This window comes from Symphodus melops (genome assembly GCF_947650265.1).
Source record: "Symphodus melops genome assembly, chromosome: 16".
NCBI classification, from domain to species: domain Eukaryota; kingdom Metazoa; phylum Chordata; class Actinopteri; order Labriformes; family Labridae; genus Symphodus; species Symphodus melops.
The window spans coordinates 3,337,493-3,481,671 of NC_136706.1; the positions used below are offsets into that span (position 1 = coordinate 3,337,493).

Below are 144,179 nucleotides of genomic sequence, written 5' to 3' on the forward strand. Positions count from 1 at the left end.
AAAGTGATGTTGGGTCATTTTTATGAGTGAAAAATTGTCTCAAAAGTACGAGATATCTCATAGGACTTGGGAATGAACTTTGCTGTAAGTGGGCATATTTGAAACAATTACATATTAGCGACACACTGAGTTGAAACATACAGAAAACAAAAATATTGTCTTTGAGGAATCGAGAAAAAAAGGGTCTGGACAGTATTCCTCCCGCTCTCTTGCGGCTGGGGTCTTTCAACGCCTTAGATCAGGGTGTTTGATGACCAGCTCCTGCAGCAACATGTCCGATGTGTCCTTGGATAAAACATTTAACTCTCAATGTGTATGAATGGGATTATTGACTTCTGATCATCACTTTACATAGCAACCTCTGCCATCAGTAAATGTGTAGGTGCGACATACAGCGTAAAAGCGCTTTGAAGAGTCTTGAAGAGTTTAAATCAACATGATATGAATTGATGCTTTACAAATAAAGATGATTTGATTGATTGATTGATGATCACTTCCAAAGCCAGCCTCTTTGTTTTAACAGCACTTTGGTGGGTTGTTTACTCTTTATGCTTCTTTCGTACTTTTGCATTAGTGGAAAACTGATACCATTGCATCTCATATTGTTGTTGCTTTATTCACAAGAAGGAAGATTAATTTAATCAACCAAATAAAGTGTGCTTTTAAGTTTGTTCAACCTAAATCTCTCTTCCCCCGAATTCTCTTTCCCACCATTTACGAAATGATTGTGAAGCTACACCTACATTCATGTTGTTGTCACTAACACCACACTGAAAACTCATTTTTTCACCTCCTGCCAGACCTATACAACCCATCTAACAAATTACATACCTAACTTAAACTAAGAAAGTGCTGGATTTGAACTCAATTGGAGAGAGTAGGGTGGGATTATCTACGTTGTTTGCTTGAGGAGTTCATCCAGTGGTCACTAAAATCTCACACCTGCTGTGAGACAGATTTAACAGCTGAACATTAGTCAGTGTGAACATCCAATGGAGAAATCATTTACTATTAGATTTGCATTTTAAATGTTTATGTATTCACTGAAAATACACAGCTTCTACTGATTGTATTTCAGGGCGTGTGACTTCGAGAAGAATCACATATCGCTAACGTATGGTGAGCAGAGCTAAGCTAATCCATGGTTTAACAATTTAGGCCTTTTAGCAAAGTACTTTTAGTGTTAACCTAAAATAAACAACAATCATTCATCATAAAAGTTCTTATGTGTTTTTATCAGACTAATCCTTTTGAACAAACTGTCAGCTTTTCAGTTAGCTAATGTTCAGCTTTGCTAGTTTAAACAGCATTCCTTTCTTCATAATAACCCCTAAAAAAAAAACAACAATTAGACAAACCAAACTGCTAAACGTTGGTGTGGGGAAAATAGCCCAACACGGAAAATTACAGAGAAGTATGGGGAGGCATTGTAATTACTTAGCGCTAGCATGTTCCTGGCTAGCTAGTGTGGTAGCAAGTAGCTTTCTAGCTGGTGGATTACAAGCTGTGTAGCTTTCTCACACGACTAAACTTTTTGATGTCGTTGATTAATAATGAGCTCTCTCCTGAACCGAAGCTCCAACTCTCTTCCAATCCTGCTATATCCACTGTCCAATCAAATAAAGGCATAAATGATAGACTACAAATGTGAATAAAATAGTAAACTCCATTTTACAACAATTTGAACCTAACATCCTTCAAAATGATCAGGTTTTTAACACAAAGTGGAAAAGTACTTTCTGTTTCATCAGCTAGAAATCAGCCTGTCTGACCTCAAATACAAACAGCTTAGTAAACTGACTAAGGCAGGTATCTATAGGAGATTAACACAACCTTTCACACTTCACTCTCACCGCCTTTCTGTCTTTGCCAAACACTCTTTGGGTCGAGTTACACACCTGCCGCTTTGCGGGGCAACAGTGATACCTGCCACTCAGCTGGAAGGATTGGGCTGAATTTCCTGTCTGGTGTTCCTTTTCTTGTTCTGGGGAACTTGAGGAGCAAAGCTGAGCGGACGGACATTAAGAGGGAGGAAGTTGGAGATTGCACTATGAAAGAAAAGGTTGGAGGACAGATGGCTATTAACGTCACGCATGTTATACTATAATCAGGGGATGCACTACAAGATAATCAAGCAGATCAAGCCCGATTTTCTCCTTTCTGACAAAAATTTTCTAAGTCGTCTTGCCACATTTTCCTGCTGTGAGGTGTGTATAGAGTAATATAAATATCTCTGATATGCTCAGAAATATGTTGTGGCCACTCATTTTAATTTTTTACATTTTAACCATGTTCAATGTTCACGATCTGATAACCTGTTGTGGTAGAGGAACACCGAGTACAGCGAGTACACACTGGATTGTCACGTGGTACAAATCCTAAACCAATAATAGCCCAACTACCACATCAAAACAATTTTAACCCTTCAGCTCCTGCGTATAAAAAAACGTGTTCTCCGTGAATTTTTCTGTGAATGTTTTAAAAAGAAAAAGTCCAAAAACTATCATCACCAATCCTTTGTGTTTGTCCTGTCCTATTTAATTTGTATCCTTTCTCCAAAGACTATATACGTACAACAAATAGGTACATCTATCATTATTTGATGTCATGTAGGTCTATCACATTTTTATCATTTGTTAAGATTTTGAAAATCTTTTAGTTCGGATCCAGGTTTTACAGATCGGCATTCAAGCACACACAGACACACAGATACACAGGTACACAATCAGACAAACATGCATACATCAGAACTGATTTTTACCTGAAATGCTTCATATAAAACTGAAAAACATCAACTGTTTTTTATGTTAAAAATAAGTTTTTAAAAAGCAGAAGGTAGCTAAAAAAAGTTTCAAAATCTCTTCTTAGTCCAACAGAACCACACAGGGATACATGCACACATACTGTATACTGCACACCAGCCGCTAAAGAAGCAAACAAACACTTGATTCCACACATACATACACGTCCATGCACGCGCCCACCTACACATATACTGTTTAATCTACTTAATTGAACCTGACTTTGAATAACTAAACAAATGAGGAAATTCACAAGGGGCACTTGATCCTTTCTCGGCTAATGGATTGGAGATTCCTTTCCCATCGGGCCGTTTGGGCAAACAAGAGCCAGTAATCTCTGAATTGATGAGTTGACTCTCTGTCTGCATCAAATTTCTCCACTAAAGAGCTGTTGAACCCCTGATGTGTTGGTAGTTAGCCAGAAACTCAATTTGCAAACTGAAGGCTTGCTCAGGTTTCACTATCAGGAGTGTTGCATGCTATAGATGGGAAAGGTACATACATAGGATCAATGCTGCGTTGAAGCTATTCAACACATTACCGGCTTCGTTTGTACAGAAAACTTTATATGTATGCAAAAATGGTTATTCAATTTCTCAATATGTGTGTAAAACTTAACCCCAGTTATTTTTTAATCTACTATAGGTCATGCAACATATTTCTTAAAGAGCTCATAGTGGCCTAATATCCGTCTTTAACATTGCCCTCCATGAATGTAGGCCAGCTTATAATTACAATCAATACATGAAGCACATGGCTTTTCCTCAGAGTATAATCTATCGTTTCCCCTTCCAGAAGAAACATATGTCATTTAAATAAAGCCACTAAAAGATGGCAGAACTCAAAAACAAAGCTAACAAGGTCCTGGTTCACTCAGTCGAAGCTTCATTAATGTTAAGCAATGCTAAAGTCTCCAGTTGTAGTACGGGAGGTAGAGCCTTCCATTGTCATGTCAATGAATGATAGCGACTTATTTCCCCATCAGTTTAACAAAAATATATATTTCAGACTAGGTGAAGGTAAGTGGAGTCTAGGCCTGCTCTTTTCTTATGTCTTATGAGATCTTTTTTTTTTTTCCATAAAATATTCGATCAATCAGTTTTTAATCTTGTGCACACATTTTTGTAGTCCAACTAAAAAGCATAGAATCCCGTTTTGATTTCGGTGACAAATTTATTAAAGTCCTGTATTTTTACCAGGAATCATCATCATCATAACCAGAAGGAATAAATAAGACATAAAACATTTTCCACATAAACAAACATATACATTACAACCCCGAATTCTACAGCTCATTCTTCCTCCGAGGTTGTTTTTTTAGGCAGAACAAAATGAACGATACATCTGAGAAACACACAAATGCATAGAAGTAATTGGACCCCTAGGTACCGTGTAAGACAACATCTACATTTATGCCTATATCCCTGTATTAGAATGTACAAAGTCCTTGTATCTGGGTTTCTTCTTCGTGTCCAAGAAGGGATTTGTATAAAAATAAAGTCTCCACAATGATAAACCATTATATTTATATATATAGACATTTGGCAACAACCAGACATTTGAAGAACTCAATTCTGCACAGTGTAGAAAACAAAACAAAAAATCCATGTCCAAACTGTCTCGGTCTCAGTCAGTCTCTACAATGTCCTGAAAAAGCATTTAAAAATTAAATAATCAGAAAGATTTCTTGCTTTAGATTTTGTAACCTAATGACTATTGTTAGGCCAAGTGCTTTAAATGAAAGACATCCTTTCCTTTCAGATCACATATAATAAATGGTCCTTCTCATCAGATATTGATGGACTCCAAGCAGTCTAGTCCTTTACACAATTACAGTCCAGTTTGACTATTGTTCAATTCCTAAAATCCCAAAGAAGACACAGAAAACCAAAAAAATAGTCCCTTTTTTTTCAAAGGCCACTCAAAACTGCCCATGGTCTACTTCATCTAACCAGGACGCAGGACTGGCAGGAAAGTCTGGGTATCCTCCACTGCTGCCGGTGGACAGGTCCGAACTGGGGCCATTCGCAGCCCCCATAGAGATCCTCACTGTAGGGTTGATCCCAGCCGTGCCCCCCTGGGTCATGATTGACAGGGCAGAGTCGGGGTAGACCAGGCTGGAGATGAGAGGCTGGTGTCTTGGAAGTGCTTGCAGGGACCCCGGCGACTGCGGGAGGCCGTAAGGGCTGTTAGATCGGATGTCATGGAACTGGTCCTGAGAAGGGAGGACGCCATGCTCCAAAGGGAAGGAGCCATGGTTGTTGCCCCCCTGGCGGCCCCCCATGCCTGGAGAGGACTCGCTCAGGCTGCTGTAGATGCCGTTAGTGAGGCTGAGCTCAGACATTGGTGGTTCATCTGTGCAACAAGGACAAGAAGATAAAATTAGAACTTTATTTAACAGGAATATTTTGAGCTAACTTTAAGAACCTTCTCCGTTAGCTCACCAGCTAACATGCTTTGATGTGATGCATGCAGTCTGTTAAGACTTACATAACCACTATAATAAAATACTGTCTTCATATTGAGTGTTTTGACTCTACCTGTAAAGGACACCTCAGCATCACTGTCCATGCCCTCCTCCTGGATGCTGTCCTTGTCAGACTTGGAGCTTCCTCGCGACCTCTTCATGTTGCGGAAGTACTGGCCCCACCTCTGCCGCCCGGCGTCTTTTTTCAGCCTTTTCTCTTTCGCTCGCCTGTTCTGGAACCAAACCTTGAGAGAAAAAAACAAGATGTCGTGTAAGTATTCAAATATTGAGCATGCTAAGATTTCCATCAGAAAAAAAATGTCCCTCAGTATACTGTAGAGTTTAGACCATTTAAAACACAACCAAATGATCTCTAAACCAGTTAAATCTGTAATCCTCTGCGTTTTATATCTGAACTATACAAATGACTCCCTATTTTCTTCCTAAGTCATCATGCACCCCGAGTCTTCGACATCAAACACCCTCTGCTCTTCCCTCGCGGAACAAATTATGCTTTTAAGGCCTAAAAACTAAATTAATTTTCAAGGACTGTCTGGACACAACTTCCCTTCTAATTGAGTCCAAGTACGAGACTCAAACTGTGACAGTGACCTGTAATCCAGGGACCAGCGTCCCCTGCTCCTGAATTATCACACATTTAATTAACTCCCCGACAGCTACAAGTTGTCCTCACCCCGGGGGAGCACACAGGTTAGCACATTTCTGCTTTGAATTATTCAAATTCCCTACACTAACTTTTGATCTGATCTATAAATTTGATCTTGCACTTCAGAAAACACAAACACAAAGACAAGCCATAAACACAAATCTGTCTGTATCCTCACTGCCTGCAAATATATATATAAAAAAATAAACACCCTGTTAAAAAAAAAATCTCATCGTATACACAATATTAATTCATTTGCTACAAGCACAAAGTGCAGTTTTACATTCTCTTTAATGATATTCCGCCCTAAGTGAACCCTTTGCACCCCGTCCCTTTCTCTGAATAATGAGCCGCATTTTAGTGGCTTCCGTCTCTACTTTTGTCCTTGCAAATAAAACAATATATATGACCAGCAGCACCCGGCCCCGGGTGTGAGGCTCCTCAGCAGCAGACAATATGCGAGGGGCCCCTCTTAGCATTGTTAACGATCTCGCACTTAAACCGTGCTGACTTTCATGTGGACTTCATTTTACTCCATCTAGCCGTAAATTCCAACCCAACACACACGCACCTCTTTGTACAGTGGGCTCGTGCCAGTTCGGCCACAATTGTCCCTTTAATAATGCAGTCAGGACACTAATGGAATAGCTCTTAATGGATAATAATATACTTTACCTGCACAACTCGCATATCCAGCCCTGTCTCTGATGAGAGCTGTTCCCTGACGTGGCGGGCGGGTTTGGGGGAGTTATTGTAAGCGTTCTTTAGCGTTTCAAGCTGTTTGGCTGTGATGGTTGTTCTCGGCCTTTTCGCAGTCGAGTCTGCCTCTGAAAAAAAAAGGACAAAGCAGAAATTGTAAGCTAATGCTGCAGAGGTATTCTGCTGTAATCTTTGGAATAATGGAAATACTTTAAAATACACAGAATCAATATTACTTAATAAAACTAATGACACAGACATGAGAGTGCAAGTCTAGTGTTTTACCTTAGCAACATGAACATCTGTGATAGAAGCATTCGCAGCAACTATTAGCATAAAACTGCCTTTATAATATACAACTTTCTAATCTCACATAAATGGATAACTTCTCCTCTGCCTATAAAACTAAACTCTGGCATCCAGTGCGTAATTGCATCATGTCGGCGCATCTGTTGGCAAGCACAGCAAAATACAAAACCATCATCCAAATGGATGCGGGTCCAAGTAATTGCGCCCTCTCATTAGCAAAATAAACGTGTGTGTTTTTAGTGAAAAACTTGCTGCATAAATCCACACTTGGTGGTTGTGGTGGTGGTAGTAGGGGAGGGGGGGCAGTAAATTCACACAAACAGATGGGGAGATAAAACTTGACCATGCACTGTCTGCCCCAGCAGCAGAGCATGCTGGGATTTTTTTAATGTGTTGTCTGTTGATATTATAAGGGCATCTAATGCTAGTGAAGATCGTATAAAATGACACAAACTTTTAAAAGCCAACACACATTAAAGTATGTGAAACTGCTGTAAATTAACTATTTAAAAGTCACACACACACACACACACACACACACACACACACACACACACACACAATAAAGATGTACCCTATTCGGTGGGGAACGTCCTTATTAGAAATAAATTAAAACTTTCTTTACTTTTATATACAAAATGAGGCTGAAGGATAATTAACATTCTTTTTTGGATAGGTCAAACACAGAAGAGGAATAATTTCTAAATAACCTTTATTTTATTAAATACACATGTATTTGTCTGACTCACTAAAGTGTTGTTCATCAAGGTCCTATCTGTACATTTTATTCAAATGAATGAACGACAATTTACAGAATCCTCCTTTTATGTATACTTGCTACATGCATGATTGCACTTGAATAAAAGGAGAATTAGAAATTGTAGAAATGTAGAATTTCATTATTTGTATGGATTTTTGAGATATTATTTTAAAAGAGCTCTTTAGGTTGAACATTATTGAAAACATTTATGTAGTGCAATATTTATAATAATATGACACTGTCTTTTAACACACTAGTCTGTCTCTCTCTCAAACACACACCCTTTTTTCTCTCGTTCTGTGTGTCTCTCTCTCTCTCTCTCACACACACACACACACACACACACACAATAATAAAACCTATTGACGGCTGATTACTTGCAGCAGCAGAGTGCACGTGCGTGAGCCTCTGGTCCTCCACTGTACGCAGTGTACTATCGATCGGGTTGCGGGAAACGACGCAATTAGCGCAGGTAGGTCAGAGTTTATGGGTGACCTCATCGTCACGTCCAAATTAAAGCCCCTACTTAAAAACAAGTCTGCACGGAGCGCATCATATTTTACAGAATACGAGCTGCAAATGGCACACAAATAAACTAAAAATGTATCTTTTTTTTTTTTTTTTTTTCTTCTGCTCGTCTTCTCACCTCGCTGCTTGGCCGTCTCGTAGTCGGCCTTACACACCAGCCTGCTGTCCTCCATCAGGTAATACTCGTCTCCCGTGGCCAGCTGCCTTTTGCACACGATGCAGGCGAAGCAGTGCAGGTGATAGACGAAGTCCTGCGCCCTTCTCACCACCTGTGTGGGCGGGATCCCCTGCTGACACGCTGCGCACTTGGTCCCGAATCTCCTTTTGGGAAATCAGACGGTTTCCATCAATACATAATAACCCCTTTTAGACTCTTTATGGTCTTAACATAAATTTGAATCGTATAATGATTAAATGTGGTGATTATTTAAAAGCTGCTCACTTGAAGAAGTCTTCCTTGCAGTACACGCTGTCTCCTCTGCTGAAGCATTTCTCCGCCAGCTGCGCCTGACAGTCGCTGCACTTCAGACACTTGCTGTGCCAGTGACGATCCAACACTTTGAGGATGAAACGGTCCACGATGTGCTGATTACAGCCGGCACACACCGGGATCTCTGCAGAAAGACCACCAATTATTAGTAAGGTTGATGGATATAAGACGAGGACACAACCGAGTGTGGTCACAGTGCTGAAGAACTCAGTTAAAGACAATATCTCTGATTTGATTTTGCGACACACACGCTAAACGAGAACAACAGAAACATGCGTTAATATACTCCCATTTTAATGCATAATTAGCCTCAATTATGCTGCTCTCATATTATTGTGTCATCGTTTTACCGTCTTATTTTTTATGTGTTGTCATTTATTTGTTATGATTTGATCAAAAAGCCATTTTCAAATTTATTAAAAATTGTATTTAACTGTATGAAATAAAATATGTGTAAGACCATAAGTTTACAGTCACCACATGCACTTCTTCATTAAAGTAACTGTTGTGAAAAAAAGACACATTTTACATCGAAATGTACCTTCATAAAAACCAGAAACTGTCTACTTTTCATTTTAAATCATCGATGTATTCTTGACTTTCTTGAATCAGGGGGTTTGGAAAATTAAATTATTTAAGAAAAAGACATTTAAAGCGTTGCAGGTGAGCGCTGAAGGAGAGCAGATAAAGCAGATTAAAACAATGTTTAAGCTCCTAACAACACACAATTCAGCCAGTAACAATAAAAATGTAAAATATAAAATGAGAGACTACACTAGTCGAGACTTGTCTTTGGACTAGAAGCATGCACTGTCGAGTGTTTGCTTTAATGATAAAAGTCATGATTACGTAAAAGTGGAGTGTCCCATTATCTGTGCACGAGACCTTCATAAAAGAATTATTAAATAGATCCACTGTCCACGTTTCACCTCAATCTAATAACAAACATCTGTTTGTGTTCACATCCTGTATGTATCCCTGCAGCTTTCCTATTTAATAAGATCAAAGAACATACAAACTTTTTAAATCATATTTACCAAACCACCGAAAAGCTGATATAAATACAAAGGACAAAAAATAAAAATAATTATCATCCTCCTTTGTAGATAGCTTAATGTGCAGAAGTTGTACTTTAAAGGAACTCGAAAGAAGATATTTACTTATTAAATGCGTTTATAAAATGTAAACATGAAGACTCTGAAACAACGTGTCTATTCAGATGAAAATATTTGAAAAAGTTTTAATTTAAAGGTCGTTTATACCTTAAATCTTGGAAGATCAATAAAGATAAATAAATGAAAATTAAAACTGTAGCAACAAACATAAGAGGAAAGTATTCTAATATTGAATTATCTTTGGGATATTTGCACATTTATAGTTTATCCATGGTGTAGAATAACTCAAACCGTGAAAACAAACGTTTTCAAAGAATAAAACGAGATAAAGATGAATATAATGCATCATCAATAAGCAAATATTGGTCGAATAATTATTATTCTTGGCATCACTGTAACAAACAAGCTACAAACAAAATAAACAAAGTACAATTAAGGACAGCTAAAACGTCAGGTAAGAAGCTATCAGGCCTCTTTATTACTAATTAAAGGAGGCTCAACCACTTCATATTCCATCCGTGCAAGGAATCGCGTTCCTTTTGTTCTGCAGTGGACGACCATGAATCATTCAAGAACATTTTCTTCTTGCATCACCAGCACAAGTGTGTTGGGCCCTGCCGCGCCGGGAACAGGTGTATACAGGTCATCATTAATTCAAAGCGCTCTGTAAAACTAGAGAGCTGCTGCCTATTAGTCTCACGGTACAAACCAATGAGGTGTCCGAGCTGTTTACTCACATCATGATGGGACACTGGGAATGTAATACATATAAAAGAGTACAATTTCCAACACACAACTCGTGTGTGTTTGGAACAGGTCAGGATCAGGTGCAAGATGTTTTGTTTGAATATTCTTTTAGCAGTGCAATTTGGAGTGGAAGTGTCTCACATATGATGACTATTAAAAACTCTAAACGGGATAACGTGCAGCTCACAATCCATTGCCACCTCTCTGATTTACCATTTAAAAAAACAATGCGCTGAACATAATATAGCCTACTATAAAAGTTGAACGACCACCCGATGAATCAAATGCGTAAATCCTGATGCGTAAAAGTTGGTGGAGCAACAACAAAAAATATAGCACGTGTTGTAAAATTGCTCGGCTTGATAGAGAAATCTGCCAAAAATTAAACGACTTCATAGTTGTAGCATCAATCATCCATACTCTGGTTATTACAGCACCGCCCCCCCGAACACCTAAAACATCATAAAAAGGCAGCAATTTATCTCACAGCCACACAAAAAAAGGCCCATTCGAAAAGTGTGGTCGCTGAAATGTAAAAGATCCAAACAGTGCAACAACGAATAAATCAACAGCTTTGGGCTTCAGGTTACCTTTCCGGAGCTCCTCACTGTGAGACAGCAGAGCGAGAAGCATCTCCGTGTTATTTGGAGCCTCTTTTGAACAATTGCGCTCACCGTATCCATCCATTGCTCATGGTTTTACCCTCACATTAATGTAAATCTGCCTGTTTTTTTTTTTTTAATCAATCAAACCAAGCAGGTGTTGTTGAATTTGTGTAGCACGAGCCTCAAAGCGAACAGAAGCGCGCGAGTGCGCAGTGCTGGTGGAGTTGGGTCTCCGTGTGTGTGCATACTGTGTTGGAGCCTGTGCACGATTACGCGGCGCCGTTTCCTGGGCGACAGGCAGATAGATTAACATCACCAACCGAGCGACGAGCGAACCCGGAAGAAGAAGGACAAGGGCTTGAGAGGAGAGGCCAATAGAGTGTCAGTTTGTTCAGCAAACGGTGGCCCTTTACGGTGCAGCCTATAGAAAAATATTAAGATATAAAGCCACTATTACATTGTTCATCACATCCTCTTGTACTCTAATGAGATAAATTTGACTGAAAATAAATGATGAAAAAAAAAGATATTTCCTTCAACGCTGAAACAATTTCGTTTTGTATTTTATTTCTCAGTGTGCGGGAATCTTTCCTTCTTTTGATTTATTTTTAGTTTATGTTCATACATTACAGGAAAATGCAAATCGCATTATGAGAAATATGTTTAAGACAAATAGTTGATATTCACAAACTTGGGCACCTTGCTTTTTTATTGTGTCTACCCAGTAAGGCAAGCTCTTTTTGCACGTTATAATTATTCAAAACAGTTGGAAATATATTAAATTCTTATGAAAACTGAATCAATGAGCACTGGACAAAATAACCCCAAAATACTTAATCGACGGCCTTAAAACCTTTAATAAAATAAACAGCCTTATTGTTGATTTATCTTATAAATTACCAATATTCTTATTTCATGAGAAATATCAATTTTTCATTATTTAAAATTCAAAACTGCTATACTTAAAAGAAAGACAAACCTGAGAAAATACTGGGATATTGCCTTGGTGTGCCTATTAATTAAATGTTTGTGTTATTATATTTGAATATTTAACCTTAAATGATTATGATTTTAAAAATAATCGAATAATTATTATATATGAGAAACAGGTTCAAACAACTGGAAACTTTTTTTTTTTTTAAAGGTCCGAGTTATAATCACCTATTATAAATAAATAATGCATTTGTATTAATTCATACACCAGTTTAGGAGCTCAGTGTGTGTCATAAGCTTTGTATCCAAACAACAGGTTTTTAAATATCGTACACACAATCTTGATCTGTATCGTTGAGTGTTCAAAGACAAGTGTTTATTTAGGAGAGAGATTGGCTGTTCAATAACATGTTGATCGGGCCAACACCCCAATGAATTTTATTGACACTGATCTTTGGCACAAAAGAGCGCCTGGGGAAATCACGAGGAGTGCCACAGCCGCGCGCGCGCCGCTGATGAATCTAAAATCAATGTCCTATTTTGCTTGGATTTCCACAAGTGTATGAAAGACATTTTTTTAGAAAGCTTTGGGGTTCATCGGTGCCACTGTTACTTTTCAGCTTTGTAATATTTTTTTTATGTCGTATTGATCGCTCACTTTTGAGGGGGTTGATCCCGGCAGTAATGAGATAACAAAGTGATAAAAATGACCATCAGAGGAACGGTCAGTGAATATCAGAGTTAGAAATTTTTTTACAACCCAAATTTGCACTTCGGTCTGTGCATTTTTTGTAAAAATCGCCTGTTTCGATTTTGTGTGTATTAATTATGCCTGATTTAGTACATTTAAATTGAAATTTTGTGTGGGTTCAAAACAATGATGTGGCACAAAACTTCTTATCAAACAATCTCCTTCAGAACCTCCACGTCAACGTCAGGTGTCCAACCTGTCAGGGCAGGAATGTGACACCTGTGGAGCAGTTTTGAGTCGGTGGGCAGCGGGTGGGAGCAGCTCTTTGCCTGCTGACAGTCTGTCGAGCACACACACACACACACACACACACACACACACACACACACACACACACACACACACACACAGAGGGTACCCACACTGTGCTCTCTCCGTATCCGTTCCCGTTACAACCGCGTGCGGCGGTGTGAAATGACAGCACGCGCATAACATCTGTTCGAGTGATTCTCCAACAATGAAGGCTCATTACAGATTCATAACGTCTACCGCACGCAACAACGCAGGAGAAGCGCCTCTAAAACAGGCTGCATACAAGAGGCCGGCGAATAATGGAGGCGTTCCTGCAACTGTTGCATCCTTTATTTTGAATTTCAAAGATGTCTTGGTGTGAATTTTTAACCGCAAATTATCGAACACAAGATAAGAATGTATAGGTTTTGTGTACTCTGTGTTGCTTTTTGAGAGAGAAAAAAATAGAGCAATAAACAACAGTGAACAAGCTCAATTTCACGCTTGTCACAGTTGACAAGAAACACCGTGCGTCCTGCTGTGATGATTCAACTTATTAAACACCACCATTTCACGCTTGATTTTAAGTCATTGACAAACCGCAGGACATCGATTCAAACAAAACAAGCCAAAACAACAGTGCTCAAGAAAACGTGATATAGGCGCTCTGTCTTACCTGGGCCCGAACTGTAACGGGAGAAATTTCCGGTGTTTTGACAGCTTGACCCCGGGTGTTCAAGCAACATTTTGAAGCTAGTTTTTGATCCTCCAAAAGACGAACGATGAGAGCCTCAGATTCTTTAAAAATAACGTCTGCGGATGATGGACTCAAACCGGAACTTTCCTGGAGATTTCCGAAGCTTGACTTGAGAAAAATGTTGAAAAAAGAACACCCGGAAACTTCTCTCCTTTCGTTGACCACCGAGGAGGGAAAATGTGTATATGCATCAAGTTTCTCTTTTTGTTTCCGTGTTGCTGAACTCGAGGTGAGGTTAAAAATCGTGTGACCAAAGTGTGCGCGTGGCAGTCTGCGCCTTCACCTCAGCCGAAGTGATCTGCGGTCATCAGCGCTGCCTCTGTCCAGGGTGCTGAAGGGGGAGTTTCTCTAAACGGGGCAGGAGGAGGCGTGTGTGCTGCTCCTATGCACACACACACACACACACACACACACACACACACACACACACCCTCCCCTCTTTCTTGTTATCTCTGTTGTGGTGCACGTGTCTGTCTTTAAAGACGCACAATAGGGCAATTGGGCATTGCTTAAGACATTGTTGTCGTGCGTTTCCATTGCTGCGTCTCTCTTTTGTTTGGTTAAAAATAGACCGCATCGCATTAATGATACAACTAGCGGACAGAGGGTACGTACCGTTATGTTAGCTTAAATGAAGCTCCGGGTGAAGAATGCTAAAAACAAAAAATGAAGGCACATCCTTGCTGGTTTACAATGACAAGTCTCAAACGCAAGAACACATCAGGCGACATCTTCTCAGCATCTTTTGCACAACTCACCACTGCACTATTGTCTCATGCAGACTTGTACGTGCTATTTAGGTTTATAGTCGATTATTTGATGTTAGAGGCTTTGATGTTAGAGACTGGATGCCTTGAATTTCCCTCGGGATCAATAAAGTATCTATCTATCTATCTATCTATCTATCTATCTATCTATCTATCTATCTATCTATCTATCTATCTATCTATCTATCTATCTATCTATCTATCTATCTATCTATCTATCTATCTATCTTTTGTATAGAGCAAAGTCAAATTCCTTGAAGCCTATATGAACATGCCTGGCCAATAAAGTGGATTCTGCTACATTTAAAGTGCAGTGTTTGAATGATTGTTAATAAATAAATAAAAGTCGAGTGAAATAATATTAAATAAAGACTAGGCCGAAATGCAAAAAAAAGCTAACATTGTTCATTTGCAAAAAAAAAAAAGAAAGAAAAAAAAGGTTGGTAAAATTATACCATCCTGCTAAAATTCAAGCCAAACATGCAAAAGTTTCAAATAGCCTGTCTGTGTTTACAAGTTATAACGAAAACACAAACAAACAACTTAGGCTACTCAAAAAAGAAAAATACTTTTTATTACTACATATATATGTGGATTGTGGTTTCTTTACTAGTTTTTACAGCAACAAATGAAGACTTGGGGAAGGGAAGACTCACTGGATGGAGTTTTAACGTCCTAAAGTTTTACTGACACGTATCTTTTACACAAAGTAGAGCCACTTGTCTAATTCAAACCTCGGCATTACTTCCAAAAAAACGAACACAGTTTGTTATTTTTTCCCCCCCAATACATAACCGTTTATCTATTTTATAAGCAGCGTCTATTTTTCTTCCTTATAAATTGTTGCTAAGTTCCTGTAAAAATTTCAAGCCAAAAAACAAGCGCATGCGCGGAGTTGCCCGGCTTTTTGGCCGAATGCCATCCTTCCTTCCTTTGAGCCTGTGCCAATTAACCACCACAACAGCGACAAAACTACTCTGACGTAGTGCTACAGCTTTGATTCAATTTTACTCGCCCAGCACGCCAGCCCTCAAGTGGTGTAAGCCAATTAGACCTATGCTGTTCATTAGTCCACTCAGGGCAATTAGCTTGCCAAAGTTGGAAAGAAATCCACCATCTTTCCTTTCTTATCTCATCATCGCTCACTGACTTAATTCCTGACACTCTATTCAGGATGTCAAGGTTAAAAAAAAAAAACAGAGATGAAAAAACTACATACAGAGGTTGTTTGTTTTTATGATTGAGAAGCACGTTTTTGCGGTGTAATCGGCTGTAATCTCTGGTCGACAAGTCAGTATGGATCTTTGTGGAGATTAAGGGAGAACTGTTGGTAAATCTGGAAGAAGCTGCACACAGTAACCTTAAGCCAAGGCAGCATCAAAGGAGCTTAGAGTGCAAGCACAACAACAGGCCTGCTTTCCTTTTTCTTTCATGCACTTGAAGAGGGGAGTCTCTGCCGGTTGGTCTTTGGTGTTTTATTGGAACAATGTGCCGATTCAAATGTAGAATCTGTTATGACCCTGCTGCTAATAAAGTCATATTTAAAACACAGTTATTTGGGTGTTTCGTTCAAATAAATGGCTGCTTAAATCTCGTTGTTGAATGTTTAAGGTGGAACATTTTGCTGAAGAATCAGAAACATAAAAAGCCTCTGCTGTCACGACCACATTTATAGTCACTTTCTTTTCATCTATAAATCCTCGGCTTCCAGTCATGAATACGTTGATGAGCAAGCCCTCTTGAAGCTTTTATCCCGGTCTTCTCGTCTCCATTGAAATCCACCGTAGAGCATCATCACAACAAATTGGTAAAGTGTTCATACACCTGGGTCCTCCTTGAGGATGCACTCAGCATCTAATGGTCCTCGTCTATAAACACTCTGCCTTCTGTACCTATTAGAACTTGATTTTTGACCTTGAATATGAGCAGGTTCAACAGGCTCACGAGTGCTCCGGGGTTACGAGAGCCTCGGGCCCCTGAGGGTCACTTCATAGGAACATGCTGCTATGAAACGTCTGTTTTCCATGAAGTGAGGGACACTCAACCTGCAGAGTGAAATAGAATAGTTCTATAAATACAAATCTATACTCTGATGTGTTCCATGCAATCCAACCTGATCTTAGCTTATATCTGCTGTTTTGCACCTCAACAAAATCCTGTCGATGCAGAGACAAACCCTCGTCACGGTCTTATTTTTGGGTTAAAAACATTAAAGATGGGTTACTTCCAGGACAGGCAGTCCTCACAACAATGTAAAGGTGAATGGTACATTTCTGTATATAAAAATGGAGTATGATTAGGAAACGATAAGGTTCTTTTTAAGGTAGCTAAAGTTTTACCATTATTGACAAAATAAGTAAAAAAATAATGACTTCTGCTTTTCTCTCAAGGCAGGGATGTTTTCTGATACATTTTAATTTGATTCCAAATAGATGTCAGTGTTCTTAGCACGCACATATTGTTGCCCATGCTCTTGCTTTGTTTGTATGTGTCATCCTACATGCTTGCTGTGCCATACTGATACGTGCATACATGTGCAACAGCTGAGTTGGGCGAGCGAGTGTGGCCGCGGGGGGTCCGTGTGCACCATCCCACCCCTCTGACACCAGGCTGCCATTGTGCTCCTGTCATGATCAATCATGTCCTCCAAAGACTGGCCTTGTTCGGGAGGGAGGGGACCAATCACACGCCTCATTACCCAGGCTTGGTTACTCCTCAGCGGAGCAGTCCCCGGACACCTCGGCCTGTTGCTGTCTGGAGGGAAAGAGGAAGAGAGCAAGTGTGTTGTAGGATGAGAGAGGGAAAAAAGAGAGAGAGGAATACTAAGTGGAGTGCATTTTAATATGAAAGCAGAGATTTTAAAATAACCTAACAACATTGTTTCGATGTTATTCCCTCCATTGGAGAGTCTTAATTCGCTGCTACACGGGAAGGTCCAAACATGGATGACCACAACCAGAAAACTTGAAGAAAAGTAAGGGCAGAAAGGAATTGTTGACCCATGCAACATTTTTACAGATTTCCAACCCAGCCTGCAGTCATTTACTGTATATGGCCCTCCCTCTGCGTCCCTGGTTTCCAACCATAGCGAGCAGCTCTCATTGTTTTGAAATGGCTCCATCTGGCAAGGTTTCACTGACCAGGCCGGCCGAAGCTCGCTCCCCCAGCAGCTGGCTAAACTGCCCAACCGCTTTTACGCTTGGCCCTCGGAGCAACCGACACTCTCTGCTGGCTTTGCCCCTCACACACACACACACACACACACACACACACCGACACACACAATAACACACAAGGCTAACTGTCCCCCGGCCTGCCAGTCCTGGGGTCAGCTGGCCTGAGTCGAGGCAAGGAGGGGGGAAGCTGGAGGGCTGGGTTGGGTGACGCCATTTAGGCCATTGTTATTCACCAAGACGGACTGGAGAGATGGTCTAGTGGTGTTTCATCTACACTGAAGGAACTTCAAAACTCTCTTTGGACATCTACACATAAGAAAATTGACAGTTATGCATTTGGATTGGTTATGATTCATCCCATTTCTTAGATGGGCTGAACTCACCAGCTGGCCCTTAAGACTCAAATGCAGGTTTCATTATTTGTGCACAAGGGTCTACTCCAGGCTAAAAAGGGCTTCCACCTCTGCCCAGCATCAGCCCCTTTGAATATTGATATGCTAATGGTGAACAACACAGGAAACAAAGCCTGACTGCGACCACTAGAGACTGATACAATGGCTCTTCAGTCAGGCCTTGACACTTTTACCACCCAACATGTGTCCCTGGTTTCATGCTTAGACAATAAAGGCCAACAACTGTCCATCCATTTATAAGGGGGGGGATGCTGTTGCTCAGTTCCGACGCACCGTCTGGGGACTCGACTGGTTAGGTTGCGTTTTTTTGCTGTCTTTGTTCAGGGTGGGAAATATCAGCTTTCGAGCTCAATGATAAGCTACCCCAGTGTCATAATGTGTGGTCGGTCAGAGTTCAAACCTTTCAGGCAGAGCTGAGGCTTGACCTCGCTGGTCATTACAGATGTTGGCCTGCTGTGGGGTCTGTCTGGTTAGTAGGTGGTATGTTTGCAAGAAATACAAGTCAAAATAAATACTTTAAAAGAGCTTAGCAGTTATATGAGCTTTACACTCGTGGGCTGTTTTATAGCAAGTTTCTCTGAGTAATCAGCTTTGGAAAGTATAATAGGATTTTTTTTTTATTGTGTTGCACGATGACTTGTTTTGATCAAAAAGAGGAACCTGCAAAGATAAACATGCTGACCATCGCTACATTAAATAAAAAAGATGCTTTAAAAATGGCCTCTTCACACATGAACAAAACTCGGTGGGCTTCGTGTGTTCAAACAAACGTTGATGCAATGTATAAACCTGGTCTTATTCCAGTCAAGTCAGTCGTGAGCTGATGTTTGAATACTAAAGGTAATGTTTAGGAAGAAGTCACTGCGAGGGAGCAAGCTGAGGGTGATGACTTTTATATCCCTCGACTGGTTCTTGTGCATGTTGTCAAAATAGTTTCCTACTCTTTTCTGCTCCCCAGTCCGTTCTTCTCCACTCGTTTGTTGGTACCGTTAATACGAGCAAATAGCATGTAGTATTGATATAAAAAATGATCATGTTTGACTCATGCAACTTATTATATTCCTGACACATCTTTTTTCACTTCCTTTCTTACCACTTCAGAACTCCGCCTACCTCATGACAGGGAAATTTCATCCTGTGAGGGACTTGCGAGAATAAGCTTCTCAGGGAGATCCCAAGGGAAGGCTGTCCTGCATTATTCTAGAAATATCAAGAGTGCATGTGTGAAAACAGCTAGAAACCAAACGTATCAAATTGTTGAATTTTTCCTCCGTTTCAATAAATATTTGCTGAACATGCTAATGCTATTTCTTTTTCACTTAACAGACATGTTGGTTAGTCAAATATTTTGAAATAATTAATAACTATATTTGAAATGTTTATATTGTGCATTGTAACCACTGTAGATAAACTGGAGTCAGTCTAAGCATTTTCTGACCTTTCTTATGCACAACATTTTGAATTGCATTACGACAATGATACATAGCTCTACAGCCATGATGAAGGTTTTTGATTCATCATCAGATAACGCTGTCTTATACCGTGGTATCATGATTACATCGGATTTCTAAATAAACTTTGAGGCTTCAACTTACATTTTTGGATAACAAACAAACTGTTGCAGCTTTACAGTTTCTGCATTGTGCTGTGTGAAATTATAGATTAAGACGAGGAATTATTTGATCAAAGCTCTGTTTAATCAATCAGGTCAAATCCTAAAGATGGCAGAGAGACCACGTTAAATACAATCAACCACATTACGGGAATGTGTCCAAATACATTTACACATACCAGGAATTTGACTCAGTGTTTTGATGCTAGAAAATTAGCAGAGGAATGAAAATGAAATCAAGATTAAAAACAAGAAAAAAAAGTCAGAACTATCAAAAGTAGTTGAATATTTTTCTGCGGAGCAAAATTGGAAAACTCAAGACTACAAACCAAGTTGTTGAAGTATTGATATCTCAACATGCCATGTTTTAATGTAAATTTGTAAATAGTGTAATTTGAAAATTGCCAGGTTGACAAAAAACCCATGATCAGGTGGATGAGACAAACATTGAACATTGTGTTAGGATTTGAAGTACATCGTGTGTGTCTGTGATTGAACTCTTATGTCCTGCCATCTCTCTTCAATGAACCCTCCCAGACTCCCCGATCTGGACCCAAAAACAATACGATGAGCAGATAAGTGACGGTTCTCCAAGGAACAGCAAGCCACTTTTGTTTTCTTCTAAATTCTTCTTTTCTATTTACTAATATCTCTTTAGTAATTTTTCTTTTTCCACTGGCTCCTAATTTATACAACTTTTCTAAATCACAGCCCCTCGCTGCATCCCTTTCTTTTGCTGTGAGCGGTTAAAGAGTAGAGACAGGGACACTGATTAGCGACTGTACAAGGCAGCAGTGACCTCCAATGATGGATGTTACCATTTTGCTGCAAAATGAATGTATTTATTATTACTAATTTATTTGCTAATTAATCACACTCCATGTCAGGGCAAAGCAGACAACCAGCCTGCCATTAATATCATAGGGTCAGCTGCTTAAAAGCCGGCATTTATCATGGTGTCGCTATTAGATGTCATTATTGCTGAGGTGGTTGGGATTCTGTAAATTATTAAACATTTTATCAGAAGTACTGTGCAAATCACACCACCGAGGGTGACAGGCCGAGAGAGTTTTCCTAATTGGTTAGAACTTTGAGCATCTTTTCATGTTGTAATTGTTGTGAGTTTATCTACTTTTGAGAAGTTTAGCAGCTACACATGATGTTCATTTCCTCAATTACACTATAAGAGATGACTACGGTGCGTCAGAGTCAGTTCTGGCTTATCATAGACTAACAGGCTTACAGCGAAAGATGGATGTTTGTGTACTAGCGGCTGGTGGAGGGCATGTGTGTGTTTTTTTCCTTTCTTTTCCACCAAAGGGAGGGGTTGGTGTAGTGTGTTTGTTTGGGAGGGGTCTTAACGTTACGGATAAGAGGCGGCTCGGCACACGCCTGCCTGACGGTCGCTAATCCTGCAGTCTCAGACTCATGACCCACTTTCTTGGAGGAGCATGATGGAGCAGCAGTCTCTTACCCTTGGAGGAACCTCCAGACGCAGGGTGGTGGGGTGGAGGAGGAACCCCCCTGCTTTGTCAAGACAAAGGAAAAGACAGACTCTTGTAAAGACTCCAGAAAGCCAAATAAGAGGTTCAGGGCCACTAATACCTCAAGCTGATGCTCTTATCATTGTATCTAATAAATAATTCAGAGGGTGTGCCACTTTGTTTCCAGTGCAAAATATTAGAAGTTTAGTCCAGGGTGAAATGTATTCATCATTTCACCTGTTGTTGTCTTTATGGTATCTTACATAAAGAGTATTCAACAAACCCATTTCTTTAAAAAAACAAAAAAACAAAAAACGTTTTATTTTATTTTACTTGGAGATTCAAAATAGAGTAAATGACAGGCCATGGCGAATATGCCTACATCATAAGCATCATGGATGTCCAATGGGGATTCTTATTTAAACAGCATGTCCTTATGCAATGCACTCTGTCTTTTTGTGTCAGTTGGGAGGCTTCATTTATTCTCTATTTTGTTCACCTGTCGTTGTTTTTCTAAAAAGTTTTCTGCAGAAAAAGACAGTCCTGCCAGCAGGTCACGTTATGCAGAGGATGTTCTGCTTATTACATGTTCTGAATAAAGTCAATGGAAAATAAAGAGGGAAAAATCCGCTTTCTCTGCATGCTATGCCTTCATGGCTCATGGACTAAGATTCTTCTTGGGATGCTTTTAAAAATGGGATGACCATATGCAATGGAGACACTTCTTTTGTGTTAATTGGTGGTTTCTCTTGTTTCAGATTTATTTCAAATGAAAATCGGACCTGTTCGGCTCACTAAAATGAAATTATATGCGGATGATGTTGAACTTTACTTGAGTATTCAAGTAGTTCAAGTTATGTAGGTGGACAAACTGGTAAATGTGCCTTCTAAGTAAGCCTGGGTTAAATGTCATCTAGACTAAGATTCTCTTTGGGGAGCTTCTAAAAAACGGGATGCACTTGTGCAATAAAGAGACTCTGCTTTTGTTTCTCTAATAATTAAACTGTGAGGCCACAATGTTAAGCAAAGATCTGAGCATGTTCCTAATTAAACCATTGAATTAAGCAGAGATCATCCACTAAATACAAAGGAAATGAAAAGAACAGCTTCTCCATTATAATGTCTTATCCCTGACCGACATCATGGCACGAGCCACATGCAAATAGGTCAGCCAATGCTACATAGATGTACCAGATCATATCACCAGCACACATCTTATTTTATTTATTAACCACCAGTCACCCCTCCTCTTCCTTTTTCTGTTGTTGAAAACATCTCCCCACGCAGACCACAATGCATGCCGCTCTTACTTCTCTCTTTATCTTAATCCCTGGCAGACTTTAAGTGTCTGGCATCAGGGCAAAATCCCAAACTGGAGAGGAGCATGTTTGGAGACCTAATCCCCTTACCCATAGACTCGAGTTGCCCTCAATTCACCTCTCCCAAAGTAGGCCAAGAACAAGGAGCAACAACAGAGATGCAAGCGGCTTCACGAGGGCTCAGCATTATCACGCTTCCAGACAGACCCACGGACGCATGGACAGATGATGCATAAGCTGATATACAGTAAAGTATAGACGCACAGAAGACAAGCTCACATACAGACACACAGGGATGCTAACTCGAATCAAACACACACTTGCTTCCCTGGCTTTTCTCTTGAACTCATTACACAATGCTGAGTAACATATGTACTGACTCGTGCAATACTTGACTCAAGCCATTGCCTCCTTCCCTGTTATTCTGCGGCCTCTTTAAACTTTTGACGCAGCCTTTAGAAGGGAAAATGCAGCTTCACTTCACTCAGTGTAGAGAACTTTCTTTGATTGTTCAGCAGCTTAACTGAAGATAACAAACTGTTGTCAGTATGGCGGGAGGCGCTGAGTATAAGCTGTGAACACAAATCAATAATGTTCTAAATCAGACCCCCATATGCTGTTTACAGCAACCTGTAAGCGTGTTCTGATGATGACCTATAGGTCACAAACCTGTGGAAGAACACACACAATCAGAAATTGTGAATAGTGAGGAGTGTTGTTGCACAATTAACAACATAGACACTCTATGGGAAACATATTTTGACAGGTACTTCCTCTTTTGGACCAATGACTCAGCATGCAAAGCAAATGAACTGAAGATTACCCAGTGCTTACATACAAACTTACACTGTAAACAGGGTTGGTCATTTTTCCCCAAAAAATTTTTGATTTTGAAAGAAGTAATTCCTAAGTGCTACGTCTACAACCACACCGTCTCCTCTGTGCTCACTAAAAAGCCCCTCACTTACATTGCTCCGAAAGTTGACCTCAGCTCATCACATGCATCGTGTAGAAACTAAGTTGTTTCATGTTCAGTGCTAAGTAACGACTAAACTTAATCTTAATACACGTTAAAAAAAACAATAAAAAACTGGAGTATTTTACGACTCACAAAGGCCAATGAGACACTCACAGTATAAACTGTCATTAGTGACACGCTATGAGTGTGATCTAGTGCACACAAGGGGTAGAGAACGAGCAAGGAGACGGGGAGGCGTGTGATTGGTTCATCAGATTGGTACCTTGTGGCAGACATTAGTCAGTGTTTTTACAGGCTTACAAACTACAACCGATGAGAGATTTTCTTTGTTTATGTTTCAGAGCACATGATTTATTAATGTCTATCAGAACCTAAAGACAATTTCAACCCAAATCTTAAAAAGTGTATCTGAAGGTACAATGTGTACAATGTGTGTAATCTGTTCTTGTTAAATTCAGATTTGTTATATATTTAGGTCAATTGCATTCTGGTGCTGTGCTTTCTGACTCTATAAGCAGAGCAAAAGGTCTTGCATGCGGAGGAAAAGAAAAATGATTTTCATGCACAAAAACTGATTGAGATTTTTCTGATTTTTTCACGATTTAAGTTTTCTTAATGTCTGCATGCTTGCAGAGTGATACCGCCTTAACAGCCCTCCATGTTTGACTTATGAAGAGTAAACAACACTGCCACCCTTTGGTCACCAGGAGAAAGTCTACCCACACACATTGAAGTTGTAATATTGTCAAACTATACACTGGCCTCTCATGTGTGCAATGCTTAAAGTTAAAATTGATAAAGAAAACAAGTGACTTAAAAAATGTGCCAACCGCAATCCAGTCTGACAGCAGCTTATACTGTACTGTACAGCCAATACTAAAAAGATACTGATACATCATTTTCAGGAACTCACACGTCAAATAAAAAACATCCCTCCATAACAGAAAAAACTGAAGCAAACATGAGATAACACAACTATGCGCCTATAATACGGGGATTGTTGGAGGCCCGAGCATTGTCTTAGGGATTGCTGCAAGATAACCAGCATTCAAAGAGGTTTAAGGACAGAGCTGAGATGCTTCAGCTCATGTTGGATTCTCAGATTTAAAAGGCTCATCCGTTGCTTTCCTGCCTCTCTCCCCCCGCCCTTCATCTTCACTACAAGCTCCCACACTGAGATCTGGAGAAGATTAGGTCTGATTTTTCCATTATGCAAATTGTTTTCTGCATCCCAGCCCACTCTCATCACTTTGATTGTTTTATTGTTAGTACAAAACCCCACATACAATACACAGGTTTTGCTGTGGTGTATAACAAAGAGACACATAGGCTTGCTGCACTGATTTTAGAAATGAGACAAACCAGATGTTTCCATAGGCAATAATGAAATTGTTAAGTGATCACAGGCTAATCTTGCATCTTCAATTCACAAAAATATGTTGGTAAGAAGCGTCAACCTCTGTTGCTGAAAAGTGAAGCCAATGTGGAAGTGTAAAGTCACATCCACACAACAGTCAAAGAAGGATTTATTACAGCAGAAATGAACATTTAAAAAAAAAAAAAAAGGTCGGATTAGTTATTGTCATCACTGGCACACAAGAAGACAAATGTTTTTAAACAGCTCCGTTTTGACTTTAAGAATGATAGGCCTACGTGTTATCCATAGTAGGCACGTAGCTGAAATGATTGACAGGTAGGTGCATTGTAATGGTTCGTCATTGGCTTTCTAAAATCTTAACTCTTTTTTTGGTTAGCATATATTACGAATTGTTAGTAAGGAACACTTTGGGGGTTCTTAAACTTCAATAAATTGACATATTGCTATTAATGCAGTTTTTCACAAGTCACAATGTTATTTTCTAAGAACTATGAAACTGTTGCTGAACTTGGGATGGATTTGATTTTGTAATGATGTTCATTAAATTAGCTTTATTCCATGGGTTTATTCACAAAATCTCTTTAATCCCCCAAATTAACAAAAAGTTAACTTTAAGTTGACATGGCTTTTATATAGAGTGTAAAGATTGAAAGAATAACACCAAATAAAGAATTAATATAAAGTTAAAAGGTGTATATGCATGTCTTTAGAAAAGTGTAAATCCCTTTGATTAAATCAGTGAGGGCACAGATTGAAAATAATCTTCAGACTGTCACACATGAGAGGTCAAGTGGTCTTAAACAGGCTTAATTTATACAGGATATAAGCTCGAGCTTTACATATTTAGCAGTGTGCACATAATGAGGGGCACACTTCATACTTGCTGTACATAATTAAATATGTTATTTTGTACCTGTTTAAAATAATCCATGTAGGTGACTTCCAAACAACACATCTTGATATCTTAGTTATTACTGTATTTCAGCATCATCTTGTACTTCTGTTTTCTTAAATCTTAACTCCTCCATGTTATGTAATGGGACAAGGGGGCAAAGTGTTAAGATAAAATACAAGTTAATAAAATGTTATGTCAAAGCTCAGATTATTTCATTATAGTAATTATCCACAGGTTTATATCCAAGTGCTCAAGTTTTGGTTGAATTAGCTCTTTGAAATATTTAAGAGCAGTTGTAACGTCATGATCCACATTCTGGTTCTTTGCAGAGTTCCCAACAGGACTAACAGAGTAGAGGACAAACGTTTTTTTGCATGAAAAAATAGTTAGGCAATAGACTTGCCTGATCATATATGAGACATACAGAAAGTAATACTATTTACTATATTTACTGTTTGCTAAGTGCTGTTGCTAACCTCATAGTCAAGCTAATTCCATAGCAGGAAGTGTCTTTGCTGTTGCGCGAATTAATTCAACATGATCTAAAAAGGTGAAATTTAGTTTGTTGATCTTTCCATGAACAGGAGTGTAAGCTTCATGGTGACACAAGAATCTGCTTGTTGTGCACTGTACAGAGACATGCTGTCCTTATTAATATACAGTCATTGTTCCATCCCAACTGTGTTTGTTGTCTTAAACATCTCCTGCACTTGACTTCAATGTCAATTAAAATCAGATTTACCAAGTATGTCTTTAATTTGCCAAACTTTTACTATAACAGCATCCAATTCTTCTACGGTGTGTTTGTATTTGTCTGACAGAAGAAGTCCTTCAGTTCAATTCGGCAACCCACACATTATCTATTACTCATAGGCAACATATCAGATGTTTTTAATGCAACAAAACACACAGCTGCAGTCACATATAGAAGCTCAATATGCAGATGACACTGTGTTTTACTCTGGATTTGACTCTTCATTCCTTTGACAGTGCAAACAGCATAAGGTGCTTTATGTTTTATTCTCATTAGATCCAACACTGTTATCATGGACAGAAGAATATGAACATTTCCAAAGTTTTTCCAGTACTCTTTCTATTATGAACTGAGGATCCAATGAATAGTTCACTGGGATTAAATCTAATCTTACTTCCATAATGAATTATTACACCATGCTTTCTTGACGGGTTTTAGTCAAGCAAAAATAAATGTTAAGGAATCCCATCAGCGTTAAAACAGAATTCTCTCAATCAATTGTGGGTTCAGGGTTCCAGCAGACAATAATTGTGAGTCATACAATAAACACCATAAACCAGAAAGGTGCTATTTCACATAATCATTGCACCTGTTTCATGTTAATGCAATCTGCAGTGTCTTTTCCAGCTGGCATTCACTTTACATGCAGGCCACGGTCAACAACAACAGCCTCACAAACATTGCAGTTTATCCTCCTGTCTCACTTATAATGAGAGATTATGCAGCCACAGCTGTGATAAGATGACAAGATGTTTCCACCTCGGGATTATCAACACCAACACCACCACAGTGAGGCTGTTAGAAATTAGATGAGTGTAAAATTTTAAATAAAAAAAACAACAGACAAAAGCTAACGTGAAGTTGCCGCAGTGACCTCTGGGTTCTGTTTGTGTAATTCACAGAATTGTTGCATCGACCAGACAATTCATAAATCTTAAAAATGTAAGCTAAAACAAGGGTATGAAATGATTCAGAATTACATCAACAATACTTTCCAGTGCTGTATGCAAAGAGAACAGATGCTCATCTGTGCTTCTGTATGTTTTCAAGAAGCAAACAAAAACAGAACCTTCTTTCAAAGGTGGGAATCTGAAGAATGTATTGTTGAGCAGGATTTTGGAAACACAGGAACTTATTACTTTTGTGAATAGGCAAAATCGAGGAAGGCAAAGTTTTCCTTTTTCTTTTACTTGAAATAAACTATTGACTTTTTAATGCTGAAACAAATAATGTGAATTTCATTTTAAATTTTAAAACCGTAAAATGTGTGCACTGTAAGGTATGCCAACAGATTTATTAAACCCTTATTTTGAATTTCTTTTAAAAATTGTGATGTTAATTGTAAGAGTAATGACAAATTTTGTATTTTTCTAAATGTGATAATATGCATGCCCCCTTTAATAGATAATACATACGTAATGACTAAGGTCCCATAACCTTGTGAAAAACAATTTTAAGAGTACCTTACAGCTGCAGGCAGATGGTTTTGTTTTCTAACTGGTTGCTCAGTTTAAATCTGAAATCAGCTTACCTCAATCTCATTTTGCTTTTGTTGCTCCTTGTTGTCTGTAATGAGCCGTTGCGATGCACAGGATATAGAACTGGGAGGATTAAGACAAAAACACAACAGGACCTAAAGCAAAGGGAGCAGGGAAAACACGTCATTTGTTTGTGTGTGAAAGAAAACAGCAGAATTTAAGAATACAATCTCGCCTGGGTTTGAGGAGCTTATTATTTCAGATATGCACGTACAATGTCATTAAAACGAGTGGTTTCCATTTCAATAATATAATGGTGGTTGGAAACAAATACAGTCAAAACATTCATACTCTGGAGATTAGTGGGTGCTGCTTTGTCCTCCAGGAATATTTTCACTTATTGTTCTTGGTCAAGAAGTCTAAATAACAACGTTAAATTAAATAAAGACGTTTACTTAAAATGTTACAATGTATATCAATGATCTCATAAACAGTGCAAAAACACAATACAATGAATATTTTCTGAGTGCAATCATAGTGACAGCTTATCAGTGAAATAAGACAGATGATGGATAATAGTGAAAACAGTAAAATACAGAAAATACAGAATTATGGATTTAAGAAATTCCAGATGTTGTTTCTATCATTTAATTTGAAACATGCAAGATCTGCATGGACCGATACACGATGAAACCAGCATATTTTTCCAGTCCACTGTGTCTTCTCTTTAGGAGGAAGTATTTGATTTCCTGCTCTGCAAGAAAGATTGAAAGACTAAGAACTTCATGGATGCAACACTCTATACATTGAAAGCATTTTCAAGGATCTTAATCTCATTACAAATTGTCATATGGCTGTGCACGTACTAATGCTATATAAGTGAAGCATATTAATGCTATATAAGTGAAGCATATTAATTCTGCAGACATGGAGCATTAAGGAGTAAAAAGCTAAAGGACCTGCTACCCTGCAACCAAAACAACGGGATTGTCAACATCCAGCAGGGTTGTAAACATCAACAGCTTGGAGGCTAACGGTGGCGCCTTGCTGCCGCTCAGAGCCGGAGGAAATCCTTTCATAAGAGGAGGTCCAAGCAAAGACCCAATTCTACAGAATGTGTATATTTACAAATGCAGTGAAATATATATCACATTACAGTTTGTTTTTAAATTGGTAAAATTGTATTTATCTACCTTTTATAGGTATACATCCATGTGTTATTTGTCAACGCTGATCCAAGTTCAAGTGAGTTGATTTTTTTTATTTTAGAGCAAGCAAAAAAACAAACGCCTTAAAGAAGTTATCGAAAAAACATAATATTGCATGTTCCCTTCTGATAATAAAATCAAAATAATAATTACAGATTAACAAAATTAGATTGATTGTTAGGGCTGGGAATCTTTGGGTGTCTCATGATTTGATTCAATATTGATACTTGGGGTCACAATTAGCTTCTGAATCTATTTTCGATTAATACGATTCATGATTCAAAGTTTATTTTTTAAGTTAGTCCATACTTGAGGATCTACTCCAGTCAGCTGTGAGACTGGCTGATAAGAATCTTGATATTTACATAAATCAATTTTCCCCTCCTCTAATTGATTGAACAACAATTCAAAAAAGTAGCAAATCAGAAGATTTTTTTTTTATTGTCCTGTCTCTTTAATTTATATTTAATACTTTAGGCGTTCACTTTAATTACGTCCTTGTCATAGTTATTTCCTCTCATGTCTCCTTGTATGTCTGGGTTGCTCCAGCACGGGTAAACAAATGCTCTTCCTCAAGATCACCAATACAATGCTGCCCTCTGATGGTCAACATGAAGTATTGCTGAGATTTGCGGTGATTTTATGCATTTAGAAAAACACCAAAAATGGGGCAAAACTGCAGACCTTATAGTATGAAAAACTAAAATTTTGAATTAAAAAAAATAAATAATTAAAAAGCAAAGCACAAGTCCTGCAGTAGTGACCAATATCATTCGAACTAGGATCCAGTTGTATACAGACAAGCCCTCTGTGTGATGAGCACAAAGGGGCGACATATTGGCCCAAATGCGACCTGGAAAAACATTTGCCATGATTGATTTAAAACTTTAAAATCAGGCTTTAATCCTTGGTTAACAGAATTATAACACATCAAACATGAAATAGAAGTGAAAGTCGTACTTATGTACCTATTATGTTTTGAATAACATTAACATGTATAACATGTATAAACATTTATATATATTATATATATTTATATATATATTACATATATAACATTTATAACATAACATTTCGGGCCAGTTTAAACGTTTTAATTCACGTGAAATAACTTGCCCCCTCCAGTCACAGAAAGCTCACTCAACGCTCTCGCGCACAAGCGACACCCATGCGCGTGACGTCACTTCGGGGGGCGGGACCGTGTGTGTTTTTTTTATGGTTTATTTGCACAATACCTCACTTCCTAGGCAGCTGCCATTGCTGTGGCGTGCAGGGTGAGAGGGGGAGCAGAAGACAGTAGTAAAGAGAGAGGGAGAATAAAGAAGGGGAGGGAGTGACAGAAAGAAAGAAAGGCGGAACGGGTTTGAGAAAGAGGAGAGGACAGCTGTCTCCGGGGGAAGAACACTGTGAAGGGGGCTCTTAGTGGGAGGAAGCAGGAACATTAGCAGCGGCTCTATGGCTCAGTCTGCTGCTAACGGTGTGGACCAGGATCTGGCCAGCAAGAGGCTGCACTCAAGGTAAGAACCAAGGGGGGGGGGGGGGGGGGGGGGGGGGGGGTTCATCGATAAACGGGGGGGGGTCACAGCCTTGTAGCGTGTCCTTGAATGGCTGTCAGTGTAAAGGGAAAGAGAAGGAAGACAGGGAGCGGCTGAAAAGGGGACATGATGGATAACAAGAAAAGGCTGCCAGCTCAACGCTTTGCTCACCCGAGGAGGAGCCAAGGCAGGCGGAACTTGACCAGCACAGCTTTCACTGATTTAAAAAAAAGGCTCAAGGACCCAGCCACAGTTCTAGCCAGACTAGCCCGGATCCAAGCCTCCATTCCTGGGCTCGGGTCATTGAGCTGCTGCGGCTGGAAGCACAGACTGAGAGGAGCCTCATGAGATGTGGACGTAGGAGGGATAAGAACGAGGGGTGTGAAAGACTACACATGACACACACACGCACACACACACACACACACACAGGATGCCCATGGAGGATGTCTTTGAGTAAGCAGGAGCTGTCAACATGTTCTCAGTTTAAGCCTGTTCTTTGCATAGTTGGTGAACAGGTAATAAACATGTTGCTACTCATTTGCAATGTACACACTCCTCTCTATACTGTGTGTTGTGTATGTGGCTGTGTATGTGCATGCACAAGACAGGTACAACTTTAACTGTCGTTTAAAGCCAATCCCAACTAACAGTCATCGATGGTTCAGTGGCTCTTAACGGTGATTTAAAAGTTTCGATGTAAAAATATCAGAAACTGAGAGTAAGTATTTATACACTACAAGTTATTAGAGTTGCAACTAACATTTTTGTTTCAATAAAATATTTTGTGTGATAAATGTCTGCGTATTGTAAATATACTCAAATTGTTTTGATATTAAAATAAAATTAAAATATATTCATTTCTTTAGAGCTGCAAATCCAAGCCGACACGACTAAAAGGAAACCATTTCTTGAGAATCAGTTAAACATTGAACTTTCAGTAAAGTTTCCATTCACTTCTTTGTCACGAGCAACAAAGCGGGTCACTGGCTGATCTTTCACTTTCACATGTTGGCCTGTGATCGTTGGTTGCTTCTTCTTTTTGTTCCACACACTGATCAGATGTTGGTTGACGTTGCGAGAACGACGTTGTCTTTGTTTCATATTTTGACATTTTGATTATTACGAATCACAACAACACTGGTTGCATAAGGATGCCTCCGCGTCTTTGTGAATCAGCCAAGTAGAACAAAGCACACGTCAAACCCACGGACTGTTTGGAAGAAGGATCCGAGTGGTTCGATTTTCTTAAACGACCCTGACAGTCGGATCAAGGTTAAATCTTTCAGTGTGGGATTCCTGTTCAGCTGCTTTGTGTTCTTCTAGAAGATCGTGTTTGTGTTTTGTAGTTTTATTGACAGTCAGCGCCTGGACAGAATCTTTAACAACTGTTGAATTGTGAAGTGAGGTGACACACAAAGACAAATCCAACGATTGACTAACAGTGCTGGTTATGATGATCGTACGAGCAGGCCCGCCCTCTCTCAGTGTTTGGCCTCTATTTTACAAACACATTACATCAATACATGACCTTTCTGCCATGAGGGCTGGGAGTAACCACCTGTGCTTTTGTTGCTTGTAACAAAACACTGATGACATGCACAAATGTCTGTCTGTCTGTCTGTCTGTCTATAAAATGCTTTTATTTTGACAGTTATTCCAATCGTTGACTATCAGAAGAAAAACTGAAGGGGTGTTTCAACGATTCTGTTTCCTTATTGACTCATGAGGCTCTGAAAAGTGAGCATTACAACATACATAAGTATTTAAATAAGGATGAATCCTGAAAGTGACCTCTGTGTCCTGTTCGTTTTGGACACCTCATTAAAAACTACTCTGGATAACATATTCAGTTCTGCGGACATGTTTAACGACAGTTTAATGTAAATTTATCCATTTTTAAATAACGTACTTCAACAGACGTCACCCTTTGTGTGTTTTTGGCATAAAGAAAGACAGACCATACAACAGGATAATATCCGACTTATATTGCTACAGACACTGGGTTAGGAGAGACTGAATTATTGGGGGGGGGGGTTATTGTGGTTTTACAAGAGAATCAGACAAAAGCAGCAAAAAGGAGACAGCTCTGCTCTAACTGAAAGCGACATGCACTGCAGGAGGAGAAAACATTCCTCGAGAGTTTCTCTTTGGTTTCCTTGACAACTGGCCGGGGCACTCTGTAATTATGGCTAGAGTTACGACTCTGAGCACAGAGTTTGTTAACCGAGCCAGGAATAATAGGGACAGTAGGGTAGAACTGTCAATATGAGACATAGGATACATTCATTAAGAAAAGAATTTCATGCATTTTTGTGTTTTTTAGTTATTTTTTTACATACATTTGAAGTCAGTAAGCACCGGATTCTTTAGGGTCATATGCCATTTTGTTGTACATCTGGACATTGAAGACCACTCATGATCATGTGTTCATAAAACTTTATGGTCTGTGTCTGACAATGACCTTCTGTGTTGTAGACAGTATGCACTGTGGATGGGATTCATTGGTTAATTCACAACACAATATGATACGCTATATGTTGCCCACAATGACAATTACTGATACAGCAATTGAGGGAACTGATATTTTGCAAGACTGCCATCGTTCAATACATCATACATCGATCTGATTAATTGGAGAATATGCTCCCAGAACAGGAACATTTCAGGATTTATCCGTTTCATCTCTTCAATCTCTGACTCTTTTCGACTTTCCAAAGGAAAATGAACTTCAGTCTTCATGAATGTCACATGCAGGGAAATGCGTTTGGACTGCAGTATTTTCAAAAGTCAGCTAATATTTGAGACCAGCGATGTGATAGTTCAGCATTTCAGTCGTGTGTTGAGGTTAAACATGGAATAATTTCCAAGATGGTGGACAAATTTACAAGAAAAATATGCAATGGGCGACTACGTTGTTCTTTGTTGTGATAGCAATATTCAAAGTGTTAAAGATGACTAAAGTCTTCAGCGGGCAGTGGCTATGGATGCAACGCAGTACAGTTTAGTGACGATGTTAGCTTGTTGTCTTTTACAGTGTTCCTGCTCATCCCATCAGTAGCACAGCTGCTCTAGTTCAGTCACTACATCAGTAACAAATCAACATATCATCACATCACTGATTTTCAAAAGTCCTTTCTCAGATTTGAGCTTTTTTCACTTAAAGCACAACGCGTAGCTCAGTTTAGACACTAACCCCTCTTCACTGTCTGAAACCTTTCCAATATGTAACTTGGTCTGAACAATGCCATGGCAACTGCACTTTGGGAACTGTATCTTTTAAACCACAGGCAGACTATTATAGGATAAGGGTCTCCAAAACAGACCAATTAAAGCGGTAAGAAGAGGAGAGAATGGAAGACTTACACAATCGTGTACTGCTCCGATTCACTCTCACGCTAACCACAAGCATGGCAAGAATGAAGGTCACTTTGTGTCAGTCCTCTAATGAAGCACGGCCGTGCTATGTTCTTTTGTTTTCTGCCTTTCTTGAGAAGTTCATGATTCGCCTGTTTTGTCTGTTTGTTAGCGCTGAAACATCCAGAAGATTTAAAGTTATCGACTTTGATCTCAGAGTGAGGGTGTGTTGTGGCCTCTAACTTAACAACTGCACAGCTTTATTTATTTAACCGTGTCGCCAGCCTTTCTTCAGACTACACCCCTTTTCCAGAGTCTGTTTTAAAGTTTAGGCTTTTACGACTCTCTGTGGTTTGTGTATTTTCTCTCCTAACCAATATAATGCTCTCATGAAGAAGCTGCATTAAGGTCCTTGAAAAGCAGAAGATTTCACCATTTGACTGGATGGATACTTGGCTTTTATTCTGGCTCCTTGTTGTCAAACGGAAACAGTTCTGTCTTTTGTGTATTGCATCGTAGAACAAATAAAAAGTGAGTCTTTTACAGTCGGTCTTCTTGGCAGTCATACACATTTTCTCCACGGCCATGTGTTTGTTAGATCAGATAAAGTTAAAACTCTCCTTCCTCTGTTAAATCTGTGAGCTTTGTAAAAGAAGCCGTTGTTTCTGTAAGTGAGGCAGCAGACCTTTAGTGTTAGTTGAAGGGATAACATACATTTGAACTTTGTCGTAATTAACATCATGGATACAACTGCTTGATCAGAATCAGAAATACTTTACTTATCCCAGGAGGAAATTCTGTTTTTTACTGTGCTCAAAAACACAGTACAGAAGTATAGACGTAATTTAGAGTGTAAAATAGAATAGAGATACTAAAATAAGCAATAAGTAGCAGGTGGAATAATAAGCTATGTACAAGTGCAACAATCGACGTCGTACCCCTATGGTGAGGGGATATTGTGGGTTTGTTATATATTGGGGACTTTTTGTTAGAATGTCCACCGTTGATGTTCTATGGAGGAGTTCCTGTTTCCATCTGCACTGCAACTTCCTACTTTGTAAACTTGACACTAAGCTTCAATCCCCCCCACTTTTTTTTTTTGAGCATTAGGACTGGAGGCTTTTTGATTGAATAGAAACTCATTTATTACATTTGAAATCATATACCTTGGTGGCTTAAGGGGTCGACCAGATCCTTTGTATTGTTGTGCAATGATTCCCCGGATATGTTGGGACAAATGGGTCTGTCGATGCCCAAGGAAACAAGATGTTGAGTGCTGTTTGAGAAAGCCTTTGAAATATGACATCCTTTAATGTGCCACTGTGACGTCATAGGTCTTCAAATGTGCCCTCTGAAGGACCCAGCCCTTAAACAAAGCTTTGCTCTATGACACGAGAATGCTAAGCATGTCAGTCATTCACCATGGCCTTTGCAGTTATCAGATAAACCCTGACATGCGGGCATAAAGAATAAGCTCTTTTCTCTGCTCTGTAGTAACCTAATATAACAAAGAGTTAAGATGGCTGGATTGATATCAACACCTAAAGCAGATTGACTAACTGTTGGACTGCCTTCATCACAAACGCACACATTGGGGGACACGTCTCTTGTAGGAATGGCATTCAGAAGAGTTCCTGAGAGTTTAACACAGTAGGGTTCCTGAGTCGCTTGGTAGCCCAACACCTAACGAGGCGATTGATGTTATTTCATTGAATTTGTCCCATTTGTATTTTCTCCTAGGGTCTTTGTAAATGCATTGATTCTGTACCGTCATCCCTCTGCTTGCTGCTTTTAATAACACCTTACCTTTCCTGTTGTTACTGAAGAGTAGTCTCACCACAATGAACCCGGTGGCCCTCCTTTGATGACATGGTCGGGCCTGGGATCTCTACATTCTTGGTCTTTTCCCCATGAAGGACTCTTCCAGACGTGGAAGATTTCTTCCCCTGTGTCTGTTTTATATGTCTGACTTGATGCCAAGGACATAACCTTGTCCTCTTTACAGAGACGTTACCTCCAGGTTGAACTACTGGTTTGATCTACTTTAAAGAATGATGACAGAGGTTGATTGTTGTCAGTTTGAAGATGATTGGGGTACTCGTAGCCCAGGGGCAACAGCAAGAACTTGTCATAAGCAATGAAGACAGTGTTAGGTCACCTCAGGTCATCCTCTGACTCAGACGGCTGAAAGGTTTAGATGACCGTATATGTTTGTCTTGCCCTTAAACAAGCTCAAATTATAAGGCCTTGGAGCCAAAATACTAGAATGCTCTGTTGTGCTCTATATTGAATGGTTATGTCTAATGATATGATAGAACATGGTACCATTAAAGACTGAAAACATTTGGCAATATGGCACTTACTGCTTTGAGTGAGATGATTTAGATAGTATTCAGGTAATGATTGTGAAAGCCATGTTGTAAATTAATGTCCAGGACAGGTTTGTACATAAATGTTTTGGCATAATTTACTGCGATGAGCAAACTACTGATATATCTATCTTGTTATGTGAATCATCAACTGTATCTTAACTGATTTTACAGAATATTTCTTTGTCACGTTTTTTGATTCAGTATAAAAACGAGACAGACTGAAGGTTAAGAGGAAACAAGGAAGAAAAAAAAATATCCTGGTGACGATTTTGGATGACACTGTCATGGTGATTATCCCCCCCAAGGTCAAATGAATTTTAAAGGTTAGAGGGGATTTAATTCTAGCTGGTGATGATAACAGCAACAGCATTAGCTTCAGGGAGGTTGGGTCATTACATTTTTTCAAACTATAACGTTGACAGAGCAGCCTAAGGTTGCTTAGTAATGCACATCACTCTATGATGATATTGGTATGATAACATGAAATTAAATTTTCCACACATTTTGTTAGTGTGTGGAATTTAAGTTTAGTTTCTAGGTAAATGTGGCTGCGTTCCATCTGGGCACTTTGTGGATGCTGTCCAGGGTACTGATGCACCATAATGGAACAGAGCCATTGTTAATGTTATTAGATACAGCGGGGGTAAGCCTTCCGACACATTAATGTTTCCATGTCCTTAGACTGTGTCTAAACAGCAGGGATATTATTAGCTGCACGCTAGCACAGTTGGAGCAACAGTTTAAGTGGACTGTATTGGTTCAAGAACAGCACTGAGTATCGGTCAGGTTGTTTTTGGGTGGTGTTAAAAAGCACTTACAAATCATGACCTGTGTAGACTGCTACAGTCGATTGACTGAAACTGAAGCGAAAAATAGACAATTCATCTTTTTAAATTAGTACTTAAAATGTATCCATCACTGTCTTGACATTTATTGGTCCCTTTCCTACTTAGTCTTTTTGTCTTTGCTGGGGGTGGTGACCTAAAAATCTATCTGTCAGTGTCAGCAGATAGTTGGATTAGTGTTGGCCAATCTGTGCACCGTGTGCTGTCAACCAAAGAGGTGCAGGTCCTTGGATTAGTAACTGCCTTTCTTTCATCCTTCCTCTCGGTCTCTCATTGGGTCAAGGTCCAAGCTAAGAAGTTTTGTACTTGTATTGTGCCGTCAATGGCTTTCTTCTTGCTCCCGCTTAGATTATCTGCTTTTATTACAGCCTCCTTCTTTTAAAGCATTCTGGCAAGGCCGAACAATGGCTCTCAGCTACGGATTCATGGAAGAGGATCAAAAGAACGGCGTTGGTGTTTCTATGGGAAATATATGAACTGAATGACAGAACAGCAATGGACATCTCAGCTCTTTGACTGCATTCTGTTGGATTGGTGAAATTGACCTGGGTAGACTTTTAGATCAAGAACTATCTTCTGTTCCCTCCGATCGGGCGAGCCTCGTGGGATAGAGAGTTCACCATTTAATTTTTGGAAAGTTCCTGAGGACTCGGGCAGCAGATGTGATTCTTGGCGGGTGTTGGACTGTGTCTCGGAGGTCCATTTGCATTGTGTTCAAGTTTGCCGTGACATTGCTGACATTTATTGATTGTTATGGAGTATTAAAGTATTAACCAGGCTACATGAAATTAAGAGAATAGACTAACTGGATATTTCAAATCAGTAAGCCAGATCGACTGATAACAGGGGGTTCAGCATTATCAGTTTTATATGTACGGCTTGAATGAGCTTCCATCTGTTTGTACAGAGTTGATCATTCCTCAGGATTGTTTTGCCTCGGTGAGTTGTTCTAACCCTTGACCTCATGGCATCCGAGGCTTGCCCTCTGACTGGAGCTGAGATCGCAGTCTGTAAACTGGTCCACCATGGACCCCGACCTCAAGCAATGCTAAGGCCTATACGCATGGAGCTGCAGGCATATGTGGACAAAACAAGAACCAAGCAAAAAACCAGGTACTGCAAAAATACATTCACGTATTCTGAACCATTTTATTTGGCAAGAGATGATCACTAGTAGCAGTAATGGATCGTGTAGGAACATTTGACCTGAGGATTGCATCTTTGTAAAGTGAACAAAACTCTACTAGTTACAATCAATCCTTTGAAAAATGCAACACTGTCAGTAATGTGTTTGTCAAGCAATAACAACAACGGAGACAACTGTAATATTATTCTCATGTGACAAAATAGAAAAGGTCTGTGCTGAATGAATTGTTAGATTTGACACAAGATGAAAAAGTGTTTTTAGTTCAAGTTCGTTCATGTCAACACGGCTGTGTCCAGAACACAAACATGTACACAGCTGGATTATAACAAGTCTACATGAAGAAAACAGAACTATTATTTAAATAAGATGAGCAGAATAAAGAGAGAGTGACACATGATTACATCAGGGAAGGAGTGTATATCACAGTTTCATGAATGCACATGTAAAATAGATGAACTACCATTCCAGTGTTCTTCTTAATGAAGGTGAAACTACTACGGGGGGGCGTTTGTAATTTTTTTTTTTGAATGAGGCCATTTGTAGAACAGATAAGATTTGAGGATAATCCTTTCTTAACTCTTTATTCTAATACCTTATCTGGAATTTTAAGCTGCGGCCAATTTGGCTGACTTTATCCCAGATTATACCAGAAATCTGGAGTCTACAGATTCTGGCTACAAGTCACTGAGTTGGGCTTCTTATGCTTCCTATCACACCAGCCAACTCCTTTGTCATGATGGGTAAAGTGTTTTGAAAGTAAAGACCAACTACTCACTGGATCTTAAATGCAAAGAAGATTACTTTTCAAATGACTTGAAAAGTTTCCATCACATATTGATGCTCGAAATGAAGTTGTCAAAAGACTCCTTCATATTTCCTTAACATTGTCATCGACCCAACAGTTGCCATGGTAACCAATGCATTGTTTAAGTGGAAGGAAGACTCCCCCTTCACTCTGCTTCTGATGGTTATTTCCAGAAAATTGTGTTTTTCTTAAACTTCAGCTTTGCAAATCAGAGGAGCAGAGATGCACTTGAGACCATGAAGTGTTTTTGCAAATGTGCCTACGCCTGCATTCACAATCAACAAAATCAGCAAATGAATCACTTCAGTGTTTTTACTTCCAATGGACTACAGTGCAGAAAAGGCCAGGTTGCTTTTAATTTCCTTCACCCAAACAAAGGACTTTTGTAAGATAAATACATCGTCTATGTTTTTATAAAGCTGACTCTAAACATCAGGCTGATAGAAGAGACTGATAAACTGCAACAACTTTTCAAGGTGCTCATCTTAGAGCCTTGGACTCGGTTGCTAGGCAACAGTCCACAGACATGGCTACAGACCTTGTTGTCATGGTGATCCTGGCAATTTGTTCTTCACCAATGTTACAGTGCAACTGTAAATGTCCCCGATAATATACATTGTTCCATCTGTTCTAATGCTCGTGTTCATGTGTCAACATGTGTGTGTGTGTGTGTGTGTTTCCATTGTAGGATGGAGGCCTCTTGCTTGGAGTTGGCCTTGGAAGGAGAGCGACTATGCAAGGCCGGGGACTTTAAAGGAGGAACAGCGTTTTTTGAGGCAGCCGTGCAGGTCGGCACAGACGACCTGAAGACCCTAAGTGCCATCTACAGCCAGCTGGGAAACGCTTACTTTTACCTCAAGGAGTATGGAAAGGCCCTGGAGTACCACAAACATGACCTTACTTTGGCAAGGTGAGGAATGGACCTTTCCTTCTGAACTACAAACGTTGGTTTGAAGTGGCCAAACTTTGGTTTTAGCCCTCACTTCCACCCGGTAACGTAGTCCGGATATGCTAATGATTCTGCTGTTTGAGGTACAGACGGGTTCAGACCAGAAAGCGTCAACGTACCATCCCTGAAAGGTTTTATTGACTTCATCAGGGGCACAGGAGCAGCAGGGATTTAAACTGCGTTGACATTGTGTTCAGTAATGGAACTCAAAGAAAAGTGAGGGGACTTTCATAACGTCGCAGTCTTCAACTCGCAGCAGGACGTTTAGCTTGAACGAATAATCGCGTCCCCCGCTGTGAGTGCAGCTGCTTCTTCAGCTGCTTCTTCAGCAGGGAAGCTATCAAAGACCCCAGAGAGATTTACCTTGTTACATTACAGGCTCAGCGGGGCCACTGAGACCCGGTGAGCCTCCTCGGAGCCAATTAAAAACTCTACCGTGCAGCATCTCCCAATTAAGTCTTCCCACAGAGCCTTAATGACACCATTTACCTTAATGATATTGACTTAAAGAACCTGTCGTCCTTGGCTTACCGTCAACATTGTTGATTGTTTTCTTTGTTTATTTTCACTTCTTTAGAACAATAGGAGACAGGATTGGAGAAGGGAAAGCCAGCGGTAACCTTGGCAACACATTGAAAGTGTTGGGGCGCTTCGATGAAGCTGTTGTGTGCTGTCAAAGACATCTGGATATTTCTCAGGAGCAAGGAGACAAGGTAGCCTCTCTGTACCCGTCAAAGAGCGACAACACATTTCAGGAAGTCTTCATTCTGTTTAGAGTTGATCTACAGATGTGTGTTTCTCTGCAAAGAATCCTTGTGCGTATCATTCTTTCTCTGTAACCGCATCCTCTGTCTTCTTTTATGTCTTCGTAGGTTGGAGAGGCCAGAGCTTTGTACAATGTGGGTAATGTGTTTCATGCGAAGGGCAAACAGCAGTTATGGGGCTGCACCCAGGAACCTGGCGACCTGCCTCCTGATGTCAGAGACACACTGCAAAGGGCTACAGGCTTTTATGAGTATGTGCTGTTGACAAATGAAATTAGACTCATTCAGGTAGTCGGGAGAGGAAAGCTCGGCTAAAATGGACTTATTACAGATCACTCAGCAACACTGATGAGCTTGAAATATTTAGCTTTTTTTAATTGCATGTATAGAGGTCTTGTTAAATGGACATGTGCTTCTAATTTTAGCCGGACTTTGACTCATCTCGGGTTAATAATAGCCCTTCTATTCTTCATCATATCTGCGCAGTACAGCCGGTCTTGGCTCGTACGAACTCCAGCTCCTCACGTCAAGAAGCCGCCCAGACATCAGGATTTTACTGTAGTGTGTTTCATGAAGATATTTCTGACTCATACAGAATAACATTACACTCCTTATCATCCCACATTTTCTCACTGTCATATCATTTGCTTAAAACCAGCCTCATAGATTGCTACTGTTCTCCTGTTTCCCAACTGGGATTCAGAGAAATTGAAGCTTCCTTTAAATAACTGCTATTCTACATACCAAATCCCATCTTTGATTATATTTGAACTTTGGTGACTGAAAGTAAGTTGGTGTGTGCTTCTCGCTGCAGGATGAACTTGTGTTTGGTCAAAGAGCTTGGAGACCGAGCGGCTCAGGGGCGGGCCTATGGGAACCTGGGAAACACCCACTACCTGCTGGGAAACTTTGTGGAAGCTATCAAGTTTCATCGCCAGGTGAGACATTGAAAATGTTTGCCAGCATCTTTTTAACACTAGTGCATAGATAAGATTATAAGCCCTGTTGAAGGGCCTGGTTATTATAGCAGTGAGCTTTTAGAGCCAGAGCAGGTCTCACTGTTTCCCCTCACACAGCAGCAGCAGCGTGACCCTGCCGTGACATTTCCCTCCAATCAGATGGAATCCCTTCTTGTTCAGCGCATGTTTAAAACGAAATGGAAACGTGTCGTTCTGATTTATGTCGAGTGTGTTTGCTGTCACTGGTGGTCTTTTGGGTGTTTTGGTGGCTTATACACCAAAGCCAGAGATCTTTGAGTGTCCTCCCTTTAAGCCTCGGTGCTACAGAAAACATTTGTAGGGTGCCCTGTCATCATCTGTGGCCTCGTGGGTGTGCGAGTCTGTCGTCAGCCGTAACTGGAACAACTGATGTGTGTGATCCAACATGTCTGCATGATAGAAGCTGAAGCAGAACACTTTCATCTGTCTAGACTTCCTGGCATGTGTGTGCCTTACACGAAGTCTCAGACACATTTTACATGTAAAAGTGAGGTTAGAAAAGAAGTCAGAGTGCGAGGACTGTGACAGAGAATAAGAAAATCCAGAATTTGATTTGATCCATTGCATGTTTGTACTTATCTCAGCTCTTTTGCGATGAAATATCTCCTTGGATCTAAATCTACCTGGCATAGCAAAAACACGCTGCGTTCAAGGACTGAAGGCTTCTCTTTGAAAACATAATGTGCGAAAATTGGTTTCTTGGTGAATCACCGGCAAACACGGCCTCGGGCTTTCTGCCTCTCTCGCCGCCATGATTCCTCTCCTCGTCATGAAACGACTTGTTTTCTGGTGGGAGGAGCCACCCTTTCATCTCTTTTCCATCATGAAGCTATCAGTGCGCCGTGGAGGAGAGCACGCTGCTTTCAAAGGGAACAAGGTTTGGATGCAGCGTCACATCTTTCGTGATCTCAGGCGGAAAACAAAGCTTGAAAAGTGTACTTGTGTAAACTGGCTGTATTGAAATGCTCAGTGTAAAAAAAGGGGGAAATAATGTGTGTGACCTTTCTGCTTTGTTGTTCACAGCGATTATCCATTGCTAAAGAGTTTGGGGACAAAGCTGCAGAACGTCGTGCCTACAGCAACCTTGGAAATGCCTTGATATTCTTGGGCCAGTTCAACACAGCTACAGAGTACTACAGGTGAGGAGAGAGAGGGGAGTGTGACATCTAGTGGAGAAAACATGAAGTGACAAGATCTCTAAAAAAACAACATTTTGAACCCCTGAAAACGTCTTAATAATGCGTTTATTCACCAGAACCTCGGCAGCGTCTCCTTCACCTCGTGTTTCTTTTTTTTTTGTTCACTGCAGGAAAACATTACAACTGTCGAGGCAGCTGAGGGACCAGGTGATGGAAGCTCAGGCCTGCTACAGCCTGGGGAATACCTACACACTCCTGCAGCAGTACGAGAGGGCCATAGACTACCACCTGAAACACCTGTACATCGCCCAGGAGCTCACAGACAGGTAGAGCAATACTGGGGTTTACAAAGTGTGGGAGAGTGAGCTTCCTCTGTAAGAACAGAAAAACAGCATTCAAACATCTCTTTCTTTTTTTTTCATGATTTCAAATACCTTTATTTTTAAACACCTTCCAGATTACTAGTATATTGTTTAAGATCTTTTCGATTTCGTTCAACATTGTTTGTGTCATCTGTCCTTTTGGCAACAAAGTCAATTCAATTCAAATTCAAATTCAATTCAAAAAACTTTATTTGTCAATTCAAGGGCACACAGCAGCAACATTTAAAACATTTAACCAATCAACGAATAGCAGAGAATGAAGTGTGTAGATGTTATTACAAGTTAAAAAACACAAGTTACAGAGTTAGATTCAGAGGACAGCGACGGAGTAAGATGTAAAAGGTAAAAGCTGTAAAATCTTGCCATCGCCAATATCTCCTTCATGTGCTAACCTCTACTTTAGTGGGAACAATGAGTGCACATGTTTGATGCTCATAAACGATTGATCCAGTGTAGGTCAGAGTAAATGCAGAACACCGTCGACCCGCAGCGTTGAACGCTCTTTGCTTTTCTCCTCATCCTGCTCACAGATGTGGGAACTGCGTCTCCACAGAAAGCTAAAAGTCTTTGCCTACTTTTCTTTTTTTTTTTTTTGTTTTCTCCAGAATCTGTCTCCTCTCTGTAAAAAACCTCCCATCTCTCCACTTCCCGCCACACGTTAGTTAACCGTATGTTTACAGCTATTTCTTTCTGCTTTATTTGTTCTCACACTGCGCCCCTGCTGAAGTCCTTTTGGGAGGTGCACCTCACTCTTTGAAGATCCAAAGTATACTCACAAACATGCACGGACACACGTATATTTAGCTAACAGTGGTTGGTGTATTTCTTGTGTCATTAGAGTCGGGGAGGGCCGTGCCTGCTGGAGTCTGGGGAATGCATACGTGTCTTTAGGGAACCACAAACAAGCTCTTCACTATGCCAGAAAGCACCTGGACATCTCCAAAGAAGTGAGGCCTTTTTTTTTTTTTTTTCATTTTTTGGGAAGATGTGTGTTTTTGCAGTCAGCATGTTTTGACAGCATGTGGCGGCGTTTGTCTCTCTCTGGCTTTATTTCTTCCTCAGATTGGAGACAGAAACGGAGAACTGACAGCCAGAATGAACGTGGAGCAGCTGATGGAGGCTCTGGGGGTCAACGAGAGTGACCTCTCCCCCTCCAGCTCAGAGTTTGAGATGCAAGGTGACACATTCAGTCATTTCATGCTCTCTCCCACTGGGGAATGAAATATTCACTCAGTCAACAATTGAATTGTGTTACTGATGCTAACTGTCTTCTTACATAACAAACTTATCATTTGTTTAGTTTCATTAGCTTAGTCTCACGGTTCGATTCAAAATGATTCTGGATTCTTGATTCAAAGTCAATTTCTCAATCAGTCCATACTTCAGGATATCTTCCAGTCATCTGAGAGATGGGCTGAATTTTCTGCTGCTCTATTTGGCTTTCCACTGATTGACAGAGCTAGCCGTAGCACTTAGCAGAACGCCAAAAAAACAAACAATTTTTGGAACTCCAAAGAGAAGAATCGAGATTTTTTTTGACATAAATTGATTGAATGTGCTTCCTTATTTGTGTGCATATATTTGATTTTGATGTTACCTGTCTGATGCGCGCTGCAGACTGTGGTCAGGGTCAGCCGCGTGCATGCTGTCTGGGGCCTCCTTCACCGAAATAGAAAGAAAATAAGTGCAATAAATCGACAGAGAATCTCTGATGGAAGTATTTCATGAGAGAAAACTCGCCAGAGAGGTTTTGAAAATGTGCTTTTATCAACTTTAAACTACAGATATACTTTAAAATGTATTTTCAGTTTGTAAGATTTACCTCCTGTAGCTTCAGTGTTTGAACAAATTACTTTGCGGGCTTGAGTAAACTCACTGAAATTTTGTTTGTGTACACAAGATTTCCATTTAAAAGTCAAACTAAATTGAGACAGTCATAACAGACTCACACTGTCTGTGTTATGTCTGAACTGAAGCTAAATGTGACTCTGACCGAAGGTGTGGACATTTTTATTTTTAAGAACATGAAGGTGTTTACCTCGAGTCTGAGGAAGATTAGTTTGTAAAAAAATAAATCCTCAAAAACTAAAAGACTTTGACTTTTAGATTCTCTTCTTATCACATTACTTCCAACGTGTGAAAGATCCACTCATATACTATCTTGATCTGTGGAGTCAGGTGAGTGTTGTGTGATGTTTGTGCTCCCCAACTGTCCTCCAGGGCCAAAAAACTCACACCCATGTCCTACATTTCCCTCTGTGGTGCAGAGCTGGCAAACAGACTCTCATTCAGCTTGTTTGCTTGGTTGTCTGAGTAAACCACGTATCCACACCAAACATCATGAGACCAGAGCTGACACAACTGGCTGCAGCAGAGAAGACACAAAGAGCTAACTTTGACTTGAGAAGAACAGTTACGCAACATTATGCAACCAAGTAATGCTCATTTATTTCATGTTGTGATTTCCTCTGTAGGAGCGAGACCTAAGTTCACCGAGAGAAACAGCATGGACAGCGTAGAGCTGTGGAAGTACTCTCCAGATAAGGTGAGCTGTCTCTCACTCATTTATTTGAGAGAGCCTAAATATGATCGCGAGTATCATCAATCCCACTAACAACACGAACTCTGTGACTGCAGAATGGCGACAACCCAGACTTAGAAAGTATATCCAGGAGATCCAAGAGTCAGCTGTCTCAGCCGGGTAAAAGAAAAGGCTATCCAGACAGCCAGTCATCAGACGAAAGGCCGTGGTTGGACTCGCCCCTCGACACTGATGACATCACTTTGCAGGTCCCACCTCCAGTGCCAGTGAGTAGTTAGACATGTTTTTTTTTCTTCTCATTAACTTCTTGCACTGACACAGCTGTGCTTTATATGTGTTGCCCTGTTTAAGTTCACCAAGAGACAATGCTAGGCTTACTGTTTTCAGAAGCTAAGCTAATAGGAGGTTCATATTTACTAAACAGACTGGGTTCATTCTTCTCCTCAGTTTATTAATTATTTATTTGAATAGGGACAGAGACAAACACACAGATAAGTTTGAGCAGTCATCTGATGTATGCGTCACAGTGTTTTTAGCCAAAGCTAATTCACAACACTTCTCCTAGTCGGGCTTTTAGTTAAGAAACAACAATACAAATTAACATTATGAAACATAAATAAAAATAATAATAGGGATTAACATTGTTAAAAATAGGATATATTTTTTTTTACGTGACAGACTCAAGATTCAAATGCTTTTATTTTGTGAAGTAATAATAGAAAAATAAAGTGCAGTGCAAGATGTTCACACTATTCCTAACAAACGACATTGAAACACATTTTTTGGCCGCAGCTCATCCACCTCTTGCGCGTTTTGTCGTCTGTCAACACAGTCATGTGTAGTAAACATGGACATAGTATCAGTCACATGACCCATTTGTTTACAAAGAGGCTTTTTGAAGCCAAACAACGGTGTGTCCTTATCGTCTGGTGTTAGCTGACAAAACAAAGCTTCTCCTGGAGGTGTCCATGTTGCTTTTCCGACCTACAACTGGAACACGCTCAACTTGGTTATGACGTCATTCCCAGCTTTGAGGTAACGCAGCGATAGTGTGATTCTGTTGGTCTACACCTAGCATTGATATAAAGGAAGATCTTCTCATTATACAGTTGAATAGAGGACTCTGTTTTTTCATGGAGAGCAATGAAGGGTAGTGAAGTGCTGAGTACTGGATTCACTTCATGACTTTCCATACTTGTCTGTTCAGCCCTGTCCAAAATGTCTTCAGGGCTTTAGACTTAAAGAGAAAATGGGAAATGTGGAACATATCCTTTAATTTCCCTGGAGGTCGTACCATGTGACGTAAGAAGTCACGCACAGTGTAAAGGTGTCTTCTCACGAGGTAACGACGCTGCTCCATTTGCTGTGAACTAGATTCTTCAAGCGTATGCCTTCTCACAGCTGTTGGAACTTTAAACTCCGTGGCCTCAGGATACTTGATCGTGCTGTTTATCGTGGCAGAGCTAATAGTTGTAATCAACAAGCTGACATGAAGGGGAAAAAAACAACGACTGTGCTGCATAATGATAGTTCATCACAGAAGGCTAGAAATAGCATCCAGAGCTCAATGTTGGTCATAGCGTAGCATTTTTGCACTTTTGTAAATACCCAAAGACGCTTGAAGTTGTGTCTGCTAACTTTGGCCAATCTTTCCTCAAACTACAATACGAGGGAAAATTCAATTTAGGTCGTAGTAAAGTACGAGAACGGTTGACGTAAAGAGTCGAGGACGAGACTTTCTGACAGCCAATGTGAAGCAAAAGGTGAAAGGAGGTTCCATTGACAGCAGAAATGAAAATGTTTACAGCCTGGTACAGAGACTGTTTTAAAGTCAACTCTTCATTTCCGAAGTGGTTAAAACTGTACGGGGGGGATCGGTCAGTGTGCATGCCTCATGTACACTGACTTCTCCCTCAAGAGCCAGGTTCGAATCTGACCTGTGGCTCCTCCCCCCCCCCCCCACTTTCTGACTCTATCCATTGTCCTGTCTCCAGAATAAAGGCATTAAAAGCCCCCTAAAAAATCTTTTAAAAATGTTGCTGTACAAGAGGGGGATTTCTGAATCAGGCGCACATTTGCATAAAGAAGGCAGAGGCCAAAAAACTCAATAACTAGTCTGTCTGTGTTTGAGAGGCGAGTGGGTGAGTCATGTGATGGCTGGGGTAAAATGAATCATTAAGGTAAGTGAAGTGAATCGTGATATGATCTAGGAAGCACGGTCTTCATCCATTCACACACTAACACCCCCCCCCCCTTCACAAACCTCTCTCTCTCTCTCTCTCTCTCTCTCTCTCTCTCTCTCTCTCTGATGGTCATCACATCTCTCTTGTTCTTTCTCTCTGGCCTACTTGATTAATTGGATAACACGGAGAGGGAAGAGAGGAGATCTGCGCAGAGAGCGAGGACAGAGGACAGCAGTGCCAGAAGCCAAAGATGATTAGAGAGTGCAAAGAGCTAAAAAATCAAATGGAAGACTTATTTTTTTCCTTGGCGTGTTTGTCGTGAACCAATAGTTTACAGCTTTCTTAAGTTGAGTTTTAGAAAAAGCTAGCGCTAACATTTGTACTTCTTGTCATATGACGGTAGAAAATCTCTGCTGGCGGCCGCTGTTGGCATGCAATCTGCTCATGACTGTGTGCCCCATCTTTCCCCCCTGTCATCCCCCTCTTCCTCTCTGCTGATAATGTGACCTTGATCACAGAACTGCCACCCTCCCCACTGGGTCAGCCCCCTCTCCCCCCCCCCCCCTCCTCTGTCTCTGATAATGAGTTGTTTTCCCACAGTGGGCGAACAGGACAAAAATGGCCTGCAGGAAAGCCGCAGAGAGCGAAAGAGCGAGCGGGAGAGAGAGAGAGAGACGGACAGACAGAAAGAGAGCCAGAGATGAAGTGGAGAGAGAGAGTGGATGGTAGAGATGCAAAGACGGGAGGCGGGAATAAAAGGAATACAGGAGGAGCGGATATGAGAAAGTAATGGGAGGGAGAGGAGTGCAGCTGGGGAGGAGAGCGAGGGCTTTAAGCGAGGTGGGAGAGAGGGAGGTGTGAGCCAGGCGTGTGCACCGAGCGAGAGGGAAACAGCTCAGAGAGAGAGAGAGAGAGAGAGAGAGAGAGAGAGAGAGGCATAACTTCAGGACAAAGTCGAGGTTCTGCTGGTAAGTTAATTTATGTCTTTTAAAGCTTAAACAACAACATGGTGCAAAGGATACAAAAGGGTTATTGACTCTTTGATTTCTGACACGAATGCCGATGTTTTCTCTGAACCTTTTCGTTGACTTGTTTAAGGAGCACATGCAGTGTAAGGGAAAGAGCTTTAAGTTGAACGTTGTTGTCGAGGGCATCGTTTTTTGTTGTTTTTTTTTAAAAGTTGTCAGGCGCCGGCCGACGCTGACCTAGTTCACATCTTCCTGTGAAGCAAACTGAACTCCTTCCACCAGTTGGGAGTGAAATGTGTCTCAACAAAACCAACTCTGTGGTTCTTTGACATACTTCAATCATGAAACGGTTGCTGTAACTGAAGCTTCTTTTTTTTTTTTTTAAAGTAGCCAAACATCTTGTAGACCATAAACTTTCTCAGACTGGTTTTGAAGCTTGCTCTCCGCCTCCTGTAAACTCGCTCTGGGACATTTTGTTGAAGATTCCTTATCAATGTATTGATTTTGATGATTAGATGTTTTGTCAGATGTGACGTGAGTACCAAAACGAGTCCTAAACTCTATTTGGTTCCCTTTTACAAATACAATGATCTTTTTTTATTTCAAAGACAGAGACATTCTCCTACCAGCCTCCTTGTGTTTCAAATCTCTCGTATGTGAACAACTCCTCTTTTTTTTTATTGTTGCGTGATCACAGCCACACTGAGTTAGAAAATCTTTGATGTTATCTGAAAACAAACAATGGCCACTGTCAGAGGCCGCCTGTGTGGAACCATGCGATCCAGAGAAAGACTAACAGCGATCGAGCCATTGATTGGCTGATCGGTGATTAGAGCCTCCGTCTATATTCTCATGTTGTGTTTGAAAGCTTTGACTGATGAAAGTTGGAAAGGGAGCTTTTTTTAAAATTTTCCCCTACAATTGGTAAAGAAAGTAAATGACCAAAAGTACAACAAAAAGATAATTTAAAGTGGTGAAGATCAGCTGAGGATTTATTTAAATTCAGACTGTTTAACTACATTTTCTAAAAGCATTTATCTTGTGCGTTTGCCCAGCACGGTGTTAATAATCCAAGTGGCTGTTTTAAATGCCACTGAAATATGCTGCACGTTATCATGTTGATGACTCTGCAGGTCATCGGTGGCCAACGCGAGCGGAGCTTGCGTCACCAGCTCTCGTTGCAGGTTAACGTCTTCACGCCGTTCCTGAACGTGGTCATACGCCGCTCGTTTGATTCAGGACGCGTGTGCCAGCTCATTGAAGCTTTATCCGCACATATTGGCGTGTGGTGGTGTGACAGCTTAGACGCAGTTAACCAGCTTTGTGGGCAGACATTAATAGAACAATTAGCAATGAGTTTAAAGCAGCAGTGATGCGGCTGCCGACTTTCTGAAAGGACAACATTAAAATATTTTGTGAATCAACTGGCATCGTTCTGCAGTCTTTCATGGACAGAGCTACATCCATTTTGTTTTTATAGGCCACCACTGTGAGGGCAACTTAACTTAAAGGCAAATAGGTGGAGTTTTTTTTGACACGATATTTATGGCGTTGCACCACCTTCAGTATGTAGGCCAAGGTATTCTCAGCAGGAAGTCCTTTTCTTCTGAGTGAATCAGTTCAGGTCGAAAGTTTAATGATTTTGTCTTCACATCACGACTCTTATGATCATGGGATTAGTTAAACTGCATTTCCCTACAGGGAATAAAACCTTGAATTACAAATCCAGAGAGCCAGCTCTGTCTGTGCTTCTTTGTTTTTTTTTGACTTATCAGCTGTTTTCCTTCCAGAAGCTGGGCCGGGACCCCTCAGATGAGGACTGCTTCTTCGACCTCCTCAGTAAGTTCCAGAGCAGCCGCATGGATGACCAGCGCTGCGATCTCGACGAGCCCCAAAACGGAGACAACGGAGAAGGTGGCGCCAACTCCATGCCATCGCTGAACGACATGATAGGTCGGTTGTTGAGAACCGTTTACCTGTTCGGTTCTTTGTTTTCACTATGAGGACGTTTAATCTCCTTTTTTTATAAACACCAACTCATGAAGCTCTTTTTGTTTTTTTCTAGATCCTGCGATTACAACCTCCCCCCAGACGGAGGAGCTGTTCGACCTGATTGCCAGCTCTCAGAGCCGCCGTCTGGATGATCAGCGGGTTAATGTTGGGAATCTTCCAGGCTTGAGGATTACCCACAACAATCTGGGTCACCTGGTGGGCGAAGGAGATCACCAAGAACCCAGCGATGACTTCTTCAACATGCTTATCAAGTGCCAGGTAGGGACTCGATTTACCTCAAACAAGTGCTTAAAGGCAGGGTAGGTCATTTCCTCCAGATATACACTTTTTTTCGATTCTGGTTGAAATCGTCTTTAGGTCCTGACAGTAATCATTAATCCATTATCTAACCCTTTCTAAACACCACTGTCAGTACATTTTATTCAACCAATCAAGCCTCTCTACTCCATGCATGCACGAGCCCACTCTCAAAGCGTGAGCTGATATCTGCTGCTGGACCAATGGTGCTCGTGCATGTAAGTGAGGGGCGGGGCTTTTGAGGGAGCACAGAGGGGAGGGGGAGGGGGGGGGGGTGAATACGGAGAACAGAGAGGATGCTACTTTCATAATCCTGCTTAAAGTCTTCTACTAGTTTGAACCCTGGAGTCCTTGTCATTAATCTGTGCATCTTTCCGACTGCAGTCCTCTCGGATTGATGATCAGAGGTGCTCCCCACCAGAAGCCGGCCCCCACGCCCCCACAGTGCCTGACGAAGACTTCTTCAGTCTGATCCAGAGAGTTCAGGCGAAGCGTATGGACGAGCAGCGCGTCCAGCTGCCAGAGGACGACCAGGACAGCCCCGAGTCCCCCGAGCCAGACTCCCCCGGCGGTCTTTCCAGCTAGAACTTTGTAACTCTACGCTGCGCCATTTCAAGTCAAAGAGAAAGAAAGAAAGATGAGCCAACATGTAAAGGCGACACTGAAGGGTGAACTAACACGATTTTTTAATAACGAGATACATTTAATGTGCAATAGGTGGTGCCCTGTCAAATGTTCGCTCAGTGTATTAAGCTGTGTGTGTGTGTGTGTGTGTGTGTGCGCGTAACTATAACAGGAAAAGCAGGCAGGATTTAAGCTGACAGCGAAGGGATGGAGAGGAGCACAAAAAAGGTTTTCAATCCAATGCCTTAATCAGCATTTTTTTTTTCCTTTTTCTCAGACTCAAGATTGTATTCCATTGTGTGAGAAGTGTTACTATGGTAACACATGATGGGCATACAGTGTTATTATGGACGGGGAGCTTGAGTGTGAGGAAATCACGAAGCAGAAATGACAGAAACAAAAAGATATTTGAACCAGTTTCATAAAGACTTTGATGATATTTTCCGGACCGACTGTCTTTATCGAACGAGTTGAATTTAAAAAAAAGTATCTGCTCAGTGACACTCTTATTACGCTGCTTTAATCATTCCACTTTCATGGTTCCCAGCACTCATTGAAAGCTGGTGTTATTGGTGCAGTATCAGTATTGAGGATGTTCATACATTGTTTGACCGTGTTGATCAGTTCCAACCTGCCACCCACTGTGCTTTACGTTTTCTGGCCAAGACAAAACAGAGAGCATGGTTTAAATGGATAGGCCGAATGACGACTGATGATTTATGTGCATTTCTAAACAGGCGTACGTCGTGACAGCTCCAAGAATCCAAGGCTTACCGAGAAAACGATCCGATAACAGCTGCTTTCTTATCGAGTCGAGGAGTAGAGTCTTGGGATAATTCCAGCTCCTATCAATGTTTCTGCTTAGCTTCTGAAGTAACGCTAGCTGCTGCCCGTGATGTTCTCTACGTCTGATAACAGATTCATGCCCGCACCACTATGACTTAACACAGAAATAGAAGCAGATGGATCATATGGACGCCCTTTTGTAAAGAATCTTACATCATGAACAATACTGACACACTTACTCTAGGTTGTGCTGCCACCCTGTGGTGAACACCATGTATGGACTTTTAAAGGGCGAATCAAACACTCGCTGCTCTTGACCAGAGGTCGTCTCTAAACTTTGATGTGATGCAGGTAAAACTCAAGCGATGATGATAACCGATACCATGGCGACCAAAAATGTAAACAAACTCATGAGCCCTGGAAAGGAAAAGAAAACAGAGATAGCATTTTTCTCGAAGACGTGGTATTGGCAACATTTATTCGCAAGTTTTTGCTTCTAGACCTTCATCAGGCAAACTTTTCTGTACTTGATCTTGATGAAGGTTTAGTACTGAAACGTAGCCAATAAATGGGTTATTTTTGCAGGTTCGACAGTGTGCCTCAAGGTCACCCAAGTTGTTGATGGACATCTCGTACGCAACCGTCTTAATGAAGTGGATGTGCGAAGGTTTATTTCTATTTTGAAAACACATTTCGAAAAAGTAAACTTTTGACAACCAGTCTGTTGCTTTCTCTGGTTACAGCAAACAAAACGTGGCCAGCGTGGACCAGCCATGTGGCCATGTTTTCTAAATGATTTCGTAAAGATTCGAGTGCATTATCAAAACCAGTCAAAGCTCAGGCCACGTCTCTGTCCATCTGTGAGGACATGTCCAAGCTGACAAAGACGGACAGGATGGTTGGGGTGTTTCGGTACTGTACTCAGAAGTACTCCACCTCACCTACAGTGCGGGCTTGCTTTTTATTGAGAGTTAGTACATACCTCATTTTTGTACCTCAAAGCGTTTGAACCTTAGTATTCAGAACCAGAATCGGATCGTGTTGTTTGTGTTCGATCCGCCTCTTTGATAAAACAAGACAGTGGGAGCTGACGTTCATAGTCCTTCTTCTTTTGTTGTGAATTAACATTTTTAGACGGTACCTGCTACGCTTGTATTTGTCTCTGCCATAATTTGTACATATAAATATATTTTGTATTTATGTTCCATTTGAGGACATGAATATGTCCCTTCATGCTTTTAATAAAATGTTTCAGATGTTTCCCTGGAGCTTGGTTCATGTTTCTATTGGCTAAAGAAAGAACTCCTCTCGAGTTACACCGACCTGGAGAGGAAGGAAAAAAATCAGACATTTGAAAGTGAGTCAACTAAACATTGACTGGATTAGATTTCCAGAGCTTTATTTGAACAAAGCACAAAGAACCAACTGAACCTGTTGGTTAACTTTCAGTCTGGTTACTCAGCAGAGATTTAGTAAGACTGTAAACAACGTTTTAGTTTCTCACTTTGTAGAACATCTTAATAAAAAAAAAAAAAAAAGAAGAAGATATATAGATGGTAATTATTTTTATAACTCTATTTTTACCACTAACTGCAATAACACACTCTTAGTATAACTGAGACAACTTCAACAGTGCCATAGCATTATATTACTACTATCAAATCTCCTCCTGGACTCTTCAAATAAGTGAAGCACAACATGTAAGTCTTAATGAAGGTAATGTATTCCACTCCTGCTCTGGGCTCCTCCCCTCCCTGTGCCTCTGATTTCACCCCTACCTCCTCACGTTCATCATCGCCTCCCTCCCTCCCTCCTTGTCTCCCTCTTACCCAGAATGCAACACGGGCTGAGCAGGCTCAGCTGAGCTATAAAAAGGCATAGCATGGGGGAGGGAGGGCTGCCGTGCAGCAAGAACTGTGCAGACACACACACACGGGGATCCAGGGACAGCAGCCCCCTTTGCACTGGGATCTAGAGCCACAGCGCGACAGAGAGGTCAGTACAGAGGACAACGCTCCATCGAGCAAAGGAGAGAGGGGGAAAAACGAGGGTCTAACTCTGTCAGAGGGAGGGACGGATAGAGAGAGAGAGAGTGTTGGCAGGCAGAGTGGGCAGGGCTGTTTAATGGGATGGAGAGAGAGAGAATAACAGAGACTGTCATCTGGTGTGTAAAGACATTGTGTTAAGAGTGGTGGAAACTGTCACTTGATCAGGCATTGACTGCAATATTACAAAGGCATGTAGCTCCAGATGGCTCTGAAAGCATGACATAACTGTTCTTCTGAAATAAATATATTAATATCACTGATTCTAATTTTGACCCTTGACATTTGCTCTGACTTTTTACTGCAGTTGCCTTCAGTCCTATAATGAATGTACATTCATTAAAGGCCATTCTCATTCAGGTTGCTCTTGCCTTTTAGTTCCACCGCCACGCTTTCAGCTCCTCTACCAAACCAGGAGGCTGAGTGCTGTTGACTCAGCTGAGCAGATGGACCACGTTAGAGTGAACCAAAAGCTTTCATTTTGGGAACACACAAACACATCCACAACAGCTCCACTGACGTGATCTCGCTCCATCCTCACAAACAACATGGAATATCTCCCACTGCACTGACGTCAAAGGGTCCCCTGTTCTCCCTTAAAGGGACAGTACGCGCAATTAATTTGCAGAGTGCCTCAGTGACGAGCGGCGCACAGAGAGAATGCACCGACAAAGATCATGGACCTGGTACTTTGTGTTCACTTCTGTGGCTACTTAACAGGCCGCCAGCGAAACCTTCATCCCCATGTGCTGTTTCAGAATGGTTGACATGCTATCCCTTAACAGCTGCAGACTGACTCAGTCTTTTTATAGCAGGTTAAAAAACAGTAATAAGACATGAGGGAGGAACAGGCGAGGGGGAATAACTTAGGGGGTGGGGGTCGTGCTGAATCCGGTGTCTCCAAATTTCAAATCAGGGATGGAAATGAAATATTAGTCTCAGTGCTTTACTCTATAATTGTATGTCTTTAACGGTGCATTTGGAAGATATTTGTGCTCTTAAGGGACAGACAAAAACAAAACTGAAAGCTTTCAGTGTTCGGTCAGCCATCACAGGCCTGTTTCCACTTATGATAATGTCAAGTTCAAACATGTTGCCACATCTCCAGGACTGATACAGCCTCTGTGTCAACAGTCACACAGCAGTGCAGCCACTGCACGTGACTTTTCCATCATTTCATTCAATGATCAGTCCAATTCCTGCAACCAAGTAGCCATCGCACCGTTTAGGAAGCAGAACATGCCCTAAGAAGCAGGCAGGGAGTGACGGCACCATAATAGGCCAGAGAGGGATTCCTAAAGAGGATCTGTGCTGACTCAGACGCCAGCCTCACTGTGACATTTACAGGGGTCGCAGGGCAAACGGCCACTGACATAGAAGCAGACACCTGAGAAGCAGCACAGGCACTACTGAGGTGTTCTACACGTGAGAATCCGCGAACGAGACGGCAGCATTAACAGCCTCACTGAATCGTCTGTGAAACAGGAAAACACGTCAGCCCAGGGGCTCTGGCAGGTGGATCGTCTGCTTTCAGATAAAACTTCGATTTGGTTTTAGCTAAGCGACAGTCAAACAGCTCATACTTGTACAAGCTTTCAACTAACATTGACTCCTCTAACTTTATTTATCACTTGAGACTGATGTTGTTGTAAAAAAAAACAGCCACATCGATGACTTCAAAAAATCATGCAGACAAACTCGAATAACTCTCGTCCAATAGCATTCTTTGAATCTTCACATCTGTTCAAGCTAATATCTCAATCTGCAGACATTTCTGAAATGTAACGGTTCAAATATTTGAAAACATAATTTATTATATGTGCAGTATGTTCTTTCCTTTTGAGTAACCTTGCCTGGATAATTAAATCTAAGCCTGGCCCTCAACATGTAACCTGAGAAATGAGCCCTTTGCCCTTTATCATACCTCTTGTTTGACAAACTCAGGCCAGACACGTCGCAGTCAGTGTCTGTGATGTGAGTATACCAGAGCAAAAACTGAAACTGCATCGCATGGCAGGTGAATATCTCTGTTATTTGGTAGATTAAGAGACTGAGATTTGAAAACATTTCAAGACTTTGATATTTTTTGTTACCGCGAGTTTTTAAACGGTAAAATCTTCATTTCATGACTCAGAGTATCCAAATTACCACAATTAAAAACAAACTACTGAGCCGTCACATTTTTATCCCCAAAGAGAAAATAAGAGAAACATGAGCTGTGTGCTCCTTTCAAATGTGCACAGGTCGCTTCAACAAAGTCAGACTGGATGCAACAAGTAGGATGTTATTTTTGCATGGACAACAGATGTTTTCATATTATATACTCACATGTCTAACCAGTGGCATGAGCAGCTATTTAAAGCTTTCTTTTTAACACTGAAGCAGCGCTGATGGCTCACTCGCCTTCTTCCTCATTCTTCTGAATCCTGTTTTGTAGTCAGCCAAAAAAAGATATATATTCTGTACTGTTGACACAGGCAAAACAGGCATTTCCTGTTTTGATTAAATCTTGAAAGACTAAAACTTGTCTCATTTAGAATGGGGGGGTTGGCCTTTTTTTTTTTTTTTTTTTTAGTGGGATACCGATACAGATTATTCGTAGTTAATAGGATAAAAAACAATATTTGGAACAGATGTGAATTTACAGTAAAAAAGAAAATTGTTCCAAAACGTAGGATATAATAAACTGCAACACAACAATCTGTTAAAATGCTCAACTGGAGACTCTCCTCCTGCTCAAGGCTGCTCTTGTCTCACTACAGGTCAGGGGCACCCAGGCTTCAGTGTTGATTGGCCATTACTCGTGTGTCATTTAGCCAATGAGATAGAGTTGTGGGCGGGACATGGAGAGACAGGGAGAGAAAAACACACCTGTAGCAGAGCCGAAGCAGCACACTTTATTGATGAATTAATTGTGTCCACAATCAGCAAAACAAAATGTCTCTTAAATGATTAGAATGAAAAAAAAGAAAAAAGAGAAGACAAACACTTGATCAAAAACGGGGGCGCCAAAAATGACAAAAAACCTCCTGACAGGAGCTTTAATGTTTGCATCACATGAATATCATCATCATTACTGTTTGTTTAAATCATAAGAGAACATCTGTGTGAAACCTGCGATAACTTTACCAACACTGCGTAGAGGTACTTCTATTTTACACAGGGTTCTTAAAAATGACAAAACTGACCTCAAGGAGCCGGATACAGTCAAAGACATGAGTTTGTGTGTAGCAGCAGATAATGTTAGAGCGTTAGAACTGCACATGAAGATAACACAGTTATGTAACAAAGGAAATGCTTCTGGGGAAATGACTGTACGATCATGATGATGCTTTAAAGGCATTAATAATAAATTGACTTAAAAGGGTTTATGTTGTAATGTATAATCCCCCCCTCCCATTTTCAGTCCATCAGTGTCTGTATTCTATTCTTCCATCTGTATTAGAGACACATTTAGTTTCTGCTATAATGTAATGTCATTGACTTTCCTGTGTCCTTTTCTGTCTTACAGTTGAAGAAAAAACCTCGTCTAACACAACACAATGGCAGGTAAACAACTTTTTTTTAATGATGGGTTAAGGATGATTATACATTTGAACTGCTATTATTTATATTAAACGTTCACTATAATAATAATAAAAAGAGGAAAATCATTTTGTTAGACTCTACTGCCCTCTTCTGTTGAATTTTGAGAATGCAATTCTGGTCTTACACAAAAGCAGATCCAGATTTGATTTTATTGAAAATAAAATAAATTGTTAAGTTATTTCACTAAACAATACAAAACACATGAATTTATAATGGCTTGCTTTGATAAAAACCTACACATGACTTTTCCTGTAGTGTCCTGTGATCACTTTAACCAGTGGCTGCATAACATTATTACATGACAACAGTTGCTATGGCAACACAGTTTGAGTGATATCCACAAACCTGAACTAAGGCAAGAAAAGTCAAAAGAGCCTCTGCTCACAACAACAAGATGGAAAGTACTTCTGATTCCTCAGCAAGGGAGTGTCGTGATGGTTTGTTATACGTTTTTAAATGAACTTTATGTTGCTCAGAGGTGAGAAGAAAGCTCTATCATTGAACACATGTTGACTCAATCTTCTTTGCTTATTACAGACAAAATCAAAGACGCCAAGATCATCTTCGTAGTGGGTGAGGACTGTCAGGACTTTATCTCACTTTGCACCCAGAACACACTTCAGAGCCGTCTCTCAGCATGCTCATCAGACTGTACTTTTCATGTTATTTTTTAGGTGGGCCCGGCTCAGGAAAAGGCACCCAGTGTGAGAAGATAGTTGTGAAATATGGCTACACTCACCTGTCATCTGGGGATCTGCTCCGTGCTGAGGTGGCTTCTGGCTCTGAGAGGGGCAAGCAGCTCCAGGCCATCATGCAGAAGGGAGAGCTCGTGCCCCTGGTAAGAAATCAGATTGTTTTAGAGTTAATTAAGAAGTGTATTTGAAACTTGCACTACAACGCAAGGATATAGATGAAGATACAATACAACAAAAAAATGCGTGCACAGAGAAGAATAAAATATCTTTACTAATTTACCAAAATGTCTTTTGATACCACGATTTCAACATGATGCAATCTCCGCTACTTTAATCATCTGCAGCATTGAAAAGCAGCAAAGCCTTAAAATACAGATCTTCAGTCATGTTTTAACCCAAAGATGCCATGAGCAAAAGAAAGAGAGCAGCGGCGAGCCAATCACATTCACATGCCAGCAAACACTGACGTGTCTCAAGTCCTTCTGGCGTCTCGTTTCGTTGCCACAGTTCATCTTTATGTTTGTGCAATTTAGGCAGGATTGCTTGCAACTACATAATATTGTTTGCCTGGGACTTTTATTTGAGTTGCCATGGTATCAGTGTCAGGTAACTACTGTATATTGTTTGATTTTTAATCAACATGGTATCAGGGTTTAATATCATGTCCCCCCTTGTCCTTGCAGTATCCTTTTAGTAACATGTTTATTTTGTGTGTTGAAGCCAGAAGTATTTAGGCTACTTAAATAAAACATACACGCTGTAAGTGTGTGTTGTTATGTTGGGCCTGTTGAGACCGTTTTAGAGAAGTGTTGATTTACCTTCATGAACGTTTAGAGGATGTTTACTATGTGCGTCAGTGGGACTGATTGCATTTTACAGGCGGTCGTAATTTTTCAAGCACTTACTGATATTTACGTACTGGACGAAATAAAGGAAGCACCTGCTGGTGTCATAAAGATTCCCTGAGTGTAGTTTCTACTAGGAGTGCCGTGTCATCACGAAGGTTGATTACACCGTTTGGGTCTGCTTTCAGGACACAGTCTTAGACATGATTAAGGACGCCATGATCGCCAAGGCTGATGTCTCCAAGGGCTTCCTTATTGATGGCTACCCCCGTGAGGTGAAGCAGGGCGAGGAGTTTGAGAAGAAGGTGAGCGAGGGCGTTAAATGTCGCTCTATAATTCATTCAACAGTCGCTGGAGAAAAAGAAAACCCGAATTGAGCATTTCTGTCTTTGACGTCAGATCGGCAAACCCTGCCTGCTGCTGTACGTCGACGCTAAAGGTGAGACCATGGTCAAGAGGCTTTTGAAGCGCGGCGAGACCAGCGGCCGCTCTGACGACAACGAGGAGACGATCAAGAAGCGCCTGGACCTGTATTACAAAGCAACCGAGCCGGTCATCAGTTTTTATGAGGGCCGTGGCATTGTCAGGAAAGTGAGTATAACCGCCACGCACGCCTGCACGAGACTAATAAACAATGAGCGATAACGTCGTTGAATTAAATCCATTAAGTTTGCGTTATTGCTCTGAGTCAGATTTTTTTATTCTACCTGCTGTTCCTCAGATTTTACACAATATCTTTGTTCGCAGCTCAATCCAAAATAAACTCCAAGATGCATTTTTTTTTAATCAATACTGATAGCCTTAGCTTCATGTGACTGCATCAAAAAATGTGTGGACGCATGGACATTATACCTCGACCTCCACCCAACAGGTCACACATGCTGAGTTAGAGTTAGAAAACTATGTAAATTGTGTATTAAGTGCAACATATTCCCTGATGCATTGTGTTCCTTGGTCTTGTTCTGCCCAGGTGGACTCTGAGCTGCCAGTCGACGAGGTCTTCGCCCAAGTCTCAAAGGCTATTGATGCACTGTAGTAAAACAACGTCACTGAGCTGTGTCTGATTCTCGCTGTCTCATTTTACTGATGTAAACCAATTTTAAAAAGGACAAAGAGTTGGTGCCCTCCTCCACTCTGCCTGGTTCAAAAATACTGAGGGCCTTTAATGATCAACAACGCCTTAACTGTACTCGTCCTCAAGCTCAAGCTGCTATGAATCTGCTTATAGCAGCAGATGGAGAAGCATTTGTTAATACAAGTATTGATTCCATTCTGTGCTCAACATGTATGTGGAGGTATCCAAGAGACATTTAAAAACATAATATATATACTGTAGCTTTTTCATCTTTGAGGCGTCACGCTCATTTTGGGGAAATCCTGCACGTTTAATAATCCTTTCCCCTTCTTTATGAAACAATGGCAGGGCTCAACCACACACTGGGGAAACATCTGCATACACGTGTGTGGGCAGATGTTTAATTCAATTTGTTTTTTATGAATTCCATACATTTACAACTTTATCAAAGCACATTAATAATCTCGTTCTTTTTATGAAGATGTACATCCGTCTTTAGAGTGATATGTGACAAAAAATAAAATCAAAGTTTAAGGAAAACGTCAAATATTTCAAAGTTGTTTTTTAGTGGCATCATTGTTTAAATCTATTTTGTGACTACAGTAGAAAGAGCATTGACATTGTGGATTGTCCTGGACAACCATGTACAAACACAAACAAGAGACTTTGACAATGCTTTTAAAGTTGAAAAAAAGAAAGAAAAAAAAAAGCTTCTCCATGCTGAAAAACATGGTCAAGGTGCTGGAGCAGCAGACACAACAGGAAGCCGGACACACAGCTACAGCCATGGCTCACCACTGTTATTACAACTTTTCCTTTGAGCCCCTGCTGACCAAACAGGTCTTCCTTTACCTCTCACCTTCCTCACACAAACACACACACGAACACACATCCAGCTGGCCAAGCAAGCGCTGCTGCAGGTATCCGGACTTCCCTCAAAGGAGCGCTCTGATCATGACTCTGCGCCGCAGGGACGAGGAAGAGGAAAGCAGCTCCTGGAGGGGGAGGTGGGGTGGGGTGGGGGGGACAGGATGTGTCTATCGGAAAGTCAATCATGAAAAGGCGTCTGTAAGCACCTTCTTAAAGTCATCGAGGATGTCGCTTGAATGTTTGGAATGCTGCGCTTACCTCCTGGAGGTACAAAACAAAGAGGGAAGAAAGGAGATGGCAGTGTTGTTCGCCACGTACGGCAGAGAGAGAGAGAAGACACGGGTCTGCGAGTGTGTGTGCGTGTGTGGGGGGAGGCAGGAAACAGTACCGCAATCCAGGGAACCTTGAACCTCACAGAGGTTACAGAGTATAAATCAATCAAGTGGAAGCAGGTTGCCTTATGTGTATACAAGAAAACCCTGCTGATCTGAGAGTACATGACATGTGCATCAAAAACAAGTGAGGCCCCTCTGTAGGAACTCTTCTGACCCCCTGTGGTCACTACATGGAGATGCACCATTTACACTCAGTGTAGAGTCAAGTCAACACACATCACATCAAGTCTTTTTTGTTTTTGTGTTATAACTTATATCATATATTATAATTGCAAGGCTCAACAGTAGCCATGGCAACACAAAGCTACTCTATAGTCACACAATATACCATGTAGATGTAGCAAGTTTATCCCCATACTTTGCTAGAAATGTTCAGGTGAGCCTCGGGTGCCGAGCGGCCTGTAAAAATATATACTTGTATGCTTGAAGGCCATTTATTATCTGATCATGCAGTGCGTAACGGGAATGGTGTGACTTCCACAAGCAACCAAAGCACGGCTTGCATGATGAAAGAATTATCCTTTCTGCACAATCGCAGACAACTATAAGCAACTTTGGAAGGACCAGTTACGAAGCTAAATCCAAATGTACAAAAAGCCTGACTTACAACTCAAAGTCAGATATGATCTTTTTGAATGGGAAGTTTTTATGACATGGTACGTCTGAAAGGCTTATGCTCATCTACTATCAGTCTTGGATATAAGCGCTGCAAGGCCATGCGTCAGATCCCCCCTTAGAGGACGATAAGGAAACTACTCAGCTGCAGCATACACTTCCCTCCCTCTCTTCCCCCCCCCCCTCTTCTCGGCTATGGACTGCGGCGGACTGGATGGCTGGCACCAAAGAGACCCCGGTGGCACTGTGCGGGAACCAACGTCAACCTGTGATGAAAGACGATGGCCGATTGTTTCCTGTTATTGAAACACTACTCATGGGCGGGGGTAGCGGGTCGGGGCTATGCTCCAATAAAAAAGGAAATCCATTGAAGGAGAGTGCTACTGTAGGAGTGTCCTTTGGCCAGCCTCAGATTTGATGGAGTACCCGAAATGAATGCCAACTGTGACATATGCCTCTGCAAGTTAATCCAAGCTGTGTCAACTGCTCGAGGATTGCAATCATTTAAAGTAGCACAGAGTATAAGTAGAGTAGAACTGTCTCTACTTGGGGTGGTATTCTGTGTGCGTTTCTTTGTTCATGCTGCCTGGTGGAATGAGGTCAAGTCAGGTTCAAGGGTAATGAGCAGAATATGAAATAGTCTCTGAACGAACTCTGAGGTATTATTCCACAGTGGGATATTAACACCAGCATGTGTCGATCTTGTGCATGTGTAATTTAGCGAACAACATGAAGACCTGACTTAAATTTGAGTGGGTGTCAATATCGCCTCATTCTCAGTAGCTGGAGATTTAGTAAACTTTGTGCAACAACGAAGATAATTAGAAGTATCGATCAGTTTGTGGGGTGAAAAAAAAAAACAGTGAAGACTTTAAATCAGAGCCTTTATACTAGTAATCAAAATGTTTCACAGTTCATTGCAGCCTCGTTCTGTCAACTCCCGACACTTGGGTTTATTATGTTTTGTTATGTTTGTGTGTTTTCTGCGTAAAAAAGTTAGAATTGTTTCGCTCTGGAAGTGTGCACAATCCGGGTTGTAAGAAGCAACAACACACAAGCAAAGACATTTTTTTGTGATACTTTACCAAGTCTTCAAAACACTTTCATTTTATTCGGTTTCAAGTCAAATTATTCTTTTCATGTAACTGTTTCTTGGATTTGATTGTCTCTTCTTTGTACCATTGGTTTCCCCTGTGATTAGATCAAGTCAATATGTCACAATACATTCAATTGTAACTGTTAATTGCCTATAAACAGTCTTTTTTCTGTGGGGACGTTATGTTCATGCCTTATCCAATAGTCGCCTAATGCACTTTTTCAACTTAGAAAAACCAATTAAAGGATTTAGAAGAAATTCATCTTAAAGTAGCTTGACCACCTTCTCTTACATATTAAACCAAATAGATGCTGTTTCTGCTCTCTTGTTTATTAAAATACAACATAAGAAAATACACAAAGCCAAAACAAAGACTTAAATGGACAGAGTAACTATTGAGTAGTTTCTGTCTGTGAACTGTGGTTAGCTACAGAACTTTTGCAATTATTCCAAAGGATTGTTGTTGCATTGTTGTTGTTGTCGAGTCTGTGTGTGTTATTTTCCTTTCGGGTTCTTTTCCAGTCCAACAGACTCTGTGTGGAGTGTTGATTTGATGTGATGATAACTCCTGTGAGTCTGGTCTGTACAGAAAGGATGTTGTGTCTACACTGTAAGCAATTGCTGCCAATTTTCAACACTGAACTACTGGTTTGATTTAAAACAGTTAAGAACTGCAGCTAGCAGTTTTTAAATATATGCTACGTCTTATTTGTCTTTATCAAAATACCCAAAGCCATCAACTCCTGAATGGAGAATCATTGGAGGATCATTTAAATCACATTTTTTCAGAGAAGGACAATATCCTGAATTTCCCTCGGGATCAATAAAGTATCTATCTATCTATCTATCTATCTATCTATCTATCTATCTATCTATCTATCTATCTATCTATCATATGGAGGACATGTGCTACACATCAACAAGACCTGCATCATCAACATGCATCAGATTTTGAAACTACAAATTTAGTGATAGGTCTGATTGCGATCATATTTTATGTTTCACTATCTTATTTATATTGCAGCAGATGTTTGATGAACAGATCCTCTGTAGCACTAGCTTGTCTAGATTTTGATTTTATCATGTAATTTACAAGTGGGGCTTAGATTCAAATAGTGAACTAATATATTACTGTATATAATATTATTTAATATTATATTTTAGTGGTTGTCGTAAGGTTAAAATGAATACAGCCGAATGGTCAGAGGACCAACACTCGTTTACCCGCTAATTTCATCATCAGATGCTCAGAAGAAATCCATGGCACATATTACCAAGGCTAATGCTAACGCTACACATAGTCACTTAAGTACATATTGATACTTCCAATAAACTGCAACTACATGCAAACAGAATGACGAAAGGCTAGCCGCATTACAATTGCACATGTTAAAGAAACACTTAGCTTTTGGGGACTCAGATTCTACTTTGATGAGACGGATTCGAGACTGGAGCTTTTTGTGAATGATGTCTGATGAATTTTACCAATAATTCATTGACAAATGAATTCAAACAGATTCATTGTTACACATCACATATATCATGTTAGTCACCTGTTGCTCCTCTTTCTCAACCAGGAAGTGCCAAACAGAGCTGAACCCAGCCTTGGGTTTATATGTGGGTGTGTCCAGTGGAAGGTGCCATGTTTGGTAGAATTAGAGTGTTTGTTGAGATTAAAAATGTTATTTAAAACGCTGTTTAAGTATTTACTGAACTGAAATGTATTTTGACATGATTTCAGTCTTATTCCAGATAGTATGTGCTGTTTTTTTGTTTGGTTGTTTGAATTTATTTCCAACCCCTTGAGGAAGCTTCAACAACTTCTACACAAGAGTGTACAGTTCAAACAGTGGACATTAAAACAAAAAACAACATCATTTTTAGACTGTGTTGACCAGACAATGGGCAGCACCTTCTTGGAGAAAGGGGAGGGTTTACTAAAGTCAATGTGCACCGCCCAGTAGGCAGCACAAAAAAGTTTTGGAAAGTCCTGACATCCTTTACAGCGCTGAGCGCATCCGTACGGTCTCCCGTGGATTATAGTCTCCAGCCAGCGTTATTGAAGACGACCTATCGAGAAAGTAAGTTTTCTACAACACTATTGTGTGTGTGGTTTTTTTTAGACCTACTTCCGCGATGTCTCGGGAATATGTTGTTTAATTTATTTCCCTGATAGCTTTGATTTTTTTTTTGTGTAGCTTTTCTTCTTTTTTCTTAGTGATGTATTAGTCAGATTGTATTACACGTGAGCCGAATAACCGAATAATGCGAAGTATTTGATTGTTTAAAACCTTGAGTAGTGGCCGAAAAAGTCGTCCTTGTTGATATCAGACTGTGATCATTTCATTGTTCATCAGTGAACCCTGGAAGCCTTTACAAAAATAAAATAAAATAAAAATAAGATGTGTTTTAATCAGCAAACCTTAAAGATCATTAAAGACACATTCCTCCTCCGTGAAAAGTCCGGGAAATAACGTGACTTTTTTGTTTTCCTTTGAAAGTGCATAAACAGTTTACACAGGCTCTTCCTTTCCCCTCTATATGAATCATATAACAAGGGGGGCAGCCTCCGTCTTATCTGATCTGGGCATTGTGATATTATTTAAAGAAAGCCATGCTGTAGGACTGAGCAGTGTACAGCTTCCTGACGGAGCCGGCCAGAAGTTAGTGACCAGCAGATAACCCTTGGGTGCTGACCCTCATTGTGCACCAGGAAGAGGGACAGAAATATTGTGGGACTGTCTCTGGACGAAAATCCTGCCATCCCACTGGAGGAATTTGAGACATTTGATCAACATGGCAGTGTTGAATAGGTTGTGTAATTGACCAGTGACCTTTTTTGTTACCGTTTAATCAACTGCATGGAGCTAATATTTGATCTGTTATCTTACATGGTATTACTGCACGTTAAATTTTAATGTAAATAACAATAAAAAAAAACCCTACACATGGTTTATATACACCAGGACCTATATTTGTGTTCTTAACTCATGCCGAGTACTTCTTTTTTAAACAGAATAAGAGTCATATTCTTGGTCTGGACATCTACTTGCTTACTCATCTATCACATTTCCTCATTTACTCCCGCCCTCTTTTTTTTTTTGGCAGATCTTTGACATCTAGAGACTTAAATTGTGTCCCTTTTGGCTTCCACAGTCACTGCTGATCTGCCACCAGACAAGGACAATTCAACCTCTGTGCGATTACCTTCACATCCTCCAGAGACCCAGACTCAGCTCCCACAAACCAACACCTCAATCTAAAAGTGAGCAGAGATGGAGGGTAACATGACGTGGTTTGTCCTGCTCCTGTGCATCGCTGCTGCAGCATCTGGTGAGTGTACAGACTGACATTCATTGTTTTTATTTTCCTCTGTGAAAAGCCTTTCTTCTCAGACTTTATGCTGGGATGAGCGACATTCAGATTTTTGGGGCCTCTTGGGTCATATTTCTGTCAGAAGTAGTTAAAACATACAGTAGATATCATTTCATTTCTTTGATTTAACATCATTTCATTATCAAGGCAAAAGAGTGTGCTTCTCTCCAGTGTTTGATCTTGAATGCTTAATCTGGATTTTACAACCCAATGTTGAAGAGAGACAACAGAAATGTGTTTCTGCGGTTTTTCCTCACAGATACTGGAATTTGAAGAAGCTTGCAATACTTTTATGAGGCTATGTTTCATTAAAACTCCAAATGATTTCTCGACTATTTTACCAGCAAGTCTTCCTGGAAAACATTTGTTTGAGTGGTTACTGTTGTTGATGAAGAAGAGTTTTAAGCACAGTGAAGGCACAAAAGGTGCTGTTAATGTGATGCTGCTCTGTTTGCACCCCCCTGCTCTAACTCTGGCCGTGGATGTGTGTGTGTGTGTGTGTGTGTGCCCGTGCCCATAACAAATTCAACCTGTAATCCAGACAAGGTGGTGAAGAGATGTGAAACCCTCCCTCTGCCCTCAGGCTGTAATCCAGACTCCCGCTCTGCTCTGCTGCTGAAGGCTGTTAGGGGCTAACTTCCCTGCAGCTATCTTTCATACGGGGTGGCCGCATGTTTCTCAATTAAAACAAGGTGTCTGTGAGGTGACTCTAAAAAGTTTGGATCATTTCACTTTTTAGCTAAAAAAAAAAATGGAGCAAAAGAAAACAATGCAATCTAATATATATGAGTTCATTTTAAACATGCTGTATTGGAAGCACACTCATTTTGTTTGAATATGCAAATTAGTTATATTATCTTCTTTGTTGATTAGCAAACAATGCTGACTCACTCCTACACACACACACACACACACACACGCGCACACACACACACTATTGCGAAGTCGTATTTGTGTAACTTCGATGGGGCCCTCGATCTCTATTTCGATCATGGCAGCTTTTGGTGAGAAAATCTGACTTTAGACCTGACATGTTTTTTTTATTACAGTACTCAAAGATATGATGGATCAATACAAAACGAGAAGTATTAAAGTGTAGAAATATCTGACGTCCTCGGTATATAACACCAGAAGGACTCAGCCTGATCAAAATCTTTAATTCAAACATAAAACTTTGAAGTGTTGGAGCTGTCTTTAAGTTGATTGAACTTGTAATAAAAAACATTTTTGGTTCACTGCAGAATATAAAACACAAGAGCCTGGTGTACTTTAAAATGGGTTGATTATAACTTTTCTTTTACTGCACATACCTACAACGTAATGTTCAAAGTCTATCCTGGTGTAAGAAATATACGTTAAAGAAGTCTTTTAGGCACGGTTTGGATTATAAAACATTGATTCTCTTTTTTTTCAAGGTCGTAGAAAAGTTTTCTATAGGCTAGGATTTGTCACCAGCGTCTGCTCAACTTTGTAAGTGTGGTCTCAAGAATTATTGAAATCTCTAAATGAGCTTCCTCTACAGTGAAAGAGTTCAAAGTCACAACACGTTAAAACTTGATTTGCGTATAAGTTTTGTTCCCGCTTTGCCGCGAGCATCTCTCGAGTCGCTCACTGTACATAAAGCACATAAAGTTTCTCTCAGACTGTAAATGTCAAACAAGAAAGCAGATCACCCCCCTGCTGTTATGAAACGCAGTTTAACATAAAGTGACTGCAAAATTAGGGTCCAAATTTATTTCACAAAGCTGCACTTTAAAGTAAAGCAGCACTTTATACTGCCAAATCCGCCTTTTGTCACTGTGTGCTTAAAACACATTCATCAGAAAAAAAAAACCCTACCCTGTCTTGTTAATACAGCAAAACTAGCCAGCAGGCATAACTTAGAGCCACAAAAACAAGCCTCTTCTCCCGGCCTCCGCGTTGACCCTCTGTATGACAAATCACAATATTGCCACAAGTGTTAAACAGCCTCTCCACGCAGGCGTCTGGTGGCAGCGGTACAGAGGTGATTCTTTGGCCAAATGGCAGACTTTCACAGAGTTGACCTCATGTAGCTTCCACCGCGGGGGGGATCGGTCTCTCCGTCTTCTGCGAGGAGATGTTTAGCTCAGCCCTTAATTGCCTCTCTGATACATCGTCCTGAATTCACTTTCTTTTTTTTCCCTCCCCCTAAAAAAAGATTTTCCTCTTCCTTTTGTTTTCTTTTTTTGCTACAGCATCTATCGTTACAGGAATCTTTAGGAGGAGCTCATTTCTCACTTCTGACCCCGTTTACTGACCGCTGAAGCATTAATCAAACACAATCTTGTGACATGTAGGCGTTCCTCTATCACCAAGTGTGTTGTTTATTCGTCATTGCATTGTCCAGTATTGTCACATTAATGTGTCGTTCGTCTGTGGCGTTGTCTCCTGGGCTTCATCCCGTTTTGTTTTTAGAACAAATCAAGCGCAGAAAAATCAGGTGCGACACACTGACACAAACAGGACAGAGAATCACATTTACAGACGGAACGAGGCTTTGCAAAACAAATCAACACTCATATATATTTACCCAGTGACTCGAGGTTTGTTTGCTTAACAACGTCGTCGCCAGCTGCAATTCACCGTGGGAGTAGCCGGCGTGTCAAAGTTCCTGAAAAGAAGTAAACAGAGAATCTGAAACAGCCTGCGGCCTGCTACAAATCCCACAACGCTCGCTGCCAGTTGGAGACGACAATATATTGAGTTTGACTTGTGCTCACTTTTTTTTTTTCCTTCTGCTTCACTGAAACTTATTACATGCTCAACCCTCTGGAAGCCCTCTGCTATCAGGCTTATTAAAACCTTCTGTGACAACAGCATGATAACACAGTCACAAGTAAAGGAATGTCAAATCTGCCAAGGCCAGATTCTCTACATCGATATCCGACTGGAGAAAATATGTACGATGTGCAGCCTTCAGTAAAGTCAGAGGATTATGTTGAAGTTCATGTCTGAGACTCGTGTTACTTATCCACTTCATTTCCTGCAAATGGAAACTTAATTCTTCCTTGGAGCACCCCCCTGGGTCTTCTCCTATCATGTATTTAGACACTTCTGAAAGATGCAGTAACTACACTGGCCGATAAATGGATGAAATGTAGTTTTGCAGCAGAGCTCTCGCATTACTTGGAAGCTTTTTGTGCGAAGTTTTACACGGCTCAAACTGGAGACGTTTTTTTTTAATACCGGTGGACAGAATTACGGGTGCCCTTTGCAGCCTAACACTTCCATCAACCCTGCAGAAGTGAAGGGCTTTATTGTCGGGGGAAAGATGATGGATTGGTTGAAACTTTTCTCGATAGAAATCAGAGAAATGTTTTAAGGTTTTAAGCCCACACACATGCAGTAAGGGTCCGATGTTCCGACATTCACTTTCTGTCCAAAGAACCCAGACTGAGCTCTTTATTAAAGCAAAAATGACTCGATCACTCGTTTTCATCAATCTTACGTGGGCGGGGTGGCACCACCACTACCTTTCTCTTAAAGCTGAGAAAACTTCCCTTCTGCTCATTATTGACATCGCCTTCATGTTCGGATCAGTCAGGCCTCTTTCTTGTTTACAGCTCATCCGTAATCTCTGGACCGGCTTCTTTCAGGCTCCAGTAAAACAGAGCGCATCACACCGGTCTTAGTTTCACCACGCTGCCTCCCTGTGAGGTTAATTGTGTTTAAAAAAAATGCTGCCGTTTGTTTTGAAGGCCTTGCATGGTCCAACCAGCGGTTTATCTCTGAGCGCCTGTGGTGCTTCGATGTGTCTGAATCCCTCTAGTCATTTAAGAGGGGGGGATTTATTTGTGCCAAGATCACAAAGATGGAGTTGGCTGTGCGATGGCTGAATTCATTCTCCTCAGTTTAGGAGGGCTTCATCTGGCCAAACATTGTGTGAAACTTGTTGTTTGGAAGGATTTAAGGAATGACTTGTCGTCTCCCAACTTTCTTTATGACGTCCCTACATCTGCCTGAGAGAGGGCAGGTTACATCATAATATGCCAAACTTTTAGATGAGATGAGATGAGATTCAACTTTATTGTCATTACACATATACAAGTATAGGGTAACGAAATGAGATTTGGCATCTCACCAGAAGTGCAAGAGTTCGTTCTATGTACAGTGATTACAAAATTTACAGATGTAGTTAAAGAAAAAGTGAATTATTAGGTATATATGGCTGGATGGATTATTGGGATGCTATAAATATAAATAAATGCTATAAATATAAGTGTATTCAGGGGATTAAATATACAGATTATACAGATTAAGGTGCAGAGAAAATGCTTATACTAGTGTACAGATAATATACAGAATATGTACATATTATACAGATCGATAACTTTTTGTGCAAACATACTTTGTTGTTAGATGATCGATATGTATGGTTGTGCTTTGGAGTTTGTCTGCACACTTTGTGTAATTTCCTCAAGAAACTGACTCGGTATCGTTTTCTTAGGATGATTTTGTTACCATGGACATGATTAATTTCTACTACAATCATATAGACGTTTCAACATCTATAAAATTATCACCCTGACATAAACACATGATGGATATATATACAGAGGCTGAAATATCGTTATTTAAAGTTTGTTTAATGGTTACAACTTTTTCACTCGTCAAAACTCCCCCAGATTATACAGTTCTTTGTTTATGGACGGAGACTTCATCCGTTGGTTTCTGAAGAGTAATCACGAAGAACAATGAGGGCAGCAGCCGCGTTTGAAATGCCAACTCTTGCTTAACTTTCTGTTAACCTCGAAACAGGCAAAGAGGTGGAGCTGAGGCGGCGCTTGACAAGCTACTGTGCGCTCACTTGTCGGCCGCGCCACCAATGATGAAAATGTATCCACAACTTAGTGAAATCTCAACTCGTACGTTTTGAAGATGTTCAACCCAGCACAGTTTTTACCAAAAGAAAAATAACTCCTGATGAGGCTGTAAACATGTTTCTACCTGTTGTTGATCGCGCCTGATAAGTAAACATGTCTGTAATTTGTAAAGTCGTTTCTGTCTCTTAAATCTTTCATATCCAAGATATGTGTCTTATATCAGGGCAGCTGTAGCTCAGTCTAAAGTCCAGCTTCAAGTTTTGGAACGATAAAAACACAGAATTGGAACTGTGCCCGTTTAGTTATGAAGTAATCAGGAGATGCTCATGATTGTGTGTGTGTGTGTGTCTCAGAAACAGAGTGAGAAGTTAATTTTCCACTTAAGGGGATTCTTGAATTAACACATGAACAATACTGACTTCATACCAGGGAAGCTAAGCTAATGAATGCCTCTTAAAAATTAAATAAATGGATACAGAAGCTATTGAGCACCTCCACAGGGAAAGATTTTCATTTTTTTAATTTCCAGACCGCACGACAACCACGACAACCGCAACCACTTAAGCTCCCTCCAGTAGTGGGACATTCTAACAATTATCCATGCGTCTGACTGAAGTCTTTGTATTTAGCGATTTTATCCGCTGTGTGCCCGGCATTTCCTGGCGGGGAAGTAGTGTTGAATATGCCCCCCGCTGCAACAACTTTCCCAGTGGGAGCCGGGCATCATGATGTCAACCGCCAGACCTCCTGTTGCATTTCTTCCTACCCCAGAGTCTCCCTCCACGGGCCGGAGGAAAAGCACAAAAGTGATTAGCATGGCCGCCGGAGAGGGGGGGAGGGGGGGGCGAGGCGAGGGAGGGCTGTCTGAAGAGGAATCTTAAAGAGGGAAAAGAGAGCGAGACAGACCGTCAGACGAAGAGAGATAACAGAATTCATAAAGACGGATTCATGGAGACAGTCAGGGAGTGGAGGGTCAAATTCGTGTGACTGTCAAAGAGCAGATAAGTAGTTCGGAGGGACAATGAAGGGAAATTTGGGATTTAAAAAAAAAACAGACAGAAAAAGGGCAAGACATGGGTAAAAGCAGGGTGATATGGAGATCCAGTTAAATTAAAAGTAAGAAAAGTGGAAATTAAAAGGCTTTGACTTATGAGACAAAAGAGGAGATAGGAATCGTAAAAAAAAAAGTTAGCTCGCAGACAGAGTTGACAAAGGTTTCCCATAGAGTAAGCCGACAGCAGAGAAGAAAAAAAAGAAAAGAAACGTCATGTTAAAAATGGCGTTGAGAGTCAAAACAGTCCACTTCCCCTGTTTGACTGTAGTGAGCCAGCTCGGCCTGCAGTCAGACTGGGTGGCAGGGAGACGCGACCACTTGTCGCTGCCTCAGACCGATTTCAATCTCCTCCAATGTTATGCCCCTCCCAAATAACAATCCATTTCTGACTGCGCTGCTTTTCCTCTGTTTGAATACAGAAGGCAGTGTGAGAAAGACTCACTGAAGTCATGATCCTCTGCTCTCTTAGTTCCCACATCTTTTTTTTTCCCTCCGACTTACACTCAACACTTTATCACTGTTGTAATAGCCATGTGGCTTATAAGGACACGTGACATTTGTAAGATCCTAATGCGAAGAAATGACACTTGAATGCGATGTAATGCTGTTCTGCTCTTCAGTGTTTTTAAGCTGAGTTGGCATTTGTTTGAACTTCTCTTTTTTTAAATTAAATCTGTAAAGTTGTGGGTAAGAAAAGGGTGAAAATCAGGAAGAGAAAAATTGCAATTGTGATCTTTCTGGTTTCTTTTTTTTTTTTTTACCACTATTTTTGAAACCTCAGAGGAACTCTGCCGCATCCTCAGCAGCTCTCTTGTGTTATCTCCTCATTTTTCTTTCACTATCTATTACAGGAAACATATTTAGTCTCTCCCTGTCGTGAGAGGAACCTGGATTCTTTATATTGTGTTAAACTGAACAACACAAAGCGAAAAAGTATACTTTTTTTCAGGGGGTAAAAGTCTGAAATGATAATCCTTTTAGACTTTATATAATGTCTAATCTTCACCTCTGTGTTATGTAACTTGGTCTCTCTCCTTTTTTTTTTTTTTTTTAAACTCTACTCCAGCTTTGCTTCAGGAGCCAGGGTGAGTCTTAGGTGTACAACTTCTATGTATGAGAAGCCATGCAGTCCATAATGTCCATCATTATAGACCATTATAGATTTCAGATTAAGGCTCCGTGCTGTATCTCGACTGACCTTCTCTAGACCTTCATCTCTGTGGGACTGCGAGGTCCTGCACCCTTCGGCTCCACGCTCCTCACTATGCAGCAGCTCGAGCTCTGAATGGCTCATTAGTAGCGGGCGAGATAAATGCCTCGTCAGCATGGCGACCACTTGTGCTCATTTCGACAGGCCTGCTGTCTGCACAGATAAGGCATGGCATTATGTTTGCTTATCTCTGAGGTCTGTCTGCCCAAGGTCTACCCTGCAAAGGGCTACACAAAGGCAGGAAGCGTACCTGCATATTTGGAATGAATTCGGAGGTGACACTCATGGCTTACTCACCTATGACTGCTTGAAGTCAAAGATGCTCTCCAAGTATGGTTCAAGAGAGGTCTGGGGGGGGGGGGGATTTCCGATCTCTATCGTGAGAGGAATTGTTGCTCAGTCGTGGAAACTTCATTCTTCATAATGAGGGAACTTCTATTTGAATCAGTTGTTTCATCAGTCACAGCCAGATCGAACAAAATGTTCCCAGAATGCTTCATGTCCGGATTCTGCACAAACAAGGGACCGTAGCTTTGGTTTAGTTTTATTTTTTTCTTGGCTTAAAGAAAGTTGCATAAAAACCAAAACAACAAGTACTTCAGATAATGTCCATGCAGTTCTTTTTGTTCTCATCAGGTAAAATACATACTTTATTTCCCCATATTCCTCATGTGCCCAATGTTTTCCACTTCAATGCTGAATGCTGTGTAATGGCAGAGCCGCTTGATTCAAACACTGGGTGGGTAGTTTTCCTGTTGATTCAGGTGCCACACCAGTCAATCTGTATTAACAGAGCTGAAATCTCTCTCTGATGTCTGACTTTGGTTGTGAGTGTGTGTGTGTGTGTGTGTGTGTGTAGGTGTGTGTGTAGGTGTGTGTGTGTGTGTAGGTGTGTGTGTGTGTGTGTGTGTGTGTGTGTGTGTGTGTGTGTGTGTGTGTGTGTGTGTGTGTGTGTGTGTGTAGGTGTGTGTGTGTGTGTACTCTGAGACTATCCTCTCTGGATTTGGACACTGGATTTTTCTTTGCTCGTTTTTCTTGTGATATGTCAGAAAGCAGAATTTGCGACTCAAAGTAAAACCCTCGAGACATCTGACAGATTATTTTAATCTGCTCATGTACTGTAACTACAACAAATCCAAACAGTCAAACTCTGGATACTTCATAATCTTTCTGCACACGCTGGAGGGAAGAAAGTTAGACGTGTCAAACAGCTCTCCCTGGTTCAGACACTTCTGTTAGTTAAATCGTGAAAATGAAATCATAAACCATCTCTTGGATATATTTCAAAACCTTTGTGCTCATATTGGCCCATTTTCTTGTCCCCGAATGAAATGAAAGATTTTCCGCTGCCAACATATTCGAACAGCACCGGAGAGAAGTATTTAGTTCTTGTTGGGAAGAGGACTTAAAGAAGCCACCAATCGATTGAGTTGTGAAGCTTCTCTTTCCTGGGTTGCTTCACGTCGTTCGTTGGATCCTCACGGTAAATGTAAAGGAGTCATCGATCGCACCCTTGACTTCACTCACTTTAAATATGTAAATAAAAAAAATAAAAAAAGACACAACCTTCATTAGTATGCCGCCCTGGTATCGGAAACCATTAATATTTGCTGGCAAAAATCAGTGGAGAAAAACGAGCTAATCTCTGTTGGTTCTACAGCGAGCATATGTTGTTCAAAGCTACATTAATCTTGAATGATTGGGAGCAGCCGCCGTGCAATGAATCTCTCACGCTTCAATCTGTTTTTGGTTGCTCACAGTTAGCATAAAACCTGCTAAATTAGTCCGTCCATCCACCAATTAACACTCGGGTGATTAATTGTGTTTTGCTTGCGCTCTTTTTTTAATGTGAGTTTTTTTTTGGGGGGGGGAAACTATCATGTGCTACGAGGAAAGAAGGACGTTTTAAATTAACTGAAGATATATATATATATATATATATGTGTCTCAGTGTAACAGCTCACCTGAAACTGGAGTCCATATACAAATGGTGGTATATTTTTCAAAAAGGACACAATCCAACTAATCTGCATCAAAGAGTTCAAAATTGCCACATATGAGCAGCCGACGGGGCATGAAGTGAGTGAGCGACTAACAGAGGAAGTGAGCTATAGACCTTCCATACACCACCGTCAGACTCTTTGTTCCGCCGGCTCCCGACAACGACAGGGCGACGGACGAATGGCTCCCGGAGGTGTAAACAGAGCTCGTGTGAAGACAGGCTGTCTCCAAAACCAGCCATCACATCCTCAATTCCCCTTCAACAGACACTGAATGCACACGAACAAGTCTTCAGCCGTTAAACCGACGAGACTAATCAGCTTTTTATTTTTATTTTTTTTTGTTCGGGTGATTCTTAGGACTTCAGGAGAGGGAGGTGAGATGGTCAGGAAGTGTGTGTGTGTGTGTGTGTTGCGTGTAGTGTGTAGTAATGCAGGGGTGAGAGGCCAGGGGACAGTGCGGGCCCCTGCAGAGCACTGATAAGAGCTTGTTTACCTTCCTGTGGATGGTCAGACCTCAATCTGCAGCTGCGGAAACGCCGGGACAATAGGTGTGTGTGTATTTGTGTGTAGATGTGGAGTTCAGAGAGAGACTTGAAGCTCCCCCTTCCCCTCTGCGACTAACTCTGATAGGACTTCTGACCCCTCCCTCCGCCTTCCCCCATCGTGGCTCTGTCGTCCGACCCTGGACACAAACAGTTTACTCTCCCCCCCGAGGGAGCCAGGGAGACAGTTTGGCTTGATGGCGTTTGGTCTCAGGGCTTCTCCTCCTGGGTTTCTCTCCATTTCCGTCCTTCAAATGCAGCCGTGCGCCGTAGCTTAGACTTTCTTTTGCAACTTAATTCAAGGCAAGCTCGCGGATGCTCCTTCCTCATAGTGACTTGCAATAAAGGACGGCATGAAGTCAGGCCATGAAATCAAGCCTGCCCTCTTGCTAGCCCGAGGTGAGTTAAAAGGCAGCTAGTTATTGGACTGCCGGGACTCAATCCCTTGAATCTAAATCAACATTTAGTTAGAGGTTGATTAAAAATGTACGATTCAAGGGCTCACCACGGCCTGTCAGTTCTCAGTGATGTCGGCCCATCGCAGAGAGATGAGGCAACAGTGTTACAGAGAGGGAGGGTATTCTTGAGATCTGTAGTAGTAAGCTAACGTGAACTGCACTGGCAGAAGCTCTCACATTAAATCATAATATCAAAAGTATTCAAGTGAATAGTGTCCTGTCACATTAAACATGCGTTCAACAATAGTTGATAGTGACGTGTGACCACAGCAGTTCTGTCATTTTTGGTATTTGGGTAAGTGAGAGTTTTGCTGAGTTCCTTTTCATTTCTGCTGAGTCATGATACGCTGACGCTCCAGAGAATGCTTAAAACAAGAAGTGATCGTACTCCGATAGATATATACAGTCACTGAAAGCACTTTTGTACTTGTTGTTACTTCTGCTTGTGGTGCAGTTATGGACAGCCAGGAGCCACAGAGGGGTCACTTCCAGGACACGCAGATTACTCTGTGACTATACAGTATGCATTTGAAATGAAAAGTTGTTTGAAACATGCTCCGGGTTTCACGATTGAGCGGCAAACTTTGAACGCAAAGTTTGTCAGAGAGAGGGGGGCCCATTTATGGCCTGGGTCCCCAAGCAGTTGCTTGCCTTGCGTGTTGACGAGCAGCTCCTCGGGCTTATTTCCATAATAACAACAACGTAAGGGCAAATTGCCAGTCCTAATAGGCACTTTTATTTCACTAGAAACATCTGAAAAGGTATCATAGCGAAATGATCGAATGCTCATAAATTAAGGACGAGAAGTGTGCAGCCAAAATCGATAACAGCCAATTTGCTGTTAGTGAAGCCGCCTTTGGAGAAAACCCACTTTTGTAGACCGTGCCAGTATCTGAGAGTGATGAACAACTAACAGTATGATGCGCTTTAATCTGCCCTGAGCCAATCTACCCATGGTCTGCAGCGACCCTGGAGCTCGCTGACAAACAACAAGCGTTCCCATCTGGTCAACTCGCGTGTTGATCTGCATTTGTTTTAATTCCCTTCTCCCCGACCTCTCCTCAGGAAAAAGACAGAGGAGAGTCGTTCGCCAAATCACAGACATCTGTTTGTGTTTGTATGTGTTCAATTGCACATCAAGAGAGTGCCACTGCTGAGACCATTTTAGGGTATCAGAGGATTCCCACCGCCGGCCAATATCTTCAGATAGCATCTGTCTGTGAAGCTTACAAGATCATCTTACACGCTCGTCTCTCGTTTGGTTGGGCTGTGTTCTCGCGTGAGTTGAAATAGCTTCAACTTTTATCTACAGTATGTTTTAGGATAAAATAGAAAAGAATAAAATAGTATTGACATTCAGTCGTACAGCGTGAGTGGAGTTCAAAAATAAAAAAGGATCACAAGTAAAATGTCAGAGCTGAGCCTGACAAAGCAGTTCGATCACCTGCATACCTGAAACATTCCACCACAGCCTAACCTTAAGCTCTCTAAACTCTTTATTTACCCGAGTCACTAATAGCATAAAGTTTTCCTTGTCGGGCTGGAGGTGGTGGTGGGGAAGGTTCTCATGCTGCTGCTGCTGCTGCTGAATCCACGATGGCGGACGAGGCGAGCGAGTCACTACACTGACAGATTGTTACCTTTACGTCACGTCTCCGTGTCACTGAACTCTTTCACAGAATCAGAGCACACAGAAAAGACCGTGACGCAGCTTCATTAAACCACAGCGTTGCCTCAAAATGTGCACATTTTTGCAATGACAGTCGGAAACCTCCCTAATGGGGCCCCATCTGAGAGCACTCACCCTCAATGAATGTTTGCCTATGGGGCCCCAACAGACCCTTGAAGCGCCCCTGGTAATAAGCATAGTTTTGAGGCATACTAACTCATCAATATCTGTTGAATATGATGTTTAATTCAGTTCACATTGAGAATCAAAGTCAACAGTATGATTCATTCTGATTATAAGCAGAGGCCATTTTCTTTGCTTCCCTGTGATTTGTAGTATTTTCCATTCACATTCCTGCCACACATAACATCTAAATGGAAATCAACAGCATCCATAAACATGTCTTCTCATGTAATGGGAAGTGCAGGGGACTGATATAAGTAGATAAAAAAAGGACAGAGAATGGAAGAGCTCTTCCATACCTCATTTACCAGCAGACCGCTTAGCGAAGCCATTGGCATTTCCGGGGTCAAGAGGGCGAAATGAATGTTCTTCATATCCTATGGTGACTCGTAAAAAAAAAACCCAGTGACACAGGCATGTACACACACACACACACACAACGACACACACCCGCTCAGTGTTAAGCAGTCAGTGTGATTTATACCAGAACCTCTCGGGCGACAGTCATGGGCCGTTGACTCTGTCACCGCAGAACAAGAGAGAAATAACTTTATGGATGTGGATATTGAGCAACAGACATTAACACAGAGGGCCAGAATAACAGGAAACCAGCCTTGACCTCTGGGGTGAGAGAGAGAGATGGTGAAGCATGTTGGGGGTGGGGGGGGGTCCTCTCCAAAGTTGAAGCAGGCTTAAAACAGTGAAAAATACGTTGCAACACTAATGACACAGCTTCTCTAATGCGAGCCAAATGTGGCATTACTCCCGCTGAGAAGACAGAAAAACAACATTTAAATGGGGTCGAAAAATGAAAGATGTACCATTTTCAAAATGTACTTTCAAAAGACTTCATCCGAGACATTATGACACGAAACCTTCAAAAATAAAAAAAAGAACTCTGAGCTTTAGATATTTATCAAAATAACGCGTCATCAGCTGCTCTTTTTACGTCAGCTTTATTTAGAATCGGTTGAGTTGCGAACAAATACATGAACTGGGCATTGAATCGGTGTCTATAATGGCAGGACTCTTGGATTGTCGGTGCAACAAAAGCAGCAGAAAAAGCTGGTTGTGTAACGTGTCCTCCTTTTTTTTTTCCCATTGCATTCATCACTTTCTATCCTTTTTTTTTTTTTATCTCTATCTCTGTTCACCGCTAGCGATGACATTGCCTCAACCAAGGTCTTTGATTAGTGCCGCTTCTAAATAAAGCACATCCTGTTGACCTTCCAAACTTTGTAATTTCCTATTAACTCTTCCTTCTCTTCTGCTCTTCATTTCGTCTTCTCTTCTCGTTTGATTTGTTTCTACGGCACGTCTTCCCTCTGAGGGATTGTGGCCTGCTGGGTAAACAGACCAAATATATCATAAAAGTCAGCGGACCGGTGCGTCATGCAGCATTTGCTTTCTAAATTAGTTGTGTCTGGTGTGATATCACTCTTGCTCGCTGATGCTCCAGCACCAGCTGTTTTCGGGGTGATTGAGGTGTGCGCGGGGATTCTTCGGCATGTATCGCTCACATTCGCCTTACTGCAGATGTGCTTATCTTGTGTTCAGGTGCAGCGTAGAGTAGCTTTGACTGATCACGTCGGGTGAAATATGAATCATTCAAAAAGACAGACTCTGCGTATCCATTCCTAACCATCCTAAGCTTTACATTTACATTTGTATCCATAACGTGCCAGATTAAATGGACACGGCATTAGCCTTTAAAATACAACATGTGTACTTATTCATGGTGTTTCAATAGGAAGTTATAAGGCTGTTCATGGAGTCCACAGACTCTGACCACCGTGCTGGTTAGCGGCAAGATTACTAAACCACTAGAGTCACATAAAGCCTCATTCAGACCCTTTCATCTCTAATCAGCACGAGGTGGGAGATTTGCCAGGAAAGACATCCTTGATTGAGTTGGAAAAGACATCTGACCCCTGAAACTGTATTCCCCCCGCTGATCTTCTTAAGGGAAGAGGAAGTTTGCTGCAGTATGTTTTCTCCCTGCCAACTTCAGACAGGGTTCGAGTGAGCCCGTGTGATTCACTCTAATCTCACACAAAAAGTACACACACACACACACACATTGCCCTGGTCAAACAGCAAGCATTTATACCCAACCTCATCCATGACCGCACAGCCTTGGCTTGATTAATTCTGCCTCCAGAGACACGGATCCCCAGGTTAAACAGCGGGCTCATAGCAGGGAGCAGAGCGAGCAGGCGTGATGGATGACTGCAGCTCCGTATCCTGACACGTCTGATAAACGTGAACCCACAGATTCGCTTTTAAACAATGTAGTCCTACCCACGCTTTTAACGCCCATACTCTGAGACCAGGGGGAAGCTTTCAGAATGACTAATGCCAAATTTAGCTCCTTTCAGACAGGGTATCTATAACACAGCTTAGGTTATCCGTCTCTTTAATAATGGCTTTTGGCCTTCGTACATAAAGGTCTTCATTTATGTGTAAATGATCCGGATGTTTGAGGATTGAGCTATAATCCCGCAATAACTGACATTTGACAGAAGACAAGCTCATGCTGAGATTTCCCATTAATGTCGGAAGGAAGAGATTATTTGTGTTGACACTGCTTTACCATTTCTTTTTTTTTTTTTTGTTCCAGCCTCAAGTCAGACATGTGTTCCAAAGGACATTAATGACAACCCGTGGGTCTATGTGCAAGAGATGCAAATTGGCTGCTGGACCAGCTTCATCACAGAGGACAAGGCAGAGGTCCACATCCTTAATCTGAACTTTGCCCCCACGGTAAGCATGTCAAGGTCATACTAATGAGATACTGACCGGGCTCGGGCTAATTATGTAAATATGGACAATCTGCATGATGAAATGAAAATGTGAGATACTTGTAAAAATGAGAATATTGTAATGTGGGAAAAAAACAACATCTCACGACTTAAAATGTGTATAGGCATATAAATCCAGCAGGCAAAGGAAACTCATGTCAACCATAGTAACTGAAACAGGAAATAGGAAGATAAAATGCTGTATCATCAGCACTGTAGCTGTCCGTCAAGCCGCTACACAGCTTGCTTGTCATTTAATTCCAATATCTTGGCCTTCCACGGCTATTTTTTTCTCTCAGATAAGAGTACAATAAATCAAATTCAGACATACCAATGAAGCAGTTTGTCAGTACGTGCACTGCTCACGTGTGTATGCATTTTACATCTTTCACATAGTAGAATGTCTCCCTCGTTGACTTTTTCTTATGCAGTTTGAGTCAAAGGTTTGCCTTGTTTCTCTACTCTTGGTTAATGTTTGCAGTTCTATAGCATAACGACTTAGCTTGGGATCGCCACTCTTTCACTGACAGTATCAAATAACTTGAAGCAAATAAAAGTTAAACACTTTTGTTCGTGTTTTGAAGTTACATCGCTAAAGGTAAAATAAGCTGAAGACACGTCTGCAAAAACTAAAGCAACATGTCTGGACCTGGCAGAGTTTCTCTCTGTATACGCTGAGGCTAATAGCTAACCCTGGAGCAGCTTGGCAGGCAGGTGAGTTGGAGAGGTCAAAACTGCAGCAACACTGATAATACACAGAACAACTTTCGTACGAGTAGCTTGCTGACACTTTTGAACTCTGAAGCCTTCTTCCCTCCTCTGTGAAACTTCTGAAAGGTCAAAGTTGAGCGAGAAAACCTCGCTCTGTTCAGCCAGGTGAACGGGTGGTGGAATGGGATGAGGAGGGAACTCGACACAGATTCTTTGCAGGCTTCAGAGAAATTATGGTTTCAAAAAGACCAGAAAGTCATAAAACATGCTCTTACCTTCACATATAAAGCTCCTGTGGGGACTTTTAAACCGCTCATAAAAAACTGCGAAATAAGTAAAGGACACCATCAGCTGCAAGATTGACTATTTGTTAATATTATTTTTTAATGTCTGAAACCACTGACCAGTGAATGAGCCTGTTTTAAACACATTTATAATAATTGTGTACAGCTGTCTACTGTATATCTACAGATAGAACATCGATCAAAGAAAGATGATTTACCTGTACCATGTTTTATCCTCTCCTCAGTATCAATATTGGTATCGGCCCCCAAAAATCCAATATCGGTTACACCCTTCATGTTGGTTGATATCGTTAGTTTCAAATTCTAACTCCAAATTCAAAAAACTTTTTTGAAAACTTTGAAAAATATCTGTCCAATGTTCTTCCGCTGAATAAGTAACTAACCCTCAACAGATGCCAGACATGACAGAAGGAAAGGATTACCGAACATTTTTTTTCACTACAGCAACCAAGCTCTGCATGTTTGTCTGTCTATTTAAAGAATTCTCTTTATTCATCCTCACAAGCACATAGCAAAATCTGAGCTATGTGTGAGGTCTTTTTTTTTTTTTTCATTGTTAAAACTTTTTGGTTCAGAGAACGAGAGCAGAAAGCAGCTCCAGAAAACTTTTAATCTCATGTTGTTATTGCCCGGGCTGGCCTCCATTTTTCACTGTCCAACATTGTTGGTCAGCTCACATTAGTCATTTCTTTATCAGCGTGCAGTGTTTGTTTGCTTCTTCCATTTGCTCTCACTTAAAAGTTCTTTCTCTGAGCTGGTGTTAAGCAACTGCTTCTAACTCATTGTCTCTTTTTATTTTTCACTCTCTGTGTCGTTTGGTAGCGATCATGACGAGGGAGGCAGATGTGCTGCATGCCATCACAGGATGCTGTAAAACAACAGCCACCTGAGTCCATTCCCTCTCTGCAGCCTTCACTTTCTCTTAGAAAAATTGTCAGGCTGTATAAGTGGCTTTATTTCAGGTTAAAACTTCAAATTTAACTTTAAAAGACTCCTCAGTTTAGTTTGATGCGACAGATAGAAACAGGAGTCTGCCTTTTTTTTTTTTTTTTGCCGATTCGACGTGTTGATTTGGCGTCTGAGAGAAAATCTCTCTGATTGTTCTTTGGCTGTTTCTTCTGAGGTTTAATGTATCTCCAGCTCTCCACACAGGTTTACAGGGGAAATCCCCTTGAGCCTGTCGCTGTAGTATCCGTAAAATGTAGTACTCATTTAGTGCTATTTCTCCTCAGCCTAGTTATCGCCTACGCCTCTTCTTTTCTTGACAACGCCAATGCTATTTCAGCTTTTCATCAGACATTATTCTGGATTATAGGTTGTACATAACGCGAGTGGTGTGCGACAGCGTTGTGAAAATAATCCTCTCGTATCATATCAACAGTCTACCGCTGCGTCACACATGTGCAGAACGTCCGTGGTGGTTGGCCGTCCACTGTAGATTTTGCGCCGTGTTTTAATGCAACTTTTTGGCCAGAAGACAGAAGGCGACGTGAGGCGACGCCACAGACGGCCTTTGTCACCTTTAGTTTTTTTTGCCACTTGCTTGGTGTGTCAGGGCCTTAAGGGATAGGTTTCTATCATACAATGTATAAAAGATGGACGTATTTTGGAGAGGTATTATGAAGCAGAACACTGGTGGTCGCCATATTGGAATTGCTGTCTCCACTTAAAGGAGATCCCTCAGAGTCACTTTCTGCATATATGATTTATTATTATTATTAGGGGACGCGAGATCGAGTAGCATTACGAGACGTGTACATTGAAAACCTGGAATGTTAAAAGTACGTCTGACAGCATGGTGGAAGCCGTTTCTTTTTGCCTTCATGCCGGGTTATCAGCATGTTGTAACAGAACTCTTATTCATCTTTGTTAATGGACTGCAGAGTTACAGAATTTTAATGGGCTGGAAACCCGAAGAAGAAGCTGTTTGATGACTACACAGATTTAAACTAAATTAGGCCTGAAGAGTCCAAACCAGACACATCATGTTGTGCTGGAGATTAGGAAGGACCACATTACATTGCAAAAAGATTTTTTTTATTATTTTTTTTTAACAAAGATTTGTGCAAGCTTAAATTGGTCTGCGGTTTGTGGGAGGTTGCAAAAGGAATTTGGCTCGGGTTCAAAGCGATGCAATGGACGTTTGACAGAGTTAGCATATCCTGTTCTCATTTGGGACCATGAGTGGATGTTTTATCAAACCAAAGAAGAAAGTGCACATAAATTCTCCTCACAGAGACTTGTTATCTGCTCTTGACTGTCTGTTTAGAGCAGATTTTTCTTGCGAACGCACTGAGGAAAAGGAATGACTTCATCTCTTGCCAAACTGTCCAGCAGTCAGACGGGAGGTTTTGCTCTCCCCTCATCCTTTCTTTGTCCTTTAAATTTTGTTATCATCCTCTTTCCCATCCCCTTTTGTTTTTCATACTGATTTACAACCTGCCAGGGACAGTCGACTCTCACACTTTGACCGTGCGGAGAATTAGTAAGAGGAGTGTATGTGTGGGGGGGGATTCATAGGGAGGAGCTGCTTGAACAGGGTCCACTGATGTCACATCCAGGCCGAGGTAGTCGGGGTCTTGGCACGCGGCCGAGACCAGACCAACGGAGCCAATGCGAGTTAAGGGAGAGAGCCAAAAGAATAACTGGAAACAACATCAGCGAAGGCCCTTCAAAAATGTGTTCTCGAGAAAAAAAAAGAGGAAAACAATTGTATCTTGAAAGTGCAGGAACAAAAGTAGCAAAAGGTGAGTGATCAGGGTCAGCCGTGTTTCAGAGTTCAGTATGAAAGAATGAAAGTCCCAGAAGGATGAAGGGAGGGAAATAAGACAGGGAGACAAAGAGGCTCATTAGAGAGGAGTATTTAAGGAAAGGTATCTGTGTGAACTCCAAAGGAAATGCCATTCATTCATTTAGTGCAAGTACGTGCGGCGTGGTTCGAGTAAAAACAACGTCGTGTTTCCGCGAAGACATTGTTGAACTAAAATTCAAAGTCTTGCAGTTGAAACTACGTCCCTTCTTGTTGTTCCTCCACTCTTTTGTTCTCTAAAACTGTCGAAATGTTTATTAGTGCTGCAGTCAGTGAAGAACCTTGACTGAGATGAGCGGCTCACGCCGAACAAACAGCTCGGTCTTCAAAAGCTGAAAGAAATCGATCTGAAAGAAAGAAGTTCTTTTTTTCCATTAAATAAAGCAATTCAGCTTCAATTCAACCCTGAGAACACGAGCTGTGACTTTGACATTGAAACACCAGAAAAACAAATTTGATTAATAATTTTGGCAAGTTGCTTATTGAAAGGATGACGATAAAGGTGTAATTTTAACCCATTTTATTTATCAGACAAAACTACATTCAGCATAGAAGAAGACGAAGAAAGATACATACGCTGGGACTTGCACAGCCTTGACAAAAAGACCTTTGTAGATGTCGTTATTTTAAACCTGCTAATGTTGCAGAGCATCAGATTTGAATGCAGACAGGGGAGAGTTACAGACCGGGTCAAAAATTATGCTACCACCCGGATGTAAACAAGCATGGTGACATATCTCATCGTAGCATCGTGCTTAAGCGGCGTTTTGATTTTGAAAATGTAGATAAAGAAGTATTTAAAGGGATACTTCACCCATTTACATGAAGCTGTGTATCATTAGAAACATGGTAGTAGTGTTGAATGGTCGTGAATCCAGCCCTCATTTTGCCCTGAGACGAGAAAACACTGCTACCATGTTTCTAATGATACAAAGCTTCATGCAAATGGGTGAAGTATCCTTTTAAGTCTGTGTCGTGTTTATCTGGCATATCGAGCAGAGAGAAATGCATACAGACGTTTAGCAGGGTCATTTGAACGTAAACCTGCAGGGAAAGACGAAGGCTGGCGGTGCTAGCACTGCTAATGTTTGACATGCATACTCAGACAATGTTTGAATAAGTCGTGCTAAATTTAATCTATTTCTGAGTGTTTTCTGACCTTTAGACTGGACAGTTAGTCTGAATTTAAAGCTCTGTTTTAAACTGACTCGGACATGTTTCACCCTGGATCACCTCTAATTAAAGGAAGGGAGAAATCAGTGGAAGAAACTCTGAGAGGTGACAGCCCTTTGGGTGCTCTCGTAAAATTTAGAACAGACAGGCGGCTATTTGGTTGAGAAGGTTAAATTATTCTGCCATGAAGATTGGAAGCAAGTGTCAAAAGATTTCACCAAAGAAGGCAACAAAGGAGTTCAGAGGACTTTTTTTATCCTCTTACAAACGCTGCCATGTTTTCACCTGGGACTGCAGCGCCCCCTTTGGCCAATTTAAATAAGAGGCGGCTTTGCACATTTATGAGCTGCAGCAGGTATTATGCAGAAACCAAGGCTGTACATTGATAATATGTTGTGTGCCTCTGTGAGTAATGACAGATCCCTCTATCCAAGGCGAGCCTGCTTTTCAGGGCATCTGTGTCGGCTCAAAGGCAATTTGTTGATGGTCTCCTCAGACCTAATTTGGTCTGAATATTTCCGTAGCTCAGGTCTGAGCTCATCAGGATTTGCTTGGATCAAACTCCGGCAGCATCAGGTAGCGAGTAAATGAATTTAATAGAAGGGATTCACACTGTTTCCAGCAGCATGCTCATCGTCTTCCCAGCAGGCTTCAGCTCTCAAAACAATCCAACTTCAAATAAACATAATTTAACAGAATAAAGTATTTGCTGTCGTAGGGAATCACAGACGAATGAAAGCCAAAATGTGTATTTATGAATGTTAAATTTCCTCACTCAGAGATATTTCTTATGCATTCAGTCATAACACTGAACCAATTTTTAATCCATAACTTTTCTACTTTCCTTAACCCAATTATTTTGGCAATTTTACAGAAATAAACGTAATATGAATTCAGATTCACATGAATTAAGTCAGCCCTGGATTTAAAAAAACCCCAAAACAATCTCCTCAAAGCCAGACGTATAATTCGTCACTGAAAAGCTTTACTCACCACCTCTTCTGTCCATAAAACTCGCTGTCGAAGCTTTAGCCAGCGCGCACGTGGTGCATGCTAATTACAGCTGATTCATAGAGCGACTGTGGAGCCGATTAGCGAAACACATCACCATTGTGTTTCCCTCAGCTTGAAAAATGCTTAATGAGGTATTACATTATGAGCTAAATTATGCTAATGAGGTTGAATATACAGTACATCACCGGGGTCAGCCACACGAAGAAGAAAACCAGCATAAATTAGAAAAGGCTGCTCATTTGACGTCAGATTTAGTATTTAATTTGGACTTTTTTTGTGCCCTTCTTTAGATGCGACAATAGAAGCAGGCTGTATTACCTCATTGCATTTGTGTCAATATGGAGGCAGACAACAAACACAGCATCCTGTCTGTCTACAAGGCCTCCTCATGTCTGCCACAGCATTCACGTGTCTACATTTGATTTAGACTTGGATCATTTTTCCTTCTTTTCCCCCCTGAGATCAGAATCCTCCAGTCTGCTCTTTTTCTTTCCAATTAAAACGTCTTTTTAGATATGTTCATTAAATGACACTTCATGCAAGATGGATAGGTTCCCAAGTTGGGGGACATTAATATCCCTTTCACAAGGTAGTAACAAGAAGAAGAAGATTTACTGTACTGATCCCCGTACACACGCACAAACAGGATCCTATGGACATGCACTAATGGAGAGACGTCAGAGTGAGGGAGCGGCCCCCGGCAGGCGCTCCTGAGCTGGTTGGAAGGGGGGGGGGGGATTTACAGAGTCAGCAGGGACTCTCGGTGTGTTTGCGTGTGTGTTTGCATGTGTGACTGTGTGTATGTGGAGCTCATGCCGTGCTCTCTCGCTCCATCTATGGACCCCGAGTGTCTGGGTCAACGGCCAGTTCTCAGGGGTCCCATTGCTGTTGAACTCAACAGAATTCATGAAACGTCTCCTGTCCAATCAGGTGCTCAGAAAAGAAACCTGAGATATTATCTGATAGTCCAAAGTCTGCCCACATGACACTTCAATCATTTTAAGTGGCCTGAGATCAGTATAAAGAAAACGACATAATAGGCCTGTATTAAGAATACGTTCAAATTACATCACAATATTTCAAGACAACTAGATGGTTATAATTTCACAAATGTATTGATGAACTCTTGCTGCAAATGTGAATGAGAAACACTGTTTTTAATGGTAAGAGTTTAGAGTTTTGCAATGGGCTGAAAGTTACAGTGTATTTGTTTGAGATATCAGGGCCTGGTATGTGTTTACATATTGACAGGGACAAAATGCTTCCCACACTGTGCCGCTGTATAACATGATACTCGGATAGGAGCAAGAACAAGCGTTATTTGATGCTCTGAAAAACATGTTGTTAAAATGTTCTGTCTTCTAATCTTCAGCATGTTGTTCTTAGCAAAAAAAAACTCATTATTGGCAGCACAGTAGATCCCATATGGGTGACTTCACAGTGTGAGTGAATATGTATGCCTCTTGATTTCCTCCTAATCAGTCCCAGAGTTACTGTTGGAGGCTTACACCACTGCCAAACTCCAAACTCTAACTCTGGAAGAATATGTTAACTATTAGCATGTCTGAGAAGTCTTACATTCACCAGATAGTTGACACTTAATAAAAACTAAAATGTACAACAAATTATGAAGATTTGAAGTATCTTTCGGTTCAAACTTGTAATTTTAATTTTTTTTCCCTTCTGGTTTGAGATCAAAATTTGAGTTTCTTTCTTATTCTTTAGGACCCGAAAATGTTTAGTCTGGAGATGACCAACGCCAAACCCATGAATCTTATCCTCACCTCTGCAGAGACGGCCTACGGACTATTCAACATCAACGCAGATGTCAAAATCTATGTGAGTACTGCCTCTTGTTTTGTTTTTCTATCCAAGTCAACCCCCTGTTTTTTCTTGGTCCAGGACCGATGGATGCATGGTAAATTATGTGCAACACTCCACTTAATTGTTTCTTATGTGAGTCTTTCTTTGTGTTAGTTATAGCTAATCATGACAAATTAAAAACCAGTGTAAGTGGTTATTTTTTCATCATTGCATAATTTCCAAATTTCTCCACTTGTACTTAACTTCTGTCGAGTGCCAGCTGTTTTAACTCCCAGTCAAACGGCCCCAGCTGTGCAGCTCTCTGCGCCTGTTAACAGAGACAGTGAACAATGTTGGGTTTTTTCCATCGATATCCCCCCGTGGCCGCTCTGAACGAGGCGGTTTGGGTTGTTGTGTTTTTATTATCCACACCATAAAACCTGTAAAAGAAATTTTAAAGCGGCCGGCAACGAGAGGGGCTGATGGCTTCAGCAACAAAATTAATGTTCCAATGAAAGTGGAGAATCTTACTTTAACAACACTCTCCTCAAATTAGATCTTAGAAGTAAACCCAGAGAGGCTGCAAAATACCTTTTTATGAAGCTGCTTGAGTGTGTGATTAAATAAAGGAATACTACTGTGATGAGGGTGAGGTGTTGCAGGTTTCACAGTTTGGTCAAACGATCGGTGTAATTGGCGATGAAGCTGAGGTGAATAAATCAAGTTATTTATTGGAGCAAAAAACTGAAGAATGAAAAAAGATTTATTTTTAAATAGTCCTCACAGGGCGTTTAAATGACTAAGATTACTTCAGATGTGACTATTAATAGGGCGCCTGTGTCCTAGTGGTTAGTAGCTTTAGTCCTCCTGCGCTTGTGGCGCATAACTCGCACTCTCTCTCTCTCTCTCTCTCTTTCTCTCTCTCTCTCTCTCTCTCTCTCTCTTTCCCTGATTTCCAACTCTACCCACTGTTCTGTCTCTACAATAAAGCCCCCCCACAACATCGCTGTAAATTATAAGGTATTAAAAATGATCAAACATTATTGACGTATTGCGGTGCTTAATGTATTGTAAAGTCGACATTATTAGCCTTCGCTGCTCTCTGTGTCCACTCAGACTCATGTCACGCTGTTCTTTATCCAAGTTGTACTTTTTGTGCCCTGACTGAAGTGTTTTGTTTTTTCACTTAAGCTCCGTTCAGCTGGCAGGTGACTTTAGATTTCAGACTTCCCAGAGAGGAAGAATCACAATGGATGAACATTTTATCCCCTTTATTTCCGTCTTTAAACTTTTATCATCACTTGGCAATCCATGGACATGTTGGCTTCTTGGTAACACTTGAGATTCGAAACGTTTAAAACATTACACAAGCATTTTGACAAGTAGCTCTTACGTGCAAATCAGTTGTGTATCTCACATGTCAGAGCTTTTCTTGTGAACTTGTGTGCATGCATCGAATGCATCGCTAAGAGTTACGAATCAATTGTCAACGACATAACTGACATGAAATTAAACAACAGGAAGAAAGCTACATTATGAAATAACAGACTTCAAATTTGGACATTCAAGAAATCACACAAAGAGTTGACCAATCAGACTGCTGAGATATTTACAGGAATGTCACCAGTTAGTGATATGCTGACAGCCGTGTGCTCCCGCATCCTGTATCATGTCCTGTGGAGAGTCTGGACAACATCGTCTGTGACTGCAGGATGTTTTCGTGGGATGAGCAGTACCGCCGGGGGATAATGGTGTTTAACTGCAGATTGCAGAGTAAGAGAAACAGCATCTGTTCTGCATCACAGAAAGTACGTCACTAGCCTTGACAGCTTGGCTCAGTGTCACAATCACTACATGTTTTTATCCTCACAGGGCTGACGTGAGTGCACGCTACAAATCACAGAGTACAGCAAGAATTATTTTTTGTCAAATAAGCCATATTGGCAGGTTTTCACTGAATTCTAAAAGTGTTTAATGTATGATCTTTTACTATACCTGGGCCCCATATTTATGTGTTTTTATGTGTGAAAACACATAAACACACAATACATAAACACTGCCTCAAAAGATCCCTTCAGCCAGCAGCCATGTTGCCTCTATAACTTGCTTGATTTGGCCATCGACAGGCACAGGATGACAAACCAGAGGCATCGCTTGAGTGTTTGAGCTCATGTGCTCATTCGCAACACTTATCCACATGCGGCTTTTGAAAGGATAAAACAATTAAAATAGAAAGAAAGGAAAAAAATAAAATAACAAACAAATGCAAGTAAGGACGTCTCCCATTGGTTTTGGTTGGAGTTTAGGATTAGCAACAACACACCAACGGTCTGTTAAATCCACCATTCTCCTTATTATTATGGCTTACTTTACATAACTCGAATCCAGAGTAAAATAAAAACAGATTAGGTATCAAAAAGATTCACCATCATACACGCTTGCCACAAAAATAGGACCCAATGTGGATGTCTTGGCTTTTGCAGCCAGCTTCAAGTGGACACTCTGAGATGTGTAAATGGCTGTTCCATTTTTGCTGCATTTTAAACACAGGCGGTTGCCTCTTGTTTCAAACACACTGAAGTCAATTTTCAAACACAGACTTTTGGTAATTTGGCTCTGAAAATGGCATAGTGGTCTACCCTTTCCTTGATTGCCTAGTTTCTTTGTATCGTGATTTGAATTGGTGTATAAAAGGGTTTTCTTAAACAAGCTATTGGTGGACGAGGTAAACAAGGAAATAAAAATTACTGTTGTTGTCAGTGGATTCTGATGGCTTTGAATAGAGCAGTGTGACAGCTGTTTCTAGCTAAATGAAAAGGATCTTGTCTTACAGCGTGGAGAATAACAACAAATGAGTCTGTTTGTGAACGAGCCCTGTTAATGACCATGCTTGTATTAGCTGCATTTGCCCCAAAGGATACCATTGCAACCATCACACACTGACTCACAGCTGCTGTCTGTCATATCGATTGAAGAACTTCCAACGAACATTAAACGCACCGTTCATGTACACACCTAAACGTGGTAGAAATAAAGCTCAGGTTGAAAATGAAGCAGAATCCCACTGAAAAAAGAAGTAGGTTAACGATTAGATGAAGAAGATGGATCAGTGGCTTCTGAAAGTGCGACATCAATCCCAAAGCAAACTCATGGGAAAGAAAGAATCATCAGAACTGCAGATGGCGATGCACTTCTCTCTCAACACAATCTCTGGGTTCCTTGAACTTCCCTGTGAGCCTGCAGAATATCAAACCGATTCCTCAGAGCCTAATCTCAGTTAAATTCCACTGTAATCATTAAAACGATTGCCATTGTTATTTCCCCCCTTTTTCTTCCCGTTCGTCTTTCCTTAGCCCTCCCCTCCCTGCATGGTTTTGTCGTGACTGGTTTTCCCTCTTTTCATGTGTGTCGTTTCCCCTCACTCTATTTTTTGATCTTGCGTCAATCAAATATTCATGCAGAAAGACCCGCGGCTCCCTCGGGCTTACTTGGCTTCCACCTCTTTTTTTTTTTCTTTTCTTTTTTCTGCCGCTTTGTGACGCAAGGACACACTCACAAGTAGTCACACGTACTAGACAGGTCTAGAGAGGGATTTTCATTATTTAAACACGCACCCTCATTCACTCCAAATGTCCATCTGTTGTACTTGCTGTTGTGTTGTGGACAATTATTAAAACTCCTGTGAGGAGTTTTGGACTCTGTATAAAACAGACTTAGTTACTGATGCCTCATCATGAGCTACAAAAGCAACCCAGACCATCAACATAAAGATTCAATATACTCCTACTATATACTCGTTTTTAAACCCTGAAGTTCAGATTAACCAACTAATTACCTCAGTAATAAGATAACAGTTCAAATTAAGCACAATTTCTTTCTTTCATTGTCTGCAGGAAACTCTGTAATTGGGTTTGCTAAGCTTTAGTGTGGCTAACGTCAGCAATTCTAGCACATCTCGCCTTCTGACTTCGCTGCATGTTTACGCCTGTGCGTGAAGTGGACGCTGCAGTCCTTATTCCAGGTTAACCCAGCTCAGCATACATACATTTTTATCATCATTTTCTCGATCAAAACAACGATACTCCTACGAGACACTATCAGTTCACTGTGCTTGATTTACATGTGGAGAGCGTGGAGAGCAGGCATGATAAACAGAGGTGACAGAGACAGTCGCAGTTTTTCTTCAGAAAACAACACTAGCAAAGAAAATACAGGTACAACTTTGTCCACAGGGGGCACCAAAATCAACACAAAAGTTTATAACAGGAGCTTTAAATAAATATGAAACTAAATAGTTTTGAGTTCAGACGTACATTTTGAAGCCTATTCAAAGGGCCAATAAAAATCCAAATAAAATACTTCCTCAGTTATTCATGAATAGGTGTTTTTGAATTCCCCCCAAATAAAGACAAATAAAGTTTTTCTTCATTTGAATTGAATTCTTGTCGTAACAAGTACGCATCTATCTATCTATCTATCTATCTATCTATCTATCTATCTATCTATCTATCTATCTATCTATCTATCTATCTATCTCATCTATCTCATCTATCTTTGCATAAACATTTACACAACAAAGTGCAGCAGTACTTATAAAGCCCTGTATTTATACAGATTTGAGACAAGTCAGAGTAGATTATAATCCGTTGAGGATCGAGTTAATTTAAAACGAATGCTTTCTGTCTTGCCTGCATATTTGTTAAGTTTTTTTTTAAGGGTTGCTTCATCCGTCTGTTCCTTTTTCTTCTCAGTGCATTTTTCTGCCCTCTTTATCATGCTTAGCTTAATGTAAACTCCATTATTTCCCATCGGCCTAGACGAGGAAACAGCAGTGTCTAGTCGATGGGGATGGATGTATATATTTATACCTTGTATGGAGCCAGATTCCAGCCGGCTGCGGTGACGCACAAAGCTAAAAAAGTCCCATTTCCTGGCCCCAGTCAGGAAGCAAAGGAAAGACCGTGGCTCCAACAGGGTTGTGCAACTGTACTGGTGGACACTTAACCATAATAAACATTTCTTTTTAACAGGAGCCCTGCTCAGAGAATGGAGGGAGAGTTGGGTGGAGCGTAAGAAGAAGTAATAGAGGGGAATAAGAGGGTCGGGCTAAAATGTTTGATTTGACAAAGTTTGAGCCAACTGGAGGTAAATAAAAATAAATATTAAGCTGACTCATTGGATTCTGTGTTTTTGTAGCAGTGTGTAACAGACCGACTCACGCCTTTCAGGACATGGGGGGGGGGGGGGGGGGGGGGTGGGGGGGGGGGGGTGTCTGACTGTGTTTTCTTTTCTGTAAATAGTGTGTCATGGAATTAATTGGCAGCACTGCTTCTCCTTCGCAGATAAACAATGCCTCCACGCTCACCCTTTACTCTTATCAGCCTCACGAAAACGTCCACAAGGAAGACTTCCCCACGCAAAGCAAGGAGGAGCTGGTCGCGTGGGCAAAGCACAAGTTCGGAGGCGTGACGTCATTCACCACCATCCAAAATCTGAAAAATCTCACCGTGACAGCGACGACAGGTGAGGAGGATTCGTGTCTGATGTGATCAACCTAATGTTGTAATAGGAGATGACTTGTGCGTTTTGAGGAGAGTCATGTCAACATCTGGGAAGACGTCCAAACATTAAATAAGGATGAACGTGAAACAGCATTATGGAAATGCATCCGGCAGCCACAGCAGTGTCAACTTTCCTGTGTGCATGGAAGTGCTTCGGATTTATTGAGCTCAACGTTTGTTATCTGGAGAATGTAATCTGCAACTTTGTTTCTTCAAGAACAATATTTTTGCCGCTGAAAACGGCAGGATAATTAGAGTCAGCACAACTTCCAGCTCCAGCTTACATAACTGAGCGGACCGCTGTGCAGCACTGTAATCAGTGTTGTTTCCAGAGTTATCGCTGCCTACAAACCTTATCTCATCGCAGCTTTCTTCAGAAGAAAACGCTGAGAAGACGTTTGAGATCCATTTGTTTCTTTTTTTAAAGCGGTGCTTGTTTACTCCATTTTTCATTTAAATTCTACGATGAAGAAAATGTTAAAATTTATCTCAGATGTGATCAGATCATTCATTTTTTATCGGCGTGCAGCCCTTCATATGTATGGTACTGTATTGTGGAAAAGAATCTCCCCCCCCCCCCCCCCCCCCCCCCCCGGGACAATAAAGCAAAGACTAAAGTCTTAATCACCAACACATGCTTTTTTTAAAAGTTTTTTAAAATTAAAAAATACATCTCAACATTTCCAACCACCGTATCGGTGAAGTTCAGAAAAGTTTGTGTTTTTATTGTTTGTGTGGATGTTGGAGTTTGTAACCAAACCGAAAATGCACCTTCCATAAGAAAGCAGCACAACTGCGTTAGCAAACACTCCATAAGGCTGCATGTTGAAAACACCTGTGCGTTGACAAGCTCAGCATATGGGGAAATCTCGTGCAGTCGGTGCAAATCTTCGGCTTGTTTAAAGTGCCGTGTGCTGAGCTCGACGTTCTCAGTGCTGACAGGACGTATTTGCATATGACAAAGCATTTAGAGGGAGGAGAGCTGTGGACAAATAGCCGCTGATGCTGAAGATAGAGGCGCAGAAACACTTTGATTCAAAGTGAGTGTTCAGGCTGAGCAAAGGCCGGACATTAAGAATATTATTTGTTGCTGTTGCCGGCAGCTGTAGCAGCGGGGATGCTTCACGCAAGCACAATTATTTTCCAAACAAAAGGCTGCTGAAGTCGGTCTGAGGCCAAGTAGAGCTTTAACACGGTTGTAGAAAGAAAGACGTGAAGTGTGCTGATGCTGTACGAGCGTAACTTCAACATTATTCTGTGGATTCACTACGTTTTTATCTCTCTCTGTGATGGGTTTTTTTTTTCCCAATGTGTTGTTTAAATTCTGCTTAAATGCTGCATTTTCACCCACTCTTGACTTTAACCGTAGCCGGTGTTTTTACTGACTCATACTCCGAGAGGGCATTAAAATCACCCAAGCAGCAGAGCAGTTTACATCGCTATTCGGCAGTTTCCCTCGGCTCATGATGGGGTGGTGAGGTGAAGCTGCGTAGGCCTCGTCGTAGGCGTTCTGGAAAGTCTTAGCAATAACTCACCCTGCACTGTATTGAAGACTCGAGAAGAAGAAAAATATGTACTTGGCCTTTAGGTATTTTGGACATGTCAAAATGAGTTGAAATTCAGGATACATCCAGTGCACAAGGAAGCCATTTAAGCAGTGTTAAGGGAGCTACTTTTAAATGATAGATGCTCAGCTTTAAGCCGGTTAAAGTCACTGAAAGTGTAATTGCAGTCGAATTGAGTTACTTTTTAGGCCTGATGGGGCACTTATTAAAGTTTTCAACTAAAAACTCCATCCATTAGTTTTCGGTTGCATAGCAGAAATCGTCATCTAAACCTTCAGAACCTCCCGTCTGGATTAATGTAATTGAGTCCTGTCTCGGGTAACCAGCAAAGATCTAGACAAGGCTCCAATACACCCAAAACTGTGCTGCCACCTCACCCGCACCAAGCCCTGGCAACCCTCATCCTCCTCCACTGGAGATCAATTAGATCCAGAATCAAACGCAAAATACTCCTCCTTACTTATAAATCCTTCCCCCGTACCTCTCCGGCCTCCTACACTCGAACACCCGGTCCTCGGACGCTGGCCTGCTCTCCATACCACACACCAGACTCCACACCTATAGAGACAGATACTTAACATCACTGTTTGATGCTGTTGCTCGGTAGTATAGGAAATGGCCCATGGCTGCGTGGTCCTTGTATTGTTGGCGTCCATCTGATAAAGTATGTAAATGTACATCAGTCGGCTCTATGTGTATTCTCATGGTGACATTAGAATACATGCCTTCACACTGCTCACACTCTTCTTCAGCAAAGTGCTTTGGAAGCTAACTGTGTGTTGCAATTGGGGCTTTTCCCCAGTGTTCACCTGTAAAACCATCCGTCACCATTATTTGGTCGGAGGCTGAGCAGAGCGCGCTCTCATGAGACTTGCTCTAACACTTTCTGTCCTGGCAGTTTGGTCTCCTGTTGCAGCCCGGCTACCCGCTGCCGGAAACCAAGTTAAACACTGTAAAATGGCAGTGATGTGAACAGAGGAAAAAAAGCCTAATTCATTTACAGAGCACTTTACAAAATCAAAGGTAGAAAGAGCAGCGAAAATAAAAATAGCATCAGGTTTTAGGAAAACAGGTGCCAAATCAGGGCTGGAAATTAAGAAATACATTGTTTTAAATGGAATAAAATAATAGTAGTAAAATGTTGCAGTTCAAGTGAAATCAGGAAATTCTGTTAAGAATGTATAAGATGCATTTCTTCATTTTGTTTTGATGCCATTCTTCCAGCCAATCGCACGCTCTCTCAGAACTTTAAGGTAAACTCAGTAAAAAAAAAAGAAAAAGAAAAAAGAAAATTGCACTTAAAGCTCATGTGAGGAGTTTTTGAGTGGTTATGAAACAGACAGATCTATCAGTGGTTCTCAACTGGTGGGTTGGGACCCAAAAATGGGTCACGCAGCTGCCTTCAGCGGGTCCAAATGGGGGCCTGAAAAGTCCGTTTAGTGCTTTTTAAACCTGTGTTTTGTTCTGTCATATGGATTGTATAGTCTCAGGTCCATTTTTAATGAAGTAAATATCAGAAAACGTGGTCAACGTTTTTGTCATGATGGATTTGGTGGTGGGTCATGAGGCTCGGATAGTCGAGAACCTCTGCGCTATATGACCTACAGAAGCAAAAAAAAAAAAAAAAAAAAGACCATCAGAGAGAAGATTTGTTTTTGTTGTACAGTTATTTTTAATGCCTAAAAGCGCTGCTGCTGCTGCTGGGTGTCAAAACAGCTAAGATTCATGACACGCATCATGTTTCATAATTCAAAGAAAGCAGATGAGTTTTTTTCATTTGAAAACACGACCGACTAATGGACAGGACAGGACAATTAGCAAAAAGAGGGACAGTGCGTGTTTGTCCACAGGAGGTGACGAAGACAACATGTTTCCAACCGGGAGTTTTAAAAAAACTGCAGTCATGTGACATGCGTATTTGTTTCACAGGAACCCCACCTGACTCTCCTCTCTGCGTTCTAAAACATGAAGACAACTCAGAGAAGAACTTCCGGATCGATTCAACACCTTCAGCTTCTTCCTTGAAGTCTTGCTTCCCGCAGCTACGGAGCCCCGCTGCTGAAGCTGAGCTCCACATCATCAACATCCCCGAGGACGCAGGCATACGGTAAACCCTCAGAGTCACAACGCAAACCTCTACATCTTCTCCTTCCGCTTTTTTTTTTAATCTTGATTAAATTCCTTTTTTTGATTTGTGATTTGTCATATGGCAGCAATGTATCACTTCGTATTGAAGCTAAGAAGACCAAGGTGTTTCTGAGAGGACCTCAGGGCACCAGATGGACCCTGCTCAACCCCCAGCATGCCCAGTTTGCTGTAAGCTAACACACACACACACCCTACAGGAGTTAGCATGTTGATTGTTATTGAACCACTTGTTTCATCAGATTTATTAGGAGAACCAGCACTGTGTGGGATTAGATTCTCATTTCGAGCTTTGTGGCTTTGTACTGTATGCATGGGAATCCTCTGTGGAAACGTGCAAACACGTTCCTGCTTTATTTGAGCTCATCTTCTCTCTTTCCACAGTCCAACAACGAGATCCTGCTGCCCTCCTTCACACACATAATCCCACCTTTACTGACCCTGAGCAGTGACGGTGCAGAGGGTGTGCAGGGGAAGCTCTGGAATACTTTAAAGCCTCCACTTTCACCAGCTACACTGAGCTCAGACCCGAGGACTCTGCCGTTCTTCTGGTTCTTGGGAAAAAAGACAATGCTGCAGGTGAGCAATGCCGACTTTTAATTTCAGCAGTTTGACATTTTCTACAGATAGAGGAGATGGAGTACAGCAATTACCAGCAGTGAGAGAAGTGAGAAAGTAGGAGTATTGTATTTCATTTGAAATATTAGTCTGAATTTCATCCGATTGAATAAAAAAAAACGGGAAAAAAAACACTCCAATCACTCCAGTGTATAAGTTTAATGTTTCCACTTCTCCCTCAGTTACAGAAACAGTACCAGTCACTCCTGGCACAACTGATGCCCCTGCTCAGCATCTGATGATGCAGCTTTACGCCTCCCCAGACTACAGCTCCCCCCTCGACCCCAACACCAAGGTGCAGAGTGACAAGAGGATTTATGCCGAGGTAAGAAATCCTTCACACGTTCTGACTGGTCTATTGTTGCATCGTGCTGCGCTGTTATCAAGCTCACATTTTATTATCTTAGTCATGTTCTCTTTATTGTTTCTCCCTGTTTTCTTTCTGTCTTTAATTGTTTCCTTTCTAAAAGTCTCCTGTGGACAGGTGTTGAAAATTGAAAACACTACACCTGGTTCTTCTAAAGATTACATCTTTAGATTTACTCCACGCCAGCGAGGAAAAAGCACCTTCAATTGAGTGGGCACAACCCCCCCCCCCCCCCCCCCCCCCCCCCCCCCCCCCCCCCCATAGTTATCTATTCATAAAAATATATTTTTTTTTACAATAAGTAATCAAGGCTTTCAAATGACAATAGCAGCCACATGCAGGACTCATCGTGCTGTTTTTCATTGTTGTTGCCACTCACTGTAGCTGCTCCCCCTTTAATCCTAGATTCACCCTGAATCATTTTGTTCTGCAGCACACTGGGGGGTCATATTGGATGAAACCTGATGTGGAAAAAAAAAAAAAATCCTACTTCTCAGTTAAATTTAATTCAGGATCTCGAACGCTTTTAGTTTCAAGTCCTCTTTAGTACAGCATGACGTTGGTTTTCTAAATGATGCTGCCATTTACAGAAAAAAAAGACAATAAAGCAGGGAAAGGTGCTATGGTTGACGTTTTGCTACCATGGCAACCTGACGATGTGCAGAGATGCAACAATGAAGGCCCACACTTTACTCCATATTGGGTCAATTCTGGCCCTGAAAAAAAATGCATGCAGCTAACATTTTAAACTGAATGCATCAATGTCGTTGTCCACAAACCGACAGTAACAGATAAAGGTGTCCTGGGTGTTTGACAATCACTTCCCTGAAGCCTATTTCAAACATTCATTTGATCTTTTCTCTGTTGCCTGTAGATTTCAGGGCACACGTTTGGAGACATTGTCCTCACCATCAAGGTGATCAGCTGCTTTGTGCGCTCTAAAGGCCAGTGTCCAGTAAAGAAGGAGCTGCCTTTCATCCCAGAGACGTGCTCCTTAGGCTCCTGTCCCAACAGCACCCGACTCAGCTTCTCTTTAGATCAGCTGCAGGAGCTGGAGTCCACCACGTGGGACCTGGAGTGTTCCGTCAAACTCTGCCACAGTGAGGTAGGAGGCCATTAAGTATTTATTACATAGCACTTTACCTGACAAGACGTATGACCTCACGACATTGTGACTTTGTTGACATGTTTTCTCTTTTTTGAAAGAAATGCGGCGATGGAGGAAGAGTGAAGAGAAATCTGGAGGTGACCCAGCCGTGTCTGCAACCACCGAGTGAGTTCAGTTTAAACTCCAAATTATGGATCTTTTTATTTCTCTTTCTCCAGTTCAGAGGCTACGTATGAATTTTTGAAGTCAAAATTCAGAGATCCACATGTTTTGACCAAATCACTTCACTGGTAGCTGGATGTATTTCTAGGGGCATGCCTGTAGCCAAAAAACACAGAAACACCTGCACCTGGGCCTTTTAAGCCTTTATTTAATAGGACAGCAGATATAATCAGGGAGGGAGGGAGAGAGAGAAAGAGAGAGAGAGAGAGAGAGAGAGAGAGAGAGAGAGAGAGAGAGAGGGGAATAACATGCAAGAAAGAAGCCACAAGTTGGACTTGAACCTGGGCCATCAGCTTGGGGCACAACATAACCGCTAGGCCATCTGCACTCCTCGAAAAAATTCATCAAGCGCTGTCCTCACTAAACATAAAAACAGCTGTCTCACTTTGACCAACAAAATATAGAGACCAGGGCACCAGCATGTATTTATATGCAGGAATACTGTGTAATACTCTACAGTTTACTCTACTATAACGTAGATGTTGTTCAAGTTATTAAATGACTCCTATTGCACTTATATTTCCTTTATATGACCAGGCTTCAGTCCACTGACAGTGTTAGTATTGCTGTTAGCTTTATACTCTCATACATGTGTCTAAAACACAAAAACAAGTCGAACACATTGTTTTAAAAACGTTTAAATGAAAAGTCTGCAGACTGTTCGGCTTCCAATGAACGACCAAATGTGGCAGGAGTCATGCAGGCTTTTCTAAATTGAACAATCATTGTCACCTGTTGAACAAACATAAACCATGTGCAGACTTTCTTTTGTCCTGCACCTGTTTGCATTTTGATTAGATGATCACACATTTTTAACTACGATTCCCACAAACATGAGATTTATATTTTTTTTATCTGAAAATAAACTTTCTGAACTCTCAGGAACCTTTTTTTGTACAAAATGTGAATCTCGTTTTTACCCTCAGGACCCGACAGCTCGTCTATTTCTCAGTCACTGGACGCCTGCCTGCTGCTTTAACTTTAATTCCTGTTGTTGCTTTCACTCAACAACAAATGCAGCTCGGGCTGTTGTCATAGCAGTGAAGTCAGGATATGCTGTGCAACCGTTTAGGGGGCTGCGGGGCCGTGCCTCGTCCTTTAGGAAGGTCTGCGGGCTGACCTTGTGGCCACATTCAGAAGTAATGGCCCTCAGGGGAGCGGAGGTGAAGTCCTTTGTGTTTCCAAAGGGGGTCTGACTGGGATTCAGTCCAAACACTGGACCAGTTGCTGCTATTATTGTCGGACCAGTCAACACCAATGAGTCAAACGGGGGAAGATGTGTTTCTTGAAACAAAGAATAGTCATCCGACGAATGATAAATTTCCAAGAAAAAACTGGATGATTTAATTCCTGTGTAGGGAGACACAATGAAGTAGTCGTTAAATATAAAGAGGATCACCTGGAGGTCTTCTGCTGAAACGAACACTTACTCATCTGATCGGAAAAGAGGCTTCCATGAGTTTTGAAACAGAGTGCAACATCACAGGGCTCCTGTAAGGAATGTTGGGGTTGTGTCATTTTTGGCGCCCCCTGTGGACAGAGCAGGAATTGACAGAGAACTGATACTTTTGATGATCTTGTCCTGTAAGTACGATTTCATGGCAGAAAAATATCACCCTTTCTTGTTGTAGATTCCAAACGTGCAACTCGCACTGCATCGTTGGTGTGAAATGATTTCCTCAAAGTAGTTGTTGTTGTAGTCGTAGCTGTCACGGGCTGATAACAGCTTTGTCTGACGACTACAACGCTGCGTGGACGGCAGACATATTAATTAACTGCAGTACATATGACTATTCAGCGTGTCCTCTGATGGACTCGTTTGCTCTTGTAGGTCATAAAGAAGCCTCAGTGTGAAGTTTCATTACCAGCTCAAATCTCCTCACAGGAGCTTTAACGTTACGTATCAACCCACCTCAGCCCGGAGTTCTGAGTTCTGTTTACAAACATAACTAAAAGAAATGATTGTATTCGTTAAAGACAGAGCCAGCAGAAGAGCCAAAGGTAAAATAACAAGAAAATGATCTTTTGTTGTCGCTGAATGCCTTTTATGATTATAGGCTGCTTTCAGTATAAAGCAGTATTCAGTCAGACAAAGTAGTCGTCAGACAAAGCTGTTGGGGTAGGAGTTGGAGCGTCTTTCCTTCTACCCTCACTGTGCAATAACACATGGACACTTTCACTTGTATGTGCAATAATAATCTCAACCAAGTGCAATAATCGCAACAATAATCATTGCCTTTTTTTTGTATTTTTTGCTTCTTTCATGCATATTTTTTGTATATTTTTTCCAACGGAAGAGTGTTCTATTATTTATGCTATATTATTCTTTACATTGTTACTTTCTGTTACCTGCTACATTTTTATTTTTATTTTTATTTTTATTGTATCTGCTACTGGAACCTAAATTTCCTTGAGGGAGTCATCCAAAAAGGATCACTAAAGTTCAGTCTAAGTCTAAGTCTAAGTCTATTCAGATGGAGGCCGCTCTGTCGTACTGAATATCAGTTCGCCTCTTGCCTGTGACTTCATCAAAACAGTGCTGATACTACAGCACTGATTTAAGTTTGTTAGAAACAAGAAGAATCCTAATCAATTCTATATAGATGTAGAAAAAAGACACAAGTTTAAACAGATGTTTAACAATATAATCGCCTGAATGCAACCACTAGACGACATGGTTGAGGTTACTTTATTTGTACCCGTAGGTAGCTTTGGTTGCAGGGAGAGTCATGTCCTACAACACAGAGAATACATACAAGTACGGTAGTACAATGATAAAACAGGTTGGTCTATAAAGCTACCGAGCCGAGAACACACGCTATGACTTGTTCCACTCTGTAATGGCTGCTGGGATAAAGCTGTTCCTATCGCGCCTCGTTTTGCACTTTGGAACTGAAAGTCTTTGTCCAGAAGGAAGGAGCTGAAACTCACAGTACAGAGGATGGGACTAAGCCCATGAGCCGCACCACCTGCCCGCCGTACAATGTCTCCAGACTCAACGGGCAGAACGCGAGACCGCATTCTTTTCAGAGGAGAAAAACTTGGTGCATATCTCTCTATGGATGGCATGTTGCTACCGTGGCAACCTGTCCACATGGATAGGGAGGCAACTACTGTATGTCGTTAGCATTTTTTGTTGCAGCTTGTAAACACAACAAACGCGTATTCACTGCTTGAACCGAACTGCAAGAAAAAAAAAAAAAAGACATGGAGGGTGATTGACATTGTCAGCTTGCTGTCCTGTCATGCCTTCCATTTTACAACCAGAAACAAAAAACAAGATCAAGAATCTGTTCGTGTGTAGTGAGCATTAGTAAACTCCTGACACACCCTTTATCCTTCACTTTCTTCTAGAGGAGAATGATTATAGTAGCTGCATACTGAACTAGTAAGAGGCAGCTGACTGAACTACTAACAAATTCTTTCCTGTGTCCTTTTTGTCCTCCTTCCCATCTTTAACTTGCATAATTAAGACTTTATTTTTTCTAGAACATGCTGAGAGACCTTAATGGAACTAGTTAATGGGGAGCAGTCTGTTGTGGTGTGTCTTTTCTGTATGCATCGTTCCCTTCATAAACCAGAGTCAGAGCAACAAGAGTTACATCCACAGGACTAGCAGTATTCATTCCTGTTTTGCAGTTTTCATTCAAAGGGCTCCAGGGAGTCACATCACAGGCATTCATCCCGTGTCCTCTTCTCTCCCTGCGCAGGAGCTTCTGTTTCCTGCTCCTGTTTGTTCAGCCGCACTTACACAAACTAACACACAGACTGATTGCAGACATAGAAAAGTCTCAGGAGAAAAGGCTTCTAGGCTGGAAGTTATGTTTTTAGCACATTTGAGGTCAAGGAATGAGACTGCTCAACAAAGAGGATTGGCTGTCTGTGATGCAGTCGGCCAAAATGGCCACCAGGTGTCACTGTTTTAGTGCTCTGGTTCGTCATTATTTCAGCTGATTTTTTTGTGTTGTTTCATCAAATATCAGCATGATGGTAGAACATGTACTGATCATTTTGTCTTTCAAAATAAACGGACCTTTATAGTCATTTTTGTCTTTCTAAAGTCGTCATTTGTGTGTATTTTAGATTAAATATATCTTCTGATCAAAGGGGAGGTTCATCCATGCTCACTGCAAAGCTGCCAAACCATCCAAAAATATTCAAACACACACGAGGCACAGAGTGGGGGCTCGTTCCCCTGTCTCCTGTCCTTCATTACCTCTGTTTTAAGGCACTTCATAAGTAGACGAGCTGTCTTGTCTGAAGCACGCTTTTAGCTGAGCACATTTCCCCAGGAGGCTGGAGGCAGCGCAGGCAGGTGAGAGAAAACTCGTGCAAAGGTGATGATTGGTTTCTTCCAAATGTTCAGGGTAGTCGTTAGAGCATCTCTACAGGTAGCAGAAGAAAGGAAGAAAAAAAAAATGTGTTTGCACCTTATTCTTACACACCTCTGAGCTCGCAGACACTGGTTTATTTATCAGAAAGGGGAAATCCAACAGCTTGTAGTGCTGGTTTTAGAGAGTGTTTTTAAAAAAAAAATAAAAATTAAGCCCTGCAGAATATAACTACACTCTTGATTTTAGCTTTGAGTACTCAATTGAATCCTTGATTGAATTTAATAGTCAATCCAGCCCAGCCAGACATACGACCTGTATAAGCAGCCAGAGTTAACCTCATAGTTTGAGCTCATAACTATACAACCGCTTCAAAATATCCACATAGAAAAGCAGATTTCTTGACTGTTCCCACAGACTAATACCTGCAGTGTGAGAAGTTACTTTGTACATTTGTGTTTTAAAGACTTCTGATTTAAGGGGGAAATTTCCGTGATCTTTTGTACAGCCTGCCTGAAAAGGCGTCCGTCTCAAGGTAATTCTTTACGGCCTTGCCAGACCACAAAGACATCTGCATTTTTCAGCGAAGAATTAAGAGACCAAGAGAAAATATTTGAGCACAAATGTACTTTTTAAATGTTTAGCTGAGGTCCAACCATGCAGAAGTAAAGACTTCTACATTTACTGCTTTTGGCTTGTATTGCCATGGTAACCATACGATTTTTCTTTAAGTTGTTCTAGAATCTAGAATATCAAACTTTGAGTTGACTTTAAAGGCAGAAGTTGATCTTGGCTAAGAGACATTACAGAAACAATATAGTGCATGGATATGTAGCGAATATAAACAGATTTTTCAGTTCATAGTTGCCAGCCTTAATTTGATGCGACACAGCAGATTTCAGACAATGTTTCTCAACAGGGAAATATCGACCAATAGCGATGTTTCACCAATACGTCGTTGTAGATTAGTATGCAGGGGACACGTTTATATTCTGTATCTCTGGAAACATTTAAAAGTGGAGTCTGTAGAACTTTTCATTACAGATTGTTAAAACAACTTTCAGACTGATCGCCTCCAGAAACTCACACTTACTGCAGGATATATATATTTATATATATATATATTTATATTTATTTTTATTTTTAAATATAACTGCTGTTTAACTGAAGCTTGTTTTTTTCTTTGTCTATGTCTCAGCCCCACCCTGCTTTGATTTCGGCCTACCTGGTGTCCTGGGCATTGCATTTGGAGGCTTCCTGATTGGAGTTTTACTTATTGGAGCACTGTGGTTCATTAAAATTAAAACAGGTAAATATATGACTTATAATACAGAGCGTTCTTGCTGAATTTGTGCGGATTTCACATTTTAGAATTCTGCTTTTTAAGGGTATCCAACCGGACTAGACATCAGCTCAACTGCAGCTAATCTCCCTGGTAAGGAACTTTCTTTTCTTTCTTTTCGTATGTTTTATATTTTCCAGCTGCTTATTGGCTTTTATCAATTTTCTCCCCAGGATGTCCCTGCTCAGGAGCAAAACGCCAACCCGTCTCCACCAACCCTTCCCCCTCTGAGAACAGCAGCGCCAACGCTAGCATCGGAAGCACTCAAAGCACACCGACCAGCAGCATGGCATGAGATCATGATCATCTCCACAACCAGCAGAGCCACCATCTCCCTTTAAAGTCACCCATATGGGTTTTGTGCTTTCATTTTCTTGAATGATGCTTAAAAAGAGCATTTCTTTCTTCAATGCCCCTCCTCAAATTCCTATTCAAAAAAGCACAACCCACGTCTTTGACACACAAACGGCTGTGATCTGGGAGTATGTGATGGTGAAAGAAGGGGGTGCTGGGTAACGGATAACAGCAGGCTGATCAATGGCTTCTGACGTTCACCTCCGTAGCCTCTCTATAAAATCAAGCTCCTGCACAGGAAGTTAAAGAGGGCAAGAGAAAACATTTTTTGGCTCCCAAGCAACAGGAAAAACAAACCATATCCCCCCAAGAGCTAACAGGAAATTCACTACATTCCTTTCAATGAATTGTGTGATGGCAGCACAATAATAGTCAGACAGAAGACAAGCCAGTCAGATGGCTGGCTTTGAAAACAGATGAAAAGCTGTTGTTTTAATTCTCATCTAAGCCACAAAAATATGATGGGCTTTCTTGGAGGTCAGTCTAGAAAAGTTATCAGCCATGTCTCTGGGACCGAAAAGATCAAACCTGATTCTCTGATCAAGGAGTATTTGTCTTAATTGGCGTTTGAGGTCAACAGTTGAACAGCTACCTCCTATTTCTCTAAGTAGCCTGGAGCTAAGTTTATAGTTAGCTCTAGATTTGTCTGGTGAATTAATCTTATTTTATGCCTTTTTGTTTGTTGTTACTCTCGATAATTGTTCTAGCTGACCATCTGGGTCATCTGTAGCTCACAAAACAAAGTTATGGTGCCATTTTATGCTATGCAATAGCTGTGCCGGAGCATTCTCTCCAAAGTCAAGTGCCCCCCCCCCCCCACAGTGTTTATTAAAATAGACGGAAATGTTCTTGATTTCCTGAAGAACCCGACAAAGCCAATCCCCAAGTCTCATTTATGCCTTAAAGGTAGCATCAAACTATAAATGATTCAATCATACTTGCAAATGCAAAATCAGAAATACAGTCATGTGAGTAGATGCATGCTGCACAACTATGAACTTTTTTTTTTATTATTATTTTTTTTTTTTTACCTAGCACTATTTATGTGGACTCATACAGCTACACACCAGGGTGGAGTTTCCCCAAAATAGTCTGTCTGGAGTTGAAATTCCAGTTTTTCCTGTGCATCATGTCCATTCCCCTCAGATTTTTAATAAAGCCATTAGTATAATGTTCTGTGACCACAACCACATAAAAAGGACCTTTATGTATAACATCCAAGGGTTTATAGGCCAGTATAATCACGACCGTGTACATGTTCTCCCTGCTCTAAACCCTCGACTTTGTCTTCATTTGAAGACAGAGTCTAAATGGCCCCTTATACTTGAGCATACTTGGTGTCTTTTCACTCACAATGTAGCAAGCCACTTGAGTTCTGCCTTCTTGTGTGATTAATTAAAGATGATTGGAACAGAAGGAAAATAATCATGAGAGTTCTCGTTGATTTTACGGATCACCAACACAGTCACAGCTATTGCTTCGACGAAAAAGTTATCCTTGATCCCGGCTACACCATGAAGAGTTGCTACCTCGATGAGACCTAACTCCTAGAAACTTTTTCCTGTTGGGGGGGGATTTAGGTACCAAGAGCCTGAAATATTCCATAATGAAATTCACATTTAATTAGTAGTTGTCATGAAGAAGGAAATGGAATCTGTGAGATTAACGGCAAATGTTTGTTTTAAACAAATGGGCTAGAAAAGCCAATTTTCCAGTTGAAAACTGGCAGACTCATATGTTTGGACTGTAAATAGGTAATTATGATATATCTATATACCTATTTTTTGAACTTCTTTTAAAAGTCCCCAGCTCAGAAAGCTATAAATGTGGACCCTGTAACAAGATTCTCTATATTCTCATCAGCCTTTTCCCTTTTGACGTCATAACAGTTAATTACATGTTTTCAATTGATCAGCAACTTAAATGACAATGAAAAGAGAAATGATTCTTGATTTGACCTGCACTTCGGAAATATTATAACATTATAGCACCATTTTTTTTCCCTAACCTGTGTGTGACATCCAAGGAAAATGGCCACCGTGTGAATATGCTTAAATTGGAGTTATACATTCTATACTTTGCATCAATACGAAAGTCGATCTGTTAAAGACTGTCTGAAATGAACTAGCTTATTTCCCAGCTGTCACATGACGTGCTGTACCGTCTCTTGTCTCATTTAAAAGAAATGAGTTTCACATTGAAATGCTTACAGCTCCTGTGAGGAGTTTTTATATAGTGACTGAGCAGACTGAAATTAAAACCGAGGTTTCTATACTACCTTAAAGTCAAACTAGACTAATCAAGATGAAAGAAGTAGTATTTGTATATAGTAATTTCATTTTAGGCATAGGGTCATTGTAGCGCACTGCAGAAACAGCCATAAAAAAAAATCAACACCAAAGATTTATTGTGAGATATAAAACGTTTTTAAAAGAATGTTTTACCCACTAAGAAAACTATTTATACATTTTCCGGAGAATTTCAGCAACAAGATCTTTGTCCACAGGGGGGCGCTAAAATCTACACAACCAGAAAGTTCCTCACAGGAGCTTTAACTAAGCTCAGGCTAAACAGAATCTGCATAAGTAGGAATCCAGGACTTTTATGAGGGCAACAACTGTATAGTGATGGTTGAGCTGTGAAAAAATTGTTGCGATGTGCAAATGTAAATCTGTTCTAGATATTTGTTTGTCACTCTCCTATGTCTTTAAAAATACTCAAATCACACATCAATCCGTGTGATTCAAGAAAGTGATTTATATCCTTCGTAAATACTGACACAGTGACTCTGTGCTGTTCAAACTTTTCCTTATATGCTAATTTACTCTTACTCATATAATAACTCTCCCAATATTTACTCGCCTACTGGCTTAGATTGTGAATATAATTTATTCACCTTCATTCCTCTTCCAAAAAAGTTTTTAAAGTGTCTTTAAAATACACATTGCCACTTGAGTATTTGTGCAATATGATGAGGTTAACTTGTATTTAATGTCAATATAAAGGTTGTTTTTTTTTTATATCATGTTCAATGCTTTTGTAAGTGATGTATGATATTCTTACTATGAACTATTTTCCTCTACCTGCTTTGTTCTTTAAAGTATTCGGAGAACTGGGACAATCGTTATCAAGGCACTTATATAAATACATATGGTTGTGATATATGTTGTGTATGGTAATGTGTTTTTTTCTTCCGTAAAGATTTAGGCTTGAGTCGTATCGTGGTCACAGTCACTGCGTGACACATCACGTCAAACACAGCACTGGGGTTTGTTGTTTTTTTTTCCCTCATGTTTGACATTTGCCATGAGATTCCCCTGCTGTCCAAAAACACAGCGTATCTCTGCTGTTACTGACATCCTGACATTGTATTGTCTGAATGTCTCACTGCAGTGTAGCCTCCCAGCTAAATATTCCTCCCTCACGAAGCTGGTGTTCTCAGGAAACATTCATATTTTTTTTAAAAATTGGCCGTTAGTGAGAACTTCTTTTCCCTATTTACATTTAGGAAGCGACTGCAATATGTGACTTTTCCTCTAGTTTTCAAATGTCAGCTATTCTGTTACCTGTGTTAAAGCCGCCCCGGTGAGCGCCTATTTCAGTCTGAGCACTGACAGTATAATCAGACAGGCTGTCAGTTAATTCTCTTGTTAACCCTGCAGAAGCCTTTGTTACCTCTGGCAACCATCTCTTCATTTCAGACATGACACATTTCATGAAAAAATGAGCATGTATGTGTGCATTCACTGTATACAGTGTATGTACAGCACTGCACATGTGCTCTAATTGTTGTGTATCATAGAAACTAAGCCTACAACTATGTGAATGCAGTCTTCCTCTGGCCTTTTAACAATTCCGAATTCTTACCCAATGTCTGTAACCTTAACTACATGTCAGAAATGTCTGCTTTGATTTCATTGAACAGAAAGTACCGATTCATACGGCAACATTTTTCCATTGACATCACACACTGGGTGGAAAGCCCATCGGCTTTTATAATGTTGTACTGCTCTGTTCCATATTATACAATTGTAAATTTAAGAAACATTTTCAGTGTATCTAAGGTTAATAAAACCTACCGTATATATTAACCAATAAACTACTGATAATAGTTTGGAGAAGACGCCACAGCAGTTGCATACGCCTTGTGGTGGCAGAGAAACAGCACAAGTGGAGAGAAACACAGAAGCAAGTCAGATTCCTGATGGGGGAACATTTTAGTTGTGTTGTTGGATAAGAATAGGAACATCCATTTCTATTGAATGATGTTGTCGATGACATCCTTTAAAATAAAATGCAAACATCCATACAATTTAACGTAAAGCTGTCTTATATCCTTGCCTCTGGCTAGGCAGTAGGCTTATGTCGATCCTCAAAAACTTCTGACAAATCTATAATCCTGGACACAGCAACAAAGTAAAATGTTACATCACAAGATTTGTATGCCTTGTGTTTTTCTGCCATTTGAAGGCTGAGTTTCTCCACATTATGTGCAAAGATCGTCAGCCACTGTAACTTTGGCCATAGCCTATAGTTGGACCCTTGACCCACTGACTTGACAGTGAATACAGGTCAGATAACCTCACCCCCATTACTTAGGAGTTTACTTGTCACTGGAAGAAAACTTGTCTTTTGCTACCAAACAATTAAAATAATTGGAGAATAGGTGTCCAAACAGGGCAATTTGTGATGTGACTTGATCGCAAGCTATCGTTAGTTAACCTTCTGCCACCAGTTAGGCTTCACCCACACAATAAATTGTTACTGTGCACAAACACCAAAATGGTCTACAGATAACATTAGCTTTTGTATACTTTTCTTTCTAACTTTGCTGTTTATTGGTTAACAGATATGATAGGACTACCAGAGCTAATGGTGTTGTAAGCTAGGTATCGTCTGGTTGCTAACATTAGCTTTTGTGACTTTGCAGTAAGTACCAAGTTATCAAATGTTTTTTTTTATCTTGAAATATCAGCAAAAAAAGCAATTACTATTGCCAGCATTACTATTCGCTTGCTAACATTACAGTACTACGAGCAAGGAATTTCTATCCATCATTTATCAAAGAGTATACTGTAAGCTAAAAAGTGGTGAACCATAGCTAACGGGTTATCAGATATGTACTTTTAAATCAAAATCTGTTTTTATTTGCTAATTGAGATCAGATAGAGGTGAGGTGAAATGATAAATTAATCTGCAATTCGCAAAAGACTTCCAACCTTGAACGCAACAGTACAACATAATAACAGAATTTGAGCCTCCTACCCTCAACAAAACATCAGTGGAAACTTGCTACAGTGTGAATATGGTGAATGTGATTTCTTTGCTCGAGTAGGCAGCCTTTTACCATTTAAAATGGGTCCATTTGTTTAGACAGTTGTCAACTGTTTTCATGTTATGCAATGTTGTCTGAAGAAACATATGTTTTGTCTGTAATTATCTTAATAAAGTCAATATGACAAATGTTCATTTGGATTTCTTGTGTCCTGATCATAACATTGTGACATTGCCCTGTGTTAAAATTTAACTTAAAATATGGTGATGGAAAAAACTCTCATGATACCCAAGGATCTCCCAGGACAAGAAACATTATTGAGAAATAATAATACAGCACACTTGGCAGAGCACTGATGCAGGGTAATGAAACAAGAAAACAACACTCTTAAAGTGTAATACAAAAAAAACAAACAGTTATTTAAACTCTCTTTTTTCCCCAGGAAACCGAGAAAACAGAACTTTGACTGAAAGGTTGATTTTGCTATTATGAAAACAAGGATTCCTAAATGATCCTTAAAATATAGTAAATGAGTGCATAAATCATGTGCTAGGCTGTAAAGTCTCTAAGCAAGAATGACGTTGTCATTTTGGCTGGCAGTGGGTGGAGCTTATTAATTAACAAAGTGGTTAAGTGTGTGAAGGAACAACGAGGCTGAGCCAGTGTGTGACACTGTAACAAGTACACAGACATCAACTAGCTCCCTTTTTGGTTCCTTTTTTGACCAACATGTAACAACAACACAACCTGAGAAAGAGCGTGCTTGGGCTGGTCACTTGTGAGAGCTGATGGTCGAAGCTTGTTGTCAACTGCTCGCAACCTCTACCGCCATCCAGCCTTTGTTTGTGTATGAATTTTCTTTTAGAGATAGACAGCATTCATTCTTGTAACACCAAATGTGTTTTTCCCTCTATCAATTTGTTGTTATAGAGTCTGGAAAATAGGTAAAAGAACCGTTTACATGAGTGATGACTAACACACAAGAGTTTCAAAACACACATGCTATATGCAATGCTGCTTTCTGAAGACTATTTAAGTACATGCACAAGTAACATAGCCTATTAAACATTTATGATAATGCTTGTCACACATAGAAATGCCCCAAGCATGTTTATATTATTATGTACATATTTTATTAGTGGATTAATGTTAATCCACATTCATGTGTTAGCAGCATTTTATGTCTGAGGGTGAATTGATGTGAAGCTAATTTTACACTAAAGCGTCATCTGCATATTAACGAACTGCAGCAAATGAATGTGACAAAGAATGAAAACATACCTCTAAGAATACTACTTATGGAAACTGAAATGTAAATGTAGTTTGTTGCAACCCTTTTTTGTGTCATTTACTCCGGTTTTCTTAAGTGATCATGAATTTATCACCTGTTCTGTGATGTGGAATAGAGTTTTTTAAAACCCAAGATCACAGAAATGAATGTCTTTTAGTTTTTATTTTATTTGATCTGATTCAGTAGAACTTGACTGGTAAGTGACCTGAAAAACAAAGAGCTTCAAAAAATGGAAAAAGATCTTACCATAATGTTCACATTTAACTTTTATTGTGGCGTGAAATGATGAAAATAATGGTGTTTTCTTCTGAATGGAGTTTTCTTGGGATTCACATCTTCTTTTATATACAGATTCAATCATGTTTTCAGGACCGGAGCCAAGACACAAAATACATGTTTATGAACTACCATCATTTCCAAATATGACCATGGAGTCGTGCAGCCTTGCACAAGATACATTATGTGATGTGTGTGTGCCTCAATGTGTGTGTGCTCTCTTACTCGCTTCTTTACTCTCAGGACAAATCTTCTCTCTTCGACAAAATATGCCTGCTGAAACGTTTTTGTTATCTGTGCATAAAGCATGCAACAACAACCTGGGGGCAAAACCAGCTCGGCACTATAGAAATGAAGGTGTGAGTTGCTTAAATGGGACGATTTTTCTATTCGCTTGACGGCCTCGTGCAGTCTTAGTGTTTCTGAATACAGAAACAGACTTGAGTTTTGTGTGGATCTGTACGCTCGGAGGATATTTCTTCTGTCTTTGCAAAGTAAGTGTCAGAGATATATGTCCAGGAGAGAAATATTTTAGAGGAACTGCGTTATTGTTGGCAAGGAATTTCTCTCCAACCATATACATCATAATGCTGTCGAGCTCTCAAGGGCATCAGAGTAAGTCAGTATGATGGGTTTAATTATGAATGTAGTGGAGATTGTACCCTGTTACTTAAGATCATCAACAAGCTGCAATGTAATATTCTTAACAACGATAAACAAGGCAGGAAATGCAAACACTAAAACGTCAAAGTTTTTCTGTCTTTTTTTTTTTTTTTTTTAACATTTCTGGAGCTTTCTTATTAATCATTTTTCTGACTTCTTCTGATGCGAGTGGCTCTTTCATGTCTTATTTGCATTGCAATGTGTGACAACAAAACACTTAGAAATCAAGCAACTGGTTCACACTAACGGAGAGCTTTGAGTACTCTTCATTTTGCCGCTTCTTCCATGTGAAAATGTTACACATTCAGAAAAGCTATCATGTAGTATGAAAACAAGAGACAACAAGTGTTGATGTCTAATATCTGGAGGATATGAACGTTTTACCGTCCGTGTGTAAGAAGACAAGCTGAAGGAGAGCATTTGGCAGGTAAATGGACTTGAGCTTAAATAGCACTTTTTAGTCTTTTTACAACCTTCACACACTGCTAGAGGCTGCTATTTGAAGTGACCATCAGAGGTAATGTAACTAATCCCATCAATACGCATTCATACAACACTGACAAAGCAGCAGAAGCTACTTGGGTGTCTTGCCACATCGGAAATGTGGCTGCAGGAGCTGGGGATCGAACCCCAACCCTCTGGTTGAGAGTTGACTCTGACTGTACCACAGTTGCTCCCAGGCTATGAAACACCAGAAAGTGGGGGTGCAGGGGGTGCTGCAGCACCCCTAGTGGCGAGGGGGAGCTTTAAAAAAAAATAAATATATATATAAAAAATATTTTTGCACAATTTATAAATTCCATTTTAAATTCCAAATTCCAAAGATTTTGACACGCATAGGCTATTACATGTATTTCTTGATTTTGATTTAATTATTTTTAGGCCTAATCAACAGAAGTTCACGGAAGTTACGTTGTCAGCGTAAGGCCGGCTCGTTGTTGCAGACACTGAGTAAAGTGAAAAGGTTCCCTGCTCGCTCCATGCTCGGTCTATGAGTGGCACAGTTGAAGATGTAGCATCGTGTTGGACTAAGCTCCAGTAACAAACAGGAGCCATGTTTTCAGAGACAGAAAAATTGATTGAGTTACGTGTGTGCCTGCCCGTCTCTGTGGCCTCGTCTGAGCGCACGTTCTTGCGTCTTTTGGAGACACGCAGCACCATGATGACCCAGAAAAGACTCAAAAAACATTAATTGATGTATGCCAACACAGACATCATGAACTCTCTGGACATTCGTCCCCTCATTACAGACTTTATTTCAACGACCCCAGAGCGCACCTGGACATTTGGACACCTGTAACCAGGGCACCCTGTCTGCAGCTCAAAGTAAGATCATGGTGCCGCCGCGCACTTTCATATATGCAGTTTAATGTCACACTATAGTATTTTTGCAAGGTGGTGGGGATTGAGAGTGTTACTTTGATAGTGTGTTATGTGCGTAATGGATTTGGAGAACTGTTTAATAACGTGTAAATGGTTTGGATTGTTTCCTTGTGGTTTGCGTAAAAAGGTTGGAGATGGAGAAAAAAAGTGTGATTTTGTGCGTATGTTTGCGTAATGGATGTGGAGAGCTGTTCAATAACGTGCTTAGATTGTCTGAGATTATTTCTTTGTACTGTGCGTAAAAGGATTTTGGAGCTAATAGAGTCGTGCGTGGCATAAATGTCGGTGCAGTGACTCAGGTTGATGCCAGCTGATCAAACCTATTGCATTGTTAAAGTGTTCTTGTGAAGTTTAAGTAATTGTGCACATATTCCTCTGAGAACTGATGATGTCTGTGTGTGGCCCTGGCATGGCATGACCTGTTGGAAAAGGCATTTCTCATAGATTTGAGTCTTTACTAAGCATGCTGCAACATGTTATAATCTTAACTCTTTATGGGTGCTTTTCAAATTTAAAATGTTTTTTCAGGAAATTGGTAAACTACATAAATGAAAATGTTGCTGTCATATACATTTAAATCAGTTGTCCCAAATACATCTATACCGCTTTACATGTTGTGCAACTTCAGTTATAGGTATATATAAGCATTCATATTCGTAAAAACAGAAAATAAAGAGTGTGCATAAGATATAATCTCGAAGGGAACAAAGGTAAGAATTTGTGATTGCGAGAGAATGTGAGTGATAAGTGTGTAACAATTTAAGTCCAGTAACACAATGACCCAAATATATATTTCTGCACAGTAAAGGTTAAGCGTTTCATTGTCTGTCCCCGAGCTCCTCAACAAATTGTCAATTGGGAGAAGTTGACCGCAGCGACGATGATGAGATTAAAAAGATAAACTATCCCGGTATAGCTTTCATAATGGTTCCAGATTTGCTGGGAGCACTGCATAATAGCTGGCTGCGGGGAAATGTCCCATTACATTTAATTACTCTGATGAATGGATTACCACTGGCCACCACCAGATGGTGCTGCAATTAGTATTTTCTTGTCCTGCCTGTAAACAGAAGAAGACAATGAGACTCATCAGAGAGCAAAGTGCCAAGCACATTAGCTGGGGAACAATTGAGTGAGATTGGTAATGACATAATGAAGCAATGCAGTAAAGAAAAAGTAGAACATTAGCATTTAAACATGATGCTGCATCCTTTATAGAATTCATTTCTTAACAGATATTCACATATGAAGTGTGCGTCTCGCATTTAATTTGTTATCATTCCCCCATTATCATGTACCAAGTTTGACAGCCTTTCTCAGAATCAGGTTAACAAATCTTTGACTGATCCTGACATGAAGCCTATAAAGCCTGAAGGGCATGTTGAATTCAGGAAGCTACAGATGAGAATAACAGAAGCTACTCGGAGTAAAGCCGCCTCTGCCTCAGACTTTCACACCCTGCGGCGCAGTGCTGCACACAAGGTTGTTTACACACTCCCAGACTGTGTACAGGGGCTCAGCCGCGCTCCCCCATCTCTCACACTTACTCTCTCCCAAGCACCCATATACTTCCACACAGCACGAGTATTCAAAGCCTGGACCCGAGTAATCCTCAAACTTATAGGCAGTGCTGTGCACTCGGACTAAATCCAATCATTTCTTCAAAATGCAGACACCTTCTGTTGCAGACGTGTGGCTCAAACACCTCAGAGGTGATATAACGTATAGCTCTGTACTTTATGTTTGCACCTTGGGCTCCGGTGCTTTCTCGACAACAGGAATAAATTACTCCTGAACATGGATCACTTCAAAAAACTTCCAGCCTACAATTATCTGGGATAATTCCTTGGTATCATAAAACAGTTTAACTGGATATAAGGTGTTGACATCGTAATGTGCGACACAAAAGAGCCTCATTGAAAGGAACAATACAACTTCAGCTAAATTTAACCTGAGTGATAATTACAGGTATAACAGGTTGTTGTTTGTTGTATGTGAAGCAGCGATTGAGGTGTTTGTGAAAAGTGATATGACTTTCATTTTAATAACATTTTCAGAACTATAAAAAAAAAAAGAAGAAGCATGCAGCATGAGCAACGAAGACATAGCGCTGACAAGACGTCACACTAACACCATTGCTCGTGACTGAGCATTTCATGCAGCTACTGCTGCTGCTCTCAGGACGAGTGGGAGAAGCCGGGTTTCCATGGACATTGAAAATAGATTTGCAAAAGGGGAAACCAGAAAAGCATAATGCAACCCCTTTAAATAAAGCCAGTTCATATTTACACCCCCGTCACAGCGTCGTCTGGACCTAAGGAGGTGGAAAGGTGGGGTGAAATAATTCTGCCACTGACTTTAATCAGTCTTCCTGATTCTTTTGAGTTGAATTGAATGTATTTATTTAATAGTGACGATACAATTTAATATAGTTTCAATACAGAGCATTGAACTGATGTGCTGCAATAAGAGTTATCCAACTCTTTGTTTGTGTAAAAATACAACAGTTGATCACATAAAACCATATTAAGAGGATACAAAGCCATTCTTTACCCATATCTATATATATTTAAAGTGCAGGATTAATTTTAGTTCAGGTGGTAATGTGTTCCAAAGTTAAAGCCTTTGATAGAGAAAGCTGATTTCTAATGGAAAGTAAACAACCTGGGAGTTTTCTGAAGGGGTACAGGACTTCAAAGTTTGGAAAGCCTTTTATAGATACAGAAAAGCAAATTAGAAGTTTTCTTTTTGCAATTTGGAGCTTGAACCACTCGAATAAAAAATTTCCCATAGTGCTCACAAGATGTGACTACAAATGCAAGCTAACTCCTGACTCATGTTCTGTCTAGATGCAGGTGCTTCTGTGATCTTGTATTTGCAAACCCCTAAAACCCCTAAAACCTCACATTTCACTTTAAAAAAACAAAAGGGCTCTTAAAATGCAAAAACAAATTATTATTTCATTTGCTAAGTTAGTGCCTTATATTTATTTACTGGCGGTTAAGGTCCACATGCATTTGTTGTTGCTGCTGTTGTTTTTTTCAAAATGCACTTCTTTGCACATTATCTCGAAATGTTTTGTAAATCTGTATTTTTATTTTTATCCTTTATATTTTGTATATATATTTGAAATCTTTCTACTGTTTGTTTACGTGTCTCAGAGAATTTTTTTTTTTTTTTCCGATTCTTCTGTATGTCAAGCATACATTGAAAAATTGACAATAAACATGACTTTCATATTGTATTTTTTCTTTTCTTTACTTTGATAAATCCTTTCTATAGTGATCATGTCAAGCCATTCATTCAATCCACTATTGATTTCACAGCAGCTGAGAGAGAAAAAGACCCTCAAGCACATCTCCAGACTTCCCCACGGTCTCCTTACTTGTACTAAGAACACCTCCAAAGGGTGCCACCCAGGGGGATCCTCCACCAGATGCTCTGCAGCTTCAACAAGATGGCAGTGGATAAAAGGTCCCACTCCCACTGGAGCTGTTTCACCTCCGCGTATTCCTCCTCATCTGTCTCCTCATCTAAAATCATCGGGTTGTCAGGGCTGCTCCAAGTTAATGTTTGAAGTCATTCTTTCAAAAATGAGATACCCCAAAAGAGGTGGTGAGAAGCAGAGCACTTTTAAACTGCCATAAAATGTAGGTCTGCTGCTCTGACAGACTTCATAATGTGACAGAGCAAAAGCATGACTGCTAAATGTATTGATCGAGTCAATGTGGTAGCTTAATGGCTCAGTCATTTATATAGGGAAGAATTTACAAATCATTTTTTTTCTCAGAGGAACAAAAGGCAGGTATCACTTTTATACTTCTCGAGCAGTTACATGTTTGTATGAGCATTTAGCTAATATGAGAAATAATAGGGTGGGAACCTCCACGGGGAACAGGAATGAAGCCAGTGTGGAAGTGCCAAAACTCCAATTGTTCAAGTTTCCACTTCAGGCAGACTCAAAAACAAGTGCTAAGCCCTGTATAAAAAAACTACCAATTAACACATTGACAACCTGGCTCATAACATATAGCTACTTTTTCCATTTTATAACAGCTGTACGGGGACAGAACTTTTAAATGACTTAATTGTTTAAATAACATTAAAGGAGGAGTTTTCACCTTGTCAGGAAACAGACAGGAACTAAAATGGATTCTTCTTTATCAGCTACATAAGCAAAAAGCCCCGTTTCCACCAAGCAGTCCGGTTTGGTTCAGCACAGTTTGGTAAAACCTGAACTTGTGTTTCCACAGCCAGCTGTGAGTTTATTTGGTAAGGTAGGTAGTTAAGTTCAACATTCATTCTAACTTTTGATGGTGGAAACGTCAATAAATGGGTAATGTGCTGAACTGGACTGCTTGATGAAAACAGGGCTAAAGGGACCATCGATAAGATTGACTATTTCTTTATTTTTAATCTCTGTAACCACGACTACAGGATCGTTGTCAGACAAGATCCTTTAAAACATGCTGAAGACTTTTTCCAGAGATAAAATCCGAAAACACATGCTGTTGCTCCCCACTATTAGCGACGTGCTTCTGAGCTTCTTTAGTCTGATAAATGAACAACTCCCAACCACCACAAATACAATCTGAATCTGTTGGCGGGATGTTTAACTATACAACCAAGTTTGAAAAATGTTTCACAGAATTTTTGCTGCTCCACCCTGCTTTCAACTTATCCAAAATGTTTACTTCTGACTATAGAAAGAGGGCATGATGGCAGCCTAATGCTGAAGTCAAAACTCACAAAATGAGTGATGTTGAGGCTGCTACATCCATACAGTCAATTGAAATGATACTGTCACTGTCACGCTGCACTTCCAGAATAAACAAGGTAAACACTCCTTTTCCACAACTCCAGCTTAGCCCATGTTTGCTTTCAATATCTACAAAGATAATGTTTCTCCTTTTTAAAAAAAAAAAAAAAAAAAAAAAAAAAAAACTCTTAAAGAAATAGACATGGGGCACTGAACATTTTCTCCAAGAGCTTCTAGCCTGGTGATTAAGCTGATGTGTTATTGGCCACAGCTAAATGCTTTACAGATATTGGGTTTTCTTTCTCTTCTAGGTTGGCTCGCTACTTAACTGCCACAGCTGATTATAGTTTTCTAATTTTGTTGCTCTCTCCGTTAATGCTGGTCTCTGGCAGAGCACTTTCAATGTTTACTGTGATACCAGACTCACTAAGTGCAAGGTTGAGGCACTGTTCCTGCATGTTATGTGCAGTCTGATGTAGATAAACAAAAGCAGACACCATAGAGAAGAGCAAGTAAAGCAAGCCATCAATCCAGGGTTATTGTGAAAAATTACAAACAATTTTCTCAGTTTAAGCAAATTAACACGTTTTAAAAGAAATATTGTCACATAAAAAAAAATGTAGCAATGAACATGCCTTATTCTGTCAATTAACTACACACTGTAATTAGCACGGAAGATAAGCTAGCTACCATAGTTTGGTTAGCTGAGCACTGTGAATTGAATTTCCCCCTTTAAGACAAAACCAGTACCTATTATGTTCACATATACCTTAAACCAACAACACACAAGTGCTATTATTAACAATTTGTATGGTAGGACCTGAATTAAGCTAGCAGCAATGTCTTCTGTCAATTGAAAGATTAACAATTTCGATTTTTGTTTTGCAGTGTAAATTTATATTTGTTAGTCTGATGAATTATACTTATATTTCTATTCTACTCTTATGTATTTTAATTGAAATGTTATATTTTTAGTTTACATTTCTGCACCCACCTTGCACTGTCATAGTGTTACTGCTATGTCATGTTTACTGAATTAAATAAAGTTCTTAAAAGGATAGCTAGCTATATAGGCTAATAAAAACTAATGGCATCCACATAGCCTACGTGTGTGTGAAAAGAAACACTGAATTGATAACATGGGTTTAACAACATTTTGTACCTTCAAATAAAAAGTGACCAATATATGATATTAATATTGTGATTGATTTGGCCACTGTTTGGAAGCAAGGTAAAACAACCACTTTAACTTGCAGTGTTGTACCTTATTTGTTAAATGCAATGATGACAAATGATACAAAGGCTTTAACTGATATTACTTCACTTTATCAATGTAGGGTTACGGACTAAACACAATCGGCCTGGGTGATTAGTGTTTCGTCTGTTACTAACATTAATTCTTGTTAGACAGTTTCAGGGTTTCAGGTTCTCTTTGAACTTGTCTGTTAGTCTCTCATTTCTTTTCATAATCATGTGTTAATGCTTATTTAGACCAAAACTCATTACTGACATCGAGCATTTCTCTTTTTCATGCTGGGTGTGTAATTGCATCACTATTTATCCTCCCAAAATGGAGTGTGTACACTTTTGTGGTGCTGAAACATCTTTTCATAGTAATACATTTTGAATTTTATTGATGAATTTCCCTCTCTAGAGGAAATCTCACCGCACAGTGGAAGATATGGTAATGTATGGATTGGAAAAACAGAAATGTAAATTAGTTTAAACAGTAAGTGTTGCTCTAGATAAAACCCTGACTGGCTGTAAAGACGAGTGCCTCCGTGCACAGACTGCTGAGCGCAGCTAGCCCCTTGTAAACAAAGCTTCTGCTATTTAGTTTCAGTTGGCTTAATTAGAATGAATGAGGGGGCCTTGTGCAAAGAGGACAGTTTTTTTGTGGGTGGAGGGAAAGAGGAATTGGCCACGGTGGATGGAAAGCTGGACTGAGAGATAAAGTTACTGGCGGGTGGCACAGACCAATTGGACAATTACTGACAAAGCCTCTAGCCAAAAGTGCACCAGTAATGAATTTAGGGGAACAACATACATGTTAATGTGCGTTCAAATTAAATAAGTATGATGTGTTTTCCATGTTTACAAAGATGGGAAAGTTTATTTGAGTGTCGAAAGAAGGGGTGCAGGTGGATGTGCTTTTGCAGTTATGATTTGTTTTTGCAGAATAATATCTTACGTTGAATACCTTCACCGGGACAATTCACCATGTGTGTTATATAACAGGAACAAATTCTAGCAATTTTCATTTAGAGAGCAGTGTAATACAGATGACAGTAAAAGGAAAATTACCCTTCATATTTCTATGAAACGTTGCTATTCTAGAAGCAACATTTTAACACAATATTTTCCCCACTGTGGATTATATTATTAGTGAAATTAGTATAATTAACATTAATAACAATAGGATGGAAGTGTATTGCTACATATCTATGAGGTTCTATTTAAGAGGGGATACATTCATAAATAATTCTTGTAAAAATGTGAGGAACTTTTGGTTTGTGTTGATTTTGATAGATAGATAGATAGATAGATAGATAGATAGATAGATAGATACTTTATTGATCCCGAGGGAAATTCAAGTGATCCCGAGGGAAACATTTGGTGCCTCTAAAAGACAAAGCAGTACAGGTACCTCGTATCTCTTTGATAATTTTATCATAAGCAGTGATTTTTGACAGGGAATTTCAACTTGCTTTCTTTTAACAGTAAGACATATCTTTCATTCATGAAATTCATTTCATACAGTTTGACACCAGACCATAGCATCTGCAGTGTAAATGATGTCATACTGGTTCGATAAGTGTGGCTCAGATTAGCAGCGCCCGCTCCGCAAGTCTGTCTGTGCTGTTGACGCATTTCTCCTCTCTAGTGGCTGCATCACATTTTGACCTCACACAGTCTTTTCCATGTTGTAGATCAACATACTGCCATCCATCCAGGATCCAGTGAGCTGGTTTACATCAGGGTAGTAGTGCATGAAACCAGTTCAGACGCAATCATGGAAGTGGAGCGACTGCCCTAGTGGACAGTGGCTACAGCTTAGACCAGCATTGCAGGTCTTATTGGCACTTCCTTAGAAAGAGCCATGTCACCCTTGACCAAAGTAACATTCATAGCCAAGTTAATTAGAGCCATAGTTTGCTGCAGCTTATCAGCTATTTATCTTACATTTTTAAATTAGCAGTGTAATTACCTTGGTGAATTTGTTTATTCAACCAATAAAGTCGCCAAAGTATAAGCAAAAGTTTTCTATTATTCATCAGGTTTGACAAGTACATAATATTCTGTTTAAGAGGGTACCATAACACCCTATAGGAGGACTTAAGACCAATAATAAACTGTTAACTATCAAAACATTTAAACAAGTAGATGCATGAGATTCCTTTATATATTTGTAAGTGCAGCAGTCAAAAACTTCCCTCCTTGTAAACCTCTGACATACGTAAGCTTTTAAAAACCTCATGGGAGCTTTAGTAGCACTATAAATCATCACAAAAACAAGAAGGAGAAACCATTAGTTCCATGCAACTCGGGCCCCCACCCCCTTAAGACATGACTCACCGAGGGTGAAAAGTCATGTCCACATAGAGAAGGTGATAACAGCCAAAGTTTGGGACAGAGATGGAGACTGGAACTCAATCAGGTACATGTCACACCGAGTCCCGTCAAGTGTAAAACACTGGGTGATGGAGGACCTGTTGTTAAATGCAAATGTTCCACCAACGAACAAAGAACTAATTTATTTAAAGTTACATGTAAATGCACTTGGCATGAATGAAAACAGTTAATTTACATTTTGTAAGAAATGCTTCAGGCACTAAACAACAGTGATTAATCAACATGTCCCATCTCAGGTTGCATTATCTCCCCTATAAGTTTAGCATAGAAACAACAAAAAAACAGAGGTTACTGTGTGATGTCTTCAAACGTGAACCGGTGGCCAATATTGACTTTGTGTCACCCCACCACTTGGCCTTTTGTTTTGGTGGGGATAGCCTGTCACGGAGATGGCAGTGAAAGGAAGGAAGATTTCTCTGAGGGAAGACGACGAGGGAAAAGGTCATGGTGAATAAAAGGCTTTTAATCTGAGTACCTTGTGTCTTGTGCCCAGGGAATATCAAAGTCATCCCATTTCGAGGGAGGTCAGACCAGGGCAGCCTTCCTGTTTACCCGCTGCTCTCTCCTGTGTTTGTGATGCCTAAATACCTCCAGTTGGAGAGCTTTCGGAAAAGGTTAAAGGCAGCATGCTGTTTTTTTCTGCCTGTGTCTGTCTCCATCATTGTTTCCTTGTGCTTTTAAGAATATGCTGTCAAATTGTAGCAAATTCAGTTTTCCTTTGCCCGGTTCAGATTTAAACGAATTGCAAAAGCTTCTATTAGATTCCTATACTGCTTATAAAAGCACATGAAGGCTCTACTTTTGTTTCACACCGTGTTGGGAGCGGTTGTCTGGACATGCTAGTGGAAACGGAAAGTAACCATTTAATTTGACGTCAGCAGTGTTGGCAGCTTGGTAAAATGTCGTGCCTTTTTTTAGAAACTCTAGCAGTCAAGGGGATGGCTGACTCCACTGAGGCACACTCTCTCTGCTGTGTTGTGTCGTCTAGTATATCCAGATAATGGACCCTTGAAGGGCATTATCCCACTTACACCATGGGTTAACTGCCAATAGGACAAAAAAGAACATTGACTTATATCTGCATGCAATATGCAATTCAAACTATTTACCAGTGTGACCAATGGTTTTAAAAGGCACATCCCATAGATACCATGCTACTGGAATATTGTTTTACAGTTTACAGAGTAGAAATTGGAGAAAAAATAAAGTCTGGAAAGAGGCGAGTTTAGGGAAGCTGTTTCTATTGTGCAAAACTTTTTTGCAATAATGACTAAACTCCCGTTAAAGGCCTCTTCTGAGGATTGTCGGCAAACACACCACAAAAGCTTGAACTTTCTATAGGGTTTATACAAGCACATGTCGGCTCCACTGTTGTTATACAACATGTTGGGAGTGATTGTCTGGCCATGCCCATGGAGACAGATAGTAAAGCTTTAATTTGATGTCAGCAGTGTTGGCAGCTTGGCAAAATGTCGGCCTTTATTTAGGAACTCTAGCAGTCAAGGGGATGGCTTACCAGTCCATTAGGTGTGAAGTGGAATCACGTTTTCCACAACACTGGCCCAGAGCATCCATCATGTCGCACATTCACAACTATTCAGCTCCAGCACAGTGCTCTCGGACTGCTTTTAAAGTTGCACTCTGTTATGTCCAGACATAAACAAAACTTTAGACGGACAAAGAATCTGAACACAACAATGGAAAAAGCTATCACTTTAAATGGTGACTGACAGCCACAGAAGAACAAAGCATCAGATAAGAACTGAGGTCAGGACGGTCAAGGACACAGTTTTGAGGACAAGTTGAACAAAGATCCAGACTCAGTGTCTGTGAAACTTTGTAAATAGCCACTCCACTGTAGAAAGAGATCTTTTGTGTTTCATAATATAACATATATATTATTTTATATTCTACATTATTCCTAGAAGGAAACTAAATATTGTGTGTTGGATGCAATTATATACTATATTGTATGTCCATGTTTGTTTCCCTCATTTATAAGGGTCTATTTAGTAAGACACAATGCAGTTACAGTAAAGCCACCGATTGATTTGGAGGGTATAGATATAATCAGTTTGTCTGTTTCTCTAATAGGAATAGAAAAACAGTCATCAATGGTGATCCAAAAAATGTTCACGCCCTTCTTTGTCCAAAGTTGCACTGCATACTGGTTCCACAGCAAAACCAAGGTGCAAATGAAAAAATCAATTAAAACAAATGTTGCTTCGCCTCATGTATTTCATTTTCTGTTCACAAACTCTGGATTGCTATCTATCCAAGAATGCATTTGGAGAAATGTTGTAGCCTACAGCTACAATGTGAGTTTGTATCCCAATGTGAAAGTAAGTAGTTCTGATACCAATATCATTATGCAAATTCCCCCCATACTCTCTAACATGTGCTTTTGGGAATCACTGAGTATGCCTGCCAATCTAATACCTTCAACCCCCCCTACCCCCACTACCCCCCCTACCCCCACCCCCTGGCCCCCATGTTGAACATCACAGCTTCCCTAATGCTCTATTTGGTTATGTCAGGAATGGGGGCTCGCTGAGCTTACGTTGGCACAGCTTGATTTGAGTTGTAGTTAGAAGTCTTTCATGATACTATAACAATGATACAAATCTACCTGTGCCTGTGCGTACTGTGCTATGACAAATGCTTGATGATTAACTATATGTATATACATTATTTCACATTCTTGTAACTGCAAAGCTAATGCCAGATAAATACATGTTTAAGAATCTTAGCCATTTTAATTATTCTTTACACACTGCCGTGGCTATGTGAACAGCCCCAGAGCTAATGTTTAAAGAAGCTTTGTCCTTGACCTTCTGTGGAAGTGTTTAATGTTTCTTCTGACTGAGAATGTTTGAATTGTGTACTCTTACTGGCAACAGAAAAATTCAGCCTAACCATATAGTAACTCAAACTGTTGGATGCATTTTGATTGGCCATTCTTGGCAATATCAGTGGCAATGCCTGAAGTTTCTCACAGAGTAAAAGTGTGGGGGAAAAACTTCTTGACCAATGGCAATTTGAATGCAGTCAGTATTAATTTCTTTACTCTCCATTCATAGTCCGGAGGTCAAATTCACTATTTATGTTGCTATCCATTGTGCCCAAAACCTTAAATTCAGTTTGCTGCTTGTAATACCAATGTGGCCCCTGCAAATTACAGTATACATCCCAAAAACTCCACAAAATCTATTGTAAACTTCAACTATTGCAAAGTTGTCAAATAAATTATCGAACACACTCTTTATAGCAGTAACCCTGAAACTAAACAGCATCATATTATCCACCAGAATACAACCTGAAATGACCACAAAGAGGGTTTCTGAACCATCAAGTTAACCTAACAACTTGGCAGAATATGACAGAAAGACATCACAATCTTTTAACTTGAAAGATACATACTGTAGGGGTAACTGTCAACTCCATGGACGTACACTCTCTAATGTGCTCGATAAGGCCCCAATGGCAAAAATGAATCCCAGATATTGGACACCACAAAGCGCATTATTCCACATGTACCATGGGTCAGTGTTTAACAAATAATTTAAGACAACTAGTCCTCTAATATTTAATGTAATGTAATTGAGTTGACTGAGGTGCTTCCAAAAGGCCTAGGGCATATGGCTCGCCATAGTTCTACCTCTTAGCCTGATGCTAAGATGAAAGTTAGGTGTAGATAGCATTTTCCAATTTGAGGTTAGAAATGCCTCTTAAAAGGCTCATGGGTCACATCAATGAGGTTACAGCCATGTTGTTTTCTACAGATACAGATCCTGCAGATTAGGGCCAATTTGTTATGTCCTTTATTTGGGATGGTAAAGAGTCTCTCAGGTATGGTAGTTTTGCAAGAATGAGGAAGAGAGAATAACAAAAAAAATGCAGCTTGTGTTTCTCCTTTGTACATTGGTGATTAGTAGCCTAGTCTGTGTTCCTCTACCAGACTCGCACTGAATGGGGCTTGCAGGTTCTATAAATCAATTTCATTTATATTAACTTCAGCACACTGTAAGAGAGGGATTCAAACTGATTAGCACCCTGCTGGGTTGTCTAGATGATAGAAGTCAGGGTTGATGCATAGGTCAGGACTAGTCGATGTCTGAGTGACTGCAGTATGGCGATTCATCCTGACATTCTCCTCCCCTCAAGGCCTGCTTTTAGCCCTAGTCAGCATGCCACATTGCCTTAGAGGAAGGAACAGTAGTTCAATAAAGGATTGTGAGACATTTGAGACATGAAACTAAAAAATGCAGTCCTGTTATCTCAATAAAAGTGTTACATGTCCCACTTTGTTTGTCCAACTAGTAGACCGGTTTCGGTTTCCGGTTAGACAGACATATGCTATCTGATATTTATGGTGTCATCTCTGTCATGCATTTCCAGAGCTAGTGGCTCTTTTACTCCCAACAAGGATGAAAACTGTCCTTTGACTTATTGACATGTTCAGAGAATTGGGCTATGACCATCTCAGAACTAAAAAAGAAACCTCACAACAAATACATTTCAATACTCTCACCAGGGCTGGATTATAAAAGAGAAGAATGGCAGTCTTTAATGAGATGGGGATGAGATGCCACCATATGGAGGTCAGCAAGATGTATTGACAAGAGGCTGCAGAGAAACTCACTGCTGAAAGGCCATTTTGGATCAGCGCGCTCTGTCCGATGTGGATGAGATATGATGAAAATGCCCGGTGAAAAAAAGCAGCTTTGGGATATGAATTCCAATTTTAAGATCAATGAGGATGACTGTTACACAAAAAGGTGTGTTGGAATAGGATGTATTGCAGCCATGCCTCACTGGAGGAATGTGCATCTTGGACAGGATGACCTTTCTTGTTGGGTTCAGGTAAGGTAATACCAGCATATTTGAGGAAATTCTTGACATTTTTATGCACGTCTCCATCTTAGAAAACGGGTTTTTGTCTACTGTTTCTTCAGAGATGCATTGAAAATAGAAGTAGAGAAGTTCATTATACAAAACGTGTCATCTGAATGAAATTATATGAGATATATGGGATTTCTTCCGTTGAGTACCTTTCAACAGTGGCAAGGTACTGTATATAACAAGAATTATTGCTCTTTGATGTGCCAGACATTGATTACCATGCGTGGCCTTGGTATCTAGTAATATTAATGGACTAACTTATAAGGTAATTTAATGCAGGAATTACTTTGCATTTCTGCAGACTGATTTCAAAGTTAAAATGCAGATTGGAGGTTGGTGCCTTCGAGGCATAACAGATAGAGCCTAGTTTGACCGGGGTTTAAGAGGATGTGTCTGCCATGTCACATGTGATTAATGGCACCCCAAGTCTGCTCATCAAGAGCTAATAAAATATGAGGGCATATGTCAGGCGTCATCCGAGGCTCCTGGCAAGCACCCAGGTCTTTCAGCACAAGCTCCTCTAAGGTAGCCGGAGCTAAAGATCTGTCTTTTTCGACCGCTCTTGATCAATTCTACTGTGGTCGCACCAAAAGTGTGCTTGAATTTTACAGATGTTCTTAAAATGCTGTGACGTTGTGTAAAATGTTATTCAAAACATAATGGGGATATTTAAATTGAGACTAGTGCAAAGACAACATATCAACTGTTGAAACTGTTAAATTACATTATTTTTGGAAAATATACCCATTTAGACTTAGATGCCAGCATTACATACAAAAAAAGAGGGTCCAGACAGGGTCCTCTTTACCGCTATGTAATATCACTTTACAAAGCTCTGAGAGGGTCATAAAAAAATAAACTAGTAAGCAGATACTTGTGTACGATGTGTCTGTTCATTTTTAGTTATGGAATTACTGATATTAATCCAAAGACGGTGTGTGTGTGTGTGTGTGTGTGTGTGTGTGTGTGTGTGTGTGTGTGTGTGTGTGTGTGTGTGTGTGTGTGTGTGTGTGTGTGTGTGTGTGTGTGTGTGTGTGTGTGTGTGTGTGTGTGTGTGTGTGTGTGTGCGCTGCCCTTATCGGACCACAATCAAATTACCTTGAAAAAATCCTCAGCACTCCCAAAATGTTAAATCGGTGACAAATAAGGTCTGCAGGTTTCCAGTTATCTCTGTACTTATACTACAGAGCTGTGCTGTTGTTGAATGTTGTTTGGCCCTGCCTTGTTGACATTAGTTAGGCCTTCCCTGAGCAGAAAGTTGTCTATTTGGCAGCATAGGTATTTATGGTTCAGCATTTATGGTGCCTTTTAAATGTGTATTATTGCATGCCATATGCAATAATACACCTCCTTACCACCATGGGTGCTGGCTTTTGAATTGTACACTGATAACAAGCTGGATGGTTCCTCTCCTCTTTAACCCAGCGAATGAAACATCCAGGATTCCCAAACAAGTCCAATTTTCCCTTTTCACTTGTCATGACAGTTTCCAATTTGCCTCAGTCCATTCTAAATTAGCGCAGACCCATAGAGGGAGGCAGCATTTCTAGATCTGGTTTATATACAGTTACCTTTTTTGCAAAGCATTTGTGAGTGAAATGATGAGACAATGTTTTTTTTTAAGTGTCCCTGAGCCCATGCGTTGATGTCTGCTACATAACTTTATTTATTGAGCACATTGCGTGTGTGCTATATAAATAAACTTGACTTGAAGATCACAGCAATCCATGTCTGGATTTTGGCCTTAATGCCCCTTAAATACATTAATTTTAATGTTTAAATCCTTTAATGCTATGTATTTTATTTCGGTTAAATCACTTAATTATTTTTTTTGCCTGCACCATCTTTCAGAAAGTCATGAACCATCTCAGAAAGACTGAGCCTGTGTTGGATGATCTTTTTAAACTCAATCATGACACTAACTTGTTGACAGGTAACCGTATTAAACGTGAAATGTTGCATAATTTTTAGTCATTTAACAATGCATGTAGTCTACTTTAGCCACTATGTGTTTCAGTGTTTAGCATTGCATCCCATTCTGTTTTATTCAGATTTTACACAGCCTCCAAGCTTTTTTAGGAACTGGAGTGGTACACCCTGTCTAGCTTCAGTTGCTTCATGCCTGGAAAGCAACATTTTCAGTCTGTTTTCATGAAAAATGGCAGCTCAAAACTCAAGTCATGCTTTGTCTAAAAAATTCCCAAGCATGAAGAAGTGTCTCCCGACGTCTTCTCCATCTCAGATGGACTGGCCGAGAAGTGTGCTGTCACTGAGTAACATGTTAAAAGATGACAAATCCTTTAAGACAGTCTTAAAAAATTCTAGTCAAAGGACATTTCTCTGTGGCCTCAAAAACTAGCTGCCTCCAAGAATTTTATAGTGGAGTCTATGTGACTGAAAAAGAGAATGAAAAATACCAAGAACAGGAGCTGCTATTCAGCTGAATGCTTCGAAAAATAAATAGCTGAATCCAGAGCTGTTTCTTGGGAAAAAAGTAGTTTCATATATATATATATATATATATTTGTATATATATATTAGCTGATTTTTTCTCGAATCTTTAATTAAGGTTTATTTAAATGTGACAATGCATGGAAAATATTGTACATATTTTAATGAGTCTTATACGAAGCCTGTCTTATATTCAGTATTTGCATTCTGTGTGCTTCCTGTTCTGTGTATGTAAAGACATCTTGGGAGGCAGTCAGTCCAAGCAAATGTAAATGTGATGCACGCACAGGGAATGATCTTTAAACAAATATTCCATACTGTCAAACAAAGAAGCAGAGGAGTTGGTGGAGACTATGCTAATGACTAATGAGATTTCAGAACAGAAAATAGATACTGACATACCTACTAAATTAAACAGTGAGCACGTTCCCAGTCTAACCATGGAGGTTTGTTAGAGGTGTTTGCTGTACAAATGAGTTTGTCTGCTTCTAATGAATCTCCAGGCAGAGCAGATACTGCAAAGCCTACTGTTTAAGCGTCTTTCTGTCAAAGAGTATGACATTAAAATTCTACGAGACATTAAAAGTGTTACTCACTGAAAAAGAAGATGCATCAGAACAATATTCGAGTAAAAGCAGTTGCTCTGATACAGATACCAGTATCAGTACTGGCCTTCTATGCTGCCTAAAACGTAGCTGAAGTGAATTAGTGGCCAGCCAATTCACCAATGTCATACCAAAACCAACAAGCAAAGACCTTGGAGATTAGACATCATCATGATGACTTCATGTACTCGGAGGGGTACTGAGTCCAACAGCAGAAAGGAGACCCCCTAATGGAGTCTAGACATTGGTGGGGGTGGTGTTGGTGATGATAGAAGAATGCAGGATGTAAAGAGGACTGGGTTTCTGAAAGGATCTGGTTGGTGATCTGGTCTGGGGCCATGGAATTGACACAATGCCCTTTCCAGTATACCATCAATGATTAAGACACCACGGGTTGAGTCTTCAACAGAGCAGATCCTTGAGACTGTTTGAAGCATACACTCATGTTTATGGATATTTGAAAGTCTTTGTTCGAAACCAAATACTGATGTGTTTTCTTCAAAGAACCCAAATAGTACGTACCACATACTAACTCCTAATATGACTTATAGGAGTTAGACTTACTATAAATACATACCAGCAAGAATTTTATGAAGCATTATCACACAACAGTTTTTTTTGCAAGTCATGCAATATTTCTGAAAATACTGCAATGAATCATGTTTTAAATTTCCTGTTCTCAGCAGGCTAGCGATAGTAATAGTTGATACTGCACTACAGAGAGATCATCCAATGAGATACTGGGGAAATTGACTCCTTTGCCAGACACTTTTTTATATTTGGCCTCCCTGCTCATGACACACAAACATCTTTTCACGTTTCAACCTTATAAAAAGAACATTGATTTTCCATTGTGACCCTCAGACTGTTTGTGTAACTTCACCTTCTCAATAATGTTGATACATATTGGCATTCTTGGCCTTTTTTGCACATCCAAGTCAATTTGGATAATTGTCTGTATAGCATATCAAAGTGTCAGTCAACTTCCAGAAGGTCAAATAAGTCTAAGTGTATGCCCATCAGAGTATAAAGACCCCTACATGCTTCCAATAAGCATTAGGCTATGAAGATGTAAGAAGGTATGTGTTTGGTTTGGAACATGTTGATTGCTCAGAATGAGTCCTTCAATTGCATCTTTATTAAAAACAAGTTTATGGTTATTGTGTAGGTTCTTTGCTGGTCAGAAGAAGGCAACAAGCGTTGTACCAAACAGCTGTGGTAGAAAGGGAGCTGAGCCTGATGGCAAGGCTCTTGATTTTCCTGTCGATCATCGTTCCAACCCTCACCTTGTCATGAGTTGTAAATGCAGGAATAAGTTCTTCGAACTTCAGGCCCAGCCTACAAACTAGGGTGAGGAGCTTAGACACTGGGGGGAGTGCAGAATAGAGCCACAACTCCTTCAAATTGAGAGGTTTTCCAGGGATGCCCAAATCAAGAAGAAACTGGGATATACCAAGATATCTGTTGCCATTTGGAAAGTCTCTGAATCCCTGAGGAGGAGGGAACTGGAAATGTTGCTGAGGAGAGGGAATTCTGGTTTGACTTACTTCACCAGCTGCCAGTGTCACCCGACCTCTCATGAGAGTAATAAATGGTATGGATGAATGGAGGGTAGACTATAGAACAAGCAAGTGTATTGGAATTGAAGGCAGCACTGCAATGTGTTCAAAGGTTGCTATAAAACATTTAAAAAAAAATAAAACTCCCAACAGAGAGGTAGATGGATATGCTTCCTTTCATCCAATTGACTGTAATGTGGTGCTGTCAGAATGACTTCACGTCAAGCTGTCACTCCAGGCTCTGCTCAGTCAATCTGATGCATTTTGGCTAAGCAGAGCTTTTTAGAAGCTGAAGTAGAAGCTATTTAGCAACAGCTGAATGCTACATAACAAAGAAGTTCCCAGATGGCAACCGAATTGAACCTTAACTGTAATGAGGTTCTAAACCACGGTCACAAACCTCCAAAATGGCAGATTGTTTGTAGGAAGAAGTTGCATCTGTGAAAATGCATGCTAGCTTTAGCAAATCACATTAGTGTTCTTAACTTCCTTAGTTCTTTCAACCTTTTTTCTCTCTTAATTGGTCCCACTTGCTTTCATTTAGGAAGTTAAAATGAACTTTGAAATGTTCATATTCCCATTTTTTCAACTTACTTTTTCAAATACTAAAAATACAAAATACATACAGGAAATCCAATCCTGAGATATTTAAGTCGTGCCTTCCCTCTCTCGATATAGCTTTAGTTAAAACTACAGGGAGAAGTTATGGCTTTTAAAAGAAATTCAAAAAGACAAAGTTTGTTATGTTTCAAACAGAAACAATGCATCAGAATTTCCCCATGAGTCCTCGTTCTTTGAATATTTAAAATACTAACCTGAAAGACAGTTTTGAATATTTCATTCTTAATTCAGTGGCTGAGTGCTGTAAAACTCTCATATAGATATCAATTAAACCGAAGGGTGAACCTTTTCTCCATTTTCTCCTTTTTTGAAAGATTCTCTCTTTATTTAAATGTCATTATAATCAGTTACTCTTGCTCAAACTCACAGCTGGGGAAACAAATACAATTTAATGAACTGAAGGCTTTGTTACTTTTACAGACTAAATACTAGCTAGTCTGTTTTCTGTTTTGTACTCGGTAGGTTCTACGTTTTTGTCTTTTTTTCCTCATTGAATATCTACCTGCTGTTTCCTTTGCTATCAGAGTGTTTACGGTACGCCTGCACAAGAAGCTAATCAAGAACAAAACAAAAGCTAAACAATAAACTGAAACCCTAAAGTGCTTTTAGGCGAGGGAAGCTAAAGCCCCCCTTCTACACAACGACTTAACTCTCTCATTGTCATTTGATACCTTGTTACTATAGATCTTGCCATTTTAGCCACTTTAAACACATTATGTTCAGTACATAGGTCTAGACCTATCAGTCTGTATCTGCCAGATGCCCATTCAAACATGAGGCAGTCGGGGATTTGCTTAAGAGGCGAAGCAGAATGTGCTAACTGCTGTGAAAATGAAAGCAAACAATCTCCCAGTTGTAATACATCTCAGTGCCTGCTCCCTAAAATACCTCTTAAATGATGGAGCCTTTTAGTGAAATCAGATTTTGTCCTAATTGGATGACGGCTCAGTGTAGACTCCCTCTGGACACTGGTGCACATACATGAGGGTGGAAAAAAATAACAACACATTACAGTAAAATGTCATGCCATGCAATAACACAGCAACAAACTGTGAAACTTATTGTTGATATAGCGTGAGAAGATGTTGATCCAGGGTGGTAAATTACAGGCCATCGTTTGTGCTGTTACAAAATACACAAGTAAGGGTCCTTCAATCAGTGCTGGTGTGGCTCTAATCATCTGCACTGTTCTTTTTGGCTGGTGTATTATTTGTCTGTCTTGTTCTTGATACATGAAAGGTCCCTGAATTAATATGGATTCAGAAATGTGAGTATGAGTATGAAAGAAAATTCTCTGGCCTTTTGTTCCATTTTCCCCAAGACTTGATCATCAAGTTTGACCTTTAATGCAACGATATTTAGCTTTTCCAACCTAAAAGTAGTAGTTACTAGTGCCGAACTACACATCATGACACTACCTTTAATAGGGGAGAAATACACCTCTCCCATGTCCACAGTGTGGCCTGATTGCCTGGTCACTGCCATATTTAACTTTCGCAACAAGGCAAATTCTGTGTGCTGTGTGCAGCTTTACAGCACTTATTAATACATAAGCCTTCACTTTAAGAAAAAAAGCTTTCTAATTTTGGATCTTAATAAGCCTAACTTAACCGGCATCAAAAAGTTTACGCTCCAATATAACCAAGAAGCAACATCCCATAGATATCATGGAAACAGTTTGCAAAGGCTGAAGATGCTTGCAGAGCCACATTTGCACAAAATCTGGTGATGTTATTGTACTTTTTCAGTTGTCATGGTTGTTTAGCTTCTCACAACATAAACAAATGCACATTTTCTAAAGGGGTTGGCATATCTTAAGACAGTGCAGTTGGACTCCATTACCTTGGATGGGTGCCAGAGCGTACCAAACCAAATTCCTAAAAGATGAATTTGATTCAAATGTAATTAATTTAGCTCTTGGCATTGTTTTTGATTTGTGTAATTCAATTACAGTTTCTTAAAAAAAAAAAAAAAAAAACATTTTTCGAAATCATTTCGTCTTTTTAGGCAAATACATTTTCATCAGGCCAGACATGACAGATGTAGCCATTTAAAGACAGACAGTCAATGAGCTGTGCCACCACACAAAACTTGCATACTCAACCTCTAATGACAAGCTATTTTCTTCACCTTGCATGATGATTACATCTCTGCTTTCCCTTCTATTATACAGATGTTTTTCTACCATAACTGATGAACTGCATGATCTAATTTTCTTCCCTAAAGTAGGATAAAGAGTGTATTTGAGGTGAAAATATTAACATACATCTCTTTAAGTCGAGCTGTTTACCTAATTAGCAAGACAAGAATCATGTTCTTTTCTTTTTAATAAATGGGAAAAACGTGTATTTACCATTAGCTTAGATAGACTCAGATTGAAATGGAGGCACTAATAGCAGCTGCTGCTCTCACTCAGAGCCCTAACCACTGGAAGCCTTTAAAGGGTCTCTTTCTGAGGCATGTCCTGCTGCTTTCCCAGAAGGAAGATTCGGGGCTATATCGCCTGTCAGGGGCTTCAAACAGAAGCAAAGACAGAAGCTGTACAGCTTGTGGCACCCATGATATCTCCTCTGAACACACAGCACAAGAAATTAAAATAAGATACTCTTGGGGTGATGTTTTTGCTCTTCAGAGGGGAGCTGTGGTGTTAGATAACACCTCACTTTTCACACAGGTACAAAGCAGATGAGGCATCATTAAGACCTGTCACTAATTTGTTTTTGTCAGCATAATATAAAGGTGATGTGGGGATAGCGAACCCATTTGACTGTCTTAAAAAATAAAGGGTGAATTCATTCATTCTCCTCTAAGCACTGCTTTGGGATTCTATGCAATATTTGATAATGGCATAGCTAGAGTGCTTCTCAAGATGTGTAATCAATCCTGAGTTTTCATCCAAGGGATATGTTGACCCATATTTGTGTGTAATTATGTGGCAGACAAAAAAAAAAGAATTCTGTGTTTTGCAAAAGAACCTCTGCTGGAAAAGAAAAAAACGAAAAAAGGAACGCAGACAAAAGAGATTTAAAATGAAACAAAAGGACAAATTCACACTCAGTCATTACCTCACTAAGCCGCTTCATCAGAAAAGAAATGATGCACTTCAAATAGCCAACTTTTAACATCCATAATAAAACAGTAAAGGCTTTGAAGTATCACCAATTGCCTTCCTTCCTTCCTTGAGCTTGTTTGGCTCCCTAACAGTGTTGTGACAGGGTATATGAAGGAGGAGGAGGAGGAAGGCCTTCTGACTCTGCGCTGTTGCAGTCCATCGACTGTTTTCTTCAGAGAGAAAGGTCAGAGGATACAGTACGACGGGACACCTGCTGAAGGTAATCATTAATAAGCCTGCTGTCCTGTCAGCAGCCCCCGGCTTTACCAGATGTGTTTCTTCTGAAAAGAAGGAAATGTGGCAGGGAGTGTCCACACATCATTACAATACTGTTGGTTGCATGTGAGCCTTGCGTGAGTGAGAAATAGATGCCACAGAGGTTCTTCTCTACCCAGGAAGGTTTCTAATTTAAAGGTTACCAAGGCAACCCTCTCTCATACAGTAGATGACTTCCAAGGACAACTGCTAATGTTTGAAACCATCTTCTGTGGCTTTTCAAATAGCATAGCAGCAGACAAGAAAAAGAGAATTAAACTTTTTTTTATCTCAAGGGAAATAGCTGTGCAGAATTTGCTTTGCAAAGTAGGAAAGACTGAAAATGCAATATAAGATATATACAGTGCTATAGGGTAAGGGCATGAAAAAAAACAAAAACAAAACCCTGCTATGATGCAGAAACAGTCACTACAGTTGCGGCAGTTTGATGTAACTTTTGTTATCACACCCATCTCTCTTTACAGTAACAGCTAGTGATAAACCAATTACTAGCAACATTGAATTCTAGCATCTAGCATCATTGAAATAGACTTGCTGCATTTGCTAATGTTAGAAGTTGTCAAGTAGTTCATGACAAAAACAAAATCTAAAATGGCAGCAATTATCTTCAAAATCATTAGCATTATAATTAGCTTGTTAGCAATTAATTGCTTACAGTACAGTGCCCTAGCTAATACATTTGGTAGGCATTTCGGATCATCTTCTTTGACTGATATTTTGGTAAGCTACTCTATCAAATAGGTAGGCCTAGTGTGAGCTTGGCAGTTGTTGCCTTAGCGTATATTTTTGGCTGTAAGCGGTCGGTAACATATTTATGAGGCTGCTTTAATTTAGATGAGGACAAAAATAACTCTTCCTTGCTGGCATATATGTAAGCCAACAATAGGACACTCAATTGCGTGTTATGCCTTTTAATTTGTGTGACATGTGTGACACTATATAGATGAGTAGTGGTAGCCTATTGTAATATGTTAGCAGTTGTCCAGAAGTTGATTGGTTAATATAATTAAAGATATAGATTGAAAGGTCAGCTTGATTGTGGTCAATGCTTAGGTTAGCTGTTGTCCAATGCTGGGTAAGATAAAAATCAGATTGAACTGGAAAGAATCAAAATGGCAGCAAAGTATCTAAGCATTCAACTAATTTTGTGTGAGCATAGACCTACTTGGCTTGTCACGTCCACTGTAGATAGGAACGCCTTTCATGTTTGTTTCATGAATGTTAGCTGGTGAATAGTTAAAATGATGCCGTTAGCTCTCGTTCACTTATGAGGTTGTTGGTTATGAGGTTGTATAAAATATGTAGGTGGGCAGCATTTTATCTGCAACTCACTTTTAAGCTCATTGGATCCGTCTTACCATTCCTCCGTTGATTTCCTGTCTTTACAAACACTTCAATTGCAGCTTCATGCAAATAGGTCTCCTGTCCTGCAGAGGAGAAAAGGTGGGAAACCAAATTGGATCGAATGTAATTCAGTTCACCTAGCAGAGGATGAATCAATAATGCTGAGAAATGGCTTTCGAAGGACTGAGTGCCCACCTTGGATAAGAGCTTTCTTCTGTTTACGGCTCAACCTGGGCCTTGCCTGCTTATGTATTTTACGACAGGTTAATCAAGAATCACAGTTCCTCACTGACAACTCTTCTTGTGATGTTCACTGTGCAGCACTTCAGAGAAATGTCCTCTCGTTTGCATTCAAGAGCGATAGGTCAGCCTGAATGGGTTTTTCATTGACTACAGATTTGCATTCTCATCTCCATGTAATGTATTCAAAGAATATAGCTGAGCAAACAATTTGGTATAGTTTGTATTTATTCTCGGGGCGCATCAAGCTCCTTACAAGACACGGTGATTGTACTCGTATACATCCACAGATGCTTTATCCAGTATCTGCATATGCACTCAAAATGAAAAATCACTAAAACAGTTATTTTATCTCCTTTTCTTTATGCCAATCTTACACACACACAATTACAAATGGCACCAGGGCTGCCTTGCATACAAATAACTAATCAGGCACTGAATGAATTTACCCTTGTTTTTCATCTTACTTTTATTTTACCATTCAGTGCTTTGAGCCTCTAAAAGCGCTTTATAAATGTAAAGCATTATTATGATTATTATTATTTCTTCTTTTTTATTTGCATTCAATAACCAGTTAGCATTCTCTTTTTATAATGGATAAAATTACTATTTAAAAGGTTTAATTAGAATTTCATGTTCTAATGGAGTTATTACCTAGAAGTAATCCATGATATAAATTGAGGACACCAGTGAACTGAAACGACTTTGAAATCAACAAAAAGCACAACATTTTTGTTCTGGCACTTCAAGCATAGATATTTCTACTGTGGATGAGAGGAACCCTGGGCAAAGTGTCTGTTTGAGTGATCATGATATAGAGCCTAAGGCTGGAGATGCAGAGAGTGGCATGGTTACTTTGTGTTGAAGTAACATGTACTCGTATACCTGGCTTAAGGAAACATGGATTAATGCATGAAGCACTAATTGATTTATCAGGGACTTTTTCCTCACATAGGCGTTGGAGGCACCTCACCAGTAAAAAGCTGCCTTGCCATCCAAGGGAGTATTGAGAAATAATAATCATATTGACAGCTAGAGTCCAAAGTTTCAGAGACTTTTATGCCCTTTGTCAAAGGGTCCAAGAGGCTGCTCAATCCTGATGGTCCACCACCTTAAGCAGGAAGCAAACCCCAAGATAATCAGGCCGATTTTGGGATTCCCCCGTCTTCCAAAATTAAAGCCAAATCCTTATTTTTTTGATGGCTTTCAAGATTCTGTAATGTCCTGAGGTATGTTGACAGAGTCTGCTCAGAAGAATGTTGTGACAGTCCCTTTTTTGTATGGTGTGTGACGTGCATCAATAAGACACTTTAATTTAAATTTTTTGCTGTTAGCCCCCTTCTTTATTTTCCATGAAATATTGGACAATGAAAACCCTGTTAAATCACTAAACAGCTTCAGTTTTAAACCCGCCAGCTGACTTGCCCAGTACTGATAGATCACATATAGCCTTTAGCATCTTAAATGGGTATTCTAGACTTAAACAAACTGTAGTGTAACCCACCAACATTTTAAAATCTAATATATATATATATATATATATATATATATATATATATATATATATATTCTCAAAGACACTGCTTGTACTGATATGGTAGGAAGAGGGAACAAAAAACCTTTTTTGGATAAGATAAGAGTGTAGTGATGAGCAAAACAACAAAGAACTTATCCCAGAAGATGGTGATTAAATTCTGTGTGAACCCAAAACTAAACTTCACAATTTTTTTTTAGCATCCAAATATGTTTTCATTAACTGTGAGTGCAAATCAGACGTCAAAGAGTGTCGTGACAATGCCCTCATATGAAATGTCCTTGGATAAGAACACAGGCTGAAAATTCTGTCACTCGCATCATTCCTGTCAGAAAGGCTTAGATGTCTTGAGTAATTCTGTTCTACCATAACAGCACCTTATGTCTGCATAAAGCAGGTGCACCTAAGGCTGGACCTTTTTTCCCCCCCATTGCTGTCTAGTGCAGACAGTACTTTGCAGGCTATCAGGCAAAGCTATGGAAAGCAGGGATCCATTAGCCTGCCATTAGCATTTTGTTTGAACAGTTTCTGCCTGTGTCTTCTCACTTGATTTAGGAAGTAAGGGGCAGAGGGAGCAGAAGGGAGGAAGACTGACAAATAGACAGGATGATGATGTACTGACTGAGGGAAAATTAGCTTTTCATCTCATGACAGACACAGCTCAGAAGAGAAAGGGAGGGGAAAGCTAAGCCGAGGGAATGGAAGAGCTGAACGATGCAAAGCGAGTGATACAAAGAGGGTGGCATGTTGCTGCAGGGATCAAGAGAGAAAAGGTGGGCTGTGAAAAAAGCAAAGGGAAGGAGGGCAGAGTGACAGGCTAAAAGACATCAAGGAGCAGGAGAAGAAGGTACAGCTACAACCTTACAGTACACGCAGTAAGAACGACTAATGGAGAAGTGTAATTAAGTAACATCAACATTAGATGCATTTCTGTGCGTTTAAACTGTTTGTGCAATGTGGAAAGGTTGCCTGTAGTCGACTGTCAAACCTACATTCACAGGCACAGCATCCCTCCAGTTAATTGTTTGAGTTCTCAAGTCTATACTCGGGCTGTAAGGCTGCTCCCCATAGGCTCTTATTGACCATCTCTGTAGGCACCCTTTTTCCAGCAAACAAGATCAAACATGCTGAGTTTACATCGCCAGCTTGATGTGAATTGGCAGACCAAGAAAGCCATTCAGATCTTTCAGTCAGAACAGAGCTCAAAGTTGAGGGAATAAAAGAAAATACTACAAAGTGATTCCAATGTTGCCGTCTATGCTGATTGTTGAGTGTGTCTGTAATTGTGTGCTACATGACCTTGAACAGACAAAAGAAAACTACACTTGGGCTAAATTTTCGTCTTTTTGAAGTTCATATCTAAAAAAAGAAATCTAAAAGGAATTCAAAATACATGTGAGGCTGTAGAAGAAACATAAATCTAAAGTACCTGAGAAAAAAAGAAAATGGCTTAAATAGTCCATCCCAAAATAGCATTTGTTGAATGAAATGGTGTTTCAAATAATTAAAAATGATGCAAAGATCTCGACATCAGTTTTCCTGCAAATCTATCTTTGCCTGTACCTCATCCATGCACTACGTTTGTCCTACCCTCCGACACAATGAGACAATTTTTCCACTGAATTCTACCCAAGTTGATTTTCTTTATTCTTGTGACCCGCACTATCTATAGTAAATTAATGTTGGCCTGAACAGTGGCTGGCCACTTAAAATGCATTTGGAATAAGTTCAATACTGAGGTAAACCTGATAAATCTTCTAATGCAACCTTGGCCAATCCTAATGCCACTTGAAAGCACTTATAACAGACATAAAGACAGATGTACTCAGTGACTCAAGTCACCATACACAAGGAGGCCTGTGTTGCCCCAAGCAACAGTCTGCTGTTCTTCTCTTTGCCTGTTGACGGGCATCCATAACAAACAAGCATGTCCTACAGCGTGGCTGCAGCTGGATAGCTGCCCTGCTTTCATGTTTCCAAGCTGAAAGCTGAGGCGAGAAATGGGATGAAGAAAAAGTTAGAGAGGGGAGCCGACCAAAGTTGGAGAGCAAGCAAAAGGAGAGACAGAGAGACACACAAAGTAAGGGTAAAAGGTTGAGAACAAACAAGAGTCACGTTTATAGGAGCTACAGCACGCACAAAACATTGGATTAGAAATTAATGGGCCGGTCATACACACTTAATCTGATGCAGCATTGGCAGTGGCCACCAGAGACTCTGAGAACAATTAGAACTGGTTTTGGGGCACTGATTTTTTGATAGATGGCTACTTAGAGGCCTTATACCTCCTGAATGAGAAAACCAGGGCAGTCTGTGGGGATGTTACATCAATGCTACTCACGTAACACGCAGAAAATAGAGGGGGTGACTGGCAGTAGGGGGGGAGCCGCACTATTTGGAGTAAAGCCACTGATGTACAACGCACTGAGTGCAC

General features: G+C 40.4%; 4 protein-coding genes across 8 annotated transcripts; 3 read left to right on the plus strand and 1 right to left on the minus strand.

Moving 5' to 3' along the window:
• Positions 1 to 3,970: 3,970 nt before the first annotated feature.
• On the minus strand, positions 3,971 to 14,126 carry lhx3 (LIM homeobox 3; the record flags this gene model as incomplete). Of its 3 annotated transcripts, none has more annotated exons than XM_079364875.1 (6): positions 3,971 to 5,156; positions 5,342 to 5,513; positions 6,611 to 6,762; positions 8,350 to 8,549; positions 8,674 to 8,845; positions 13,780 to 14,126. In XM_079364875.1, 6 exons carry the CDS (start codon positions 13,847 to 13,849, stop codon positions 4,723 to 4,725), a joined length of 1,200 nt encoding a protein of 399 aa, XP_079221001.1. In that variant the 3' UTR covers positions 3,971 to 4,722. The 3 variants fall into 3 exon arrangements, with proteins under 3 accessions (XP_079221001.1, XP_079221000.1, XP_079220999.1); XM_079364874.1 differs by having other exon boundaries at positions 8,350 to 8,552; XM_079364873.1 differs by lacking the exon at positions 13,780 to 14,126 and adding an exon at positions 11,174 to 11,270 and having other exon boundaries at positions 8,350 to 8,552.
• Positions 14,127 to 30,546: 16,420 nt separating this feature from the next.
• On the plus strand, positions 30,547 to 54,290 carry gpsm1b (G protein signaling modulator 1b). Of its 2 annotated transcripts, none has more exons than XM_079363832.1 (14): positions 30,547 to 30,840; positions 40,073 to 40,294; positions 40,911 to 41,046; positions 41,206 to 41,348; positions 41,912 to 42,035; positions 43,119 to 43,234; positions 43,405 to 43,560; positions 44,456 to 44,564; positions 44,680 to 44,794; positions 46,092 to 46,162; positions 46,255 to 46,425; positions 51,104 to 51,263; positions 51,376 to 51,581; positions 52,005 to 54,290. In XM_079363832.1, the coding sequence occupies exons 1-14, from the start codon at positions 30,779 to 30,781 to the stop codon at positions 52,203 to 52,205; spliced, it is 1,992 nt and encodes a 663-aa protein (XP_079219958.1). In that variant the 5' UTR covers positions 30,547 to 30,778; the 3' UTR covers positions 52,206 to 54,290. The 2 variants fall into 2 exon arrangements, with proteins under 2 accessions (XP_079219958.1, XP_079219957.1); XM_079363831.1 differs by having other exon boundaries at positions 30,548 to 30,840; positions 51,101 to 51,263.
• Positions 54,291 to 54,903: 613 nt separating this feature from the next.
• Positions 54,904 to 61,256, plus strand: ak1 (adenylate kinase 1). 2 transcript variants are annotated; one of them, XM_079363834.1, is made up of 7 exons: positions 54,904 to 55,025; positions 58,587 to 58,624; positions 59,201 to 59,236; positions 59,338 to 59,501; positions 60,392 to 60,508; positions 60,603 to 60,794; positions 61,174 to 61,256. In XM_079363834.1, exons 2-7 carry the CDS (start codon positions 58,618 to 58,620, stop codon positions 61,237 to 61,239), a joined length of 582 nt encoding a protein of 193 aa, XP_079219960.1. In that variant the 5' UTR covers positions 54,904 to 55,025; positions 58,587 to 58,617; the 3' UTR covers positions 61,240 to 61,256. The 2 variants fall into 2 exon arrangements, with proteins under 2 accessions (XP_079219960.1, XP_079219959.1); XM_079363833.1 differs by lacking the exons at positions 54,904 to 55,025; positions 58,587 to 58,624 and adding an exon at positions 59,041 to 59,100.
• A 4,946-nt stretch (positions 61,257 to 66,202) lies between these two features.
• eng (endoglin) lies at positions 66,203 to 113,288 on the plus strand. Its single transcript, XM_079363602.1, is given in 15 exon segments — positions 66,203 to 66,335; positions 67,411 to 67,587; positions 82,213 to 82,355; positions 90,131 to 90,244; positions 95,551 to 95,731; positions 99,264 to 99,441; positions 99,548 to 99,650; positions 99,864 to 99,948; positions 99,951 to 100,058; positions 100,280 to 100,422; positions 101,339 to 101,569; positions 101,671 to 101,737; positions 107,324 to 107,434; positions 107,513 to 107,560; positions 107,641 to 113,288. Coding segments are annotated over 14 exon segments (1,692 nt in total). The 5' UTR covers positions 66,203 to 66,335; positions 67,411 to 67,529; the 3' UTR covers positions 107,763 to 113,288.
• The last annotated feature ends 30,891 nt before the right edge of the window (positions 113,289 to 144,179 follow it).

Coding starts and splice junctions, on each gene's coding strand:
- gpsm1b (XM_079363831.1), top strand. CDS start 30,779: ATGGCTCAGTCTGCTGCTAACGGTGTGGACCAGGATCTGGCCAGCAAG. Junction 30,841..40,072: donor AGCAAGAGGCTGCACTCAAG/GTAAGAACCAAG, acceptor TTTCCATTGTAG/GATGGAGGCCTCTTGCTTGG. Junction 41,349..41,911: donor AGGGCTACAGGCTTTTATGA/GTATGTGCTGTT, acceptor TTCTCGCTGCAG/GATGAACTTGTGTTTGGTCA.
- ak1 (XM_079363833.1), top strand. CDS start 59,058: ATGGAAAGTACTTCTGATTCCTCAGCAAGGGAGTGTCGTGATG. Junction 59,101..59,200: donor AGCAAGGGAGTGTCGTGATG/GTTTGTTATACG, acceptor TGCTTATTACAG/ACAAAATCAAAGACGCCAAG. Junction 60,795..61,173: donor GCCGTGGCATTGTCAGGAAA/GTGAGTATAACC, acceptor TGTTCTGCCCAG/GTGGACTCTGAGCTGCCAGT.